A 139,071-nucleotide genomic window follows, 5' to 3' on the forward strand; every position below is an offset into this window, starting at 1 on the left:
CCCAAAGTGCTGGGATTACAGGCGTGAGCTACGCCGCCCAGCCTTTTTTTTTTTTTTTTTTTTTGAGACAGGGTCTCACTCTGTTGCCCAGACTGGAGTGTAGTGGCGCGATCTCAGCTCACCGTAACCTCCGCCTCCCAGGCTCAAGCGATTCTCCTGCCTCAGCCTCCAAAGTAGCTGAGATTACAGGCGCGCGCCACTACCGCCCGGCTAATTTTTGTATTTTTAGTAAAGACGGGGGTTTCACCATGTTGGCCAGGCTGGTCTTGAACTCCTGACCTCAAATGATCCACCAGCCTCGGCCTCTCAAAGTGCTGGGATTACAGGCGTGAGCCACCGCGCCAGGCCTATCCCTTAAAATAGTTTTTAATTTGAATAACGTTTACTACGAATAAATAAATCACAGTCGGCTTGATCCCAAGAGCACGGACGTTCCTGGTGCCCCCTTTTCGTGCTCTCCCAGCTTGCGCCACTATGGCCCTGGCCCTTTAAGGCTGAGCGTGAGGCCCCGCCCCGCCCGGCGCCCCGCCCCTCCCGCTGGATCCCGCAGCCGCGGCTCTTCCCGACGCGCCCCGCCTTCCCCAGCTGTGCACTCTCCGTCCAGCTGTGCGCTCTCGTCGGGAGTCCCAGCCATGTCCGCCGAGAGAGAGGTAACCGAGGTAGCCACTGTGGTGGCGGCGGCCGAGGCAGGGGCGGGGGAAGATGCCTCTTCGCCGCCTCCCAAAACCGAGGCAGCGAGCGACCCCCAGCAGCCCGCGGCCTCCGAAGGGGCCGCCGCCGCCGCCTCGCCGCCACCGCTGCGCTGCCTAGTGCTCACCGGCTTTGGAGGCTACGACAAGGTGAAGCTGCAGAGCCGGCCGGCAGCGCCCCCGGCCCCTGGGCCCGGCCAGCTGACGCTGCGTGTGCGGGCCTGCGGGCTCAACTTCGCAGACCTCATGGCCAGGCAGGGGCTGTACGACCGTCTCCCGCCGCTGCCTGTCACTCCGGGCATGGAGGGCGCGGGCGTTGTGATCGCAGTGGGCGAGGGAGTCAGCGACCGCAAGGTGAGGGGTTGCGTAGGGCAGGGCAGGGCTGCGCAGGCCACGGGGCGGTGGGGCACGAGTGGGCGGGCGCCGGGGGTGTGGCAGGGCGGGAGAAACTGGCGCGGACCTGGGTGCACGAGCGTGGAAAGTGTAGCCAAGGAACTTGTGTTTTGGGGCTCCTGGAGAATGGCATTTATGTGGGGAGGGGAGACGGAATTATCGCCCCTTCCCCAACCATTTTTAGTTGTGGCCGCCGCCCAGAAGCTGTGCTGGTGGGGGGGAAACAATAAGGCGCCTATGCGCATGCGCACAACGACACTACCGTCCCCACCCACCCACCCACCCCCATTAAAACCACACCTGTACCCCTACCCACCAAACACTCTCTGGGTAATTGTGGTCTGTGACTGTGAGTGACGGTTAGTGCCCCCTTTCGCCGAGGGAGCTTGAGGGCCTATGTCGTCGGGGTTGGGCGGGGGCACAGCGGCCGTGCCAGAGTCCTGGTCACATGCAGCCCCGTGGTCTGTGGGGGTGTGAGGCGGCCCCTCCCAAAGCAAGGCCAAAGAGACGAGACACGCCCATCACGGAGGAGAGAGAGCCTTTGCTACCCCACCGCCACCAGCCTTACACCGCCGATCTGGTTTTGGGGTGGGGGAGGCGGGATTGGGTCACCCGATCTTTGTCTTGGGCTCTGTGTCTCCCGTGACTGCAGTATCTCCTCCTCCTGTGACTCAGCCATCGGGCCACGACCCGGGGCTGCCCTTGGGAATGCCTGGGGCGGGGAGTGGAAGGGGGGACCCACCTCTGCCTTCCTCCTGCAGAGGACCCCCACTTCAGAAACCCCGGTGCCAGGGGTTTGGACTGGAACGGAGAGGTGTGGCGCCTTGAACTGGTTGGCCAAGTCTGCAGGCCTGTTTCTCCTTCTCATTTATCATTAATCTTGGCCACAACCCTGGACACCAGAGAGCTCAAAATGATCAGCTTTTTGAGAGACCTGGGATGTGAAGCCTCAGCACGCCATTTGTTTAGGGGTTTCTTTTTTTTTTCTTTTTTTAGACGGAGTTTCGCTCTTGTTGCCCAGGTTGGCGTGCAATGGCGCGATCTCGGCTCACCGCAACCTCTGCCTCCCGGGTTCAAGCGATTCTCCTGCCTCAGCCTCTCGAGTAGCTGGGATTACAGGCATGCGCCACCATGCCTGTCTAATTTTGTATTTTAGTGGAGATGGGGTTACTCCATGTTGGTCAGGCTGGTCTCGAACTCCCAACCTCAGGTGGTCTGCCCACCTCGGCCTCCCAAAGTGCTGGGGTTACAGACGTAAGCCACCACGCCCAGCCAGGGGTTTCCTTTTTAAATCAGACCCCTCAAAGAGAGGCCCCTCAGATGCAGCCTCTTGCAGACCTGCCAGCCCCAGATTCCGGAGCCAGGTTTGTTGGATTCATCCTGTATGCAAACAGCTTCTCCTTAAAGGCTTTCCTCTGAATTCAGCTCTGGCCCCACCCTCAAACTGACTTCTAAATGATCCCACTCTTGAGCAGGCGTCTAAGAGGAATATTTTCGGGAGGTAGTTGTAGTTCATGTTACTGCTGACGGCCACCCACCTCACCTCCCCTCCACACACTTTCCGCCTGGTAAATACAGGATATCCTGTCCAGAGCAAGAATCTGATGTAAGAGCCTGGATTCTTCGGGGAGGGCCCTTCCCTCTCTCTCTCCCTCCTCCTCCCTCCTGGTGTCTGGGCTGGGGAGGGGTCATGGCCCTGATCTGGATGGCCTGAGGGTTAGCATGAGCCAGGGTAAGTGAGACTTGTTCTGGGTCAAATCTGGGACTGGCCATGACCCTAAATGACCAATGCACTCCTCGCAGCTCTCCTGGGTTGTTCTGTATCTGCTAGTCCTGAGTCCCTGGGTGGAGGGCTTCCGTTCTTGTTCTCCAGACCTCATCTCAGGCCAGAACTTGGAAGGAAAGACCCCAGCATGCCCTCAGTTCTCGTCTTCAGTGGAGTGTGGAGGCTTGAGGACATGAAAAAGGGCGTAAGTGGGAGTCCCATCCCCCTTCCCCATGGACCCTAACTCTTGTTAATATGCAGAATTCCCATCATTCGTGGCAGGGATCAAGACAGACCCGGATTGTCCCAGAATGGCACCCACTCCTTCCTCTTCATGCTCTTCAGAGAGCGCAGAGAGGTCTTTTCTCCTGACGCTCCCTCCTTTTCCCTGCCCTTCCCTTGACCCCACTTGCTAAGCTGGAGAGGAAGGTTCTGTTATCTTTGTCCCCTTTCCCTCCTGCACAGAGGCTCTCGTGGGGGTGGGGGGGAAGCCTTTTACTGCTGCATAGGCCTGGGTAGCCCTTCTTGTCTGTTGCCCCTCCTGCACCATCTCTGAGTGAAGGTGTTTTCTGGGCTCCCAGTGCTGGCTCAAACACAGTTCTCCCGAGGTGACCACACCCTGCTGTAAGCGCTCAGAGAACTTTGTCTGCACTTTGGTATGGCCCTGACCACATGGTGCCGTCTTCTTTTGGTTGGTTGTGTGACTTCCTTGCTGCTATTATATTATTATTATTATTATTGTTAGCTAACGTTATTAAGTGCTTATTATGTGCCAGACATTGTGCTAAAATTTTTTTTTTCCATTTGGTCCTCATAACTGCCCTAATTGACAGATAAGAAAACTGGAGCTCAAAAAGATTAAGTAATTTTTATGCATCCGAAGTCACACAGTCAGTAAACAGTCGAGACCACTTTTGTAACCACAGCAGTTTGATCTCTTCCACAATACTTCATGCTGCCCTAACTGTAAGCTTCTTGCATTCAGGGATCTTACACAATAGTGACATGTAAGATCTGTAAGAAGATGATAAGAATAGTATCTGCCTCAAAGAACTGATGTAAGGGTTAATTAAGCATTATATATAAAGCACTCGAAATCGGGCTTGGCCCTCAGTCAGCACTCAGTAAAGGTGAGTTGTTATTGTTGTTGATGATGATGTTATTATTATTATTACCATGACTATTGCTGCTTCTTCTGCTACTTCATTTGGAAGAAGGTGGCCTTGTACCTAGGGGAAAATCAGTAAATAGCCTGTGGGTGAATGAATGAGTGACTGAATGATACTCTTCTGTTCTTCAAGGCAGGAGACCGGGTGATGGTATTGAACCGGTCAGGGATGTGGCAGGAAGAGGTGACTGTGCCCTCGGTCCAGACCTTCCTGATGCCTGAGGCCATGACCTTTGAGGAAGCTGCTGCCTTGCTCGTCAATTACATTACAGCCTACATGGTCCTCTTTGACTTCGGCAACCTACGGCCTGGCCACAGCGTCTTGGTACACATGGCTGCAGGTGACAGGTCCCCTCACTTTATCACTCCTTACCCCACCCAGATTTCCTTCCAGGCCCCTTCTCTGCAGCCTGTCTGGGTTGTTGTCATGGCAACACCAGGCTGCCTTGGCCTGTGGCTCCCAGAGGCCTCTGCTGTGTAGTTGCCGTGGTAACATTCAGGCACCAGGTCTAGTCTGGTGTGCTATCCTTAGCAATGTGCCCTCACCCCACACTCCCGGCCTCTCTAGCTACCCTCCCCATCACTTCTCAGTCATGGAAATTAGACATGGCCCTAAAATGAGCCTAGGCAAAATGAAGGTGACGGGCTGAGTCCCTGGGAGGCTAGAATGGAGTGGTTGGGGGCCAGGGCAACTCCATATCCCCTGCTTATGGGTGTCTTGCTGCAGGGGGTGTGGGTATGGCTGCCGTGCAGCTGTGCCATACAGTGGAGAATGTGACGGTGTTCGGAACGGCCTCGGCCAGCAAGCACGAGGCACTGAAGGAGAATGGGGTCACACATCCCATCGACTATCACACAACTGACTACGTGGATGAGATCAAGAAGATTTCCCCTAAAGGTGGGGGGCATAATATGGGAGGGGGTAGGGAAGCACAGGACAGGGAGGGGAGCTCCAGATCTGTGGATCCTAATGTTGTTCTTGGGTTCCCCTACTCTATGACAGGAGTGGACATTGTCATGGACCCTCTGGGTGGGTCAGATACTGCCAAGGGCTACAACCTCCTGAAACCCATGGGCAAAGTCGTCACCTATGGTGAGTTAGTGGGCCAGGGATGGAGAGAGCATGTGAGGGCAGGAGGGAGGGTCTAAGGGGTGGGATATAGAGGCCAGGGCTTTTGAATGAAGAAGGGGTAGGGACTCAGGTGCTCTGTAGACGATCAGGGTTAGGAATGGTCCTGTATGCTGCATTCAGATTGCTGAGTCCTGGGTACCAGCTCTTTTCATTCTCTGTCACAACTTTTCATATGAGTGATAGTAAATTCTACATTCTTTTTTTTTTTTTGAGACGGAGTTTCGTTCTTGTCCCCCAGGCTGAAGTGCAATGGCGTGATCTCAGTCAGTGCAACCTCTGCCTCCAGGGTTCAAGCGATTCTCCTGCCTCACCCTCCCGAGTAGCTAGAATTACAGGTGCCTGCCACCATGCCCAACTAATTTTTGTATTTTTAGTAGAGGCGATGTTTCACCATGTTGGTCAGGCTGGTCTTGAACTCCTGATCTCAGGTGATCCAGCCGCCTCAGCCTCCCAAAGTGCTGGGATTATAGGCATGAGCCACCACGCCTGGCCAAATTCTACATTCTTGTTTGGGGATTATTCTTGAACAACCAGCCTGCCTTCTTTCTGTCCTACCTCCCTGAGCATCTTAGGCAGGGTGCATTTTCATTTAAAAAAGTATTTCATACAACAAAATAAGCCAGGCACGGTGGCTCGTGCCTGTAATCCCAGCACTTTGGAAGGCCAGGGCAGGTGGATGGCTTGAGCCAGAAATTCGAGACCAGCCTGGGCAACATGGTGTAACCTCATCTCCACAAAAAATACAAAAATTAGCCAGGTGTGGTGGCGAGACCCTGACCCAAACAAATGAACAAACAAGCAAATACATAAAGATTAGAGCAATTTTTTTTTTTTTTTTTATGAGACAGAGTATCACTCTGTCACCCATCCTGGAGTGCAGTGGCGCAACCTTGGCTCTCTGCAGCATCCACCTCCCTGGTTCAAGCAGTTCTGCCTCAGGCTCCTGAGTAGCTGGAATTACAGGTGCCCATCTCCACGCCTGGCTTTTTTTTTTTTCATTTTCTTGAGACAGAGTCTGGCTCTGTCACCCAGGCTGGAGTGCAGTGACACGATCTCGGCTCACTGCAACCTCCACCTCCCAGATTCAAGCAATTCTTCTGCCTCAGCCTCCCAAGTAGCTGGGACTACAGGCACGCGCCACCATACCTGGCTAATTTTTGTATTGTTGTGGGTTTGTTTGTTTTGTTTTATTTTTTTGGAGACGGAGTTTCGCTCTTTTTGCCCAGGCTGAAGTGCAGTGGCGCGATCTCGGCTCACTGCAACCTCCGCCTCCCGGGTTCAAGCGATTCTCCTGCTTCAGCCTTCCTGAGTAGCTGGGATTGCAGGCATGTACCACCATGCCCAGCTAATTTTGTATTTTCGGTAGAGACGGGGTGTCTCCATGTTGGTCAGGCTGGTCTCGAACTCCTGACGTCCGGTGATCCGCCCACCATGGCCTCCCAAAGTGCTGGGATTACAGGCGTGAGCCACCGCGCCCAGCCAACACCTGGCTAATTTTTGTATTTTTTAGTAGAGACAAGGTTTCACCATTTTGGGCAGGCTGGACTCGAACTCCTGACCTCAAGTGATCCTCCCACCTTGGCTTCCCAGAGTGCTGGGATTACGGGTGTGAGCCATAGCACCCAGCCCCTAGAGCAATTTAAAGTCAGCCAGGGTTGGTTTGGGCCTGGTAACCAGCAGTTTGAGAATTATCCAATCACTCCCTGGCACTGGTGTGGAGAATTGCAAAGGGATCACAGGGAACAGAGAGCACAGATGCAGACACACAGGGATGTGCCTGGGGGGGTTCACAGGCCATGTCACCTTGTCCTTCAGGAATGGCCAACCTGCTGACGGGCCCCAAACGGAACCTGATGGCCCTGGCCCGGACATGGTGGAATCAATTCAGTGTGACAGCTCTGCAGCTGCTGCAGGCCAACCGGGCTGTGTGTGGCTTCCACCTGGGCTACCTGGATGGTGAGGTGGAGCTGGTCAGTGGTGTGGTGGCCCGCCTCCTGGCTCTGTACAACCAGGGCCACATCAAGCCCCACATTGACTCAGTCTGGCCCTTCGAGAAGGTGAATGTGAGGACTTTGCAGGGAGGGCTTGGGTAGGACTCATGAAGGCTGGGGTCCCAAGGGGCAGATTCCTGGGGAAGAGGAGGGCTGCCTGCATCGCACTGGCTCTTGTTGGATGAGGGTTGGATAGCACTGGGAGCCGCATCTTTTCTTCCTCCCCAGGTGGCTGATGCCATGAAACAGATGCAGGAGAAGAAGAATGTGGGCAAGGTCCTCCTGGTTCCAGGGCCAGAGAAGGAGAACTAGGGCGAGTGGCTGTGAGACCCTAGAGACCAGCGAAGGGAGAAGCTGGGAAGCTACGTTCTGTTGGCCACCAGACTTGCATTTCAGCCTCTGTCATAATGCTCTGCCCTCCCTCCCCCGAAGGTCTCTGTGGTGATGACCGCTCTCCCCTGCCCCTCCCCGCTTCCTGACCTCTGAAGAGGTTGGGAAGTGACCATTTGGATGTCTGGGAACTGCCAAGGGGACAGGGAGGGTCAGAGGGAGGCCGGCTGCTTCCTGCCCCCACCCTTTCCCCGGGCCTGCTGTGCTGCTTTTGTGCCAAGGTTAGCCAGTCCCCACTGTTGTGTTCCATGTGCTTTCACCTCTGCCTCATCTTCCCTCCCGTCCCTGCCCCGCCACCTCCCCAAAGAATTGAAACGTCAGCTCAGGATATGGGGCCAATCTCTGTGAGTCCAGCATGTACCTGTCTCTCCCTAGTGTCCCTTCAGCCTGGGCCGACCAGCGCCCACCTCTGGGCTTGACCAGTTCCCAATCTCGTCCTCTGTCCCCAACTTCTTAAGCACAATTGGGCTTCTTCCATCTCCAGGTTTTCTGCCATTCTTAACCAAGGCTGCCTCTTCCAACAGGGCGGGAAACAGACCTACTCCCCTAGGTTACAACTCTGGGAAGGATACAGAGCCCCCACCCTTCACTGAGTTCTCTGGATTTGTTCTCAGTGCCTTAGCAATGAAAACCTGTGCTTGTGTGTGTGTGGCAGCAGGGAGGGAGGATCCTGTCTCCCACCTCCTTCTCCTCCCCTGTACTCCCCAGTGCCTTCCTTGTTCTGGTGGAGCTGGGGTTTCGCTCCTCCCCAGTCCCACAACACTGCCAAAAATCTGTGTATGTGCCATTGGGTGGGGCAGCCCTGAGCCTCCTGGCGGGGGCAGGGCAAAAACAGGTGCCCTCATCGTGGTCTGTGCCATGTCCTGTCTCTATGGTGGTTGAGGAGAAAGGCGGGGAAGCTTCCTCAGCCTTGCAGATATGTGTGGCATTTACTAGCCAGAGCTCTGAAAGGCAGTGCTGTCTGTTTCTTGTACTGGGACCAAAGTAAAAACCCAAGCACATTCCCCTTGCAGTTAGGGGAGGCCCCACTGCCTTCTCAAAGCAGAGGCAGCTTATCAAACTCAGCCCAAAACTTTGTTTACATGGGTGGGGAGATGGAGCAGGGAAGTACAGAGTGGGATGGTCAGGACCTGGGCCACTGCGACCAAAATGGGGACTTCCTGGGTAGGGAGGTCGCTCCCTCTACTCACTGAGCTAGGAATAGGGAGGGTTATCGCCCCAACCATTGCAATGGGAGGTGGAGGGACAGGCTCAGCCTCCTCATTGTCTAAATGAGGCCTAAATGTGTGAAGTGCGATTTCTGCTTTTGTGTACCCCACCACCCCATTACCACAGCTGCCTTTGTGTTTGTGTCAATAAAAAGCCAAACCCTGGGTCCTGCTTGTTGCCTCTGAGAGTGGAGGGAAGGTGAGCTCCTGGAAGGCCAGCGCTGCCAGCAGAAGATCCGGGCTGCTTCCTGCCCCCTGCCTCTTTCCATGCCCAAATCACGTTTCGTTTCATGAATGAAATGAGGAAGAACATCATGGCGTGCAGGCTCTTTTTACTGTTCTGGGCAGTGTTTTGCAATGTGTGATCCCTCCCACTGTTGGTGAACATACAGACCTCCTGTATGGGCACCCAAGCCCAGCCCAGTATAAGAACCTTGGCGGGGGGGGGTGGGGAGGATGAGAAGGGGAGGCCCCTAGCCTGACTCAGAGGTGAAGACTGCTAGGCCCTGCTGTCCTTGGGGTATGACTGTCAGGGCCTCTACCTCCCCGCCCCCGCGGGTGGGCTTCTGGAAGTGGACCTCCAGGACGTCGTGCAGCTCCAGGCCATCCAAGATATCAGGAATGTTGAGCACCAGTACCGAGCGGGGAACTGGCTGCAACCTGATCTGGAAAAGGAGCCAGGAGATGGCAAAGGCTCATGGGAGAAAGGGGCTGGGGGCTGGGGGTAGGGCAGGCAGTGCCCCATGGGGGTATGAGGTCGGGAGGCCTGGAGAGGCTGGTGGTGGGTGGGTAGGTCAGTGGGGCCTGGGGCCTCTGATCCTTCATTGGGCAAGTTCCTGGCAGGCAGACAGGTTACCCAGCCCAGCCCCTGTTCTTCACCCCTCCTGCTTACCTCAGCCTTCTGGATCTCCCCATTCACATAGGGAGAGACTCTCAGAGGGACCTGCTGCCCATCCAGTGGCACTCTGAACTGGCCAATTTGGCACAGACGCTGAGCCACTGTGGGGAACAAGGAGGGGTGGACCTTTAGCATCAAGCCGACTCTTCTCCCTGTACCTTAATCTTCCATACCCTGTACCCTCATCTCCCCTGTAGGAGGTCTGCATGGCCCTCACCTCCATCCCTAGCAAACCCCAGCATGACACTCCCTTGCAGCAGCTCCCGAACATCCACATCGCCACCTCCGTTCCTAGTCTTGCCAAAGAAGATCTCCAGCTTGTCCAGCAGCTCCTCCTCACTCAGCCTGAGGCTGGGAGGAAATCCAGTGACCAACACCCTCTGGCCACTCAACTGGCTGGACACCTAGGGGGAGACAGCAAGGGGTGGTCCCAGACACAGCTCCACTTCCCCATGCCCAGGTGCATGGCATGCTTTGCATGCCCCGGGATTCTGTCATTCCATCACCTGGATGGTGGTGACCATGGGCAGCTCCAAGGGCTGGACCTGCACCCGCAGCCGGCACTCCTCCATGTTGATCGTGTGCTCCTTTTGTTGCAGCACCTGCTCAGCCACTGGGTGGTGGGAAACAGGGTCAGTACTGGGAATCCTCCCCACCTCCCTCCTGAGGCTCCCCATGAGCTCACCTTTGGGGTCATCAAAGGTGATCAGAGCAGAGCCCGCAAGCAGAGGGCAGTGGATCCGCAAATTGGAAACTAAAGACTTAGGCACTTCCGGGTCCTGCTGGGTGTGTCCTCGGAATACCAGGGGGATCTTGGGCACTGAAAATGGGACCTGGAAGTAGAGGAGGGGAGTAGGAGTGTTCCTCACTCCCACCTAGGAGGAAGGCATCTCCAGTTCCATTCCACTGATGCCGAGTGCCGGAGATAAATACATTTACTGAAAGAAAAGCTGGATAAATGAGTGGATGAATGCAGGTCTGGTCCATACCAGGCAATTTACATACAACATCTTAATTTGTCCTAGGAGGTGGGTAGCTCTACTTTACAGATGTTCAAGTAACATACTGGAGGTCACACAGCAAGGAAGTAGCAGAGCCAGGAATAAAACCGAGAACTCCCCAGCTCTTTTTTGTGTTTGTTTTAAAGGGAGTCTCCCTCTGTCACCCAGCTGGAGTGTAGTGGCACGATCTTGGCTCACTGCAACCTCCACCTCCCAGGTTCAAGCAATTCGGCCTCAGCTTCCTGAGTAGCTAGGATTACAGGCATGTGCCACCAAACCCGGATAATTTTTGTATTTTTAGTAGAGACGGGGTTTCACCCTGTTGGCCAGGGCCAGGCTGGTCTCAAACTGACCTCAGGTGATCCACCAGCCTCGGCCTCCCAAAGTGCTGGGATTACAGGCGTGAGCCACTACGCCCGGCCTAATTTTTGTATTTTTAGTAGAGATGGGATTTCACTGTGTTGGCCAGGCTGGTCTCAAACTCCTGACCTCAGGTGATCAGCCCCCCTCGGCCTACCAAAGTGCTGGGATTACAGGTGTGAGCCATTGCACCCGGCCTCACCAGCTCATTTTTACCAAACAATACCAGGTCTCCCACCTTACTTTGTCTTTGGGGGAGTCCCCGAGCTCCTTTCTCAGCTGCTGCAGCTCCCGCAGCCTCATCTTGAGTCTGGCCTGCTCCTCCTGAAGGGCGTGGAGGGCCTGTTGGAGCAGAAGGAAACAACCAGACTTCTACCTGCCCTTCCAGAGAATCAACAAGCCCAGGGGAAGGGGGTCCTATTCTGGACGCTCCAAAAGCAGAGTTGATGCTAAGCTCAAGAACAACCCAACCCCTTTGTGCTGCCCTGGGCTGGTCTTGGCCCCCTCTCTCCACCCAGGGCTTGGCTGGCCTCATCTCAGCTGCTCTTGAAAGGCAGGAGACTTTGCAGTGTCCATGACTTGTTCGTGACCACAGATCTAGAGTTCAACAAACACTGATTGAGCTCCTGCTAGAAAGTGCTTGTCACTGACACAGGCAGTGGAAGATAAGGGTATGACCCTCAGGCCTGCCAAACAGTGCTCAAGAGTACATGATCACATGACTGACTGTGAAGGGCAGCTGGAGTTTGGAAGAGGGACAATCCCAAAGGGGTTAACCCAATTAAGGACACCTCCAAGAGGAGGGGAGACTAGTTGCAAAATGTCATACAGTCATATTCTTAACTAACATTTACTAAGTACTTACTATATGTCAGGCACTGTGCTAAGCCCATCTGATGAATTATTTCATTCAATTCTTAGAACAACAGGGTATCTAAGATAGATATCCTGTGATCCTTATTTTATTGATTTATTTTTTTAATTTTTATTTCTTTATTTTTTTTTGAGACAGAGTCTTGCTCTGTCTCCCAGGCTGGGGTGCAGTGGCGTGATCTCGGCTCACTGCAGCCTCCACCTCCCAGGTTCAAGCAATTCTCCTGCCTCAGCCTCCCAAGTAGCTGGGATTACAGGCACCCACCACCACTCCTGGCTCATTTTTGTACTTTTAGTAGAAACAGGTTTTCACCATGTTGGCCAGGTTGGTCTCAAACTCCTGACCTCAGATGATCTTCCCACCTCGGCCTCCTAAAGTGCTAGGATTACAGGTGTAAGCCACAATGCCCGGCCAATCCTTATTTTGTAGATGAGGAAATTAAAGCTCAGAGAGGTTAAATGACTTGCCCAAAGTCATTTGGCCCTAGGCTGTCTGACTCCAGAGCCCACCCGCTAACCTGTGCTTTACAGTGAAGAAATGAAGCCCAGAGTGGGGAGGTAGTTTACCCATCAATTCTAGTTTGTCCCTGGACTGTCACACTTTCCACTGTACACCAAGTAACCTTTTAGGCTGGGTGTGATCTGGAATGGGTCCAGAGAGAGAACTGACATCACAGGCAGGGAAGTGACACCAGGGATACCAACAAATGCACCTTTGTTTGTGGAATAGAGCAGAGTTCACCCTGTGGTTAGGAATCCTGATAAAGAAGTTCGGCTCAGAGAAGCATGAGGTCTCTTGGAAAGATAGGACTCTGTCCTGACCATCTCTGTATTCCCAGTGTCCAGCAAGATCTCCGGCACAAAATATGTGTCCAGTGAAAGTGTGTTGAATGAAGAAGTGAATGAATGACGGTAAAGGAGCACATTACAGAGGGCACCAAAGAAATTCAGTGTGCGTTTGTTCTGTTTTTAGCAGAAGAAAACTAGAGCTTGACCAAATTATGCTGGTTTATGAATAGTGAAAAAGACCCTTAGTTATTCATATTTCTGTAAATCAGAGCGTGCTAATACAGTGCCTTTAAGGGCCAGTTGGATGACATTAATGAGTTAATAGAGCCATGTAGGATGACAGAGAGTGGTGGGGACTCTGACACACTGGGAAGAGCATGTCCTTTCTAAAGTAAACCGCTTCTAGCCATAACGAAGTTTTCCCCCACAGCAAATCTACCCATGTTTTTGTTTTGTTTTGTTTTTTGAGACAAAGTCTCAATGCCACCCAGGCTGGAGTGCAATTGCTCCATTATGGCTCACTGCAGCCTCGACCTCCCGGAATCGGTCGATCCTCTCATCTCAGCCTCCTGAGTAGCTAGGACTACAGGCGTGTGCCATCATGCCAGCTATTTTTTTTTTTTTTTTTTTGGGGGGATGGAGTCTCGCCCTGTCACCCAGGCTGGAGTGCAGTGGTGTGATCTCCGCTCACTGCAAGGTTCGCCTCCCAGGTTCACCTCATTCTCCTGCCTCAGCCTCCTGAGTAGCTGGGACTACAGGCACCCGCCACCACACCCGGCTAATTTTTTTGTATTTTTAGTAGAGACGGGGTTTCACCGTGTTAGCCAGGATGGTCTCGATCTCCTGACTTCGTGATCGGCCCATCTTAGCCTCCCAAAGTGCTGGGATTACAGGTGTGAGACACCGCACCCAGCCCCTATTTTTTGTTTTCTTTTCTGAGACGGAGTCTCCCTCTGTTGCCTAGGCTGGAGTGCAGTGGCACAATATCGGCTCGCTGCAAACTCCACCTCCTGAGTTCAACAGATTCTCCTGCCTCAGCCTCCCAAGTAGCTGGGATTACAGGCACCTGCCACCACTCCTGGCTAATTTTTTTATTTTTTATTTATTTATTTTTTTTGAGACGGAGTCTCACTCTGTCGCCAGGCTGGAATGCAGTGGCGCGATCTCGGCTCACTGTGACCTCTGACTCCCAGGTTCAAGCGATTCTTCTGCCTCAGCCTCCCGAGTAGCTGGGACTACAGGCACGCACCACCATGCCCAGCTAATTTTTGTATTTTTAGTAGAGATATGGTTTCATCATGTTGGCCAGAATGGTCTCAATCTCTTGACCTCGTGATCCACCCACTTCAGCCTCCCACAGTGCTGGGATTGCAGGAGTGAGCCACCGTGCCGGGCTCTAATTTCTTATTTTTAGTAGAGATGGGGTTTCACCATGTTGGCCAGGCTGGTCTCAAACTCCCCACCTCAAGTGATCCGCCCACCTCAGCCTCCCAAAATGCTGGGATTACAGGCATGAGCCACGGACCCAGGCCCCCTAATCTTCCCATTTTTAATAGAAATAAAAAATCTGGGCGGGGTGTTGTGGCACATGCCTGTAATCCCAGCACTCTGGGAGACCGAGGGAGGCAGATCGCTTGAGCCCAGGAGTCTGAGATCAGCCTGGGCAACACGACAAAACTCTACCTCTACAAAATATTTAAAAATCAGCCAGGTATGGTGGCACATGCCTGTAGTCCCAGCTACTCAGGAGGCTGAGATGGAAGGATCTATTGATCCCCAGAGGTGGAGGTGGCTGCAGTGAGCCATGATCGAGCCACTGCACTGCAGCCTGGAAAAAAGAGTGAGATCTTGTCTCAAAAAAAAAAAAAAATCTGGATTTTTATTTGAAAAAGATGGCCCAATTTAACGTATATAAAGCCGGGTGCTGTGGCTCAAGCCTCTAATCCCAGCATTTTGGGAGGCTAAGGGAGGCAGATCATGTGAGGTCAGGATTGGAGACCAGCCTGGCCAACATGGTGAAACCCTGTCTCTACAAAAAATTAGCCATGCCGGGCACGGTGGTTCACGCCTGTAATCCCAGCACTTTGGGAGGCTGAGGCGGGCGGATCACGAGGTCAGGAGTTCGAGACCATCCTGCCTAACATGGTGCAACCCCGTCTCTACTAAAAATACAAAAAATTAGCTGGGCATGGTGGCAGGCGCCTGTAGTCCCAGCTACTTGGGAGGCTGAGGCAGGAGAATGGCGTGAACCTGTGGGGCGGAGCTTGGTGTGAGCCGAGATCGTGCCACTGCACTCCAGCCTGGGCGACAGAGCCAGACTCCATCTCAAAAAAAAAAAAAAAAAAAAAAAAAAAATGAGCCAGGTGTGGTGGTGTGTGTGCCTATAATCCCAGCTACTTGGGAGGCTGAGGCAAGAGAATCACTTGAATCTGGAAGGCAGAGGTTGCATCGAGCCAAGATCATGCTATTGCACTTCAGCCTGGGCAACAAGAGTGAAACTCCATCTCAAAAAAAAAAAAAAGAAAAGAAAAGTCCGGGCATGGTGGCTTACACCTGTAATCCCAGCACTTTGGGAGCCTGAGGTGGGCAGATCACGAGGTCAGGAGATCAACACCATCCTGGCTAACACGGTGAAACCCCATCTCTACTAAAAATACAAAAAATTAGCCAGGCATGGTGGAACGTGCCTGTACTCCCAGTTACTTGGGAGGCTGAGGCAGGAGAATCGCTTGAACCCGGGAGGCAGAGGTTGCAGTGAGTGGAGATCATGCCACTGCACTCCAGCCTAGGAGGCAGAGCGAGACTCCGTCTCAAAAAAAAAAAAAAAGGGGATTGTCCTTGGGGAACTGGGGTTCTGAAAAGGTTGGCAATAATAATATTAAGAAGAAACACATATTGAATGCTCTGTAGGTGCTAAGCAGTGGGATAAGTTTTTACCGTGTTAATCTATGGATTACCTAGTGTGATTCTTACAGTGTAATTCTTATAGTATCTATAGATATATAAATTTTGTGCATGTGTGTGTGTGTGTGTGTGTGTGTGAGACAGTCTCCCTCTGTTGCCCAGAGTGGAGCATAGTGGTACAATCTCGGCTCACTGCAACCTCTGCCTCCCGAGTTCAAGCAATTCTCCCACCTCAGTCTCCCGGGTAGCTGGGATTACAGGTGTGTGCCACCATGCCCGGCTAATTGTGTTTTTAGTAGAGATGGGGTTTCGCTATGTTGGCCAGGCTGGTCTCGAACTCCTAACCTCAAGTGATCCACCCGCCTCAGCCTCCCAAAGTGCTGGCTGGGATTACAGGTGTGAGCCAACGCACCCAGCCTAATTCCTTTCGTTTAATTCTTTTTTTTTTTTTTTTTTTTTCGAGACAGTCTCGCTCTGTCACCAGGCTGGAGTGCAGTGGTGCGATCTCAGCTCTCTGCAACCTCTGCCTCCCAGGTTCAAGTGATTCTCCTGTCTCAGCCTCCCAAGTAGCTGGGATTACAGGCGCACACCACCACACCCAGCTAATTTTTTGTATTTTAGTAGAGACGGCATTTCACTGTATTGCCCAGGCCTCCCAAAGTGCTAGGATGACAGGCGTGAGACACCACGCCCGGCCTAGAACAATTGTTATTTGGATCACAGAACCCTCCAAGTATCTGATGGAAACTACAGATTCTCTCTCCAGAGAAGTGCACACACACAGGATTTAATGAGCTCCTCCTGTCTGAGGCAATAGGTTAGGGAACCAACTCCACAGGGCAGAGGCAACCCTAGCCCTGTGTTTCTCCCCAGCCCTTCAACAGGTCTGAGAATGGGCAGGGAGAGGCTTGGCTGCCAGGCCCTGAGATATCTGCAGGTTCCTAGCCAAGAGGATTGCTCCTGTTTCCCCACTTCCCAACTCCCCCCTCCTCACTTACGGCATCAAGCGGGGCTGACATGGGTCTCGGGTCTGTTTGGCAAGAGCTGAGGCTTCAGAGCTGGGCACAGTGGCAGAATTTGCCGCAACTGAACCCTTGTTTGTACCCCCGAAGGGCTTTGGTCTCTCTCAGCCCCAGCAAGACCCGAAATACACCTCAGGAGGTTCTGCTCGCAGGCTGTTTGCTTCCACTTTCATTTCCGTGAAATCCCTGCCTTCTGGCGCTCACATGCCGCCCCCTGCCGAGGCTTCCCCACCCCTGGGAGGAGCCTTCTTGGTCATCAAAGTCAACTTCACTCAGCCATGCTGCCTCAAGGAAAGCCACCTCACCGCAACTGCAAACTGGCCCCCATCAACCATTCCCAGCAATCTCCAACAAGCCCATTGGCAGACCCTGCTTTGTCAATGGATTATTTCCCTAGAGCCTAGAATAATGCTGGGCACATCGAACATTGATAAATTAATTGCTGAATGAGCTGGGTGTGGTGGCTCACACCTGTAATCCCAGCATTTTGGGAGGCCCAGGCGGGCAGATCACCTGAGGTCAGGAGTTAGAGACCAGCTGGCCAATATGGTGAAACCCCACCTTTACTAAAAAAATGTAAAAATTAGCTGGATGTAGAGGTGCATTCCTGTAATCCCAGCTACTTGGGAGGCCAAGGCAGAATAGCTGGAACCTGGGAGGCGGAGGTTGCATTGAGCCAAGATGGCGCTGTTGTACTCCAGCCTGACAAGAGCGAAACTCCATCTCAAAAAATAAATAAAAAATAATAATAATTGCTGAATGAATGAGAAACATTATCAGGACAGATAAAGCCCATAGTTCAAGTTCACAAAACTGCCAGGCGCAGTGGCTCACGCCTTGTAATCCCAGCACCTTGGTGAGGCGGGTGGATAACAAGACCATCCTGGCCACCATGGTGAAACCCAGTCCCTACTAAAATACAAAAAATTAGCTGTGTCGAACACGCCACTGCACTCCAGCCTGGGTGACAGACGGAGATTCCGACTAAAAAAAAAAAAAAAGTGCCAATCCCAGCAGCTGGGCCCACTGGTAACATGTGCCTATAGTTCCAGCAGGTTGAGGCAGGAGGACTGCTTAAGCCCAGGAGTTCGAGGCCAGCCTGGGCAACACAGTGAATCTTGTCTCTTAAAAAAAAAAAAAAAAAAAAAAAAAAAAAAAGGCTGGGTGTGGTGGCTCACGCCTGTAATCCCAGCACTTTGGGAGGCTGAGGCGGGTGAATCACTTGAGGTCAGGAGTTTGCGACCAGCCTGACCAACATGGTGAAACCCTGTCTCTACGAAAAATACAAAAATTAGCTGGGTGTGGTGGCATGTGCCTGTAATCCCAGCTACTCGGGAGGCTGAGATGGGGGAACCGCTTGAACCTGGGAGGCGGAGATTGCAGTGAGCCGAGATCGCGCCACTGCACTCCAGCTGGGTGACAGAGCGAGACTCTGGCTCAAAAAAAAAAGGAAAAAAGTTCACAAAACTGTTAACAGTGGCCAGCAAGAAGAGCTATTATGTGCCCAACACGCTTGTGCCTTACATGAATTAAAACTCTTCAAAACAATGCCATGAAGTTGGTTCTATTTTCTTCACTTTACAGATGAGAAAATTGAGGCACAGAGCATTAGAAACTTGCTAGGGCTAGGAATCGGAGAAGCATGGATCCAAACCTGGTAGGAATAGTATTTACACTTGGGCTTTGAGGTAAAGTGGAAAAAACTTGCTGTATTTTTCCTCAAAAGTTTTAAATTCAGCCCCATTTCTGTGACCCTGAGTAAGCAAGCTACTTAATAGGAGTCTGTCTCAATAGAGATGCCTTAATACTTAAGTGTGAAAAGATTCAATTAAAAAGCTTCCTGGCTGGGCGCAGTGGCTCACACCTGTAATCCCAGCACTTTGGGACGCCAAGGCGGGAGGATCACAAGATCAGAAGTTCAAGACCATCCTGGCCAACATAGTGAAACCCCGTCTCTTCTAAAAATACAAAAATTAGCTGGGTGTGGTAGCACACTCCTGTAGTCCTAGCTACTTGCGAGGCTGAGGCAGGAGAATTGCTTGAACCTGGGGGGACAGAAGTTGCAGTGAGCCAAGATAGTGCCACCTCACTCCAGACTGGGTGGAAGAGCAAAACTCCGTCTTAAAAAAAAGTGGCGCCGGGCGCGGTGGCTCACGCTTGTAATCCCAGCACTTTGGGAGGCCGAGGCAGGCGGATCACGAGGTCAGGAGATCGAGACCACAGTGAAACCTCGTCTCTACTAAAAATACAAAAAATTAGCCGGGCATGGTGGCGGGCGCCTGTAGTCCCAGCTACCCGTAGAGGCTGAGGCAGGAGAATGGCGTGAACCCGGGAGGCGGAGCTTGCAGTGAGCTGAGATTGCACCATTGCACTCCAGCCTGGGTGATACAGACTCCGTCTCAAAAAAAAAAAAAAAAAAGTGGCCAGGCGCAGTGGCTCATGCCTGTGATCCCAGCACTTTGGGAGGCCGAGGCAGACGGATCACAAGGTCAGGAGATCGAGACCACCCTAACACAGTGAAACCCTGTCTCTACTAAAAATACAAAAAAATTAGCCGGGTGTGGTGGCAGGCGCCTGTAGTCCCAGCTACTCGGGAGGCTGAGGCAGGAGAATGGCGTGAACCCGGGAGGTGGAGCTTGCAGTGAGCCAAGATGGCGCCACCGCACTCCAGCCTGGGCAACAGAGTGAGACTCTGTCTCAAAAAAAAAAAAAAACAAAGGTTTCTTTTTTTTTTTTTTTTTTTTTTTTTTTTTGAGACGGAGTCTCGCTCTCTCACCCAGGCTGGAGTGCGGCGGCACGATCTCGGCTCACTGCAAGCTCCGCCTCCTGGGTTCACACCATTCTCCTGCCTCAGCCTCTCCCGAGTAGCTGGGACTACAGGCACCCGCCACCACGCCCGGCTAATTTTTTTGTACTTTTAGTAGAGACGGGGTTTCACCGTGGTCTCGATCTCCTGACCTCGTGATCCGCCTGCCTCGGCCTCCCAAAGTGCTGGGATTACAAGCGTGAGCCACCGCGCCCGGCCAAAAAAAATGTTTCCTAATAACCTTGCCCAAAGTTTTTTCCAGTTACTCACCAATCCTGCTTTTGGCCCCTTCCCGCCACCCCACCCCCTCTGGTTCCCAAGTGCAAGTGTGGTACCTAGCAGACTTGGCAAACTGGCCTGTTTGAATCTTAGTTCCCTCTAGTGACAGAACCACTCAGATGGAGCACCTATTTCATTCATGAAAGATGGCTACAGTTACAGTCCATTGTGAGATAAAATGCCAGATCCTAAGAGCCAAATGTCTCTCCTGCACTACACAGTAGTGGCACAACCCAATGCCCAAAAGCCCCGTTGATCACTTTCTTTCAAGTCTCTGCCAGCCAGGCCATTTGAAGAGCACTCCCTTGTCCTATTAAACAGCTGCTCTAGGCTCAGGGATTCACCAAAGGCATCTGTCGTTACCACCAGGAGCAGGTCTCCAGGGTGGTCCCTATCTCACCTGTACCAGTACCAGTGTCACCTAAAAACCTGCTAGAAACTCAGACCTACTGGATCAGTCTGAGGGCAGGATTTCTGCAATCCGTGGTTTAACAAACCATCCAGGTGATCTCTATCTGTGCTAAGGTTTGAGAATTTCAGGTTAGTGGTTCTCAATCAAAAAGACCTGATCTCCACCACTCAAGGGCCTTTGGTTGTCACAAGGAGGGGCAGAGTGTGTGTGGCAGAGGTTCTCCTGGCATGTAATGGGTAGAAGCCAGGGAGGCTACACAATTCTTCACAGGGATTATCAGGCTAAGGACAGAGGCAGCGTAAATCTCATTAAGGCAGATTTAACATTTTCCCAGCCCCTCATCCATCACCCAGTGTCTTTTTTTTTTTTTTTTTTTCAGATGGAGTCTTGCTGTTGCCAGACTGCAGGGCAGTGGTGCTATCTCAGCACTCACTGCAACCTCTGCCTCCCGGGTTCAAGCAATTCTCCTGCCTCAGCCTCCCGAGCAGCTGGGACTACAGGCATGCACCACAAGGCCCAGATAATTCTCAGTATTTTTTAGGAGAGACAAGGTTTCACCATGTTGGCCATCTCTTGACCTCGTGATCCGCTCGCCTTGGCCTCCCAAAGTACTGGGATTACAGGCGTGACCCACTGCGCCCAGCCCACCCAGTGTTTCCTATTCAATAATGTTCTCCTTTTCAGAGTCTGGTAATACATACAGCATGCAGACACAGGCTTTTTTTTTTAATTTTTAATGATCAAAACAAAGCATCTAAAACCGCAGTTTCTGGAAGAACCACTTGTTCTTGCCTGTCTTGTATCTAGAAGGGAAAAAAAGAGGACACCAATGAGGAAAGGAATGGAAATAGTGAAACCATACTCCACCATTCACTACCAAAGCCTACTTGCCTCTCTTCAAACTTGACCTTGGCTTCCCGTCGGGCCTTGCGTTTAAGAGCAGGATCTCTGAAGACATCCTTATTGACGACAGTTTTGTCCAAGGGGATATCCACAGAGTACCTGGGGACAAAGGTAGAGAGGCAGGATTAGCCCACATACTGCCAGGGGCCCCTATACAGCCAAATCTTTGTGGGACACTAGGCAATCAGGGTCTGACTCCTTAGAAGCAACCATCAAAAGCCATGTCCTGATGACATTATCTGAAAATTCACTTTTTTTTTTTTTAAGACAGAGTCTGGCTCTTTCGCCCAGGCTGGACTGCAGTGGCGCAATCTCAGCTCACTGCAAGCTCCGCCTCCTGGGTTCACGCCATTCTCCTGCCCCAGCCTCCCGAGTAGCTGGGACTACAGGCACCCGCCATCATGCCCGGCTAATTTTTTGTTAGAGACGGGGTTTCACTGTGTTAGCCAGGATGCTCTCGATCTCCTGACCTCGTGATCCGCCCGCCTCGGCCTCCCAAAGTGCTGGGATTACAGGCGTGAGCCACCGCATCCGGCCTGAAAATTCACTTTTAACATGTATTGGATTCAAGCCAATAAAATGTAAAATTTAATGTTTCAGTCTCAATTTCCCGCAACTACTTTATTTTTCTAGCTAAGAATCATCAAATGAGGCTGCCCCCCGCCGCTTTTTGAGACCGAGTCTCGCTGTTGCCCAGGCTGGAGTGCAGTGGCGCGATCTCACTGCAACCTCCGCCTCCTGGGTTCACGCCCTTCTCCTGCCTCAGCCTCTCGAGTAGCTGGGAATACAGGCGCCCGCCACCATGCCCGGCTAATTTTTTGTACTTTCAGTAGAGACAGGGTTTCACTGTGTTAGCCAGGATGGTCTCGATCTCATGACCTCGTGATCCGCTTGCCTTGGCCTTCCAAAGTGCTAGGATTACAAGCCTGAGCCACCGCGCCCGGCCAAATTAGGCCTTCTTGACTTTCATCATGATAGCTGGCTAACTTTCTACTTGAAATCATTTCCTTATTGTTCAAGTTCTGCCAATGCAGTCACTCTCACGACAGCCCAAAAACTAGCTGCCTCAACCCCACCACATCCCAGCACCCAAGAAACAGTTCTCTCTGCCCTTTTATTATTATTACTTTTTTATTTTTTGAGATGGAGTCTCGCTCTGTCACCCAGGCTGGAGTGCAGTGGTGCGATCTCAGCTCACTGTAGCCTCCACCTCCCAAACTCAAGCGATTCTCCTACCTCAGCCTCCGGAATAGCTGGGATTATATGTGCCAGCCACCATGCCCAGCTAATTTTTTTATTTTTTAGTAGAGACGAGATTTCATCATGTTGGCCAGGCTGGTCTTGAACTCCTGACTTCAAGCGATCCACCTGCCTCGGCCTCCCAAAGTGATGAGACTACAGGCGTGAGCCATTGTGCCTGGCCTCTTGTACTTCTTAAAAAACACTTGTACTGGCCGGGCGTGGTGGCTCACGCCTGTAATCCCAGCACTTTGAGAGGCCGAGGTGGGCGGATCACGAGATCGAGACCATCCTGGCTAACATGGGAAAACCCCATCTCTACTAAAAATACAAAAAAAAAAAAAAAAAAAAAAAAAAAAATTAGCCAGGCATGGTGGCGGGCGCCTGTAGTCCCAGCTACTAGGAGGCTGAGGCAGAAGAATGGCGTGAACCCCAGGAGGCGGAGCTTGCAGTGAGATCGCGCCACTGCACTCCAGCCTGGGAGACTCCGTCTCAAAACAAACAAACAAACAAACAAAAAAAACACACTTGTACTAAGACAGTGTATGTCCCCAGACTAAAGGGCCCAACAGGTGAGTAAAATTAATTGGGGGAGGCTTGCTTTCACTCATTCACAGACTTTTTGAAACCTATTGTATTTATCCTTGAGGGTGGAACAGTGGAAGAGGGCAGATCAGACCCCATGCCTGTGTTTACTGTGGATGGAAAACAATCTTTACCCAACACTTAAAAGATGGATCAAAGGCAAAACTGGAAACCATAGCCAGTTTATGAGTTGAAGATGAACAATTTGGAAATGATACCCCTTCCAGGTGTTGGAATGGCTGCAAGGTCTGTCTCCTTATTCAACAGAGCAGGGAAAGAAATTTAAATTCTAGTTCTTGAAATGCTCACCTTGTGGGCATTAGGTGATTGTAGTTATAAACTTTCACAAAAGACTTTATCTTTGACCTCTTGGCGATCTTCTTCTTGCCCATGGCAGCTGTCACTTTGCGGGGGTAGCGGTCAATTCCAGCCACCAGAGCATGGCTGTAGGGGCGATCTGAGGTGCCATCATCAATGTTCTAAATGAGTAAGAATTACATTTGTTATTCACTGAGGGCCTATTTAGGCCCTGTGTTAGAGGTAGGGCAGTGTCCAAAAAATATTTCCACCCTCAAGTCTCCAAGATCCACCATTATAAAGAGAAAAATCACAGAAAGCTATGAGAAATGACCAAAGAGAAACACAACAGTGTTTAGCTCCACCAGGAAGCATGTGGAACGACTTATTAGAGGTAAGAGATTTAAAAGTAGCAACAGTTAACATTTAAGAAGTACTTGCTATATGCCAAGCACTGCTCACAAGACTTGGTATCTATTCACTTGCTCCACTGCTAGTGAAGTGTACAGCCAAGGTTAAGACACCAGAGCCTAACTCCAGAGGTACTCCAGTGTCCCCACAACAGCAAAACACAGTGGTGTATGTGGCCAGAGCCTAGGGAAATCTCTAAAGAAGCTACAAAAACATGGGTAAGAGGAAAACAGTGAGGGGCTACGTGACCTTTCTAAAAGCAATTTCCTCCTCTTCTTACAGATTCCCAGCTGCAGCACTTCAGGTAAATAACAGAACACCTCTAAACCTCAGCAACAGGAAGGAACCCCCTATAGCTGGGGATGGTGGCGCGCACCTATAGTCCCAGCCACTCGGGAGGCTGAGATGGGAGAATCGCTTGAGCCCGGCAGGTCGAGGCTGCAGTGATCGCGCCACTGCACTTCAGCCTGGACAGAGATCCCGTCTCAAAAAAAAAAAGGAAAGAAAAGAAAAGAAAAGGAATCCCCTATGATTACTTCAAGGACTGCACATGACAATACCTGAAAGGCAGTGGGAGCACATAGCAAGCGTGCAATAAATGTCAGCCACTATTACTACATATTTAAAGCCTCTGGTGGAGAAGGCTTTATGCGTTAGGAGCCCAATTCAGCTCACATTTGCTTTTACTGACATTTGCTTTTACTATGCTTCTTCCTCTCTCAAAAGCTCTCCCACATTCACCCTGACCATGCTCACTGGCTACTGCCCCAGAAGCAGGCCTTGAATTCCAAGCCTGCCCGCCCCGTCGCAGCCAGCCTGGTCCCGGGATGCAAGGACGCAGAGTCCCGCGAGGCTGATACCTTCACGATGACAGCTTTGCGTCCGGAGTAGCGTCCAGCCAGGACAAGCACCACCTTCCCAGGTTTCATGAACTTGCCCATTTCTGCAGAGAGCAAGGAGAAAGGGACACTTAAAAATCCGTAAAGCCAAAGACGCCCAGAGCCGACTCCTGCCAGGAAGCCCAGGTCTTGGGCCGAAACTTCAGACTGTGTTCACTGTCGCCTTGGTCCAGGCCGCCCGACAGCCCTGCTCGCAGGACAGGATCGGATACGTAGCCGCCAGAGACCTAGGGAAGGAACGCACCCGGCGCCGCCCGGACCCTCGACCCCCACGCCGCGGATGGCGGCGGATTGAAAGATTCAACCCAAACTTCTACTCACCGACAGCAACCACTCGGGCCTACAGGAAAAAGGGAAGAAGGACACTTCCGCTAACCTTTCACCCCGGTAAGGAGTGACCTCACTTCCTGCCCCGCCCTTCAGGCTTTGCCACGCTGATTGTGTGGTGCTGAGTCTCGTGTTGCGGGCGGAAGAATCTCATGAGGGGAACGCAGGGCGCGGCAGCTCAAGTATTCGAATGAAGCTTTATTAGCAGCTCCAGCAGCAGACAAGAGCAAAGGAGACTCGTCTCGGCCGACGGAAGAGCTGGGAGGGCTAGTGTGCTTTGCGCTCTCTAGACTCAGCAGCTAGGCTTTGTTGTAGTTCCTTTCTCTGGCGCTAGGAGGGGGAACACAATCTGAAATTTACTTTTTCTCTCGGGAGACACAGGGAAAAAAATAGGGCATTTATTGGTGCCTGTCGGGGGCACTGTTAGCTAAAGAGGGAGGGACAAATACCAGTAAGGGTGGCTGGTCCGATAGTAGTGGGTTATCAGAACTTATCAACGTTAGGGTCACTAAAGTTGGTATACAACCCCCCACTGCTAAATTTGGTTTTTTAAAAAAATAAAAAGGATATTTACCCCCAACAGTTAAAGTCTAGTGGTGTCACTGACATTACCAACTAGAATAAGCATGAGGGAGGTAGAGGAGGAGAATGGCAGCTGCTTACCCTGTGCCAGGTCAGGTTAATTTATTTATGCACATCATCTGATTTGGTCATCATAACACTAAGAAATAGATACTATTATTATCTCCATTCTAGAGTCAAGGAAACTGGCTTAGAGAGATTTGCCCAGAGTCTATAGTGGGTAGGTAGTGGAGCTGGGGCTCAGCCTCAAGCAGTTCAACTCCTGAGCCCATACTGTTTACCATGTCACCATCCTGAGCACAGATTCTCTCCCAGGCAAGATGTGAGCACTTTATACAAGCCAGCAGCCTGTTTAATCCTCACAACTCTGCATCTTGGGCATTCTCCTCCCATTTAGACATGAGGAAATTGCAATTCAGAGAGGATAAATTGCTTGTCTGAGGTTAATCCTAATCAGTGGCATAGATGGGATTCAAATCTAGATCTGAATCTAGGTCTAGTTGGCTCTCAAACTGAATTATTTCCCATCACTCACCAGAAGAGTGTTTTCACATGGTTCCTTATGTGCTTTACGAGTTTAAGGGAAAGATCTCAGTTTTTGCTTATCTGAACCTATAGGATTTGTCTTGGGCAAGATGTGGAACAACCAGGATTTCATCAGTTCTCTTCTGAAGCTCTCCAGTGATATAATTTCCCCTGTATCCCTCAGGATCTCATTGCAATGGCTTTTGTTTTGTTTTTTGAAAGACAGGGTCTCGCTTTGTCGCGCAGGCTGAATGGTGTGTAGCACAATCATGGTTCACTGCAGCCTCAACCTCCTGGGCTCGTGATCCTCCCACCTCAGCCTCCTGAGTAGCTAGGACTTCAGGTGTGTGCCACCATGCCCATGTAATTAAAAGAAAAAAACAAAAACAAAGAACTTTTCTTTTGGTAGAGATGGGGACTCACTATATTGCTCAGGCTGGTCCCCAAAACTTCTGGGATTAAGTGATCCTCCTACCTGAGCCTCCCAAAGTGTTGGGATTACAGGTGACATGGCACTGTGCCCGGCCCCATTACAATTTTTTTTTTTCAGACAGAGTCTCACTTTGTCACCCAGGCTGGAGTGCAGTGGCGCGATCTCAGCTCACTGCAACCTCCACCTCCCGGGTTCAAGCGATTCTCCTGCCTCAGCCTCCTAAGTAGCTGGGACTATAGGCTCCCGCCACCACACCCAGCTAATTTTTATATTTTTTGTAGAGATGGGGTTTCGCCATGTTGGCCAGGCTGGTCTCGAACTCCCGGCCTCAAGTGATCCGCTTGCCTCGAACTCCCAAAGTGCTGGGATTACAGGCATGAGCCACCACGCCTGGCCTCCAATGGTTTTTAAAATGTCTTTTTCTTATATACTTCATTTTTTAAAGAGATGAGGTCTCGCTGTGTTGCCGGGCTTGAATGCAGTGGCTATTGACAGGTGTGATGTAGCTTCAAACTCCTAGCCTCAAGCGATCCTCCCATTTCAGCTTCCCAAGTAGCTGGGACTAAGCCACCTTACCCTCCAAATCAAATTAGTAACTAAATCCTCTGAATTTTGTCATACGTCTTTTATTTTATTTTTGAGATGGAGTCTCACTTTGTTGCTCAGGCTGGAGTGCAGTGGCATGATCTTGGCTCACTGCAACCTCCGCCTCCTGAGCTCAAGCAGTTCTCCTGTCTTAGCCTCCCGAGTAACTGGGACTACAGGCGCATGCCACCACGCCAGGCTAATTTTGTATCTTTAGTAGAGATGGGGTTTCACCATGTTGGCCAGGCTGGTCTCGAACTCCTGACCTCAGATGATCCACCCACCTTGGCCTCCCAAAGTGCTGGGATTACAGGCATGAGCCACCGTGCCCAGCCGGGATGCTTGTTATTTATTTATTTTTGAGACGGAGTCTCCCTCTCGCTCCCAGGCTGGAGTGCAGTGGCGGGATCTCGGCTCATTGCAAGCTCCACCTCCCAGGTTCACGACATTCTCCTGCCTCAGCCTCCCGAGTAGCTGGGACTACAGTACCCACGACCACGCCCAGCTAATTTTTTGTATTTTTTAGTAGAGACGGGGTTTTACCATGTTAGCCAGGATGGTCTTGATCTGCTGACCTCGTGATCTGCCCACCTAGGCCTCCCAAAGCGCTGGGATTACAGGTGTGAGCCACCGCGCCTGGCCCCCAGGATGCTTATTAAAGAAGTGTCTCCAACCTCAGAGATAGTAATTCAATGGCTGTGGAGTGGAGCCATATGATCTATAGATCTTATTTTGAGCAACAGCTTTAAACAACTCTTTTTCTTGAAAAGTCCTTCACTTTTCTTGAAATCCACTGTTGGCTTATTCAATAGTGTGAATTTTCACTCCTTTCCTTCCTTACTACCTTTCCTGCTGCATAAATTTCTGACTCCCCCACCCTTCACATACCCCCTGGGCTATATATCTTGTGTCTTTTTCTTCCTCTCCAAGTGGCCAGGCAAAATCCTATTCAAATTCTATCCATCCTTCAAGGTTATTCCAGAATTCTCCCAGGCAGAATTAATCTCTCCTTTCTCTGGGCTCTCTGAGCAATCCAATCTGTACTTACCTTTATTACAGAACATAATCTTAGTTTGGATATGAGTGGTTCGTTCTCATCTCAAAGCGTGGTTCCCAGAGCAGCAGCATCACCATAACCTAGCAACTTGTTAGAAACCAAATTCTCAGGCCCCACTCCAAAACAACTCAATAAAAAACTCTGGGGATGGGACCCAGCAATCTGTATTTTAACAGTCTCTCCAAATCTCCAATTGGTATGGTATCTCCTTTGCTAGACTGTGTTTGTTGAGGGCACGGGGTAGTGAGTTTATCTCTTTCTGTAGCATCTAGTCTAGGCAGGCAGTTGCTAAGTGATCAATAGTGAATGAATGATTGGAGAGCACCTTAGACGGCTTTAACAACACTTTTTTTTTTTTTTGAGACGGAGTCTCGGTCTGTCGCCCAGGCTGGAGTGCAGTGGCGCAATCTCGGCTCACTGCAAGCTCCGCCTCCCGGGTTCACGCCATTCTCCTGCCTCAGCCTCTCCGAGTAGCTGGGACTACAGGCGCCCGCCACCACGCCCGGCTAATTTTTTGTATTTTTAGTAGAGACGGGGTTTCACCGTGGTCTCGATCTCCTGACCTCGTGATCCACCCACCTCGGCCTCCCAAAGTGCTGGGATTACAAGCGTGAGCCACCGTGCCCGGCCAGCTTTAACAACACTTTGCAGATCATACTTGTATAACACACCCTACATTTCCACTGCATACATATCCATGGCTGTTTACCCTTCCATTCTTGCGTATCCTTGGATCTGGGTGGACTAGCCTGCCTCTCCTCCCTTGTCCTGTCTCACCTTAAGCCAAGGACAGAGCTCTGTTCTCACTAATGACAGATGATATCAGAGCTTAGCAGATATCTGACTGCAGGGATGCTGAGGGAATTGTTCGGTTGTCTCAGTTGATACACACATTTAGGTTTCAGGAACTTGGACATGAAAGTCATGGCTGCCGGCCTGTCTCCCTGCAGCCTGGTCCTTTGGCAGCTGAAATTTCTGGCAGTTGTGTGGAAAATACCTTCTCCTCCCCAAAGTGAGGGTAGGAATGAGGGTGGGGGATAAAGGAGAAAGAGAAACCAAAATCTAGAAACAACATGATACAATGAAGTGACAAGATAGACTGTGGGCTTTGGATTCAGGAAACTTGACTCCAAATCTCAGGTCTTCCATCATCATGTAAACCGGGACAAAATATTTAACCCCTCTGCAGTTGTTTCCTCAGCGGTAAAGTGGGGATAATACTGTCCCACTCTGTAAGTAGTGAGAATTTAATTAGAATGAGAGAAATGAAAATGCTTCCTGTAATGCTAGCACAAAGCCTTAATACAAGTTTTGTTTTTGTGATTTGAAAAAGGCAACACTGGGGTGATTGCTGGGCTATGCCATGTGGCTATACCAGTTACCACCCAAAGTGATATCCAGACAAGTGGATTTCAAAATGCCAATCCTGGCTGGGTGTGGTGGCTCACGCCTATAATCCCAGCACTTTGGGAGGCTGAAGTGGGTAGATCACCTGAGGTCTGGAGTTCGAGACTAGCCTGACAAATGTGGTGAAACCCCGTCTCTATTAAAAATACAAAAATTAGCCAGGCGTGGTGGTGCGCGCCTGTACTCCCAGCTACTCAGAAGGCTGAGGCAGGAGAATCGCTTGAACCCAGGAGGCGGAGGTTGCAGTGAGCTGAGATCATGCCATTGCACTCCAGCCTGGACAACAGAGCGAGACTCTGTCTCAAAAAAAAAAAAAAAAGTGCCAATTCCAAAAGCAGCATGTGTGATGACATCTGTTGTGGGGAGGGACTACAGGTGTGGGCAGGAGGGGATGGTCATGCCAAGGGGACTTTTTAGTGAATTTTTTCAGGCAAAAAACCCCTACTACCACTACCAAAGCTGAGATGATCCATAACAGAGGACAGAGGATACAGGCAGCTTTCAAAAAAATATTGATCTGGATCAGATGGGCTGATAAGGCCCAAACACTTATAAACCAAAGCTGCGGTCTCTAAGGTCTTCAGAGAAGCTACACAAAATACTATGATTTCATTAGCATCCACATATGTATCATTTTCCACATTTTACAATTCTCGTTTCACAGGGAAGGTGAACTAATTATAATGAAATATCAATAATGTATCTTAAATAAGTAACATATTGCTGGAAAAAATTTAAGTTAAAATGCACTACATAATAGTGCAGAAACAAAGTGCAGGTGGCAATTTTAAGACATGAAAACAATGCTGAATCAGTAGTGTTTGGAGTGATACATTTTGCCCATTTTTGGCCAGTCCTAGAGCAGTACTCACCACAAGCTGCATGACAAATGTGAACTAATGAGGCTAAAATAAGGGAAGACCAATAGAATCACTCTAGAGTCTGTTTCGCAATGAGATACTCCTCCCCGTTCTGGAAACAGTGATCTGCTGTAGTTCCTATCCTCCTGTGGCACCTATCCCTGCTGCAGTACCTATAACCAGATGTCCTCCATCATCCAGCCTCCAGGACAAGTGGTGCTCAGTGAGTCACAACCTGAGGAACAGCTGCTGATTACCGATTTGTATTCCTGTTTATACTCGACTTGGGTAGCCAGGATTTTCTCGTTTGTCTTGAATATATTTACTTCTAAAAAGACTGTGTTAGTCTTGTTGGGAGGTGAGCAGAGGAATGTTTACTTGCTAGCAAACATAGTAACAAACCGGTTCTCACCCCTCATAAACAGAAAGCCCATTGTCTGTGCCGTGAAAAGAGGACTACCTTGTCAGGAAGATTTTACTTCTTACCTCTACAAGAAAAAGGGCTCGTATTAAAATCAACCTGTGGTTACCACCCTTAGAAATGTTGTTTTCAGATATTCCTATTCCTAGTCTTAGAGGCAGCCATGGAATATATAGTCTCCTCTGACCTTGGGGTCAGGAAGAAAGGGAAATCTATTCATAAAAGGAATTTAAATTCTGGCCTAGGCCTCTCAAACCTGCTTCAAGTGAAAGAAGATAGCTTAACTAACAGGAGCCTCAAGTTGAATGTCTTTTTTTTTTTTTTTTTTTTTTTTTGAGACGGAGTCTCCCCGTGTTGCCCAGGCTAGAGTGCAGTGGCGTGATCTCGGCTCACTGCAACCTCCACCTCTCAGGCTCAAGCGATTCTCCGGCCTCAGCCTCCTGAGTAGCTGGGATTACAGGCGTGCACTACCCCGCCTAGCTAATTTTTGTATTTTTAGTAGAGATGGGGTTTCGCCTTTTTGGCCAGGCTGGTCTTGAACTCCTGACCTCAGGTGATCCGCCCACCTCAGCCTCCCAAAGTGCTGAGATTACAGGCGTGAGCCACTATGCCTGGCCTGATTCCTTTAATACAGGCTCAAGCACAAGTACCCACACGTATACTGTTGGTACAAACTTCTTTTTTTTTTTTTTTTTTTGAGACAGAGTCTCACTCTGTCACCCAGGCTGGAGTACAGTGGCGTGATCTCGGCTCACTGCAAGCTCCACCTCCTGGGTTCACGCCATTCTCCTGCCTCAGCCTCCCGAAGAGCTGGGACTACAGGTGCCTGCCACCATGCCGGCTAATTTTTTTGTATTTTTAGTAGAGACGGGGTTTCACCGTGTTAGACAGGGTGGTCTCGAACTCCTGACCTTGTGATCTGCCTGCCTCGGCCTCCCAAAGTGCTGGGACTACAGGCATGAGCCACTGCGCCTGGCCTGGCAGAATCTTCTTAACAAGAGGGTCTCTCCAGCACATCTTTCCGAGAGCTAAGTTGGTGGGGAAAACAGACTTTGCACTCATTTGGCCGACTGCCTGAGCAGGGTCTAGGAAAAATGCCTTTAACCCCACCTCTGATTCCTTGCTCCTATGCTAGAAGACTAACACATCTATGCCTACTGAGCAAGGAGCTTGTCTGGGGTTAGGGCACTCTCATCAAAAGGCATCTTTGATGTTTTTGAGCTGGCGCACAGCCAGATCTACAGGGAGGCTAAACTTGAGGCTGCTGAGGCGACTGAGCAGGTTGAGGGCACTCTCAAAGCCTGTGTGTGCCATGTAGCTCCATGGCTGGTAGTGAGGCTCGATGAGTGACCCGGACTTGCAGATGAGGTTCACCCAGGACACTAGACGCTGCTCATTCAGTGCCATGCACACCAAGGCCTTCAATTCTGAGTCTGCACTGCGCTTAAAAGGGTCGTGCTCTGTCAGCACTATGTGGATGGCTGTCAGTAGGCTCTGTTTGGGGGTGACAACAGTGCCTCCCGTAACAGGAAGGGCGAAGGACTGGGAGAGCTTCCGGGCTGGGGATTCCACATAAGCACGGCCGTTCTTAGCATGGTAGTACTTTACAAAGAGCTCCCAGGGGTGCATGGCCTCTGGGGCCGAGGAGAAGGCTGGCAGCAAACAAGCAATAGGAGCCATAACAAGGCTCATCCCTGGGGAGGAGGCATACAGTCCGTGGGCCAGCAGGTCCCTCACAGCCACCGTTAGCTCCTTCCGCACAGCCACAGTCAGCTCATCCTTGCCTCCCAGAGACAGGTCCTGGAGGTTGGCAGAGGTGATGACATGGTCATGTGGCTGCTGCCTCAAGGCTAGCTGCTTCACTCTGTCCACTGACACCTCCAGCCTCTTCAGCAAGGGAGAGTAGTCTCTGTCAGCCTGGCCCCTCTGCCACAGGGTTGGAGGGATCTGGCCTGTGGCACAACCAAACTGGCTAACAGCAAAGATCTGGAGCACGGCCAGCGCTCGCCGCATCAGGTGCAGCCCCGTCTCCCGGACTTTCTTCACATCCTCTGCCTTTGCTGCTTAGAAAAGACAGTGGCTCATCAGTGAGAGGCCATGACGGCACAGAGCTACACTCAACAAATCACAGGCTGAGATCAGTCTGAGCCACATGCTGGGTCTCACATGAAGGCAAGAGCCACCCAGGATGTAGCTGGACTTCCTTTTTCTGGTTAATAATAGCTGTATTAAGATATAACTCACATACCATATGATTCACCCATTTAAGGTGTTTAATTTAGTGGTTTTTAGTATATTCAGAATTGTATAACTGTCAACTGCAATCAATTTTAGAATATTTCATCCTCCCCAAAAGCAATTCCATACCATCAGCATTTCTCACTCACCTCTTCTCAACACACCCAAGCCCTAGGCAACCACCCATCTACTTTCTGTCTCTAGAGATTTGCCTGTTCTGGAAACTGCACTTACTTTTGCTGTTTCCTGGAGGCGGTCTGCTGCTGCCTGTTCTGCTGCAGCCATTTCCTGTCTTCCCACTGGCCTTGCACTCACAGTGTCCACCACCTGTCTGCAAGGGGCTTCCCACTTCATCTGGAATCAGAAATCATAGAAGAGACACTTATTTAGCCCTTTATGGCAGATCTTTAAAGGAAAATACTTAATGGTGCCTACTAGAAACAAGAATTTCACAAAATCTTGTCCTATTTAATTGCGTAAAATGAGGACTGGCATACAGTAGTTGGCTCAATAAACATCTGCTAAGTGAACGAACCATGAATCATCATTTTATGGATGACAAAAGTGAGACTAAAGAGGTTAGTAACATGCTCAAGGACATAAAACCAATGAGTATGAGAATGGAGATTTTAACTGTCTGATTCTGAAACCCATGCTCTTTCTACTCTGCCAATGCTGCCTCCTCTACTAAGCCATCAAGCCTCTTAAATAGTACATCAAGAATTGGCACCTTTTGGCCGGGCATGGTGGCTCATGCCTGTAGTCCTGGTACTTTGGGAGGCTGAGGGGGGCGGATCACTTGAGGTCAGGAGTACGAGACCAGCCTGGCCAACATAGTGAAACCTTGTCTCTACTAAAAATACAAAAATTAGCTGGGTGTGGTGGTGGGAGCCTGTAATCCCAGCTACCCAGGAGGCTGAGGCAGAAGAATCGCTTGAATCTGGGAGGCGGGGGTTGCAGTAAGCCAAGACTGTGCCACTGCACTCCAGCCAGGGGAAGAGAGAGAGACACTGTCTCTCCCCCCGCCAAAAAAAAACAAAAAACCAGAATTAGAACCTTTTTACTAGTACTCAGAATAAGTATAATTATTATGACACCTGTCCACCCTTCTCATCCCATCCCCTCCTCTAACCTTGGATGAAGCTGATGAACATCTCGAGGTCTCGGATCTGAGTTTTCAGTTGCTCAACCAACTGTTCTTTGACTCGGGCTGGGTTGACGATCTGAGCCACTGCTGTATCTACGCGCTGACGAAGTTCTTCAGTGGACAGGGAACTGATGTCCTCATTTAGATTCATGTCCAGTTTCTTTATTAACTCATCTATGATCACCTATCCAGATCACAAGCAATGAGCACACCCTTTGGAATTTTTAGGGAGAGGATTAGGGAGGAGAATCTAAAAATGTCTTCTGTCCTTAAATGGAAATAAAAAACAGGCCTCTAAATTTGTGAAAGTAAATGACTTAACTGCTGATTGATCAAGGTGAGGACAAAGACTCTCTACTTTTAAAGTAAAAAGAACCCTCAGTTCTCTGATAAAAATGGATCCTCCCACTCATAGTAAATTTCTACCAGGCTAGTCAGATTTCACTCAAGAGAACAACAGTATAAAAAATCCAAAGTGGCTGATGATCCAACAAGCCTTATATTTAGTTGCTCTAAAGGCTTCAAGGAGAATATATACTGATTTTTAAGAGACAGGGTCTTGCTCAGTCACCCAGGCTAGGGTCCAGTAATGTGAGCATAGCTCACTGTAACCTCAAACTCCTGTGCTCAAGCAATCCTCCTGCCTCGGTCTCCCCCATAGCTGGGACTATAGACACACGCTACCACCTGGTTAATTTTTAAATTTTTTGTAGAGACAGGGTCTCGTTATGTTGCCCAGGATGGCCTCAAACTTCTGGCCTCAAGAGATCCTCCCACCTCAGCCTCCCAAAGAATTGGCATTACAGCCGGGCGCGGTGGCTCACGCTTGTAATCCCAGCACTTTGGGAGGCTGAGGCGGGCGGATCACGAGGTCAGGAGATCGAGACCACGGTGAAACCCCGTCTCTACTAAAAATACAAAAAAATTAGCCGGGCGTGGTGGCGGGCGCCTGTAGTCCCAGCTACTCGGAGAGGCTGAGGCAGGAGAATGGCGTGAACCCGGGAGGCGGAGCTTGCAGTGAGCCGAGATTGCGCCACTGCACTCCAGCCTGGGAGACAGAGCGAGACTCCGTCTCAGAAAAAAAAAAAAAAAAAAAAAAAAAAAAAGAATTGGCATTACAGGCATGAGCCACAGCACCTGGCCTGATTTTTCTTAATTTCTAATCCTTCTTATCCCTTCTTGCCCTACTGTAGGCAACTAAAGAAAAATCTCTATAAAATATCAAGATGCATTATAGCCAAAATATCCTAGTGACATTATTAGGAACAATTTAAAATTCTGATAATAGGCTGGGTGCGGTGGCTCACACCTGTAACCCCAGCACTTCGGGAGGCCAAGGCAGGTGGATCATTTGAGGTCAGGAGCTCAAGACCAGCCTGGCCAACATGGTGAAATCCCACCTGTACTAAAAATACAAAAATTAGCTGGCCGTGGTGGTGGATGCCTGTAATCTCAGCTACTCGGGAGGCTGAGGCAGGAGAATCGCTTGAACCCTGGAAGCAGAGGTTGCAGTGAGCCAAGATCATGCCACTGCACTCCAGCCTGGGTGACAAACTGAGACTTTGTCTCAAAAAAAAAAAAAAAAAAAAAAAAATCTGATATCGTAAACTCCAGCCCAGCCAGAAAAACAGCCACAGCACAGGGGTAGAGAAACATGCAGGGGAGGTTGTAACTGTATCTCTACCAAGAGATTTACCTGTCTACCCAGGTCTTACCTAAATAAACACAGTATTAAAGTCAGTCTGGATTCCTGGCATGTTTATCAAAAGGTGGTGAGTAGTAGGAAAAAGCTAGATTACAGCCAGGTGCGGTGGCTCATGCCTGTAATCCCAGCACTTTAGGAGGCCGAGGTGGGCAGATCACCTGAGGTTGGGAGTTCGAGACCAGCCTGACCAACATGGAGAAACCCCATCTCTACTAAAAATACAAAATTAGCCCAGCGTGGTGGCACCTGCCTGTAATCCCAGTTACTTGGGAGGCTGAGGCAGGAGAACTGCTTGAACCCAGGAGGCGGAAGTTGTGTTGAGCTGAGATCACGCCATTGCACTCTAGCCTGGGCAACAAGAACGAAACTCCATCTCAAAAACAAAATAAAACAAAACAAAAAAGCTAGATTACATTGTATGATGGGCCTAAGTAGAATTTTTTAAGTGATCAAATGAAGAAATTATTGTTATATTCTTATTTCTATTATTAATTACAACCACCAAAAGGAAAGAGCTCAATTATCGTATTACAAAACTTTGGAACCTGTGTTTTCCATGTATGAGCAAAGAATGGTTCCTCATAGTACTGAAATTTCCCTTTGATTTGGGCCAGCAGAGGGATTCTCAGTAAGGCCAAAGGAGAATTGAGCTGAGAGAGGATGCCCTGTGAATGCTGGAAGGGACAAGTTAACCTCGGGCAGTGGTGGAGGTTCCTCTGGGGTCTGCTCACCCGCTGTCTTTCCAACACCACGGACTGTGGCAGCGAGTCGTAACTGCCCTCTTGATAGGCAAACGTTTCCAGGTCATCTAGCTGGGTCTTGAGCTGCAGTATCAGTTCTTTCTGCTTCTCCCTTTGGGTTTCCAGACGCTCTTGCTTTTCCTGCTCACTCTAAGGCAAGAAAATAATTGGGTCTATTATGCAGGAAAAGGGAAACTCAGGGCACATTAAGAATCTGCTCCAGCCAGTAATGACCAATAAAATATAAGATGTTTCCAATAATCCAAATGAAATACACAATTCATATGATAGATTCAAAAGTAAGAATAATTATTTCATCCTAGGCAATTTGTTAAATGGGTGTTTTCTTTAAGAAACTATCTGTCCCTCATTGGAAATAGGATATTAATACAATAAGGCTTTTTGTTAAGACTGCCTTTTTTCCCCCAAAGGTCTAGTTAGGGTAGAGACAACCTATCTCAGCCAAGATAGATCTCCCAGGAATTAAGACATGCCATTCTCCACAGCCAGTTACCATAACACAACTCCTGATTACTCTGTGCAGCCAAATTTTGCAAAAGAATCTGGGGTAAGGGTGTGAAGAGAGGCTTTAAAACTCATAACCAGCTGGCCGGGCGCAGTGGCTCACGCCTGTAATCCCAGCACTTTGGGAGGCCAAGGTGGGTGGATCATGAGGTCAGGTGATTGAGACCATCCTGGCTAACACGGTGAAGCCCCGTCTCTACTAAAAATACAAAAAAAAATTAGCCGGGTGTGGTGGCGGGCGCCTGTAGTCCCAGCTACTTGGGAGGCTGAGGCAGCAGAATGGCGTGAACCCGGGAGGCGGAGCTTGCAGTGAGCAGAGATCGCGCCACTGCACTCCAGCCTTGGTGACAGAGCGAGACTCCGTTTCAAAAAAAAAAAAAAAAAAACTCATAACCAGCTTTCCTAAGGTTCACCAAAGTACCTTTGATGTATGATAGACCACTTCTGAAAAATCAAAAGAATCAAATGCACCAGGAGTGGTGTCTCACACCTGTAACTGTAGCACTCTGGGAGGCCAAGGCAAAAGGATCACTTGAGCCCAGGAGTTCGAGACCACCTTAGGCAACATAGTGAGACTTCATCTCCACAAAAAAATTTTTAAAAATTAGCTGGGCATGGTGATGCATGCCTGTAGTCCCAGCTACTTGAGTGGCCGAGGTGGGAGGATTGCTTAAGCACAAGAGGTCAAGGCTTCGCAAGACCCGTCTCAAAGAAAAAAAAAATTAGTCAGGCGTGGTGGCATGGTGGTCCCAGTCACACAAGAGGCTGGGACAAGATGATGGCTTGAGTCTAGGAGGTTGAGGCTGCAGTGAGCTTTGTTTTCACCACTGCACTCCAGCCTGGGCAATAGGGCGAGACTCTGTCTCAAAAAACCAAAACCAAAAACAAAAGAGTAAAAGGCAAGTGCCTAGGCCAGTGAAAAAAATCCAAAAGCCACATAGTGGGGATGGGAAGGTAACAATGTTTTTTAAAAAAAGTATCTGTAAGTTTTGCTGACTAGTGACTCCTTTTTCAACTGTTGGCCACCAGTAGTTTCTGCATTTCAATTAATAAAAATGCTTCAGGGTGGTAAAGTCTTGTCAACGTATTCTCAAACACTGGTTCTTCCTTGTCTTTCTTGAGTCTCAAAAACAAAAAGCAAAACCAGCAAATCATTTGTAGGGGTAAGGCTGCGTCTTAAACTAGAAGTCTACAGCGTATTACATTTAACCTTAAAACGGTACTTACCAAGCCCTGAAGAAGTAAGTAATGAGAGAGAAGAAATGAAGAAAAAAAAAAAAAAAGAAAGAAAAAGAAAACAACAAATTAACTTTTTGTTTAAGTATTTAAAATGCAATCCTCTTGCTTTAACTTTGCTCAACATGAAAGCAAGCCTTTTCTCAGGACAGTCCCTCTGTAATCCTTTCAGAGCGCAGTTGCATACTGTTAGAACCCTATCCCGCTTCCCCATTTGGTGAAGGTCTAGTTCTCCTTTAAGAGGTTTCCCGATTTCCCCAGGCATAACTAAACATTTCCTCTAGAGTTTGTACACACTTCTAGTCTAGCTCATATACATTATTTGTTTAGGATTCTGTCTCTTCTAGTCTATGAACTCCTTAAGGACAAAGGTTTTGACTTTGAACCACAAATGCCAGGCACAGTGTCTGGCACCAGATAAGTTCTCAACATGCATTTGTTGTATGTTACCGAACTGAATTAAGGAAAGTATGGCCGAACGCAGTGGCTCATGCCTGTAATCCCAGCACTTTGAGAGGCCAAAGCAGGCAGATCACCTGAGGTCAGGAGTTCGAGACCAGCCTGGCCAACATGGTGGAACCCCGTCTCTACAAAAACTAGCCCGGTGTAGTGGCATGTGCCTGTAATCCCAGCTACTTGGGACGGTGAGGCAGGAGAATGGCTTGAACCCGGGAGGCGGAGGTTGGAGTGAGCCGAGACCGCACCATTGCACTCCAACCTGGGTGTCATAGCAAGACTCTGTGTCAAAAAAAAGAAAAAGAAAAAGAAAAAGAAAAGAATGACAAATTCCAAATAATGAACTCTGAGTGGAGAAAGTTGTCTAACCAGCCCAAGGAGAAAGAACTGGGGAAAAGTCTTTGTTTTTGTTCTGTTACCCAACTTTATGATGTCAGGGAAGAAAGAAATCAGCCATAAATTTTAATTCCATTTTCATGACCAAGTCTGTTGAACTCTGTCACTTGCCATGGTAGCTACGATATGCTATTTGCTAGAGTGTGGGCAAACAAGAGAGAACAATGAGCTCTGGTGCAAGGCAGGAAATAACATAAATCATTTCCAGTATGAAGTAAGGTAAGAGAAAATATTGGTTTAAAATATTTGGGGTCGAGGTGGGTGGATCACTTGAAGTCAGGAGTTCGAGACCAGCCTGGCCAACATGGCAAAACCCTGTCTCTACTCAAAATACAAAATTTAGCCGGGGATAGTGGCACATGCCTGCAGTCCCAGCTACTAGGGAGGCTGAAGCAGCAGAATAGCTTGAACCTAGGAGGTTCAAGTGAGCTGAGATCGTGCTACTGCACTCCAGCCTGGGCGACAGGGCCAGACTCTGTCTCAAAAAAAAAAAAAAAAAAATTGGGGGCTAGGTGTAGTGGCTCATGCCTGTAATCCCAGCACTTAGGGAGGCTAAGGTGGGAGGGTGGCTTGAGGCCAGGAGTCAGAGACCAGCTGAGCAACATAGGGAGACCCCCACCTCTACAGAAAAAATATTTTTTTAAATTAGCTAGTCATGGTAGTGTGTATTCAATGTATAAATACAAGATTACAACTTGCAGGTGGATTGAGCACTACTTTTTTTTTTTAAGGTGGTACAATGTTTCTTTTTCCTTTTTTTTTTTTTTTTTTGAGACAGGGTCTTGCTCTGTCACTCAGGCTAGAGTGCAGTGGTATGATCATAGCCCTCTGCAGCCTCCAACTCCTGGGCTCAAGTGATCCTCCTCCAGCCTTCGCCTCCCCAAGTGTTGGGATTACAGTCATGAACCACTGCACACAGTGTTTTTTTTTTTTTGAGACAGAGTTTCACTCTTGTTGCCCAGGCTGGGGTGTGATGGCACGATCTTGGCTCACCGCAACCTCTGCCTCCCAGGTTCAAGCGATTCTCCCGCCTCAGCCTCCCAAGTAGCTGGGATTACAGGAATGCGCCACCATGTCTGGCTAATTTTTTTTTTTTTTTTTTGTATTTTTAGTAGAGACAGGGTTTCATCATGTTGGTCAGGCTGGTCTCAAACTCCCAACCTCAGGTGATCCGCCCACCTCGGCCTCCCAAAGTGCTAGGATTACAGGCGTGAGCCACTGCGCCCGGCTAGTTTTTAATTTTTATGGGTACATAGTATATGTAAATATTTATGGGGTACATGAGATGTTGCTACAGGCATGCGATGTGTCATAATCACATCATGGAAAATGGGGTTGGCCTACTGTTTCTAAAGGTGAAAATGAACAACAGAGTTTCCTATCACGTAGAACCTTTGGTGCTGTCCACCCCTTTCTAGCCCTTAAATCTGGCAGTTTGAGGTGGCTGCTCCTTGTGTAAGGAGTTGCAGGTATGTGGAGAAGGGTGGAACAGTAAACACAGGATTGCACTGGAAACAGTTCAGATTAAAATAAACAAATCATTATCTGCTTGATAAATCTTCTTGGCTAAAACCAATGTAAGTGGGAAGAAAGCCACATGTAGATTGTAGTTTGAAGAATAAAAAGGTGAAAAGGGATGGGGCATGGTGGCTCACGTCTCTAATCTCAGCACTTTGGTAGGCCGAGGAGGGCAGATCGCTTGAGCTCAGGAGTTCGAAACCAACCTGGGCAATGTGGTGAAACACCGTCTCAACAAAAAATAAACAAAATTAACTGGGTGTGGTGGCACACACCTGTAGCCCCAGATACTGGGGAGGCTGAGGCAGGAGGGCTGCTTGAGCCCAGGAGGCAGAGGTTGCAGTAAGCGGAAATTGCGCCAATGCAGTCTGGCCTAGGTGACAGAGTGAGACTCTGTCTCAAAAAAAACAAAAAACAAAACAAAACAAAAAACAAAAGTGAAAAGGCAGTGTACCTCAACACTTCCAATAAAGCTAGCACTTTGTGCACTTCCAGAGATGCAAAGCTTGTAAGGAAACGTTTACCTGGTGTCTTATACATAGTTTCACTACTTCTGGGGTAGGCACACTGAATCGATCTTGTCAGTTACCAGAGGACCTCATTCAGAATGCCTAATGATTAAGCAGGATGGAGGAAGAGTTTAAAAATTTCAATATTATAGCCTGCACGGTGGCACACGCCTGTAGTCCTGAGGCTGAGGCGGGAGGATGGCTTGAGACCAGGAGTTTGAGACCAGCCTGGGCAACATACCAAGACCACCCCCCCGCCCCCGTCTCTTAAAAAGGAAAAATTCCAACATTAGGAAATTTATATAATGAAGAGTTGTGTTTATTTCAGTTACTAAGAGACCCTGCTGTTAACCCAAACTCCCACCCAGAGAAGTGTAGACTGCCTAGATTTTAGGAAAGCAGGGACAGGGAGTTAACCCAAATTTCCACGGATTCCAACTCACTTTCCTTTCCTTTGCCAATTTTCCCAATCCCCAGAGTCGGGGTCCTCTAGCAGCAAAAGTGTTCAAGACTGAGATACGTGAGGGAAAGGTGAGTGGGTGCAGCACTGCTCTTGGCTGCTCTGCTGCCCTCAATGACTCACTTCGCTCACCGCTCCTCTACCACTCACGTCAACACGCACCGGCATCTCTCCACATCTTCCGTGCACACCGCTCACCCTCAGGTTCCCAGGCCTCTGTCCTCTTGCCCTTCAGCCGGCCCCGCACTCCAGTCCCCTGGTCTCCGACACACGTACTCACCGACCGAGTCGGGGAGCCTTCTCCCTTCATGCACCATCATCCGGGTCTGGATCGCCACCCACACGACCCCACTATTCCCATATCCCTCGCGGCCCGGCTCCAGCCACTCACCTGGTCCTCGCCCCGCAACCGTGGCCGGTCCCCTGGCAGCCCATCGCCCTCATCGCTGGCGGGGTCGCCGGGCCCTTCGTAACCTAGGACGTGAGGGCAGCCGCGGAAGGCGAAGTCTTCGAGCTCCCTCAGAAGGCGCTGCTGCTCCGCCGGCGCCCCGCGCACCACCTGGCGCAGGCGGAACTGCACCTGCGCGAAGTGCGAGGACAGCGCCAGCAGCGCCGAGTCCAGCCGCCGCCGCTCTGCCCGCAGCCGCCGCAGCGTCCGGCCCGGCGAATCCGGCGGGGAGCCCGGGGCCGCGCCAGGCTCCTCGGCCGTCGCCTCTTCCAAAAACGCGGTTGCCCCAGGCCGGGCCTCCGCCACCGCCCCCACTGGGGCCCAGCGCACCGCCTCGCACGGTGGCAGCGGCTCCTCTTCCTCCTCTTCGTCTTTCGCCTTTGGCCCAACAGCCGCCACCACCGTTACCGGCTCTGCAGCCACTTCGACAGCCGCCATCTTCCCGGAAACACCGCCGCACGTCAGCCGCGCCCCCCCTGCTGCCATGGCAACGGCGCGGTGGCCTGGAACCCCAGGGGAGTGGTGGGCGGGGCCTGAAGTACCGAAGTCCCCGAGGGCGCGCCTTCCCGGGGGATTTAATTCAGGACAATAATGTTTTATTGAGCGCCTATTGTGAATCAGACACTGAGCACTAAGCGTCGGAGAAACAGGTGAATGATACCGGGGAAAAGTCATTCCCTGTGTGTAAGCGTCTAGGGCAGCCTTTGCCCTGGTTCCAGCAGATGGGTTGTCTATTCCTAGTCTATGCATTCCTGAAGACCCCACGGTGAAGGGCTGCAAGAATGAAGCTCTCCCAGAGTATCTCCAGAGTGCAGATCCCTTGGCTGCCAGGTCATGTTCTCTCTTCCTCTGAACTGTTCTCCCGACCATATAAGGAGAGGCAGCTGCTGGGGGCGTCCCCAGGATCTAAAGATAGCGGCCCCTGCCTGGAACTCTAAATGCCACCCTAGAGCGGGAGCTGCAATGGCACGGTGAGTGTTTCCGGCTCCTGTGCTCCCCCTGGCCTTTTCCCTGGAGATTCCCTGCTCCAAGTCTTCTGGGCGCTCCAGGTTCTGTGAGGCCCCATGGGAGCCCCAGACCCCTGGTCTCTGTAACTGTGGGGTGAGGGAAGGTGTGACCTGAATGTTCTCCCTGACCTCCTAGTTTCGCACGTTCTATTCTTCCCAGGTTCACACTCACCACACCCACTCACTCCTGTCATTCCCTTCCCTTTCACCCCCTATCTCATTTAGCTCCACTTTGAAAAAACTGTAGCATCAAAGGTCCCTGGGTAGTCCCTTCCCAAATGCCCTCAGTCTTCCCTCTCCCACCCCTATGAAGCCCCACCTCAACTTCTCTTCAGGCAGCACGCCCGGACCCTGTGGTACGACAGGCCCAGGTATGTGTTCATGGAGTTTTGTGTTGAGGACAGCACCGATGTCCACGTGCTTATTGAGGATCACCGCATTGTGTTCAGGTAGTGGCCCTGCCGTCTGAGGGCCTGGCTTCTCAGGAACCTACCCCTTCTCCTAATGTCCCCACACGGAGTATTCTGCATCTCCTCAGCTTCATTGTCTCCTCAGCTGCAAGAATGCCGATGGAGTGGAGTTGTACAATGAGATTGAGTTCTATGCCAAAGTGAACTCCAAGGTAAGGGTGAGATGGGACAGTAAGGTCTGGATGGAAACCAGGCTGCCCAGGGAAACTGGAGATTAATTCTAAACCCCAGACCCTAAGAATGAGGCTCTCTTATCTGGCAGGACTCCCAGGATAAGCGCTCTTCCCGCTCTATTACTTGCTTTGTGAGGAAATGGAAGGAAAAGGTGGCCTGGCCGAGGCTTACCAAGGAGGATATCAAGGTGGGTGTGTGGAAAGTGGCCTGCTCCGTCTCTCCATGTACCCAGGTTACAGCTGGGATTGTCCTTGCCTCCTTTCCAACATTGAATCACTCACCAAGTCTTGCCTAATCTTTTTTTTTCCAACTGTATTAGTCTCTCTTACTTTTTATTTTTATTTACTTATTTTTTTGAGACGGAGTTTCGCTCTTGTTGCCCAGGCTGGAGTGCAATGGCATGATCTGGGCTCACCATGGCCTCTGCCTCCTGGGTTCAAGCAATTCTCCTGCCTCAGCCTCATGGGTAGCTGGGATTACAAGCATGCACCACCACGCCCAGCTAATTTTGTATTTTTAGTAGAGATGGGGTTTCTCCATGTTGCTCAGGCTGGTCTCGAACTCCCGACCTCAGGTGATCTGCCCGCCTCGGCCTCCCAAAGTGCTGGGATTACAGCCATGAGCCACCGCGCCTGGCTTATTTTTTTACTTAAAGTTCTGGGATACATGTGCAGATCATGCAGGTTTGTTACATAGGTATACATGTGCCATGGTGGTTTGCTGCATCTTTCAACCCATCATGTAGGTTTTAAGACCTGCATACATTAGCTATTTGTCCTGAGTCTCTTTTTATTCTCTTGGTAATCTCTCCCAGTTAACTACTTTCGTTGTAGGTGATGAAATGTGTAAGACTCCACTTCAGATATTGGCACTGCTGTGAACATGGTCTTTCCCTTTACTGCAACTCACAATCAAAACCTTTGACTCTTTTTGTGTGTGTGTTTGTGTGAGATGGAGTCTCGCTCCCATAGCACAGGCTGGAGTGCAGTGGTGCAATCTCGGCCCACTGCAACATCCACTTCCCGGGTTCAAGCGATTCTCCTTCCTCAGACTCCTGAGTAGCTGGGATTACAGGCTTGTGCCACCACGCCTGGCTAATTTTTGTATTTTTAGTAGAGGCGAGGTTTCACCATATTGGTCAGGCTGGTCTTGAACTCCTGACCTCAGGTGATCTACCCGGCTCAGCCTCCCAAAGTGCTAGGATTACAGGCGTGAGCCACCGCGCCCGGCCATTTCTTTTTCTTTTTTTCTTTCTTTCTTTCTTTCTTTTTTTTTTTTTTTTTTTTTGATTCGGAGTTTCGTTCATTGCCCAGGCTGGAGTGCAATGGCATGATCTCAGCTCACTACACCTCCACCTCCCAGGTTCAAGCGATTCTCCTGTCTCAGTCTCCCGAGTAGCTGTGATTACAGGCATGTGCCACCACACCCGGCTAATTTTGTATTTTTAGTAGAGACAGGGTTTCAACATGTTGGCCAGGCTGGTCTCAAACTCCTGACCACAGATGATCTGCCTGCGTCGGCCTCCCAAAGTGCTGGGATTATAGCCGTGAGCCACCGCACCTGGCCTCGGCCAATTCTTGTTTTCTATATTCCAGTCCCAGAAGTAGTTTCCACTGTAGAAATTAATTGATGAGTCTTATTCTTTCTTTCTTTTTTTTTTTTTTTTTTGAGACCGAGTTTCTCTCTTGTTGCCCAGGCTGGAGTGCAATGGCGCCATCTCGGCTCACTGCAACCTCCGCCTCCTGGGTTCAAGCGATTCTCCTCCCTCAGCCTCCTGAGTAGCTGGGATTACAGGTGTGTGCCACCACGCCCGGCTAATTTTTATTTTTTATTTTATTTTATTTTATTTTTTTTTGAGATAGAGTCTCACTCTGTCACCCAGGCTGGAGTGCAGTGGCGTGATCTTGGCTCACTGCAACCTCTGTCTCCTGGGTTCAAGTGATTCTCCTGCCTCAGCCTCCTGAGTAGCTGGGATTACAGGTGCCCACCACCATGCCCAGCTAATTTTTGTATTTTTAATAGACACAGGGTTTTGCCATGTTGGCCAGGCTGGTCTTGAACTCCTGACCTCATGTGATCTGCTTGTCTCGGCCTCCCAAAGTGCTGGGATTACAGGTGTGAACCACTGCACCTGGTCATTTTTTGTATTTTTAGTAGAGATGGGGTTTTGCCATGTTGACTAGGCTGGTCTCGAACTTCAGACCTCAGGTGATCTGCCTGCCTCAGCCTCCCAGGGTGCTGGGATTACAGGCATGAGCCACCATACCTGGCCCTGATGAATCTATTCTTTCTAGTAGTGGCTTACAACTAGGCTCAACTGATCTCCTAAATATTAATGAATTCACTACTTAATTTCTTCCTAGTTCAAGCCTCACCAACATACAGTGAGAAGTTTGTTGCATATTTTCAGTCCCATTTTCAATCCATTCTCTGCATTGCCCTCAGCATGGTCTGTCTAAAACACACATTTGACCCTGACGCTCCCCCACTTAAGGCCCTCCAAAGTCGTCTCCTCCTTAAAGGTTGAAAACTGACTGCCTGATGGCTGGATCTGGCTCTCAGATTTGTTTTAATCTTTACAGTGTCAAAAATTATTTTAAGGCTGGGCGTAGTGGCTCATGCCTGTAATCCCAGCACTTTGGGAGGCCGAGGCAGGCGGATTGCTTGAGGTCAGGAGTGCGAGACCAGCCCAGACAACATGGTGAAACCCTGTCTCTACTAAAAATACAAAAAATTAGCTGGGCGAGGTGGCGCGTGCCTGTAGTCCTAGCTATTCAGGAGGCTGAGGCAGGATAATCGCTTGAACCTGGGAAGTGGAGGTTGCAGTGAGCTGAGATCGTGCCACTGCATTCCAGCCTGGGCGACAGAGCGAGACAACGTCCCCCCCCAAAAAAAAGAAATTATTTTGACTTGTTACTGACATTAAAAATTTTTTTAGTTGCTGACATTTAAAAATGTGCATCTTCTAAAAATCCAGACTATAAGCTTCTGTTGAAAAATGGGAGGCTGAGAGACGTGGCTCACAATCCCAGCACTTTGGGAGGCTGAGGTGGGTGGATTGCTTTAGGTCAGGAGTTCAAGACCAGCCTGGACAACATGGCGAAACCCCATCTCTACTAAAAATACAAAAAATGAGCCGGGCGTGGTGGTGCGAGCCTGTAGTGCCAGCTGCTTGGGAGGCTAAGGTGGGAGAATTGCTTGAACCCAGGAGGCAGAGGTTGCAGTGAACCAAGATCTCACCACTGCACTCCAGCCTGGGCAATAGAGTGAGACTCCATTTCAAAAAAAAAAAAAAAAAGCCGGGGGGCCAGGTTCGGTGGCTCATGCCTGTAATCGCAGCACTTTGGAAGGCCGAGGCGGGCAGATCATGAGGTCAGGAATTTGAGACCAGCCTGGCCGACGTGGTGAAACCCCGTCTCTACTAAAAATACAAAAGTTAGCACAGCGTGGTAGCATGTGCCTTAATCCCAGCTGCTCCAGAGGCTGAGGCAGGAGAATGGCTTGAACCTGGGAGGCAGAGGTTGCAGTCAGCCGAGATCACCCCACTGCACTCCAGCCTGGATGACAGAGTGAGACTCTGTCTCAGAAAGAAAAAAGAAAAAGAAAAATGGGAGAATCTAGCCCCACTGTTATACATCCCCAAATGCCTGGAGTTGAAGTTTTCAGTGGATCATGTACTTCACCTCACTTGCTCCTTTTCATTACCTCCCTGACTCTCTTGGGTATTTGAGCTTTTGATTTCCTGCCCTTTAGGTTGAGATCCAGGCACCATAACATAACACACTAGCACATCCCACACTCTCTGCCCCAAGCGTTATCTTCTAGCCACAGCAGACTGTTGTGTTTTATTTGTTTTGCAAAAACCAGGCTGTTTCTCACCTCTGTACCTTTGCTCAAAGTATGCCTTCTTCCTGAAAAGTCACCATCATTACTACCTTCACCCACCCAATCCCTGTGCATCCTTCAAGGCCCTGCCACTCCAGGAACCTGGGTTCTTGTAACTCCTTTTGGGGTTCCCATGATGTCCCCTATATAACTCCACCACCACACTTTTCAACTGTATTATAGTGCTTTATTTATATCTCCCTCCCCAGCTTGCTTCCGAATGGCTGGGACAGTGTGTTGACCTTTTTTTTTTTTTTTTTTGAGACAGGATGTTGTACTGTTACTCAGGCTGGAGTACAGTGGCATAATCAAAGTTCACAGCAGCCTCGCCCATCTGGGCTCAAGCAATCCTCTCACCTTAGCCTCTTGAGTAGGTGGGACAACAGAAGTGTGCCACCATGCCTGGCTAATTTTTGTATTTTTTGTAGAGATGGGGTTTTGCCATGTTGCCCTAGGCTGGTCTCGAACCCCTGGGCTCAAGCAATTGATGTGCCTTGGCCTCCCAAAGTGCTGTGATTATAAGTGATAGCCACTGCGCCCAGCTAGATCACTTTTATAAACCCAGTGTCAAGCTGAGAGTCTGGCCATAGTATGTGTTCAGTAAATATCCTTTTTTTGAGACAGTCTCACTTCATCGCCCAGGTTGGAGTATAGTGGCATGATCTCGACTCACTGCAACCTCCACCTTCCGGGTTCCAGTAATTCTCCTGCATTAGCCTGCAGAGTAGATGGGATTACAGGTGCCCACCACCATGCCCAGCTAATTTTTGTATTTTTAGTAGAGACGGGGTTTCACCATGTTGGCCAGGCTGGTCTCGAACTCCTGACATCAAGTGATCCACCTGCCTCAGCCTCCCAAAATGCTGGGATTACAGGTGTTAGCCACTGCACCCGGCCAGTAAATATCCTTTGAATGAAGAAGTGAAAAACTTTTTTTTTTTTTTTTTTTGAGACAGAGTCTCGCTCTGTCGCCCAGGCTGGAGTGCAGTGGCGCAATCTCGGCTCACTGCAAGCTCCACCTCCCGGGTTCACGCCATTCTCCTGCCTCAGCCTTTCCGAGTAGCTGGGACTACAGGCGCCCGCCACCACGCCTGGCTAATTTTTTTTGTATTTTTAGTAGAGACGGGGTTTCACCGTGGTCTCGATCTCCTGACCTCGTGATCCACCCACCTCGGCCTCCCAAAGTGCTGGGATTACAAGCGTGAGCCACCGCGCCCGGCCAAGAAGTGAATAACTTCTTCCCTGTATAAATGTGGAAACTTTGGAACATGGACCTTGAAGGGTTGTCTCTGACTCCATGAAATGCAGCTTGTCTTTTTTTTTTTTTTTTTTTCTGAGACAGAGTTTCACTCTTGTCGCCCAGGCTGGGGTGCAGTGGCGCGATCTCAGCTTACTGCAGCTTCCACCTGCCAGGTTCAAGCGATTTTCCTGCCTCAGCCTCCCAAGTAGCTGGGACTACCACGCCCAGCTAATTTTGTATTTTTAGTAGAGATGGGGTTTTACCATGTTGGCCAGGCTGGTCTCGAACTCAGTACCTCAGGTGATCCACCCACCCTGGCCCCGCAAAGTGCTGGGATTACAGGTGTGAGCCAGTGCGCCCAGCTGCAGCTTGTCTGTCTTATTGGTTGACTCCTATGTTGCTTTATGATACAATTATCTTTCCAGATGTGTTGTCTCCTCAGTCAATCGGCTCCTGAGGGTAGGACTTTTTTTTTTTTTTTTTTTTTTTGAGATGGAGTCTCGCTCTGTTGCCCAGGCTGGAGTGCAGTGGCGTGATCTCGGCTCACTGCAAGCTCCGCCTCCCAGGTTCACGCCATTCTCCTGACTTAGCCTCCCGAGTAGCTGGGACTACTACGCCCGGCTAATTTTTTGTATTTTTAGTAGAGACGGGTTTCACCATGTTAGCCAGGGTGGTCTCGATATCCTGACCTCGTGATCCGCCCGCCTCGGCCTCCCAAAGTGCTGGGATTACAGGCGTGAGCTACCGCGCCCAGCCTTTTTTTTTTTTTTTTGAGATGGAGTCTTGCTGTGTCACCCAGGCTGGGGTGCAGTGGCACGATCTTGGCTCACTGCAACTTCTGCCTCCTGGGTTCAAGCGATTCTCCTGCCTCAGCCTCCCGAGTAGCTGGGACTACAGGTGCCCGTCACCACGCCTGGCTAATTTTTGTATTTTTAGTAGAGACAAGGTTTCACCATATTGGCCAGGCTGGTCTTGAACTCCTGACCTTGTGATCCTCCTGCCTCGGCCTTCCAAAGTGCTGAGATTACAGGCGTAAGCCACCACGCCTGGCTGGAGGGTAGGACTTCTGAGATTTTCAGACTCTATCATGCCTAGCTTTGTGTGTAGATTGGCAGGTTCCTGGTAAATCTTTGTGGATGATGATGATGACATGGGAACCTGGAGGGGGCTGGTGAAAGGGGTGCAGTTGGGAGGACTATAGACCTACTGACCCTCTTTTCCCCAAGCATGCTCCCATGCATATGCCCACACTCTCCCACACACTCCTGCTCCTGCCCTCCTGGCCTGTGACTCTTGGTGCTTCTTCTTGCAGCCAGTGTGGCTGTCTGTGGACTTTGATAACTGGAGAGACTGGGAAGGGGATGAAGAGATGGAGCTGGCTCATGTGGAACATTATGCAGAGGTGAGAGACAACACCTGCTATGTTCTGCCCACTTGATCATTCTTTGTGCTTCTCTGCACACATGTCTCTGGAGGATTGTCACTGGGGCCAAGCTGAGATACGCAAGCTCTCTAGGCAGGTTACTCATTGATGCTGATATTCTTTACGTATTTTGTGCTATGTTTATTTAATAGGGATGAGAGGAAAGAATATTATTGAAATTATATACATTGATTCACTTCTTATTCAGTGTAGAGCCTGTATTCTGAAGAAGTTTGACAAAACCTTTTTCCACTTTTCTGTAATTCTTGTTCTCCTATTTTCTGTGTGTGTGTGTGTCTGTGTGTGTGTGTGTGTGTGTGTGTGGTTTTCTGTCACCCAGGCTGGAGTGCAATGGCGCGATCTCAGCTCACTGCAACCTCTGCCTCTGGGTTCAAGCAATTTTGTCTCAGCCTCCTGAGTAGCTGGGATTACAGGTGCCCACCACCATGTCTGGCTAATTTTTGTATTTTTTTAGTAGAGACGGAGTTTCACCATGTTGGCCAGGCTGGTCTCGAACTCCTGACCTCAGGTGATCCACTTGCCTCAGCCTCCCAAGTGGTGGGATTACAGGCGTACACCGTGCTTGGCCTGTGTGTGTGGTTTTCTTTTTTTTTTTTTTTTTTTTTTTGAGACGGAGTCTTGCCCTGTCACCCAGGCTGGAGTGCAGTGGTGCAATCTCGGCTCACTGCAAGCTCCGCCTCCCGGGTTCACGCCATTCTCCTGCCTCAGCCTTTCCGAGTAGCTGGGACTACAGGCGCCCGCCACCACGCCCGGCTAATTTTTTTGTATTTTTTTAGTAGAGACGGGGTTTCACCGTGGTCTCGATCTCCTGACCTCGTGATCCGCCCGCCTCGGCCTCCCAAAGTGCTGGGATTACAAGCGTGAGCCACCGCGCCCGGCCGTGTGTGTGGTTTTCTTTTCGAGACAAGAGTCTTGCCCTGTCTCCCAGGCTGGCGTGCAGTAGCTCCCTGCAACCTCCACTTCCCAGGTTCAAGTGATTCTTGTGCCTCAGCCACCTGAGTGGATGGGATTACAGGCATGCGCCACCACCCCTGGATAATTTTTTTTTGTATTTTTGGTAGAGATGGGGTTTCATCATGTTGGCCAGGCTGGTCTAGAACTCCTGGCCTCAAGTGATCTGTCTGTCTCAGCCTTCCAAAGTGCTGAGATTACAAATGTGAGCCACCAAACCTGGCCTGTGTGTGTGTGTGTGTGTGTGTTGAGCCAGACAACTTCATAGGAAGTTAAAACTAGCAGTATAAAAACTCACATCATAAATAATTGGCCCCCAATAAATCACACACTGTCGTTATATTATTTGGTTTCAGTTATAAAAACACTAGCCAATTCCAATCTGGATTTGTGTTTAAATTTTCTTTTAAGAAGGGATCAATTTACTTTTCTCAAATTAATTCCAGTGATGTTTTAAAGATGGGAGCAGTCAGCCGGGCGCGGTGGCTCACGCTTGTAATCCCAGCACTTGGCCGGGCGCGGTGGCTCATGCTTGTAATCCCAGCACTTTGGGAGGCCGAGGAGGGCGGATCATGAGGTCAGGAGATCGAGACCACGGTGAAACCCCGTCTCTACTAAAAATACAAAAAAATTAGCCGGGTGTGGTGGCGGGCACCTGTAGTCCCAGCTACTCGGAGAGGCTGAGGCAGGAGAATGGCCTGGAGAATGAACCCGGGAGGCGGAGCTTGCAGTGAGCCGAGATCGCACCACTGCACTCCAGCCTGGGCGACAGAGCGAGACTCCGTCTCAAAAAAAAAAAAAAAAAAAAAAGATGGGAGCAGTTGCCTGACCAGTTCTGGCTGCGACCGTTCTTCTATGGACCATCAATGTGCAGATTGTTCTTCCTTCACTCCCTTCTCCCTTATGATTATTTTTTCTTCCCACTAGCTTTTGAAGAAGGTCAGCACCAAGAGACCTCCACCTGCCATGGATGATTTGGATGTAAGTAAAGCCTTCCCCTCAACCCTTCAGTTTCTTTGTAGCCCTTAAAAATAACCCACTAAAAAGCTCCTAACCCAGTTCCTAGCACACAGTAGTTCTCAGTGCCTGTTAACCAAATTTGAATTTGACCCAAGAGGGCTAATATTCTTTTTTGGGGGGGTGGGGGAGGAGTTTCACTCTTTCGCCCAGGTTGGAGTGCAGTGGCCTGATCTCGGCTCACTGCAACCTCTGCCTCCCAGGTTCAAGCGATTCTCCTGCCTCAGACTCCTGAGTAGCTGGGAATATAGGCACCCGCCACCACACCCAGCTAATTTTTGTATTTTTAGTAGAGACAGGGTTTTGCCATGTTGGCCAGGCTGGTCTCGAACTCCTGGCCTGAGGTGATCCGCCCGCCTTGGCCTCCCTAAGTGCTGGGATTACAGGCGTGAGCCACTTTGCCTGGCCCAAGGCGGCTAATATTCTTCTCCAGGCTTTAGAAAATCCTAGCAAGACCCTCCTGCTTTCCATCTCCCCCTGTTTCTCCATCCTAGAGAAGACCTGCCCCAGCCGTAAGGAGCAATAGCATTAATTAAAATTCTGAAACTAGGGTGGGTGTGGTGGCTCACACCTGTAATCCCAGCACTTTGAGAGGCCAAGGCAGGTGGATCACTTGTGCTCAGCAGTTTGAGACCAGCCTGGGCAACAGGGCAAAACCCTGTCTCTACCAAAAATACAAAAATTAGCCAGGCATGGTGGCCTATAATCCCAGCTACTCAAGAGGCTGAGGTGGGAGGATCGCTTGAGACTGTGAGGCAGAGGTTGCAGTAAGCTGAGATCATGCCACTGCACTGCAGCCTGGGTGATGAAGCAAGACCCTGTCTCAAAAAAAAAAAAAATCCTGAAACTAATGATGTATGACAAAGTAGCATTGGTTTACTTAATATCCAAAGTAAATTAAAACCTTCCATATTAGCCCTCTAAGTTGGGTGGTTTAGGAAATCACAAAAAGAAACTTGGAGAGCAGGAGGGAGGGAGCAGTATTTGTTAACACAAATGTTGCTGCTTTGCAGGGTCTACAGGTGCTTTGTCTTTTTTTTTCCCCCTAGGATGATTCTGACAGTGCTGACGCAATAAGTAATTAACTGTCTGTGACAGCAAAGCTGGGAAGGCGGCTGTGGCTATTTTCCAGTTGTTCTGGAAAGCTAGCGCCTAGGCCTTTGTCAGCGCTTTGGCTGTGCATCAAGTTCCTCTGAGATCTCTGAACTTTCCTAGAAGCTTTATTAAGGGTTGTCCTTCAAGTTTGTCTTCCTCCTAGGCACTTGACTATGGCTCCACATCAGATGCAGGGTCGGGGAGGGGTAGACTGGTAGGGCTTCTGATTTCTTTCTAATCTCTGTGTTTCTAATTAATTGGTTTCTAATCTCTGTGTTTAGGCCACTTGATTATTTGAGTACGTGTATGTGTGTGGCTAAACAAAAGCCAAAGAAGAATGCAGATTATAGAAATCTATACTATGTGTGCATATGGGGCAAAGCAAAAAGCCAAAGAAGAAACAGATTATAATAAATCTCTAGGAACTGTTCTGTGTCTGTTTCCTTCTTGTACTTATTCCTCCTGGTGGCAAGCCTCTTCTCCCTCTAGTAACCAAGCTGGGGTGCTCCCTCTTGCCCAGATTTGTGCTCTGATTTCTTACAGCTAATTCTGTCATCTCTAGAACCAGCCACTTCAGCTTCCTGCACACTCTAGAAATCTCTTTATACTTTTTTTTTTTTTCCCGAGATGGAGTCTCGCTCTGTCGCACAGCCTGGAGTGCAGTGGTGCAATCTCTGCTCACTGCAACCTCCATCTTCCAGGTTCAAGCAATTCTCCTGCCTCAGCCTCCCAAGTAGCTGGGACTACAGACGTGCACCACCAGGCCCAGCTAATTTTTGTATTTTTAGCAGAGATGGGGTTTCGCCATGTTGGCCAGGCTGGTCTCGAACTCCTGACGTCAAGTAATCCACCCACCTCAGCCTCCAAAGTGCTAGGATTACATGTGTGAGCCACCACACCCGGCCCTCTTTATACTTTTAAAACTGATTGTTACTGTAGTTAATGTCTATGTTTATTTGTCCAACAGCTATTCCATTTGTACATAAACATTTTTTGAGTGCCTAATATGTACAATTGATTGTAACTTAAACAAAATAAATGCATTGCCGATAGACTTTGCTCTTGAACTCATGGTAAACTATTAGGATTTACTTTAAAAGTAAACTTTATTTATTTATTTATGTTTGAGATAGAGTCCTTTTTTTTTTTTTTTTTTTTTTGAGACAGAGTCTCGCTCTGTGGCCCAGGCTGGAGTGCAGTGGCGCAATCTCGGCTCACTGCAAGCTCCGCCTCCCGGGTTCACGCCATTGTCCCGCCTCAGCCTCTCCGAGCAGCTGGGACTACAGGCGCCCGCCACCACGCCCGGCTAATTTTTTTGTATTTTTAGTAGAGACGGGGTTTCACCGTGGTCTTGATCTCCTGACCTCGTGATCCACCCGCCTTGGCCTCCCAAAGTGCTGGGATTACAAGCGTGAGCCACCGCGCCCGGCCTGAGATAGAGTCTTGCTTTGTTGCCCAGGCTGGAATACAGTGGTACATTCATTATTCACTGGAGCCCTGACTTCCTGGGCTCAAGTAATCCTCCTGCCTCAGCCTCCAGGGTAGCTAGGACTACACTACATCTGACTAAGTTAAAAAATATTTTTGTAGGCTGGGCGCAGTGGCTTATGCTTGTAATCGCAGCACTTTGGGAGGCTGAGGTGGGCGGATCACCTGAGGTCAGGAGTTCGAGACCAGCCTGACCAACATGGAAAAACCCTGTCTCCACTAAAAATACAAAATTAGTCAGGCGTGGTGGCTCATGCCTATAATCCCAGCTGCTCCAGAGGCTGAGGCAGGAGAATGGCTTGAACCCGGGAGTTGTAGGTTGCTGTGAGCCGAGATCACGCCATTGAACTCCAGCCAGGACAACAAGAGCGAAACTCCGTCTCGCTCTATAAAATATATATATTTTTATATATAAAAATATATGTTATATATAAATATATATTATATATTATTTATATTTTATAAATATATTATACTATATATTATATATTATATAAATATATAATATATAATATAAATTATGTATAATATATAAATTATATAATATATAAAAATATATATTATAAATATATATTATATAATTTTATATATTATATATTTACATATATAATATATTTTATATATAATATGTAACATATATGTTATATATAATATATGTTATATGTATAATATATATTTTATATATATATAAAGACCTTGTCTTTACGAAAAAATATTTTTTTGTAAAGATTTGCTTGTTGCCCAGGCTGCTCTCAAACTCCTGGCCTTAAGCCTCCTGCCTCAGCCTCCCAAAGTGCTGGGATTACAGGCCTGAGCCACCATCCCTGGCCCCATACTGCATTATAAATACTATAATACCTATAATTTATTTTATACTATGTAGTTCTAAGGTGTAATTATATAACATACAAAACAATATATAACATGGGACATAAACATATATTACTTATATGCAATATATTATTAAAACAATCATAATTAGCAAATGTGATGTGTGTGTCTGTGTGTGTACACAGCTGGAATCATACCATCCGCATCTTGCATTGTGCCCTTTTTCATTTAATATATATTGGAGATCTTTACAAGTCAGAACATATAGATCTAACTCATTTTTTTCATGGCTATATGGTATTCCATTGAATGTATTTTTGTACATAATACATATTATGTATTTTTCATAATTTCATAGGTTCTTTATTGAGGGACATGCAGGTCGTTAGTCTTTTACCATTTTCTTTTTTTTTTTTGAGACGAAGTCTCGCTCTTGTCCCCCAGGCTGGCGCGGTCTCAGCTCACTGCAACCTCCACATCCCGGGTTCAAGCGATTTTCCTGCCTCGGCCCCCCTAGTAGCTGGGATTACAGGCGCCTGCCACCACGCCCAGCTAATTTTTGTATTTTCAGTAGAGACAGGGTTTTACCATGTTGGCCAGGCTGGTCTAGAACTTCTGACCTCAGGTGATCCACCTGCCTCGGCCTCCCAAGGTGCCGAGATTATAGGCAGGAGCCACCACCACCGGCCGTCTTTTACCATTTGCAAACAATATTGCAATCAACATTTAAAAATGTGGATATGTACATATTTTTGCCAGAATATTTGTAGGGTACATTTCTAGAAGTAGAATTGCTAGGTCAAAGAGTAGATAAAATACATTTAAACATTTTGATAGCTGTTACCAAGTTGCTTCTTGATGAAGTTGTACCAATTCTCACTCCTATGAACAATGAGTGTTCCATTCTCGAAAACGTTTCAGATATTTGACAAGGTAAAAATTAGTACCTGGTTTAATTTGCTTTTTTTTTTTTTTTTTTTTTTTTGAGACGGAGTCTCGCTTTGTCAGCCAGGCTGGAGTGCGGTATCGCGATCTCAGCCCACGGCAACCTCCGCCTCCCAGGTTCAAGCGATTCTCCTGTTTCAGCCTCCTTAGAAACTGGGATTACAGGTGCCCGCCACCACACCAAGCTAATTTTTGTGTTTTTAGTAGACACAGGTTTTTGCCATGTTGGCCAGGCTGGTATCGAACTTCTGGCCTCAACTGATCCAGGCACCTCGGCCTCCCAAACTGCTGGGATAACAGATGTGAGCCACTGTGTCCGGCCCAAACTATTTTTTTAAATTTTATTTTGTTTTATTTTATTTTATTTTCTTCAGACGGAGTCTCGCTGGGTTACCCAGGGTGGAGTGCAGTGGTGCGATTTCGGCTCACTGCAACCTCCTCCTCTCGGGTTAAAGTGATTCTCCTGCCTCAGCCTCCCGAGTAGCTGGGATTATATAGGCGTGTGCCACCACGCCTGGCTAATGTTTTTGTATTTTTAGTAGAAACAGGGTTTCACCATGTTGGCCACGCTGGCCAAATTGTTTACTCTTTTTTTTTTTTTTTTTTGAGACGGAGTCTCGCACTGTCGCCCAGGCTGGAGTGCAGTGGTGCAATCTCTGCTCACTGCAACCCTGCCTCCCGGGTTCCAGCGATTCTCCTGCCTCAGCCTACCGCGTGGCTGGGATTACAGGCGCCCGCCACCACGCCCGGCTAATTTTTGTATTTTTAGTAGAGACAGAATTTCACTATGTTGGCCAGGCTGGTCTCGAACTCCTGGCCTGAGGTGATCCACCCGCCTCGACCTCCCAAAATGCTGGGATTACAGGCGTGAGCCACCTCCCCCAGCCCCTTGCTTTCTATTTCTACTGGGCAGTGCTGCTCAGTAACCATGCCAGTCCCGTCCCCGCCTCTATGCAGCTGGGATTCCGCAGCCAGAATACTTACATCCCTGGGGCCCCAAGGGGCTCACTAAACCACGTGCCTTGTTCAGGTCGCGTTTTTTTGTTTTTGTTTGTTTGTTTCTTTCTTTCTGGTCTTGTCCTTTGTAAAGCCTTAGAACAGTCGTTAAACAACCCAGCAAATATGCAATTCGCGTTTTCAGTAAACTTATCCAAACCGCATTCCATTCCTCACCCTCCTGCTTCTGCGCAGACACGCGCCCTTAATGACGTTTGTCCCACGTCGCTCTCCGTTCGCTCCCAGGCTTCTCTGCGCGTGCGCCTCCCCACACGTCTGCAGGTATGGCGTTCTGGTGTCAGCGTGACAGCTATGCGCGAGAGGTACGGCGTCACGGGTGAGGCACTTGAGACTGCCGGGCCGGCAAGGCGGTTTGGGGAAGAGGGCGCCACTGTAGGGTGTGCCAACATGGGATTCTGTCCTGGTGTGGAGAGGGCTAGGCCTGGGGTCGGGGCTTATTCTCTCATTCCTCTCTGTTCAGTTCACCACCACCGTGGTCTCCTGCCGTCCCGCGGAGCTGCAGACTGAAGGGAGCAACGGCAAGAAAGAAGTGCTGAGCGGTTTCCAAGTAGTGCTGGAAGACACATTGCTTTTCCCTGAGGGCGGGGGACAGGTACCAAAATGATCTCTTCCCAAGAAGCCCCCAAGTTCTTTGTGCTCAAGCAGAAAATGCTCTCCTGCCCTTTTTTTCTCAGCCATAATGAATTCAGATGAGCCTTAGTTTAATTCATTTTGTTATTCATTTAATAAATATTTATTAGCAAATGCTTATCTAGACATAACATATGCTAGATATTCCAGGCTGTAAGGATAACCAGTGAACAACACAGTGCCTTTATATACGTGGAATGTTTATTGAAGACAACTGTGTGTCCTAGGTATAATAAGTAATAAACAAAAACCAAGTAAAGGGAAAGAGAGTGATGGGATGCTTGTCTAGATGAAGGGTAAGTTATTTCAGTAGAGACCTAAACGAAGTGAGGGGGCGAGTCTTTGCAATTATCTAGTGGTGCTGGGGGGCAGAGGGAGTATTCAGGCAGATAGAATAGCGGGTGCAAAGGCCCCAAGGAAGGAATTAGCTTCGGGTGTTAGGGACTGAAAAAGATGTTCCTGAAGGAGTTCAGGTGAGATAGACGGGTTACAGTAGTACAGCAGAGAGCATACTTATCAGTGCTGTGATGAGGACTAGGTACAACATGAGTGCAAGTGAGGTACATTGTGAAGATGGAAGAGGAGGATAATAACATCAAAGGTGGGCATTATGAGAAAGGCTTTTGTTTCTTTTCTTTTCTTTCTTTTTTTTTTTGAGATGGAATCTTGCGCTGTCATCAGGCTGAAGTGCGGTGGCACAATCTCAGCTCACTGCAACCTCTGCCTCCTGGATTCAAGTGATTCTCCTGCCTCAGCCTCCTGAGTAGCCTGACCAACATGATGAAACCTTGTCTCTACTAAAAATATAAAAATTAACCAGGCATACTGGCAGGCGCCTGTAGTCCCAGCTACTCGGGAGGCCAAGGCAGGAGAATCACTTGAACCGGGAGGCTGAAGTTGCAGTGAGCCAAGATTGTGCCACTGCACTTCAGCGTGGGGGACAGAGCAAGACTCCGTCTCAAAAGAAAAAAAAAAGGTGTATTAAGGTGTGTGGCCTTCAGTCAGGAATCTGCAGTGAACTATGCAGGTTATTTTCTTTCTTTTTTATTTTTAAGAGACAAGATCTTGCTATGTCACCCAGGCTGGAGTGCAGTGGCCTGACCTAGCTCACTGCAGCCTCGAACTCCCAAGCTTAAGCAATCCTCCTGTTTTAGCCTCTCCAGTAGTGGGGACTACAGGTGCACAACCAACATGCTTGGCTGCCTTTTTGTAGAGATGAGGTCTCACTTTATTGCCCAGGCTGATCTTGAACTCCTGGCCTCAAACAGTCCTCCCACCTTGGCCTCCCAAAGTGCTGGGCCTACAGGTGTGAGGCACTGCCCTGGCCTCCACTCAGGTTCTTAAGCAAATAAGTGACATGAGAGAACATGTTCAGTAGACTTGGTACTGAGAAAGTTCCAATTTCATATCAGTTATTATTATGGTGATTTTCCCAATGTGAAGATTTCCCTGATCTGCTGAAGGAAAACCTGTGACCTCAAGTATACATAGAAGATCTCATTTTAGACAGCATTGAAGGAGTGGGTTGCCCCTCCACACCTGTGTTTCTCGTTAGGTGGAACGAGAGACTTGGAAAAGAAAAAGACACAGAGACAAAGTAAAGAGAAATAAAGGGGCCCAAGGGACCAGCGTTCAGCATATGGAGGATCCCGCGGGCCTCTGAGTTCACTTAGTATTTATTGATCATTCTTGGGTGTTTCTCAGAGAGGGGGATGTGTCAGGGTCATAGGGTAATAGTGGGGAGAAGGTCAGCACATAAACACGTGAACAAAGGTCTCTGCATCATAGAGAAGGTAAAGAATTAAGTGCTGTGCTTTGGATATGCATACACATAAACATCTCAATGCCTTACAGAGCAGTATTGTTGCCCGCATGTCCCACCTCCAGCCCTAAGGAGGTTTTCCCCTATCTCAGTAGATGGAACGTACAATCGGTTTTTATACTGAGACATTCCATTGCCCAGGGACGGGCAGGAGACAGATGCCTTCCTCTTGTCTCAACTGCAAAGAGGCATTCCTTCCTCTTACACTAATCCTACTCAGCACAGACCCTTTACGGGTGTCGGGCTGGGGGACAGTCAGGTCTTTCCTTTCCCACGAGGCCATATTTCAGACTATCACATGGGGAGAAACCTTGGACAATACCTGGCTTTCCTAGGCAGAGGGCCCTGCGGCCTTCGGCAGTTTTTGTGTCCCTGGGTACTTGAGATTAGGGAGTGGCGATGACTCTTAACGAGCATGCTGCCTTCAAGCATCTGTTTAACAAAGCACATCTAGGCCGGGCGCAGTGGCTCACGCCTGTAATCCCAGCACTTTGGGAGGCCGAGGCGGGCAGATTACGAGGTCAGGAGATCGAGACCATCCTGGCTAACACGGTGAAACCCCGTCTCTACTAAAAATACAAAAAATTAGCCGGGCGTGGTGGCAGGCGCCTGTAATCCCATCTACTCGGGAGGCTGAGGCAGGAGAATGGCGTGAACCCAGGAGGCGGAGCTTGCAGTGAGCCGAGATCGCGCCACTGCACTCCAGTGTGGGTGACAGAGCGAGATGCAAAAAAAAAAAAAAAAAAAAACAACAACAACAAAGCACATCTTGCACAGCCCTTAATCCATTTAACCCTGAGTTGACACAGCACATGTTTCAGAGAGCACGGGGTTGGGGGTAAGGTTATAGATTAACAGCATCTCAAGGCAGAAGAATTTTTCTTAGTACAGAACAAAATGGAGTCTCCTATGTCTACTTCTTTCTACACAGTCACAGTAACAATATGATCTCTCTTTCTTTTCCCCACAACCATTTCTTTCAGGAAGTCTTTTTCGATTCCCCAAGACTGTTAGGTCTCTTTCCTTTGAGGTTCTCTAGCATCATATACTTTTTCATATTATGGCATGTTATAGGTCATATTGCAATTGTCTGTTTTCCAGCCTCTGTTCTCTAGACTCTTAAGTTCCATGAGGCACCATATCTTGTTTACATTGTATTCTTGGGCTGGCACAGTCTTTTGTAAGCGTTGGCACTTGAAACTTTTTAAAATGAATGAACTTTTTTTTTTTAAGATGGTGTCTTGCTCTGTTGCCAGGCTGGAGCGCAGCGGCGTGATCTCGGCTCACTGCAGTCTCTGTCTGCCAGATTCAAGCAATTGCCCTGCCTCAGTCTCCCGAGTAGCTGGGACTACAGGTGTGCACCACCATGCCCAATTAATTTTTTGTATTTTAGTAGAGACGGGGTTTCACCATGTTGGCCAGGATGGTCTTGATCTCCTGACCTTGTGATCCGCCCGCTTCGGCCTTCCGAAGTGCTGGGATTACAGGTGTCAGCCACTGCACCTGGCCCCCTTTTTTTTTTTTTTTAAATAAGACAATGTCTCACTCTGTCACCCAGGCTGGAGTGCAGTGGCACAATCATAGCACACTGCAGCCTCAACCTTTTGGGCTCAAGTGATTCTCCCACCTCAGCCTCCCAAGTAGCAGGGAGTATCATGGCCAGCTAATTTTTTATTTTTCATAGAGGTGGGGTCTCACTGTGTTGTCCAGTCTGATCTCAAGCAATCCTCTTGCCTTGGCCTCCCAAAGTGGTGGGATTACAGGAATAAGCTACCAGGCCCTAAATGAACATTTTTGAATCTAATTCTAGTAGCACTGCAAGAGGATGGAGTGGAGGGAGGGAGGAAAAATCAGATCATTTTAGAGACTGCTAAAGAATCTAGACTAAGGCAAGGAGTGTTGAGGATTAAGGTTCTTCGGGTTTTACTAAAATTTTGTTGCTGTAGTTACTTTCACGCGCATCCGTGCAAAGAGACCACCAAACAGGCTTTGTGTGAGCAACATGGCTGTTTATTTCACCAGGGTGCAAGCGGATTGAGTCCGAAAAGAGGGTCAGCAAAGGGTGGAGGATTATCATTAGTTCTTATAGGTTTTGGGATAGGCGGTGGAGTTGGAGCAATGTTTTGGGGGCAGGGGTGGATCTCGCAAAGTACATTCTCAGGGGTAGGGAGAATTACAAAGAACCTTCTTAAGGGTGGGGGAGATTACAAAGTACATTGATCAGTTAGGGTGGGGCAGAAACAAATCACAATGGTGGAATGTCATTGGTTAAGGCTATTTTTACTTTTGTGGATCTTCAGTTACTTCAGGCCATCTGGATGTATACGTACAAGTCACAGGGGATGCAATGGCTTGGCTTGGGCTCAGGGGCCTGACAGTTACAATCTCTTTAATTCTGTTATTCTGAAGATCACAACACATAGGTGTTTAGAATGAAAAGGACTGAGAATCCTCTCATGGAACAAAGTGGACTCATTTCACTTGGCATTGCTTTCTCCCTCTCCCTTAGGGAGCCCAAATTCTGGGTCTCTCACCCTAGAGGGTCTTTGTACCTAGAAGTTAGGGTGAGCCCTGCCTTGCCATTGATTACATTTACTTATTTCCACCAGCCTGATGACCGTGGTACAATCAATGACATCTCTGTGCTGAGAGTGACTCGTCACGGGGAACAGGCTGATCATTTCACACAGACCCCCCTGGATCCAGGAAGCCAGGTTCTGGTCCAGGTAGATTGGGAGCGGAGGTTTGACCACATGCAGCAGCATTCAGGTAAAGGCTGGGTTGGGGGACATAACACCGGAGTAGTTGCCATGTATGGGGATGCTGTGATGACTGAGATATAGTTTGGGTTCTCTAGGAGTTAACCTTTTGGAAGAGACAGACTATTCAGAATCAGCTGTAATTCGGGAAGGATATCCTAAATGTTATAACAGCAACATGAACAATTGAAGTAAAAAAAGTATTAGAATAACTGCTGGATTTAGGTATTATCAGCTTCCCACTCGATATCTCCAGCTGGATGTCTCACAGCCTTTTCAAACTCAAAATGTCCAAAATGAAACAAAAAGCCTTCCCCTCCCTCCTGGTCTTTCATTAGCATCCTGTGTGTTCATAGCAGGGCATCAGCATACACCTAGTCACTCAAGTTCTGGAAGTTATTCCAGATACCTCTTCAGGCATAGACAGCCAGCCAATCACTGAGTCCTGTTGGTTTCTTTTCTTTTTTTTTTTTTTTTTTTTTTGGACACAGAGTTTCGCTCTGTTGCCCAGGCTGGAGTGCAGTGGCGCTCAGCTCACTGCAACCTCTGCCTCCCGGGTTCAAGCGATCCTCCTGCCTCAGCCTCCCGAGTAGCTGGGATTATAGGCACCCACCACCATGCCTGGCTAATTTTGTATTTTTAATAGAGACGGTGTTTCACCATGTTGGTCAGGCTGGTCTCGAACTCCTGACCTCAGATAATCTGCCCACCTTGGCCTCCCAAAGTGCTGGGATTACAGGCATGAGCCACCCCGCTCGGCCTGTTGGTTTGTTTTCTAAATGTCTGTCCACTTCTTTCCACAGTCACTGTCATCCTAGTCCCAGCTCGTAACCGTCTTCCCCCTGGACCTCTCTAACAGTTTCCTAATTGATTGCCCCACATTCATCCGGCTCCTCTGTAGCCCATTATCCACATAGCACCAGAACAGTCTTTTTTTTTTTTTGAGTTGGGAGTCTCACTCTGTCCAGGCTGGAGTGCAATGGCACGATCTCAGCTCACTGCAACCTCACCTCCCGGGTTCAAGTGGTCTCTTGCCTCGGCCTCCTGAGTAGCTGGGATTACAGGTGCGTGCCACCATGCCCGGCTAATTTTTGTATTTTTAGTAGAGATGGGGTTTCACCATGTTGGCCAGGCTGGTCTTGGAACTCCAGACCTCGTGATCTGCCCGCCTCGGCTTCTCAATGTGCTGGGATTACAGGCGGGAGCTACTGCGCGCAGCTGAACAATCTTAAAAATGAAAATATGGCGGCCAGGTGCGGTGGCTCATGCCTATAATCCCAGCACTTTGGGAGGCCAAGGCGGGCAGATCATGAAGTTAAGAGATCAAGACCATCCTGGCCAACATGATGAAACCCTGTCTCTACTAAAAATACAAAAATTAGGTGGTGCGCGCCTGTAGTCCTAGCTGCTCAGGAGGCTGAGGCAGGAGAATCGCTTGAACCTGGGAGGTGGAGGTTGCAGTGAGCCGAGATTGTGCCACTGCACTCCAGTCTTGCGACAGAGTGAGACTCCATCTCAAAAAAAAAAAAAAAAAAGGAAAAATGGCTGGGCACTGTGGCTCGCTGCTATAGTCCTAACACTTTGGGAGGCTGACACGCGAAGATCGCTTGAGGCTAGGAATTCCATACCAGCCTGAGCAAGATAGTGAGACCCTATCTCAGAAAATAAATATAGGCTGCGCATGGTGGCTCACGCCTGTAATCCCAGCATTTTGGGAGGCCAAGTCAGATAGATCATGAGGTCAGGCATTTGAGGCCAGGAGTTCGAGACCAGCCTGGCCAACATTGTGAAACCCTGTCTCTACTAAAAATACAAAAATTAGCTGGGCGTGGTGGTGCATGCCTGTAGTCCCAGCCACTCAGGAGGCTGAGGCAGAATTGCTTAAACCTGGGAGCCAGAGGTGGCAGTGAGCTGAGATGGCACCACTGCATGCCAGCCTGGGCAACAGAGCAAGACTCCATCTCAAAAAAGTAAATATAACTTTTTTTTTTTTTTTTTTTTTTTGAGACAAAGTCTTGCTCTGTTGCCCAGGCTGGAGTGCAGTGGTGCAGTCTTGGCTCACTGCAACCTCTGCCTCCTGGGTTCAAGTGATTCTCCTGCCTCAGCCTCCTGAGTAGCTGGGATTACAGGCATGCACCACCACGTCCGGCTAATTTTTGTATTTTTAGTAGAGATGGGGGTTCATCATGTTGGCCAGGCTGGTCTTGAACTCCTGACCTTGTGAACTGCTCGCCTCGGCCTCCCAAAGTGCTAGGATTACAGGCTTGAGCCACCGCACTCGGCATAAATAAATATAACTTAAAGTGGAAATGTAAACAAGAAAAATAAAAACAGACTGAGCGCAGTGGCTCATGCCTGTAATCCCAGCACTTTGGGAAGCTGAGGTGGGCAGATCACCTGAGGTCAGGAGTTTGAGACCAACCTGGTCAACATGGTGAAACCCTGACTCTACTAAAAGTACAAAAATTAGCCAGGCATGGTGGCGTGCACCTGTAATCCCGGCTACTTGGGAGGCTGAGGCGGGGGAATCACTTGAACCCGAGAGGCAGAGGTTGCAGTGAGCCGAGATTGTGCCACTGCACTCCAGCCTGGGTGACAGAGCAATACTCCATCTCAAAAAAAAAAAAAAAAAAAAAAGAACAAAAATAAATAAAAATAAATATGTAAAATGAAATAAATTTTATTTTTTATTTTTATTTTTTTTTGAGACAGTCTCGCTTTGTTGCCCAGGCTGGAATGCTGTGGTGCAATCTTGGCTCACTGCAACCTCCACCCTTGGGATTCAAGTAACTCAGCCTCCTGAGTAGCTGGGATTACAGGTGCGTGCCACCACGCCGGGCTAATTTTTTTTTTTTTTTTTTTTTTTTTGAGATGGAGTCTCGTTCTGTCGCCCAGGCTGGAGTGCAGTGGCGCAATCTCGACTCACTGCAAGCTCCGCCTCCTGGGTTCATGCCATTCTCCTGCCTCAGCCTCTCTGAGTAGCTGGGACTACAGGCGCCCGCCACCAGACGCCCGGCTAATTTTTTGTATTTTTATTAGAGACGGGGTTTCACCGTGGTCTCGATCTCCTGACCTCGTGATCCGCCCGCCTCGGCCTCCCAAAGTGCTGGGATTACAAGTGTGAGCCATTGCGCCCGGCCCAGCTAATTTTTGTATTTTTAGTAGAGGTGAGGTTTCACCACGTTGTTTCAGGCTGGTCTCAAACTCTTGACCTCGTGATCCCCTGCCTTGGCCTCTCAAAGTGCTGGGATTACAGGAGTGAGCCAGTGTGCCCTACTGAAATAAAATTTTAAAAATGAAAATATTATGTCACTCCTCTGCTTAAAGCTCTTCAGAGGCTTCCTGTAGGTCTTCGTGTAAAGCCAAACTTTTTACCATGGCATACAAGCTGTGTCTGGGTGGCTCTTGTCTACTGCTGTAGCCTCATCTGGTGCCCCTTCACCTCTTGCTGGCTGCATCCTGGCCATGCTTGTCATCTCTGGATTCCTTTGACATACGCTACTTCTTTCTTCCTTAAGGCCTTTGGCTGTCTTTTTCCCTCTTCCTTGATGGTCAGTTCCTCCTGTTTCTCCTTTTCTTCCTCCTCTTCCTCTTCTTTCTCCTCATCATCACTCTTGTCAATCAGGGATGCTGCTGTATGTCTTATGTCCGGCCCTGTGCCTTGCATGTGGTAGGTACTCAATAAATACTTGTTGAACGGATGAATGCTGCATATTGGAACTTAAGTTCACCAAGCACAGTGGCTCACACCTGTAATCCCAGCACTGTGGGAGGCCAAGGCGGGTGGATCACTTGAGGTCAAGAGTTCAAGACCAGCCTGGCCAATGTGGTGAAACCCCGTTTCTACCAAAAGTAGAAAGATTAGCTGGGCACGGTGATGCATGTCTATAATCCCAGCTATTCAGGAGGCTGAGGCACGAGAATCACTTGATCCTGGGAGGCGGAGGCTGCAGTGAGCCCCTGCACTCCAGCCTGGGCAACAGAATGAGACTGTCTCAAAAAAAAAAAAGAAGGAACTTAAGTTCAAGTCCAGTCCCTCATAAGTTACATTGCCATGGCAAGTTATTTGATCTCTCTAGGCTTCAGTTTCCTCATCTGTGAAATGGTATCATAAGGCCTCTTGCAGAATTCTCATTGTGATTTTCAATAAAGTATCTAAAGTGTATTACCCAGTGCTTAGCAGGTCTTCAGCAAGGAGAATTTCTGTGCTTTTATCATTGTAGCTCTTATTTTATCATTGTGGGAGTATGTAGGCTTCTCACTTTTCTCCTGTCTCTTGCTCTCTTTGCTTAGGGCAGCATCTCATCACGGCAGTTGCTGACCATCTATTTAAGCTGAAGACAACATCATGGTGAGTGGGAGGCATAAGACTAACTGTAGGCAGGCCCATCCCGGCTCTGGGAGGGAGGCGGAGGTGGGAGAATTGCTTGAGCTGGGGAGATTAAGGCTGTGGTGAGCTGTGATTGCCACCAAATGGCCGCATGGGTGACAGCGAGCCTGTCTCAAAAAAAAAAAAAAAAAAAAAAAGGGGTGAGAGGGTATGTTTTTTCTAGTTTTTAGAGGAAAAGCTTTCAGCTTTTTCTTGTTCAGTAAGATATGTTATCTGTGGCCACTCTACTTCTGATAGGGAGTTAGGGAGATTTCAGAGTGCGATTGAGCTGGACACCCCCTCTATGACTGCAGAGCAAGTAGCTGCCATTGAGCAGAACGTTAATGAAAAAATCAGAGATCGGCTGCCTGTGAATGTCCGAGAACTGAGCCTGGATGATCCTGAGGTGGAGCAGGTAAGGGTAGAGCCAGAGGGATGGTTTCTGCAGAATGATTCCTCATCAGATTCAGACAGTCCCTCCCCTCTCCTTGAGTCCAGGTGAGAGGCCGGGGTTTGCCGGATGATCATGCTGGGCCCATTCGGGTTGTTAGCATCGAGGGCGTTGATTCCAACATGTGCTGTGGGACCCATGTGAGCAATCTCAGTGACCTTCAGGTAAGTGAGGAATGGCTGTGGAGTGGCTGAGAAGAGGGATTGGGGGAGAGGGGGTCACATGGGGCTGGGAGTGGGAGAGGGGGATAATTGAGGAGTCCTAAGTGAAATCTCCCCTTCACTGTTTCAGAGGTGAGGAAGAGATAGGTTTCTCCTGCCTTCAGGTTCCAGGATTCGCTGTGGTTTATGCATGCGCACACGTGTGTGTGTGTTACCCCCTTGCCTCATGTAGGTCATTAAGATTCTGGGCACTGAGAAGGGGAAGAAGAACAAAACCAACCTGATATTTCTGGCTGGGAACCGGGTGCTGAAGTGGATGGAGAGAAGTCATGGAACTGAAAAAGCACTGACTGCTCTGCTTAAGTATGCCTGTTTCAGTACCTTCAATTACCTCCCATTTCTGAGATTTTCAACATAATCTCTTACCTCTGGGAGATAAGATGCAATCATAAATGATAAAGTGCGGCCAGGCGTGGTGGCTCATATCTGTAATCCCAGAACTTTGGGAGGCCGAGGCGGTCGGATCACGAGGTCAGGAGATCAAGACCTTCTGGCTAACACCGTGAAACCCCGTCTGTACTAAAAATACAAAAAGAAATTGGCCAGGCGTGGTGGCGGGTGCCTGTAGTCCCAGCTACTCGGGAGGCTGAGGCAGGAGAATGGCGTGAACCCGGGAGGCGGAGCTTGCAGTAAGCCAAGATCGTGCCAATGCACTCCAGCCTGGGCGATAGGGCAAGACTCTGTCTCAAAAAAAAAAAAAAAAAAAATCAAGTGCTTTGGATAGTAAATCAGAACCACGAAAAGTGGTTAATTCCTTTGTGTGTTTTCTCCCAGTTGCCTAAGAGACCTCTTAGAATATCTCCTGGTCTCTGACTGCAGGGAGGCACCATAGCAAGAAGGAAATTATTGATTTATGTCCCCAACATCAGAAACGACTGGGAAGCTGCACAGGTCTCCACTGACCTTTCTCTTTCAGGTGTGGAGCAGAGGATCATGTGGAAGCAGTGAAAAAGCTCCAGAACTCCACCAAGATCCTGCAGAAGGTGATTTATTCCATGGAGGGTAGAGAGGGCACAGGCCCTGCCTAAAATAGGCTCTGCAGACTTGGTCTTCTGCCTAAGCAGATGTGTAGTTTGTCAAAGTAGGAGTAAGGGGAGAATGAGGTGGAGGGAAACTGATACTCTCTATTGTTATCCTTTCCATTTATCTACTGAGTTACCATATCCATTTCAGAATAACCTGAATCTGCTCAGAGACCTGGCTGTGCACATTGCCCATAGCCTCAGGAACAGTCCAGACTGGGGAGGTGTGGTCGTATTACACAGGTGAGAAATTAGGAGCTGGACACAAGGAAGGGGAGCTGTGTTGGGCTTAGGGCTCAGTGTCTTCTCTATATGCAATCTACAGTGGGAGGTGGATTGTTCACTGGTATTCTCAAGGTTGAGTAGATCCTAAGAAATATGTTACTGGCCGGGCGCAGTGGCTCACTCCTGTAATCCCAGCACTTTGGGAGGCTGAGGTGGGTGGATCACAAGGTCAGGAGTTTGAAACCAGCCTGGCCAGCATGGTGAAACCCCTTCTCTACTAAAAGTACAAAAATTAGCCAGGCATGGTAGTATGCACCTGTAGTCCCAGCTACTCGGGAGGCTGAGGCAGGAGAATCACTTGAACCTGGGAGGCAGAGGTTGTGGTAAGCAGAGATCACGCCACAGCACTCCGGCCTGGACCGACAGTGAGACCCCATCTCAAAAGAGAAAAAAAAAAAAAAAAAGTTACATACCAGGCCTCCTGGGTTTGATATTAACATCTTTACTGTAACTCTGTATCTTTTGTTTTTTTGGTTTTTTGTTTTTTGAGATGGAGTCTTACTGTGTCTGGAGTGCAGTGGCATGATCTCACCTCACTGTAACCTGTGCCTCCTGGGTTCAAGCGGTTCTTGTGCTTCAGCCTCCCGAGTAGCTGGGATCACAGGCATGTGCCACCACACCAGGCTAACTTTTGTATTTTTAGTAGAGCTGGGGTTTCCCCATGTTGGCCAGGCTGATTTTGAACTCCTGACCTCAAGCAGTCTGCCCACCTCAGCCTCCCAAAGTGCTGAGATTACAGGTGTGAGCCACCGTGTCCAGCCTGTATCTTTCTTTAGGACTATCCCCTTCCTCCTTTACTTTCTAACAGATTTCTGCTTATCCTGGTGGATCCTATTTAAGGGAGATGGAAACAAACCTGGAGGTTGATTACAAACTGCAGAGGCTGAGAAGGGCAGCTTGCTGGCTCTCAGCCAGTACTTTCTCTTGGCTAAGGGATATGGGACTTTATGTATACAAATAGCAGCAAGGCCAGCCTCCAGAAGGAGGGGCCAGGCTTCCTGCAGTTTCACAGCCACCACTCCAACCTGGGTCTCATGTCTGTGTCCTTTGTTGTAGGAAGGAGGGTGATTCAGAGTTCATGAATATCATTGCCAATGAGATTGGGTCAGAGGTAAGAGGAGCATGAGATTCTCTACCCCAGCCTGGATAGAGACCTAGGGAGACATAAGTGAGGCGCGCTAGTTTAGCCGAAGTCCCTCCACATGAACACATGAGGAGTAGGAAATAGCCATTCATTCAATACTGTTTTCTTAATACTAGCTATATGCCAAGCTCTGTTTTAGGTGTTGAGCTAGATCTATGTTATTGCTCTTTCTGGGGCTGTGACATTTATTAGCTTCTGAGCTCCTTTCATCAGAGCTCTAGCTCCTCAAAGCCATTCAGGTTTGTGTGCTGAGGATCCAGTATTAGAAATATAGGAGTGGGCTGGTCACGGTGGCTCATGCATGTAATCCCAGCACTTTGGGAGGCCAAGGTGGGTGGATCACTTAAGGTCAGGAGACCAGCCTAGCCAACATGGTGAAACCCCATTTCTATTAAAAATAGAAAAATCAGGCCAGGCATGGTGGCTCACGCCTGTAATCCCAGCACTTTGGGAGGCCGAGGCGGGTGGATTGCCTCAGCTTAGGAGTTCGAGACCACCCTGGGCAACATGGTGAAACCCTGTCTCTACTAAAATACAAAAAATTAGCCAGGCGTGGTGGCATGCGCCTGTAATCCCAGCTACTTGGGAGGCTGAGGCATGAGAATCTCTTGAGCCCGGTAGGCAGGGGTTGCAGTGAGCTGAGATTGTGCCACAGCACTCTAGCTTGGGCTACAGAGTGAGATTCTGTCTCAAAACAAAACAAAAATTTGCTGGGTGTGGTGGCAGGTGCCTGTAGACCCAGCTACTTGGGAGGTTGAGGCAGGAGAATTGCTTGAACCCTGGAGGCTGAGGTTGCAGTGAGCCAAGATTGCGCCACTGCACTCCAGCCTGGGCAACACAGACTGTCTCAAAAAAAAAAAAAAAAAAAAAAAAAGTAAATACAGGAGTGGGCAAGCCCCTTTGAAAGCCATCCCCGTCCATTTTCCTCTTCCTCTGGCTTTACTTATTCTTCCCACTCCTGATGGTCTCTAGCCTAGAGATTTCCAGGTCTTTTGTTTGTTTTTTTCAGAGACAGAGTCTTGCTCTGTCACCCGGGCTGGAGTACAGTGGTGTGATTATGGCTCACTGCAGTCTTGAACTCCTAGGCTCAAGCAGTCCTCCCACATCAGCCTCCTGAGTAGTTGGGACTGCAAGCTTGAGCCACCATGCCCTATTACCTCTTTTGTATTTACTCCAGAACCCTTCTTTGGAATGCCTACTATGGGTAAAGCATTGTGTATGTCTCTTTTCATAATTCTTCTGTATACACAGAATTGATTCTCAAGGAGCTAATGTTCTAGTCTAGGAGACAAATGTGTGTGTCGACATTTATAATTTAGAATGATAGAGTGATGAATGCTAGAGGTGGAGGAGCATATTACCTGAAGGACAGGGAGGTTTCAGGGGAGGGGCCCTTGAAGACTGCTTAGAGGTCATCAGACAGACAAGGGGCAGAGGCAGCCAGGCAGAGGGAAACCTGGTGGTTTGGGCAGTGGCCGGGAAAGGATGTGTGGTGGGGAAAAGTTTGCAAGAGTGAAACCATAAAAGGCATTTTATGCTTAGCCAGGATCAGCAGTCTTCTGCTGCCTTCTTAATGTTTCACCTAAGTTCCCATAGTTGCTCTCAAAAAGTTTCTTGGCCCAGTGTGGAGGGGCTGTATCATCATTCATCAGGAGCATCACTTGGTGGTTTAGGGGGAAATAATCTGTTCTTAACATTGAAGAGAGTGCAAGGTTTAGCGGGGTTGACTCTACCTCCTTAAGTATCACGGCTTATCTCCTTGTCTTACCTCCTAGGAGACCCTCCTGTTCTTAACCGTGGGCGATGAGAAAGGTGCTGGACTCTTCTTACTGGCAGGGCCACCTGCGTCTGTGGAGACCCTGGGGCCCAGGTAATTCTATGTGGACTCTCTTGCACATGTAGTAGAGCCTGTATCCTACAAATACATTCCTTTACTGATTCAAAGGACCATCACATATGCGATCTGATTTAATTCACATCATGGGCATGTGAGGTGGGCTGAGCAGAGGTAATTATTACTACCGTTATTTCCAGTTTGACAGATGAAGGTCTTTTGGCTTCACATCTCACATGTATGTTTTTGTTTTTGTTTTTATGAAATGTGTTTGTTTTTGTTTTTTGAGATGGAGTCTCAGTCTGTCACCCAGGCTGGAGAGCCCAGGCTATTCAGCTCACTGCAGCCACCACCTCCCGGGTTTAAGCAATTTTCCTGCCTTAACCACTCAAGTAGCTGGGATTACAGGTGCACGCCACCATACCCGGCCAATTTTTTGTGTTTTTAGTACAGATAGAGTTTCACCATGTTGGCCAGGCTGGTCTCGAACTCCTGACGTCAAGTGATCTGCCCACCTTGGCCTCCCGAAGTGCTGGGATTACAGCACCCTGCCCTCTGGAGATTAACATAATTTATCTAGCCCAATTCATAGACACTGATGTTGTTTCCAGTTATTCACTCTTATGTGATGATGGTACATATATCTTTGTGCATATGTGCAAGTGTTTTTTTGAGAAAAGTTTCACTCTTGTTGCCCAGGCCGGAGTGCAATGGCACCATCTCGGCTTACTGCAACCTCTGCCTCCCGGGTTCAAGCAATTCTCCTGTCTCAGCCTCCTGAGTAGCTGGGATTATGGCGCATACCACCACACACGGCTAATTTTTGTATTTTTAGTAGAGACGGGGTTTCATCCTATTGGTCAGGCCGGTCTTGAAGTCCTGACCTCAGGTGATCCACCCGCCTTGGCCTCCCAAAGTGCTGGGATTACAGGTGTGAGCCACCGTGCCCAGCCTATGTGCAAGTGTTTTTAAGAAAGATTCCTAGAAGTCATCTACTCTTCTTATCCCTCTCCCAGTCCCTGGAAAAAGACTCAGAGCTGCCCTTGTTTTTTTTTTTTGTGACTTTTTCCTCAAAGTCTCCCTGACTATACCTCTGTTCCCCAGGGTGGCTGAGGTCCTGGAAGGCAAAGGAGCAGGGAAGAAAGGCCGTTTTCAGGGCAAGGCCACCAAGATGAGCCGGCGGACGGAGGCGCAGGCGCTTCTCCAGGACTACATCAGCATGCAGAGTGCTAAGGAGTGAGGGCTTAGGGCACTCACCTCCTGTTTCCACAGGAATCTTTTGGTCAATAAAATAGTTTGACTCAGAATGGTTGTACTACCACTTGTATTTATATGACTAATTCATACCGTATACTCCATTGTGCTTGTGTGGTTACTTTCTGTTTGTAAATAGATAATTTTCTAATTTGGTTCATGCACTGTAATGTTTAGAAGGTGGTGGATTAATTTATACCAAACCTTGTGCTTTTGCACTCAGTTGGATAAAAAATGAACATCTGATCAGCTGAGTCCACTGCTCCCATATTTTTGTTATAATCCACAAAGGCACACGGCTTTTTCCCGCCCCTACCCCCCCAACCCCCTGAGACGGACTCTTGCTTTGTTGCCCAGGCTGGATATAGTGGTGTGATCTCAGCTCACTGCAACCTCCGCCTCCTGGGTTGAAGGGATTCTCCTGCCTCAGTCTCCAGAGTAGCCAGGATTACAGGTGTGTGCCACCATGCCTGGCTAATTTTTTTGTTTTTGTTTTTGTTTGAGATGGAGTCTCGCTCTGTCACCAGGCTGGAGTGCGGTGGGGCGATCTCAGCTCACTGCAACCTCCACCTCCCGGGTTCAAACTAATCTCCTGCCTCAGCCTCCCGAGTAGCTGGAACTACAGGCTCGCACCACCATGCCCAGCTAATTTCTGTACTTTTAGTAGAGATGGGGTTTCACTATGTTGTCTAGGACCGTCTCCACGTCTTGACCTCGTGATCCGCCCACCTCGGCCTCCCAAAGTGTTGGGATTACAGGCATGAGCCACTGTGCCCGGCTGGCTTCTTAGTTTTCTTTCCATTTCTGTTGTCTACTTCAATCACAGTATCACTGTGGAATGTTGACAGCATTGTCACCTTCTTAGGGTAAGTGCTGCAGCTGCAAGCGTCACTGGCGAGTATTCTCAGGGCAAACAGGAAAAGGGTTAAAGTAAGAATCAGAGATTAAGAGGGACATGTAATGATGAAAAATATAACAGTTCTAAATTTGTATGCATCTAATAACAGCCTCAAAATACATAAAGCAGACATTGACAGATCTCAAGGGAGAAACAGACATCTGTAATCAACGGAAGACTTGAGCTCATCTTTCATCAGCAATAGAGCAAATGGAAACATAATATGTTTAGGAGCACAGGCTTTGAAGTTTCACAGACCTGGGTAGAAATACTGGATTTGCACATCGAGGAAAGGTGATAAAAGATCCAGTCACAGCTTTAGCTAGAACAAAGATGGTTAAGGCCTAGACAGCCAGGATGAAATAGCAGAGGAGAAATACAAAAACTGACACCCAGGGGAGATAACCTGTGGCTGTGGCTGTGTTCAGCTATTTATTCTTGCAACTCTGAAAGGATGAGAGGAACTTTTTTTTTTTGGAGATAGAGTCTTACTCTGTCACCTAGGCTGGAATGCAGTGGCATGATTTTGGCTCACTGCAACCTCTGCTTCCTGGGTTCAAGCAATTCTTGTGCCTCAGCCACACAAGTAGCTGGGATTACAGGTGTGTGCCACCAAAAGTTGCCTTCAACCCTGCCACTGAGTTAACCCAATTTCTTTCTCCAGAATCAATCACTTAATTTTTTTTTTAAATGGAGTTTTGCTCTTGTTGCCTAGGCTGGAGTGCAATGGCGCGGTCTCTGCTCACTGCAACCTCCACCTCCCAAGTTCAAGCAATTCTCCTGCCTCAGCCTCCCGAGTAGCTGGGATTACAGGCATGTGCCACCATGCCCGACTAATTTTGTATTTTTAGTAGAGCTGGGGTTTCCCCATGTTGGCCAGGCTGGTCTCAAACTCCTGACCTCAGGTGATCTGTTGGCCTCAACCTCCCAAAGTGCTGGGATTACTGGCATGAGCCACTGTGCCCGGCCTTTTTTTTTTTTTTAGACATAGTCTCACTCTTGTCCAGGCTGGAATGCAGTGGCACAATCATGGCTCACTGCAGTCTCAACCTCCCGGGAACAGGTGATCCTCCCACCTCAGCCCTCTGAGTAACTGGGACTAGAGGTGTGCACCACCACACCTGGCAAGTTTTTTGTATTTTTTCTTTTTTTTTTTTTTGAGACAGAGTCTCGCTCTTTCGCCCAGGCCAGACTGCAGTGGCGCTATCTTGGCTCACTGCAAGCTCCGCCTCCCGGGTTCACGCCATTCTCCTGCCTCAGCCTCCTGAGTAGCTGAGATTACAGGCACCCGCCACCACGCCCTGCTAATTTTTTGTATTTTTGGTAGAGACGGGGTTTCACCGTGTTAGCCAAGATGGTCTCGATCTCCTGACCTCATGATCCGCCTGCCTCGGCCTCCCAAAGTTCTGGGATTACAGGCGTGAGCCACCGCGCCCGGCTTGTATTTTTTCTAGAGACAGTGCTTTGCCATGTTGCCCACACTAGTTTTGAACTCCTGGGCTCTAGCAATTTGTCCACCTTGGCCTCCCAGTGTTGGGATTACAGGCATGAGCCGCCATGCCCAGCCTATTATCAATTTCTTATATGTCCCTCTGATAGTATTTTAAAAAATAGAGGTATATAAATCTTCCCTCTTTTTAAACAAATGGTAGCACACTGTATACTCTTCTGCATTTTGCTTTTCTCAGAGTGCCATGTTTTAGATAAAACCATAGCGTAAGACTCATGCTATACAAAATGGGTCCATTAGCGGGAGAAAGGGAAATATTTGCTTCACAGAAGCTTCCTTACTTTTGTAGAAGGACTCAGGCAGGATTCTCTTGAACAGAGACCCATGTGAATTTGTCTCTGTGTGTGAGATCTGTCCCTCTCTGTGTTTGTTTCTTTAGGGTGTGCCTTAGTCTGATCTGACTGCTATAATAAAATAACAAAAACTAGGTAGCTTTTAAACAACAAAAATGTATTTCTCACAGTAGAGGCTGGGAAGCTGGTAAATTTGGTGTCTGGTGTGAAGGTTCAAATACTGATTCAGGAATAGCCATCTTTTTGCACCCTTGGTGCAAAGGGTAAGGGGTCTTTCTTGGGCTTTTTTTTTTTTTTTTGAGACAGAGATGGAGTTTCACTCTTGTTGCCCAGGCTGGAGCACACAGGTTATATATTCTGGAATATTGCTATAACCCACTTTACAGCACAGAAATAGTAAGGGGGACTCCTTGGCTTCTAAGGAAATTTTTTTACATGCATACCCATAAATTGCTGAAGACAGCTGCTGTAGCTTCCACTAAGGTGACGCATGTAGATACTGGAACAGATGTTAGTATGAAAGATGAAAGGTATCAGGTGGAAGAGACCCAGAGCAGTAGACAGAGTGAATTCAGGGCCAGGCGCGGTGGCTCACGCCTGTAATCCCAACACTTTGGGAGGCTGAGGCAGGTGGATCAACCTGAGGTCGGGAGTTCGAGACCAGCCTGACCAACATGGAGAAACCCCACCTCTAGTAAAACTACAAAATTAGCCGAGCGTGGTGGCGCATGCCTGCAATCCCAGCTACTCTGGAGGCTGAGGCAGGAGAATTGCTTGAACCTGGGAGGCGGAGGTTGCAGTGAGCCAAGATCGCGCCCTTGCACTCTGTCCAGCCTAAGCAACAAGAGCGAAGCTCCATCTCAAAAAAAAAAAAAAAAAAAAAAAAAAAACAAAAAAACACAGACTGAATTCAGGAAGGCAATGGTGTGATCTCGGCTCACTGCACCCTCCTCCTCCCAGGTTCAAGTGATTCTCCTAACTCAGCCTCCCGAGTAGCTGGGATTACAGGCGCCCGCCACCCCACCCAGCTAATTTTTTGTTTTTTAGTAGAGATGGTGTTTCACCATATTGGCCAGGCTGGTCTCGAACTCCTGACCTCAGGTGATCCACCCGCCTCAGCCTCCCAAAGTGCTGGGATTACAGACATGAGCCACTGCACCCAGCCTTCTTGAGCCTCTTGTATAATGCACTAGTTTCATTCACGAAGGCTCTGCCCCCATGATCTAATCACCTCCCAAAGGGCCCACCTCTTGATAACCATTTAGGGGGTTAGGATTTCAACATATGAATTTTTAGGAATACCCAAAGATTCAGAACACAGCAGTTGCAACAACAAGAACAGTGACCTGGGAGGCCACTCTTGCTCACTACCACTCAAGTGGGTTCTGGTCACTTAGACCTAGAGCGACCATGTAATTTTAATATCCAAAGTTAGGCAAACCTCATGCCAGAACAATAGTCATAAACCCAGACTGTGTTAAGGTAGCCTGGATGTCTGGTCTCCCTGCTGAGGCTCCCTGAGCTTCAGTTTCTTGACCTGAAAATGGAGACATGAACTGGGTGTCCTAAGAAGGAAGGAACCTGTAAAATAATTAAGAAAAGGCATAGGCCAGGCGTGGTGGCTCACGCCTGTAATCCCAGCACTTTGGGAGGCCGAGGAGGGCAGATCACAAGGTCAGGAGATCGAGACCATCCTGCCTAACACGGTGAAACCCTGTCTCTACTAAAAATACAAAAAATTAGCCAGGCGTGCTGGTGGGTGCCTGTAGTCCCAGCTACACGGGAGGCTGAGGCAGGAGAATGGCGTGAGCCCGAGAGTCGGAGCTTACAGTGAACCGAGATCACACCACTGCACTCCAGCCTGGGCGACAGAGTGAGACTCCGTCTCAGAAAAATAAATAACTAAATAAATAAAGGAAAAGGCATAAACACTTGAGCAAATTATGTGAAAATGGTAATTGGTTGTATAAAGAAAGAAAAAATAAAGCAGCAGTTTTTGAACTGGTGATGTCATTCTTGCTTGTCACTGAGGCCCTAATCCAATGCCCTAGGGAGAGGGGGAGAAGAACAGAGTGTGTTCAGGGGAAGGTGGATTGTCTTTTATGAGGTTTACCAGGAAACAAAACAAAATGAGTTCATTTATTGGAGTAATTGAGTTTTAGGTACACAGGTTATATATTCTGGAATTTTTTTTTTTTTTTTTTTTTTGAGACAGAGTCTCGCTCTGTCACCCAGGCTGGAGTGCAGTGGCGCGATCTCGGCTCACTGCAAGCTCCGCCTCCCGGGTTCATGCCATTCTCCTGCCTCAGCCTCTCCGAGTAGCTGGGACTACAGGCGCCCGCCACCATGCCCGGCTAATTTTTTGTATTTTTAGTAGAGACGGGGTTTCACCGTCTTAGCCAGGATGGTCTCGATCTCCTGACCTCGTGATCCGCCCGCCTCGGCCTCCCAAAGTGCTGGGATTACAAGCGTGAGCCACCGCGCCCGGCTATATTCTGGAATATTAATAACCCACTTTACGGCACAGAAATAGTAAGCGGGACTCTTTGGCTTCTAAGGAATTTTTTTACGCGCGTACCCATAAATTGCTGAAGACAGCTGCTGTAGCTTCCACTAAGGTGACGCATGTAGGTACTGGAACAGATGTTAGTATGAAAGATGAAAAGTATCAGGTGGAAGAGACCCAGGGCAGTAGACAGAGTGAATTCAGGGCCAGGCGCGGTGGCTCACGCCTGTAATCCCAACACTTTGGGAGGCTGAGGCAGGTGGATCAACCTGAGGTCGGGAGTTCGAGACCAGTCTGACCAACATGGAGAAACCCTGCCTCTACTAAAAATACAAAATTAGCCGAGCGTGGTAGCGCATGCCTGCAATCCCAGCTACTCTAGAGGCTGAGGCAGGATAATTGCTTGAACCTGGGAGGTGGAGATTGCAGTGAGCCAAGATCGCGCCATTGCACTCCGTCCAGCCTAGGCAACAAGAACGAAACTCCGGGCCGGGCGCGGTGGCTCACGCTTGTAATCCTAGCACTTTGGGAGGCCGAGGCGGGCAGATCACGAGGTCAGGAGATTGAGACCACGGTGAAACCCCGTCTCTACTAAAAATACAAAAAATTAGCCGGGCGTGGTGGCGGGCGCCTGTAGTCCCAGCTACTCGGAGAGGCTGAGGCAGGAGAATGGCGTGAACCCGGGAGGTGGAGCTTGCAGTGAGCCGGGATTGCGCCACTGCACTCCAGCCTGGGCGACAGAGCGAGACTCCGTCTCAAAAAAAAAAAAAAAAAAAAAGAACGAAGCTCTATCTCAAAACAACAACAACAACAACAAAAAACAACAAACAACACAGACAGACTGAATTCAGGAAGGCATTGTGCCAGTGTCCTGTGCTCCACCCTGCCTTGGAGTCCTGAGTGGAAACCAGTGAGTCGGCCAAGCTATGCTAGAATGCCAGTTCTTTCCCTGAATGAGAACTTAAATAAACTCCAGGGCCCCACCTGGTACCAACGGGAAAACAGACAGTGTTTGCCCTAATGAAAAAAATCTTTTTCAGAAAGCGTCTCTGTCTCCCATTCGTTTCCTGAATTTGATCCAAACTATGACTAAAGTGTTCTCAACAGAGGGCAAGTAGGGATGTTTGGGAACGAGTGATGGAGGAATTTCCTTCTTTCTCTAGAAAGGTCTGTATCTTCTGTGCAAAATACTACAGGCAGAGTGCCAGGCTTCAAACTAAGGAATAAGTAGGACTTAGTTAACTGACCTGGAGTTGTGTCTGGAGCAGAAGAGGTGCTCACAGGGACAGCTTTCTCTTTTGCTGAGCCATAAACTCCCTGCAGAAATGACCTGTGGCAGAGGCCTGTTAGTAAATATCCCTATTCATTTTAAAACACCAACCTCAAAGCCAAGAGTTTGGAGGAGGGGGAGGGGTTGAGGAGTTGTTGGTCAAAGGATACACACTTTTAGTTAGATAGGAGGAATAAGTTTTTTGATTTTTTTTTTTTTTGTCTGCTTGTGGGCTTGTTTGCTTTCTTTTATTTTTTTTAGGCAAGGTCTTACTCTGTTTCCTGAGCTGGAGTGCAATGGAAATCTTGTCTCATTGCAGCCTCAACTTTCCTGGGCTCAAGCGATCCTCCCACTTCAGCCTCCTGAGTAGCTGGGACTGCAGGCACACACCACCACACCTGGCTACTTTTCTTCTACTTTTGTGGAGACAGGGTCTTGACATGTTGCCTAGGCTGGTCTTGAACTCTTGAGCTCAAGTGATCTTCCTGCTTTGGCCTCCCAAAGTTCTGGGATTACAGGCCTGAGCCACCTTGGTTGGCCAAGATAGAAGAAATAAATTTAAGATAACTGCAGTACTACATAATGACTATAGGTGTTTAATAACAATGTATTAGGCCAGGAGTGGTGGTTCATGCCTGTAATCCCAGCACTTTGAGAGGCTGAGGCGGGCAGATCACTTGAGGTCAGGAGTTCACAACCAGCCTGGCCGACGTGGTGAAACCCCATTTCTACTAAAAATACAAAAATTAGCTGAGCATGGTGGCACACACCTGTAGTCCCAGCTACTCAGGTGGCTGAGGCAGGAGAATCGCTTGAACCCAGGAGGCAGAGGTTGCTGAGCCGAGATTGTGCCACTGCCCTCCAGCGTAGGCAACAGAGCAAGACTCAATCTCAAAAAAACAAAACCACCAAAAACTAATGTATTGTATTCTTGAAAATTGCAAAGAGAGTAGTTTTTTGTTTGTTTTTTAGATGGAGTTTCGCTCTTGTCACCCAGGCTGGAGTGCAGTGGTATGATCTCAGCTCACAGCAACCTCCTTCTCCTGGGTTCAAGCGATTCTCCTGCCTCAGCCTCCTGAGTAGCTGGGATCATAGTCACCCACCACCATGCCCAGCTAATTTTTGTATTTTTAGTAAAGACAGAGTTTCACCATGTTCACCAGGCTGGTCTCGAACTCCTGACTTCAGGTGATCCACCCGCCTCAGCCTCCCAAGGTATTAGGATTACGGGCGTGAGCCACCACTCCCGCCCTAAGAGAGTAGATTTTAAGTGTTCTCACCACAATAAATGATAGTATGTGAGGTAATGCATATGTTAATTAGCTAGATTGAGCCATCCCATAATATATACGTATTTCAGAACATCATGTTGTACATGATAAATATATACAATTTTTTTTTTTTTGAGACAGAGTCTCACTCTGTTGCCCAGACTAGAGTGCAGTGGCATGATCTCGGCTCACTGCAGCATCTGCATCCCAGGTTCAAGCAATTCTCCTGCCTCAGCCTATTGAGTAGCTGGGATTACAGGCGCCCGCCACCATGCCCAGCTAATTTTTGTATTTTTAGTAGAGACGGGGTTTCGGCATGTTGGCCAGGCTGGTCTTGAACTCCTGACCTCAGGTGATCCACCCACCTTGGCCTCCCAAAGTGCTGGGATTACAGGCGTGAGCCATCGTGCCTGGCCTACAATTTTATATGTATCAATTAAAATTAATTAATTATTTAAAAGGCCAAGTGTTTCAGAAAAGAAGGGAGGAATCAATATTTTCTTCTGTGAAAATGCAAGTTCTCCCTTTCATAATACATAACTTGTGTTGTTGTTGACTTGTGCATATGATACATAATCACAGAATTCATTTGTTTATATGACAGATGTTTATTGAGAGTGTAGTGTGTGCCAAGCGTTGTACCCAGCACTGGGGCCACACTGGTGAGTAATCTGGCCATGGTCCCTGTTACAGCATTTACAGCTGTGGAGAAGGAAGTTAAGAAAGAAACAATCCAATACATGTAAAAGTATAAATTTTGTTGAATCTGAGAGGAAGAGAGCAGGTAAACTAATAGCAAATAATGGGAGGAAGAGGGTAGGAGAGGGTAGTGGTGGTGTCAAAGGAGGCTGGGGGAGAATTTATTTTTCTCATAATTTCCAGCATCCAGGCCATCTGAAATAAAGTGAACATAGTTTAATAGACAACACAGTTTTGTTTTGTTTTGTTTTTTTGAGACGGAGTCTCTCTCTTTCACCCAGGAAGCAGTGAAGCGGCACGATCTTGGCTCACTGCAACCTCCGCCTCCCGGCTTCAAGCGATTCTCCTGGCTCAGCCTCCCAAGTAGCTGGGACTACAGGTGTGTGCCACCACACCCAGCTAATTTTCTGAATTTTTAGTAGAGACGGGGTTTCACTGTGTTAGCCAGGATGGTCTCAGTCTCCTGACCTCGTGATCCACCTGCCTCGGCCTCTCAAAGTGCTGGGATTACAGGCGTGAGCCACTGCACCCAGCCAGCGACACAAGTTTTTAGACAAGTGTGAGACAAAGTAGCAAACATAAGCTATGTTTGCCCATTTCTGCTTGCCAGCATAATTTTCCAAAGCTTCTGACTCTGCGAAGACCTGCAGCTCTCCAGAAAGATGCTTTGAAGACAACAAAACAGAACACACAGCTCCCACGTCTCTTGTCCTCTTGCCTGAGTCACTGCATTCCTTAAAAGATGAATGACCCCCCAGCCTGGGAAACATGGTGAAACCTTGTCTCTACAAAAAAATACAATTAGCTGGGCGTGGTGATATGCACCTGTAGTCTCAGCTATTTGGAAGGCTCAGGTGGGAGGATTACCTGAACCTGGGGAGGCTGAGGCTGCAGTGAGCCATGATTGTGCTACTGCATGCCAGCCTGGGTGATGGAGTGAGACCCTGTCTCAAAAAAAAAAAAAAAAAAAAAAAGAATAGTCTTAATCCCTGGCTTTTCCAACACATAAGATGACATCTGACGGGGTTAGTGATGATGCCTCTGTGATCTAGGACCAGATGTACTCTGACACACAAACCTTGCTGTGATTCTGCTTTCATGTAATTCTGAGCAAGTCTGATGGGATTTTGCACATACAGAACCTCCACCCCTATATATAAGCAGGGATCTGAAACACTGGGCCAGAGCCTGCTCCTAGGCTAGGGGCCTCAATCTATAGTCCTCAGTAAGACTTCTGAATAAAGTTAACTTTAATTCTTTAAAAGCTTGATATTTTTCTTTACTTGACAGAAGTCTGATGGTTTCCCTTCCAACCACATGGCCATGCCTAAGCCCCCCTCTTTTTTTTTTTTTGAGACGGGGTCTCACTGTGTCACCCAGGCTGGAGTACAGTGTACAGTCGTGTGATCATGTCTCACTGCAGCCTTGATCTCCTGTACTCAAGCAATTCTTCCACCTCAGCTGCCTGAGTAGTTGAGACTACAAGCATATGCCACCACATTTGCCTAATTTTTAAAATTTTTGTAGAGACAGGGGTCTCACTATGTTGCCCAAGCTGGTCTACAACTGTGTTCAAGTAATCCTCCTGCTTCAGTCTCCCAAAGTGCTGAGATTATGGCCGGGTGTAGTGGTTCATGCCTGTAATCCCAGCACTTTGGGAGGCCGAGGCAGGAGGATCGCTTGAAGTCAGGAGTTCAAGACCAGCCTGGCCAACATAGTGAAACCCCGTTTCTACTAAAAATACAAAAATTAGCCGGGCATTGTGGTGTGCACCTGTAGTCCCAGCTACTTGGGAGGATGAGGCAGGAGAATCGTTTGAACCCGGGAGGTGGAGGTTGTAGTGAGCCAAGATCATGCCACTGCACTCCAGCCTGGGTCACAGAGTGAGACTCCATCTCAAACAAACAAACAAGCAAACATACCCAAAGTGCTGAGATTACAGGCATGAGCCACTGCACCCGGACTTCAGCCTTTTCTCTCCTTTTTTTTTTTTTTTTTTTTTTTTGAGATGGAGTCTTGCTCTGTTGCCCAGGCTGGAGTGCAGTGGCACAATCTCAGCTCACCACAACCTCCGCCTCCTGGGTTCAAGCTATTCTTCTGCCTCAGCCTCCCAAGTAGCTGGGACTACAGGTGTGTACTACCACACCCGGCTAATTGTTGTATTTTTAGTAGAGATGGGGTTTCACTATGTTGGCCAGGCTGGACTCGAACTCCTGACCTCGTGATCCACCTGCCTTGGCCTCCCAAAGTGCTGGGATTACAGGCGTGAGTCACCGTGCCCATCCTAGCCTTTTCTTTATAGAAATTCCAGAGCTGTGAATTGTCTGCCAGCCACAGAAGATGACCATTGACTTGGGGTTACTGGATTCATCAATGAACCATACATATGTTGGGCACCTTTTATGTGGCAGCTACCAGGAAGCAAAGAATAAGACTGACGTGAAACTTGCTTGTGTCACTTTACACTCTAAGAGCCTCTTCCACCACTGCTAAACCATTTCTTCTGACCCCATGAAGCCAACTTTTCTTCCCCTTAGCAGAAAGTAAACCCTTTGTTAGACCTCAGCAGAAGAGGGTGACCAAGGCATAACAGCCTGAAAGAGACCTCATGAAGACAAACAAGAAGATATGATTCATTAAAAACCTCTGTCAAGGCCAGACACAGTGGCTCACGCCTGTAATCCCAGCACTTTGGGAGGCCAAGGGGGACAGATCACCTGAGGTCGGGAGTTCAAGACTAGCCTGGTCAACGTGGTGAAACCCCGTCTCTACTAAAAATACAAAATTTAGCTGGTGTGGTGGCAGGCGCCTGTAATCTCAGCTACTTGGGAGGCTGAGGCTGAAGAATCGCTTGAACCCAGGAGGCGGAGTTTGCAGTGAGCCAAGATCACGCCACTGCACTCCTACTCTTGGGCAACAAAAGCAAAGCTCCATCTCGAAACAAAACAAAACAAAAAACATCTGTCAGTTGCAAGTCTACATAGTGAAAAGCCGACTTCAAACCACCGTGTAATTTTTATTGTATTATTATTTGGCATAATTTAATTATTGGTTGGCATTAAACCAACACTTATATAGTTCTCCCAGGCATTGTTCTGAGCACATTATAAAAATTAACTCATTTAATCGTCATAACAACCCCCATGAAATAGGTCTTTTTTTGTTTTTTTTTTGGATAGGGAGTCTCGCTCTGTCACCCAGGCTGGAGTGCAGTGGCGTGATCTTGGCTCACTGCAAGCTCCGCCTCCTGGGTTCATGTCATTCTCCTGCCTCAGCCTCCCAAGTAGTTGGGACTACAGGCGCCCACCACCGCGCCTGGCTAAGTTTTTGTTTTTTAGTGGAGACAGGGTTTCACCGTGTCAGCCAGGATGGTCTCGATCTCCCGACCTCGTGATCCGCCCACCTCGGCCTCCCAATGTGCTGGGATTACAGGCTTGAGCCACTGCGCCCAGCCGAAATAGGTCTTAATGTCATCCCCATTTCACAGCTGAGGATACTGAGACAATAAGAGAAGGAGTTTGCTTATAGTCGCTTAGTAAATGGAAGGGTACGTCTTTGAACTAGCAATCTGGCTCCCAAGTCCACTCACCTAACCCCTGTGCACTGTGGCCTCTCAGTAGTATGTCTACTAATGTACTTAAAAAGAGCACACACTGCACTTATGTATGTTTTTGTTTAACTTATGGACAAAGACTTATGGGTAGGTGCAAAAAATAAATCCTCTTTTGCAACCCAGAACACATTGTTCAGCATGAGTTTTGATACATATAAGAAAGGATATTTTGATACCTGAGACAGTTAACTGATGGGAGTATTGATAGCCTGGTTCCAGGCCAGGCACAGTGGCTCATGCCTGCAATCCCCACACTGAGGTGGGAGTATTGCTTTAAGCCAGGAGTTCAAGATCAGCCTGTGCGAGAAAGTAACACCTCATCTCCACAAAAATTTAAAAATTAGCTGGGTATCAGGGCATGTGCCTGTAGTTGCAGCTACTCAGGAAGGGGAGGCTAAGGAAAGAGGATTGAGCCCAGGAGTCGGAGGCTGCACTTTGATGTGACCTTTGATGGCACCACTGTACTCCAGCCTAGGTAACAAAGACAGATCTTGTCTATTAATTAAAAAAAAAAAAAAAAAGGTTCCTGGCTAACACGGTGAAACCCCGTCTCTACTAAAAATACAAAAAATTAGCCGGGCGTAGTGGCAGGAGCCTATAGTCCCAGCTACTCGGGAGGCTGAGGCAGGAGAATGGCGTGAACCCGGAAGGCGGAGCTTGCTGTGAGCCAAGATTGAGCCACTGCACTCCAGCCTGGGCAACAGAGCAAGACTCTGTCTAAAAAAAAAAAAAAAAAAGTTGATTCTAGGACTGTAAAATAGATAGTTAAACAGCATGGGATATGAGGGAAATCCTCAGCTGTATTAATTTTATATTCCAATTTCATGTTGACTTGATACAGAGGATGGCTTTTTGTTTTAAAGGCTTTTATCTTGAGAACATGATGTCTGGAGTTAAAGGTATTGGCATATTCCACACATCTGTACTATTTTTGAGTGCGATCACTTAGGAATGAATATGATTTGAACTAAATTCACGTTTAGAGAGGGTGTCAAATTGAGAATCAGGCAGATCCACCTGCACTAAAAATGACCTTAAAGTAAATTGGTTGAAGAAATTAGATCCCGTGGCCAGGCGCGGTGGCTCACACTTGTAATCTCAGCACTTTGGGACGCCAAGGCAGGCGGATCACGAGGTCAAGAGATTGAGACCATCCTGGCCAACATGGTGAAACCCCTTATCTACTAAAAACACAAAAATTAGCTGGGTGTGGTGGGGCACGCCGTAATTCCAGCTACTCGGGAAGCTGGGGCAGGAGAATCACTTGAACCTGGGAGGCGGAGGTTGCCGTGAGCGAAGATCATGCCACTGCACTCCAGCCTGGCAATAGAGCGAGACTCCATCTCAAAAAAAAAAAAAAAAAAAAAAGAAAGAAAGAAATTAGATCCCAAAGATTCTTGGTGAATTTTGAAGTCTTCTTCAGTATATCCATATTAAAAGGAGATGACAGAAGATGACAGAAGCAAAAAAAAAAAAAAAGAATTATGGGCTGACAGGACAACTGGATTAAAATAAGCATCAGTTTCATTAAAAAGGGCTAACTCGAAGATAAATCTTTTGACTCCAGCTCTTTAGAGGATCTAAAGTGACCTTGATGGACAGTGGAAGAAATCACAACACAAATGGAATTCCTTGAATAAAAATTGATTGACTTAAAGAAAAAAGAGCACACAAATCGTACATGGCTGATAGCTGTTCTGTCTTATAAACTAGATCTCTCAGGGTTAAATAAGTAATTTTAGGACTTGGGGCATTTAAGGATATTGAGGCTGTCTTGTGCTTTTGGTAAGGAAAAATAACCAAATAAGCAAATTATAAATAGAAGTAAAAACCTTCCATTGTAATGTTGCCATGTAGCCTCTAATTTTACCTCTGTTAGGGCAGGTAGGCATATTAAAATGCTGGAACTGAAAAGCTAGAGGTTTATTCCTTATGGGGTCTGAAAGCTATGCCCCTAATCCCCTATATATAATTCTAAGCCTGTTTGTCTCCCACTTTTTGTTACTCAGGGCTCGATCTCAATGGAGACAGTGTTACATGAGTTTCACTAACACTGCTAGAAAGTGTGTTTTTCCTGATTTTGGAACCTCGGTGGGGGTGAATTGGGGATTTCCACTTGGCTTGGAAAAGGCTGAAAATCTGCCTTGGTGAAAAAGTTTAGCTGCATAATTTTTCTTTGCTTTATCATTACTACCTGTCACCAGCAAAATTAACCCATCCTGAAGTTTTCCATGAAAACAATTTTTTAAAAAATTAATCAATTAAGAACATTAAACATTTTTTTGACATGAGGTCTTGCTCTGTCACCCAGGCTGGATTGCAGTGGCACAACATAGCTCACTGTATCCTCGAACTCCTGGGCTCCATCTATCCTCCCGCCTCAGCCCCTGGAGTAGCTGAAACTGTAGGCTCACATCACTATGTCCAGCTAATTTTAAAAGTTTTTTTTTTGTGGAGATGAGGCTTCTCTCTGTTGCCCAGGCTGGTCTCGAACTCCTGGCCTTAAGCAATCCTCCCACCTCAGCCTCCCAAAGTGCTGGGATTACAGGCATGAGCCCCATTTATTTTTTTTAGAGACGGGGTCTGCTATGTTGCCCAGGCTGGCTTCAAACTCCTGGGCTCAAGCGATCCTCTCACCTCAGCCTGTCGAGTAGCCAGGACTGTAACTGGACACCACCACACCTGGCTCTTTATTTACTTATTTAGAGATATTAAAACAATTTTGAATATCTTTGGCTCATGTAATTTTCTTCCTGCCCCAGACCAGAATCCTTTAGCAGTCTCAGTCTCAAAACTCAGGCACCATTCTTTGCAATTTAACAGCAGAGGGTGCTGTGAGCCTGTGGCTGCCAAGGTCTCCGCCAGAACAAAAAGATGAAAGAGCCCCTCATTCAGCCAGCCTGAAAGGAGGCTGGTTGTCCTGTTCCCTTGTGGCTTCTAATGACTTGCCCATGAGATGCGGAGTATGGCGTTTACCAAAACACAAGCAGGAAATCAAGGGACAAGCTATGGCCTTCTGGAAATTATCATCTCTATTTTTGATGAGTTTCAGTTCTTCTCCAATTAAATTGATGCTTGATATTTTGTGCATTTAACTCCATCATTCTAGCCAAACCAGAGATTTCTCTCTCTCTTTTTTTTTTTTTTTTTTTCTGAGACGGAATCTTGCTCTGTCACCTAGCCTGGAGTGCAGTGGTGCGATCTCGGTTCACTACAACCTCTGCCTCCTGGGTTCAAGTGATTCTCAGCCTCCTGAGTAGATGGGATTACAGGTGTCCACCACCATGCCTGGCTAATTTTTGTATTTTTAGTAGAGATGGGGTTTCACCATGTTGGCCAGGCTGGTCTCAAGCTCTTGACCTCAAGTGATCCAACCGCTTCAGCCTCCCAAAGTGCTGGGGTTACAGGCGTGAGCCACCGCACCCGGCCAGAAGACAAGACTTAATGCCTGCAGCTCACTGAGGACTTCAACATTCATCATCACATAAAGCAGCTGTTATGTTGCAATGTCTTTATCTGCAGTCCTCGGTCAGTTTCACTCTTTCCTATATCCTATATGTTCCTCTTTCTTGAATTGTTCTCTTGTTTTGCTGGAGCTCATCCAACAAATCGAATAAAATCAAATATTGTTTGTTTGCTGTTTGTCTACCAGTGTCTCTGTTTTGTTCGTGTTGAGAATCTTGTCAATGTTTATAGACCAGGCGACTGCTGATGCCAACAGAAGCCAGTCTTTGCAGCCTAGCTTTGCTTGTATGTTGCCCTCATTGGACCTCAGTGATCCACCCACCTCAGCCTCCGAAAGTGTTGGGATTACAGGCATGAGCCACCGCGCCTGGCCGGCAATCTATGATTTTGAAATGAATTTGAGAATTAATGAAGCAGGAGCAGTGCACTTCCTACACCAACAAAGGCAAGCTGCCTGCAGTCAGGTAAGGCAAGGTTGGCAGGAGCAGTGGGACGGACAGATACTCTGATTTTATGTATAATCTTTTTTTTTGAGACGGAGTCTCGCTCTGTCGCCCAGGCTGGAGTGCAGTGGCGCAATCTCGGCTCACTGCAAGCTCCGCCTCCCGGGTTCACGCCATTCTCCTGCCTCAGCCTCTCCGAGTATCTGGGACTACAGGCACCCGCCACCACGCCTGGCTAATTTTTTGTATTTTTAGTAGAGACGGGGTTTCACCGTGGTCTCGATCCCCTGACCTCGTGATCCGCCCGCCTCGGCCTCCCAAAGTGCTGGGATTACAAGCGTGAGCCACCGTGCCCGGCCTCTTTTTTTTTTTTTTTTTTTTTGAGACTGGGTGCAGTGGTGTGATCTTGGCTCACTGCAACCTCTGCCTTCCCGGTTCAAGTGATTCTTCTGCCTCAGCCTCCCAAGTAGCTGGGATTATAGGCGCCCACCATCATGCCTGGCTAATTTTTGTATTTTTAGTAGAGAGGGGGTTTCACAATGTTGGCCAGGCTAGTCTCGAACTCCTGACCTCAGGTGATCCACCCACCTTGGCCTCCCAAAGTGCTGGGATTACAGCCATGAGCCACTGTGTTCGACCTGCATAATCATTTTGAATATAAAGAGTTGATCGTTGCTAACCACAATCATTTCTCCATGATGTGCTTCATTGTTTCTTTTTCCTTTGACTATCTTTTATAGGATAGTTTTATAGGATATTTTCAGGCAATATATTCAAATTATTTGCCAATTGCTGTGGCATGAGCATTGACCAATTTCAACAAATATATATCGAGTGCCTACCATGTGCCAGCAGATACATTAGTGAACAAAACAACAATTCCCTTCCTAGTAGAGCTTATGTTTTAGTGATGCAGACACTCAGAATAAACAGTAAACATAACAAGTGATACATTATGTTGTTGTGTTTTTTTTGAGATGGAGGCTCCCTCTATCACCCAGGCTGGATTACAGTGGTGCGATCTTGGCTTACTGCAACCCCTACCTCCCAGGTTCAAGTGATTCTTGTGCCTCAGCCGCCTGAGTAGCTGGGATTACAGGCATGCATCACCACACCCAGCTAATTTCCATATTTTTAGTAGAGCACAGGGGTTTCACCATGTTGGCCACACTGTCTGGAACTCCTGACCTCAGGTAATCCGCCCACCTTGGCTTCCCAAAGTGCTGGGATTACAGGTGTGAGCCACCTTGCCCCGCCATGATACATTATGTTAAAAAGTGATAAGCACTAAGGGGGCATAAAAGGAAAAGTAGAAGGGAAGGGAAGGAGAATTGGGAATCCAGGAAGTAGGAGTGTGGAGAGGAGGGTAGTAGGGTGGGTTGAAATTTTAAATAGGGTGGTCCTGGAAGATCTCATTAAGAAACAGAAATAGGCTGGGGTCAGTGGCTCATGCCTGTAATCCTTGCACTTTGGGAGGCTGAGGCTGATTGCTTGAGCTCAGGAGTTTGAGACCAGCCTGGGCAACATGGCAAAACCTCATCTCTAAAAAAAATACAAAAAAATTAGCTGGGTGTGGTGGTGTGCACCTATAGTCCCAGGTACTCTAGAGGCTGAGATGGGAGGATCACTTAAGCCTAGCCTGCTGTGAACTGTGATTGCACCACTGCACTCCAGCCTGAGTGACAGTGAGACCCCCAAAAAAGGGTGAAACTCAAAAAAAAAAAAAAAAAGCCAGGTGCAATGGCTCATGCCTGTAATCTCAGCACTTTTGGGAGGCCGAGGTGGGCGGATCACCTGAGGTCGGGAGTTCAAGAACAGCCTGGCCAACATGGTGAAACCCCATCTCTATTAAAAATACAAAAAAATTAGCAGGGCATGGTGGCGGGCACCTGTAATCCCAGTTACTCGGGAGGCTGAGGCAGAAGAATCGCTTGAAGCTGGGAGGCGGAGGTTGCAGTGAACCAAGATTGTGCCATTACACTGCAGCCTGGGCAACAAGAGCGAAACTCCATTGAAAGAAAGAGAAAGAAAGAGAAGGAAGGAAGGAAGGAAGGAAGGAAGGAAGGAAGGAAGGAAGGAAGGAAAGGAGGGAGGGAGGGGAGGGGAGGGGAAGACGATGGGAAGAGGAGGGGAGGGGAGGGTATGGGAGGGGAGGGAACTGAGAAATAAGCAGAGACTTGCCAGAGATGAGGGCATCAGGCAAGCAGGTATCTGGGGGTAGAACACTGGAGGGGTGGGCAGTGCCAAGGCCCTATGCCTACAGTGTGCTTGGCCTGCACCAGGGACCGCAGGGGCTGGAGGGGCTGAGTGGGGGCTGCAGGGAAGAGTGGGAGGAGATGAAGTTAGAGAGAAAGGGGTCTTGTGGGCCCCTGTAAGGTTATAACTCTTACTCTGAGTGACATCCCACCCCATGAAAGGTTTTAAGCACAGGGCCAGTGTCTGATATTCTATTTTTTTTTTTTTTTTTTTTTTTTGAGACGGAGTTTCACTCTTGTTGCCCAGGCTGGAGAGCAATGGCACAATCTTGGCTCACCACAACCTCCACCTCCCGGGTTCAAGCGATTCTCGTGCCTCAGCCTCCTGAGTAGCTGGGATTACAGGCATGCACCACCATGCCCAGCTAATTTTGTATTTTTAGTAGAGATGGGTTTTCTCCATGTTACTCAGGCTGGTCTCGAACTCCCGACCTCAGGTGATCCACCTGCCTCGGCCTCCCAAAGTGCTGGGATTACAGGCATGAGCCACCACACCAGGCCCTCATTTTCAAGTAATCAGCATAGTTGCTGTGTTGAGAGACTGTAGGCGGAGGAACAGGAGGGAGTAGAGGAGGAGGCATCTGTTTGGAGGCTGATACTGTAATCCTGGTGAGAGGAGATGGAGACTCGGCTCTGGGGGAGGAGTGGATTTTGGACATACTTGATGATTGGATGGAGGAGCGAGGGAAAGAGAGGAGTGAAGGATGCTCTGCTGGGGCTGGAACAAGGTTCTGGGGGTGCCTTGCTGGGCCCTTCATTGCTGTGGCCGTGTTGGGGGTATGGGGAGGTGCTGTAAGCAGACAGGAAGGGTCTCCAAGGATTATAGGGGTTTAGTCAACTTGAGCAATCAGCCAGTCTATAGCCTCCTGCCCTGCAGCCTGTTTTCCCTAAACCCTGTGTGGAATGTGGTCCCCTTGTTGGTTGGAACCAGCTCCTGACAGACCCCAACTCATAGAGGAACCAGAGTGAACTTTCCTCACGACTGTGCTAGAGTCTGCACCCCAGCAGGAGCAACGGCTTCATTACCATCACGTGTAACCTACGGGCTGGCATGATGCCTCACTGCATCTGGACAATTGGGACCCCTCCTCTACAAGCGATGATGTACCCTCTCCCATTTCTATCACCCTGGAAAACCTTTCTGTTACTTTCCCTCGGGGAGACACTGCTTTGGAGAACACGCCCAGTGTCCTCCTTACTTGTGCCGAGTAAAACTCCTACTGATCAAAACGTGCGTTCTCCGACCAGGCGCGGTGGCTCATGCCTGTAATCCCAATACTTTGGGAAGCTGAAGCGGGTGGATCACCTGAGGTCAGGAGTTCAAGACCAGCCTGGGCAACATGGCAAAACCCCATCTGTACTAAATATACAAAATTAGCCGGGTGTGGTGGCACATGCCTGTAATCCCAGCTACTCGGCAGGCTGAGGCAGGAGAATCGCTTGAACCCAGGAGGTGGAGGTTGCAGTGAGCTGAGATCACGTCACCGCACCCCAGCTTGGGCAACAGAGTGAGACTCTGTCTCAAACCCCTCGCCGAAAACAAACAAAAAAACCCAACAAAAAACCCTGTGTTCTCATGGCAAGTCGTTTGTTACTTGCCAGGCGAACCAACCTCATTTTTTTCTTTCTGGTAACAGTGGCGGCAGCAGGGGCACTCGAGGAGCTCAGGCAGCCTATGTGTGTGTTCTGGTGCTTCGGGACTGAGTGCAGCTCTGGGTGTTGTGATTATAGCTCAGCCTTTGCTTACTCATTTCTCTTAGAGGATGAGCCTAAAAGTAGGCTTGAATCTTAAACCTTTGTTTTTTTTAATTAAAAAATTGGTTTTTTGATTGTTTAGTTAGGCAACAGAGGAGTCTTCTGATTTTTATGAGACGGTTGACTAAGTTTAACCACCCAGAAAGAAATGTTTCTCATTAAGAAACATTAGGCTGGTCCGATGGTGGTGGGTCATCAGAACTTATTAACATTAGTGTCACTAAAGTTGGTATACAACCCCCCATTGCTAAATTTCACTGGATTAAGAAAAAAAGAAACATTAGTTAAGAATAAAACAAAACACAGTTACCTGCCAGTTTTTTTGTTTTTTTTTTTTTTGCAACTGAGTCTCGCTCTGTCACCCAGGCTGGAGTGCAGTGGCACGATCTCAGCTCACTGTAAACTCCACCTCCTGGGTTCAAGAGATTCCCCTGACTCAGCCTCTTGAGTAGCTGGGACTACAGGCACCCGCCACCATGCCCAGCTAATTTTTTTGTATTTTTAGTAGAGACAGGGTTTCACTGTGTTAGCCAGGGTGGTCTCAATCGCCTGACCTTGTGATCCACCCACATTGGCCTTCCAAAGTGCTGGGATTACAGGCGTGAGCCATTGCGCCTGGCCAAAAATGTTTTTTAAAAAGAAAAGAAATTAAGGAAAGCATGAACTTTGGAGCCCACGGTTTTTACCCTGCCATTTTGATTGTAAGTGTGTTTTAACTCAGGTGACAAGGTGACATTTTCTCATAAATACATTTAAATCAGCATTCTACCAACACTGATGACTTTTCATTAAACCTCTATAAATTGCGGATTAATACACAAAACCACAAAGCAGAATAGTACAACTGACTCTTTTTTTTTTTTTTTTTTTTTGAGACGGAGTCTTGTTGCCCTGTGGCCCAGGCTGGAGTGCAGTAGTACAATCAGAACTTATTGTAAACTCTAACTTCTGGGCTCAAGGGACTCTTCTGCCTCAGCCTCCCAAGTAGCTGGGATTATAGGTGCAAGCCACCACACCAGGCAATTGACTCTTAATATTTCTCACATTTTTTTAACCTTTAGAGAAATCTCTCATGTATCTGATGCAATTTTTGTCTGCAGTTCAGTAGCTCTTTCAGTTTCATATTGATTTTTGATACTCTCTTCAAGAGGCATTGATGGATCTAGAAAAAAAAAGGGTTTTCATATTCTCAGTACTTTTTTTTTTTTTTTGAAATGGAGTTTCACTCTTGTTGCCCAGGCTAGAGTGCAATGGTACGACCTCGGCTCACTGCAACCTCCGCCTCCCAGGTTCAAGCTATTCTCCTGTCTCAGTTCCCGAGTAACTGGGATTATAGGCATGTGCCACCATGCCCAGATAATTTTTGTATTTTTAGTAGAGACGGGGTTTCATCATATTGGTCGGTCTGGTCTTGAACTCCTGACCTCAGGTGATCCGCCCGCCTCGGCCTCCCAAAGTGCTGGGATTACAGGCATGAGCCACCACACCCGGCCTACTTCTTTTTTCAAAATGTTAGCTTTAGTTATTTGTTTCTTTTGTAATTTTGTATTTTTGTGTTTTTTTGTAGAGATGGAGTCTCCCTATATTGCCCAGGCAGGTCTTGAACTCCTGGGCTCAAGTGATCCTCCTGCCTCAGCCGCCCAAAGTGCTGGGATTACACATGCGAGCCACTGTGCCTTGGCCCTCAGTTATTTCTGGATGATGAGATTGGAGTGTTTTTTAGTTTCATCTTTATACTTTTCAGTAGTTTCCAACATTTCTGAATGAAATGATCTTCTTTGTAATTCCTTTGTGTGATACTTTTCTAATGACAAAAAGCAAGATAAAGAGCGAGGTATGGTGATGCGCTCCTATGTAATCCTAGCTGCTCAGGAGGCTGCGGCAGGAGGATCGCTCAAGCCCAGGAGTTCGAGAGCAGCCTGAGCATCGTAGCAAGACTCTGTCTCAACAAAAAAAATTAAGTTAAAATACTCTATCAGAGCAATAAAGACCTTAAACTTCCCAAATGTCAACTCCGTAAAACAACAACAAAGTTCCCTTAGACTCTCTCAGTTACGAGTTTACTCCCGAAGCAGTCACTGTCTTGGAAGGATGACTGGCTCTCAGGAGGCTGCCTCAAACGATGCATGTGAAATTCATGTGGGCTTCCAATGTGTGTGTATGTGTGTTTTGGCGTTGTGTTTCCTGCTGTTTATAACAGGAGGATAGTCTGGTCAACCAGAACAAGGAGACCAAGCCAACAGACATCACCATCAGCAAAGGGACGGTATAATGGCGGTTGGCAAGGCAAATGAGGGCTAGTAAAGGAAATGCAATTACAGTGAGGGTGAAGATTAAATCTCTATGCAGGAATATTGCAGATAAAATAAATGAAAACAATTATATCTTTTTTTTTTCTTTTATAGTCGGGGGTGTGCGGTATGCTACCCAGGCTGGTCCTGAACTCTGGGTCTCAAGCAATTCTCCCGTCTCGCCTCCTAGTGTTGGGATTACAGGCATGAGCCACCGGACCTGGCCTGAAAATATTTTATATTGAAAAAAAAATTACAACATAGAGTTCAATTGGAAACATTATTGTGAACCCATAACCTTTAAGAGAAATATAATTTCCTGGCTCTGACCCTAAAATACAGTTCATTAACAGCATTTCTTTTTCTTTTTCTTTTTTTTTTTGAAATGGGGTCTCGCTCTGTTGCCAGGCTGGAGTGTAGTGGCTCAATCTTGGCTCACTGAACCTCCGCCTCCCAGGTTCAAGCGATTCTCCTCCCTCAGCCTCCTGAGTAGCTGGGATTACAGGCATCTGCCATCATGCCTGGCTAATTTTTGTATTTTTAGTAGAGATGGGATTTCACCATAATGGCCAAGCTGGTCTCAAACTCCTGACCTCATGATCCACCTGCCTCGGCCTCCCAAAGTACTGGGATTACAGGCGTGAGCCATTGCGCCCTGGCCACAGCATTTCTTTTCCTTCCTTTTTTTTTTTTTTTTTTTTCCTTTTTGAGATGAAGTCTCTCTCTGTTGCCCAGGCTGGAGTGCAGTGGCACGATCTCAGCTCACTGCAACCTCCACCTCCCGGGTTCAAGCAATTCTCCTGCCTCAGCCTCCTGAGTAGCTGGGATTACAGGCACACACCACCATGCCCAGCTGATTTTTTGTATTTTTCGTAGATATGGGGTTTCCCCATGTTGGCCAGGCTGGTCTCGAACTCCTGACCTCAGGTGATCCGCCTGCCTCAGCCTTCCAAAGTGTTGGGATTACAGGCTAGGCCACTGCACCTAGCCCATTCACAGCATTTCTTCCACCAACCTCCCACTCGTGTACACCCATCAAAAGGAAATGAGACTTCTTAGTCGGTGGCTGATTCTGTGTCTTGGAACAAGGAAAATTTGGAATGGGCCTAGAACACAAGGATTTTAGGCCAGCAATGGTAGAAGGATAAGGAAGCCACTGCCAAATTGCAACAATTTGACATCAAAAAAGGAACATAGTAATTATGTTTATTTATAATTGACAATTATGATTAAAATAAGTTTAGTGTGTGAAAGACCTCAAAACAAAAAAAAAGTTGATATATGATTTTCTGATATATGATATATGATTTTTCTCTGCTTTTTTGATACTTGAAGCATCATAAAGGGGACGGGGAGCTGCAGTGTCACAGGGGCTGAGGCAATGTAATTGGTTAAGCCACCAGTAGGCTGTGCGATCACCAACAAAAAGAAAAAGTCCTACACTGAAAGTCCATGGGGTTGAAGCAGGATTTGGTTCACGCCAGAACTTCTGAGAGTCAGTGTGTATCTTGATAAACAGCAACAGAGCTTAGTCATGAGTTCCCAAGAATTGGCTGCTCAGAGAGTTTGCTCCCCACCTCCTGGGGAGAACTTTCCTGGGAAGAGGCCAATGTTTCTATCTAAGCCTGTCCCGTCCTCTGAGTTTCCAACCTTCTAATTTCAAGTTGGGAGTGCCTATGAACATGTTTTTGTTGAGTCATTTGTGGAGCTCTAGAATTGTTGAACCTATCATTTGTTTTCCAAGTTAGGGGCAAACAGTAATATATTGCTCATTTATTATTCAACCAAGATATCTGGAGTCCTCCTCATGTGTTAGGCCAGGGCTAGGCACAGGGGTTAAGTGCAAGAGTGAGCAAAGCAGGCATGGAGCCGCCCTCATGGGGCCTAGTCTAGTGGGGAAGACGGACATGATCCAAATAATCACAAAGTGACGTTTGGTAGAGAGCAAAGTAAAAGGGGCGCTTTGGCGAGCCCAGAAGAGGAACTTGATCATGACGCATGGTGGGTGGGCAGGGAGGCTTCCTTGAGAAAGTGATACCGATGTGGAGGAGTGAATTATGTGAAGAGACAGAAGAGTGTTCTAAGAAGGGGTGTGTGTAAAAGCCCAAGCTTGAAGGAGGGCTGGAGTGTGCTGCATTGGAGGAACCAAGAGGACATTGGCTGTGCTTTGTGGAATGAGGTGAAGGTGACCAGGTGAGGTGCGGTAGACAAGGTCCAGTTGAAGTAAGCTTTCAGAGGCCATATAAAGATTTTTTTTTTTTTTTTTTTTTTTTTTTTTTGGTAAGAGCATTCTTGAGATATAATTCACACACCACAAAATTCACACATTTAAAATGCACAATTTGGTAGCCGGTTGAGGTGGCTCATGCCTGTAATCCCAGCACTTTGGGAGGCAGAGACAGGTGGATCACTTGATGGCAGGAGTTCAAGACCAGCCTGGCCAACATACTGAAACCCCGTCTCTACTAAAAATACAATTAGTTGGGTATGGTGGCACAGGCCTGTAATCCCAGCTACTCGGGAGGCTGAGGCAGGAGAATCGCTTGAATCCAGGAGGCGGAGGTTGCAATGAGCTGAGATCACGCCACTGCACTCCAGCCTGGGGCAACAGAGAGAGACTCCATCTCAAAAAGAAAAAAAAAAGAAAATAAAAGAAAAGAAAAGAAATGCTGTGGCTGGGGCGCAGTGGCTCACACCTGTAATCCCAGCACTTTGGGAGGCCAAGGTGGGTGGATCACTTGAAGTCAGGAGTTTGAGACCAGCCTGGCCAACATTGTGAAACCCCATCTCTACTAAAAATATAAAAATTAGCCAGGCGTGGTGGTGGGTGCCTGTAATCCCAGCTACTCGGGAGGCTGAGGCAGGAGAATTGATTGAGCCTGGGAGGCAGAGGTTGCAGTGACCTGAGATCGCACCACTGCACTCCAGCCTGGGGGACGAGAGCAAAACTCTGTCTCAAAAAAATAAAATAAAATAAATAAATAATGTACAATTCAGCCGGGCATGGTGGCTCATGCCTATAATCCCAGCACTTTGGAAAGCCAAGGTGGGAGGATTGCTTGAGGCCAGGAGTTTGAGATCAGCCTGGGCAACACAGTGCAACTTCATCTCTATGAAAAATTAAAAAGTTACCCAGGCATGGTGGTATCTACCTGTATTCCCAACTACTCTGGAGGCTAAGTTGGGAGGATCTCTTCAGCCCAGGAGGTTGAGGCTGCAGTGAGCTATGACCATGCCACCGTGCTCCAGCCTGGGCAATAGAGTGAGACTCTCTCTCTCAAAAAAAAAAAAAGAAATTAAAAAAAGACAAAAATACAATTCATTGGTTTTTAGTATATTCACGGAGTTGTACATAACCACAGTCAATTTGAGAACATTTTCATCACCCTAAAAAACAACCCTGCAGCCTTCAGCAGTCACTCTCCATTTCCCCCAAACATCTAGCCTTAGGCAACCACCAATCTACTTTCTGTCTCTATAGATTTGCCTATTCTGGACATTTCTATAAATGGAATGATATGGTATGCGATCTTTTGTGCCTTGCTTCTTTCACTTAGTATAATGTTTTCAAGGTTCATCCACACTCTAGCATGTATTCATACTCATTCCTTCCATGGCCAAATAATATTGCACTGTATGGCTAGGCTATATTTTGTTTATTTATCATTAGTTGATGGACATTCAGGTTGTTTCCGCTTTTTAGCTATTGTGAATAATCCTGCTCTGAATATTCATGTACAAATTTTTTTTTCTTTTTCAAATTTATATATATATATATAAATTTAAAAATGGAGAGATGGGTAGAAAATAAAAGACTAAAAAAAAAAAAAGAAGGAAAAAGATACAAAAAGAAATAAGGCCAGGCGTGGTGGCTCACTCCTGTAATCCCAGTACTTTGGGAGGCCGAGGCAGGTGGATTACTTGAGGTCAGGAGCTCAAGACCAGCCTGACCAACATGGTGAAACCCCGTCTCTACTAAAAACATAAAAATTAGCCAGGTGTGGTGGTGTGTGCCTGTAATCCCAGCTACTTGGGAGGCTGAGGTAGAAGAATTGCTTGAACCTGGGAGGTGGAGGTTTCAGTGAGCTGAGATTAAGCCACTGCATTCTAGCCTGGGCAACAGAGCAAGACTCCGTCTTAAAAAAAAAAAAAAAAAAGCAGAAATGAAAAAACACAAAAAAGCAAAAAAATAAAGACAGGGTCTCACTTCGTTGCTCAGACTGGTCTTAAACTCCTGGACTCAAGCAATCCTATCTCTTCAGCCTTCCAAAGTGCTGGAATTACAGGCATGAGCCATGGCGCCTGGCCAAGTTTTTCATAACAAAGATTTATATCCTAAGAACAGTGATAATCCATTAAAAAGTTTCAAGCAAGAGTGTGATATCAGATTTTGGGTTTAGGGTTTAAAAAGATCACTCCGTCAGTCTTCTGGTGAATGGATATGAAAAGGGCAAGAGTGAATGCAGGGAACATTTACGAAGGCCATTGTGGCCGGACGAGGTGGCTCACGCCTGTAATCCCAGAACTTTGGGAGGCCGAGGCAGGTGGATCACCTGTGGTCAGAAGTTCTAGGCCAGCCTGGCCAACATGGTGAAACCCCGTCTCTACTAAACATATAAAAATTAGCTGGGTGTGGTGGCATGGGCCTGTAATCCTAGCTACTTGGGAGGCTGAGGCATGAGAATGACTTGAACCTGGGAGGCGGAGGTTGCAGTGAGCCAAGATCAGTCTGGGCAACAAGGTGAAACTCCGTCTCAAAAAAAAAAAAAAGAAAAAAAAGAAGGCCATTGCAGGCCATTGCCATCGATGGTGGTGACTTTTATCTGGGGTAGGCAGCAGTAGAAATGGCAAGAAATGGCAGATTTTAGAGATATTTAAGGGGTAAAAGTAAGAGGATTTGATGGATGGAGGATGGATGGGAAGGAGGAAGATAGCATGTGGTTGGATGGACTTACCATTCACTGAGATACAGAATTCTAGAGATGACCAGGTTTGGGGTAAAATATTAACAACCTAAACTGGGTGTGGTGGCTCACGCCTGTAATCCTAGCACTTTGAGAGGCTGAGGCAGGAGGATCATTTGAGTCTAGGTGTTCAAGACCAGCCTGGGCAACATAGAGAGACCTTGTCTTTACAAAAAAAAAATTTTTTTTTTGAAAAGGAGTTTCACTCTTGTTACCCAGGTTGGAGTGCAGTGGCACAATCTCAGCTCACTGCAATCTCTGCCTCCCAGGTTCAAGTGATTCTCCTGCCTCAGCCTCCCAAGTAGCTGCGATTACAGGCATGCGCCACCACACTTGGCTGCCACCACACTTGGCTAATTTTTTGTACTTAGTAGAGATAGGGTTTTGCCATGTTGGTCAGGCTGGTCTTGAACCTCCTGATCTCAGGTGATCCACCCGCCTCAGCCTCCCAAAGTGCTGGGATTACAGGTGTGAACCATCATACCCAGCTTTTTTTTTTTTTTTTTTTTTTGAGACAGGGTCTCACTCTGGTTGCCCAGACAGAGTTCAGATAATTCTCCTGCCACAGCCTCCTGAGTAGCTGGGACTACAGGCACGCACCACCACACCTGGCTAATTTTTCGTATTTTTAGTAGAGACGGGGTTTCACCATGTTGGCTAGGCTGGTCTCAAACTCCTGAACTCAAGCAATTCACCCACCTCAGCCTCCCAGAGTGCTGGGATTACAGGTGTGAACCACCACACCTGGTCACAGAGGGGAATTTAAATCTCAGATAGGACGTGAGGAAAAAAGGACCTGCACAGAGCCTTGAGGTCCTGGGACATGGAAAACCAGGGTGAAGGCTAATGAAGGAGACAGAGAAGGCATGACCAGAGGGAAGAGAAACACCAAGAATGTCCTAGAAGCCAAGTTAAGGCTGACTCTATTGTCAATTTTTCAGAAACAATTACACACACACAGAGGTGCCATTTTCTTGCTGCTATCTATTTTATCTGCTAGAGCACAGAAGCTGGGAAAATGGAATTGCCTTTTGAGGGAGTCCTTCCTTCAAAAACAACCAGCCCCATCTAAGGCAAGAGTCCCCTCTATTTCAGCAGTGTGGATGCCCTTGCTGGTCCCACAGAAGAGCCTCCTCTGAGGCACTCCCAGCAGTGTTACCTGGTGCCTGTGAACACAGGTTCCAGATGGAGGCAGATTGCCTGAGTGTTGGGCAGGTTACTTAACTTCTTAGTTTATGCATCTGGAAAATTGGAATAGCAATCGCTGTGAGGATTAACCTAGGTGTCTCAGTACCTGGGACACAGTAGTTGTTCAAATGTACTAGCTATTTTATTTATTTATTTATTTATTTATTTATTTATTTATTTAGACAGAGTCTCGCTCTGTCGCCCAGGCTGGAGAGCAGTGGTGCGATCTTGGCTCACTGCACCTCTGCCTCCTGAGTTCAAGTGATTCTCCTGCCTCAGGCTCCCAAGTAGCTGGGACCACAGGCACGTGCCACCGCTCCTGGCTACTTTTTGTATTTTTAGTAGAGACGAGGTTTCACCATGTTGGCCAAGTGGGTCTTGAATTCCTGACCTCAGGTGATCCATCTGCCTCGGCCTCCCAAAGTGCTGAGATTATAGGTGTGAGCCACTGCGCTCGGCCCGTACTAGCTATTTTAATTCCAGAAATGTCTGGAATATAGTAGATGCTTGATAAATACTCGTGAAATGAATGAATTGTTCCAGTTGAAAAATTATTAAATTAAAAGATGGACCCTGCTTACATAAGTGGTAATCATAAGGGATTTTATGAACAAATAATTTGAAACCTTTAGAGTTTAAAATTTCTTATTACAGTAATAAAATAAAGATGTTAACTTTAAGTTGACAGTAATCTAAGTGTTCTGTTAATTGAATGATCAACTTGTTGGCTTTCAGAGAAGGAAGGAAATGTGTAGATTGGCACTAAGACATTCAAAGCCCCAGCAGGAAGCTGAGGCTCAGCAGAGCCAAGGAGTCAAGGGTCTTCCGGAATGTTCCCCAGCAGGGATGGGCCACAGCTCGGGGGTATGGACGAGCGGCAGGCAGGGCAGGTGAGCCTCAGTGAGCAAGGAGGTCTTTGAACCCAAAGTGCAAGTTATTGAAACAGAAAATATTTAATTTGCCTCAGTTTATTTTTAATTTTGTTTTTCTTAAACTGAGTGTTTTTTTTTTTTGAAACTGAGGTTCATTTATAAAAGAACACATGTTGTTGTGGCTATGTAAGAAAATGTCCTTGCTTTTGGGAGACACATGAAGTTATTTAGAAGTAAAGGCCATGATGACTGCAAATTTTGCTGAAACGAATGATCAAAACGAAGAATATGTACCTATATATAGCGAGAGATTGATAGAGCAATGTGGCAACATGTGAATACTGTAGTTGGTGATTTACATGAAGAATATACAGAAATTCATTGCTTTTTTTTTTTTTTTTTGAGATGGAGTCTCACTCTGTCGCCCAGGCTGGAGTGTAGTGGCGCAATCTTGGCTCACGGCAAGCTCCGTCTCCCGGGTTCACGCCATTCTCCTGCCTCAGCCTCCCGAGTAGCTGGGACTACAGGCGCCCGCCACGATGCCTGGCTAACTTTTTGTATTTTTAGTAGAGACGGGGTTTCACCGTGTTAGCCAGGATGGTCTCGATCTCCTGACCTTGTGATCTGCCCGCGTTGGCCTCCCAAAGTGCTGGGATTACAGGCGTGAGCCACCATGCCCAGCCTTTTTTTTTTTTTTTTGAGACAGTGTCTCACTGTGTTGTCCAGACTGGACGTGCAGTGGGACAATCTTGGCTCACTGCAACCTCTGCCTCCCTGGTTCAAATGATTCTCCTGCCTCAGCCTCCTGAGTAGCTGGGATTACGGGCACGCACCACCACGCCTGGCTAATTTTTTTGTATTTTAAGTAGAGATGGGTTTTACTATGTTGCCCAGGCTGATTGTGAACCATTGCATTTTTAAAATTTGATTTTTTTCAAAATAAAGAATAGAAGGCCAGGTGCGGTGGCTCTCACCTGTAATCCCAGCACTTTGGGAGGCCGAGGCAGGCAGATCATTTGAGGTCTGGAGTTCAAGACCAGCCTGGCCAACATGGTGAAGCCCTGTCTCTACTAAAAATACAAAAATTAGCTGGGCATGATGGCAGGTGCCTGTAATTCCAGCTACTTGGGAGGCTGAGGCAGGAGAATCGCTTGAACCCACGAGGTGGAAGTTGCAGTGAGCCCAGATCACGCCTGTAACCCCAGCTACTTGGGAGGCTGAGGCAGGAGAATCGCTTGAACTCAGGAGGTGGAGGTTGCAGTGAGCCGAGATCCCACCACTGCACTCCAGCCTGGGCAACAGAGCGAGACTCTGTCTCAAAAAAAAAAAAAAAGCCCAGTATGGTGACACATGCATGTGGTTGCAGCTACTTGGGAGGTTAAGGCGGCAGGATCCCTTGAGCCCAGGAGGTGGAGGCTGCAGTGAGCCATGATTGCACCACTGCACTCCAGCCTGGGTGACAGAGTGTGACCTTGTTTCAATAAAATAAAAACCAAAAACAAAACCAAAAAACCTTTCAGTTCTTAAGCTGAGGAGATCAAGGTCTGCAAGCATTCACAATCCTTAGAAGTCACCTAAAGATAGTGGATAACCTGAATCTGAAAGGCATGGAAAGTTTATTTTCTCTCTGCTGGGGACATTACCCTAAAGGTAGCTGAGCAAAGACAATGGAAACTTTCTTATTATTTTTCGCCTCCCTATCTACTCTTCTTAACAAGTTTTCCTAATTGCTGCCACTAGTAGGGTTTAAATTCTCCCGAAAACTATCTCAGTCTCAGATCCTCATCAGTTGACATTACAATCAAGCTAGCCTAAAAGGGCTCATCTCTGGTTACAGAAATAGTGCTTTTTCATCTTTATTTCTATTTTGTTTTGAAATTTTGCAATTCCTTCCCTCATGAAGATTATGGAAGAATCAGAAAACATGATAGTTAATATTATTTTATGTCGTGGGAAAACTACTTAAACATTTGAAATGCTCAAACATGCCACAATCTGCCTGGAGAACATTCTGGCAGTGGGTAACAAGAGCTATGAAACTTTTCAAACCTTTGACCCAACAATACCAGTTTTGGGAATATACCCCAAGGAAATAACCCAAAAGGGAAAAAATGTAACTTGTGCAAAGATGTTCATGTGCCGCTATTTATAAGAGTGAAGAATTGGAAATAATCCAAATACCAAACAAGGAAATGGCTCAGCAAATTATGGTATAGTGACATAAGGAAAACACCAGCAAATGATTTTAAATGACAGGAATGTAGCCTCTGCTGGCTCTGGGGAACGTGTAGATTAGGTTATTTTAAGTGACAAAAAACCCCAAAACAAAACACCAAATGGAAAGGTTACAACTATGAAAAGTGTGTGTTGTGAAAAAAAGTTTAGAAGTGACTCTTGAGGAAAGGCAAACATAGTTTAGAGTCGGGTTTGGGTGCTTCTTCTGTAAAATTGCTTGTGAATTGCAGTATCTACTGCAGTATATTCCAGACCTGACCATTTGGATCCTAAACACAGCTATTTGAGTATATAAAGTAGATAGCAGTTACGAGGTAGATCAGCCAATGGGTTTTCGTTTTGCAGCAAAAAGTCTTCATAGTTTTGTCCCCATGCACAGGAAAATGTGAATGCTAGCATCAGAGTTTGGAGACTCTGAGGACTGCAGAGCTGCAAAGACAGGCTGGGTGCTAAAACCTTCCTGGAATCAGTCCACTGTCTGCTGGAAGATCAATCTCCAGACATTGCTCAGGGCTCACCACAACGAACCAAGTGGAAGGGACCTACTTTTTCGAAGGAGAAGGAGGAAGAAATTAGATTTCAGAAGCCAAATAAATGAGAGATGCCAAAGAAACATTTACAGAAAAGTAACACTGACTCTTCAATTACTATTACAGAATCAGGCTGCAATGTAGACCTCATTTCTACAGAAGAATACTCACACTTTTTTTGTTGTTTGTTTTTTGTTTTTATCTTTTTTTTAAACGTGGAACACAAGAATTCAGAATACAAAACTGAACAGTCAGATCAAGAAACTAAGAGGACATTGAATCAAGGAACTGTAAGAAATAGGAGGTGGGTAGATATTTGCAGCAAGCTTTAGGGGCTATATAGTATTTTAAAAATAATATATCCTGGGTATGAATTAATATTTGACAACCAGGAAGCAAGGAAACACACAGTGGAATGAACTATTATTAAAGTTTACACATGATTTAAAGTTCACTTTGCTAATAAATTCTTACCTTAACAACCTCATTAGAGGCATGGCGTGGTGGCTCACACCTGTAACCCCAGTACTTTGGGAGGCCAAGGCGGGTGGATCACCTGAGGTTAGGAGTTCGAGACCAGCCCGGGCAATATGGTAAAACCCTGTCTCTACTAAAAATACAAAAATTAGCTGGGCAGGGTGGTGGGCACCTGTAATCCCAGCTACTTGGGAGGCTGAGGCAAGAGAATTGCTTGAACCTGGGAGGCAGAGGTTGCAGTGAGCCGAGATGGCGCCACTGCACTCCAACCTGGGCGACAGAGAGAGACTCCCTCTCAAAAACAAAAAACAAAAAACAAAACAAAACAAGCTCATCAGAAGGCTATTTGGCCTGGGATTTTTTTTTTTCCATTCTCAACCTTAACTTGGACGGTAAGAAACAACTAAATTAGGATCTTTTTCATTAGTAACAAACAGAAATTAAAATGGAGTGTATACCAACAGTATTGGACATGAGTTTTACAGCAATGAGACAACAGAGAAGTATGTCATCTCTTCCACCTTCTCTGAAGAAGTGCAATCCAAGCTGAGAATCATTAAGCACCAGTGTTAGGCAGAGTTTGTCTTAACTACGTTCTTTGTTCATCTGAGAATGTGTTTTGTTTTACTCTTTCCTCTCCCTGGTGATTTAACAACAATATGAAGTACACCCAGAGCCTTTTTTGGGGAGAGCAGTTTATTTACCAAACTAACAATAGGTGGCTCTCTGCCAGCCCTGCCCATTTCCCCCTCACTCTTTGGCTAAAACTCTTAATCTGGCTGCACATTTTATCCTGTAGTTAACGATGTGCACATCTGTGGGTACCTAGTAACATATTCAGCTCAAGGTCTCTACAAGAGGGCCGGAGCCAAGAATCATTTTACTTATGTGAACTGAGATGGGACAACTCCAGTTGTTTTAAAAAGTAGACCTGATGGGAGGGAAAGATTTTGGAATTTAGAGTGACAAATCTACTTAAGACAGACCTGAGCTGGGTGCAGTGGCTCACGCCTGTAATCCTAGCATTTTGGGAGGCTGAAGTGGGAGGATTGCTTGAGCCCAGGAGTTCGAGACCAGCTTGGACAACATAAGGAGACCTCATTTCTACAAATACATATCAAAAAACCTCCAAAATTAGCCAGGCATGGTGGCACGCACCTGTAGACCTAGATACTCGGGAGGCTGAGGTGGGAGGATCACTTGAGCCTGGGAGGTTGAGGCTGCAGCGAGCCATGATCGGGCCACTGCACTCCAGCCTGGGCGAGAGTGAGACCCTGTCTCAACCAACAACAAAAAAGCAGGTTGAGTTCAGCTATCTCCTAACTAGAGGATAAATTAACTCACTAGTTCATGAAATCTTTATGTTTGGGATCATTTACCCTTTGGAAGTTCCTAGAACCTGTGCAGAGTATCTTATAGCTGTGCAGAGCACAGGTGAAAAATGAGAAAGGGCATAGTTCTGGAGATAACAGTTGGCGGCTGCTGTAGCTACTAAGCCTGCTGACAAGGCTCAAAGAGCCAGATCAAAGACCAAGGGTGCTGGCCGGGCGCGGTGGCTCACGCTTGTAATCCCAGCACTTTGGGAGGCCGAGGCGGGCGGATCACAAGGCCAGGAGATCGAGACCACGGTGAAACCCCGTCTCTACTAAAAATACAAAAAATTAGCCGGGCGTGGTGGCGGGCGCCCCAGCTACTCAGAGAGGCTGAGACAGGAGAATGGCGTGAACCCGGGAGGCGGAGCTTGCAGTGAGCCGAGATTGCGCCACTGCCCTCCAGCCTGGGTGACAGAGCGAGACTCCGTCTCCAAAAAAAAAAAAAAAAAAAAAAAAGACCAAGGGTGCTGTGTCAGCTTCTCCCCGATCCACGCTAATACCCATCAGAAGTCAGGGCCTCACCTAAGGCTCCTGCACTGAAGAGCCCTTTGGAGGCTTTGGTGCAGGAGTGTCCATAGTGGTTTCACAACAGTCTGTAAGGAGAGATGACGCCCCTGTCATTCCATTGCAGTCACTGTGTAGGGAACAAATGGACTGGCAGGAAAGACCTTGGCAGTTTAAAGATCTAAGTAAAGAGAAACTGACTGATGCCACCCAGCTTATTAAATCAATTAGGCCAAATTACATCTCTCAAAAGGCTCATTTGAGTTAATGGCCAGGGTGGATCAAGCAGGGATCAGTGGCAGCATTGCCAATCAGCCGGGGTAGAAGGAGATTAGAATGAAAGATGGAGTCGAAAAGATGACATTCATGCCCTCAAAGGTGGCATGCCTCTGTCAAGAATCCCAAAACAGTTCACAATGGAGAGAAAGAAATTTGATTTTCACTCTTTCTTTTTTCCACAAATTTCTTTTTTTTTTTTTTTTTGCCACCCAGGCTGGAGTGCAGTGGTGCAATCTCAGCTCACTGCAACCTGCGCCTCCCAGGTTCAAATGATTCTCCTGCCTCAGCCTCTCGAGTAGCTGGGATTACAGGCATGTGCTACCACGTCCGGCTAATTTTTGTATTTTCAGTAGAGACGGGGTTTTGCCATGTTGGCCAGGCTGGTCTCAAACTCCTGACCTCAAGTGATCCACCTGCCTCGGCCTCCCAAAGTGTTGAGATTACAGGTGTGAGGCACTGCGCCTGGCCCCAGTTTTCATTCTTTTTGCCTCTGGAGTGAGAGGAAGGAGCACAGAATAATAAAGGATTAGAATCCCCAGTTCTGTGATGGAGCAGAATGAGACCATTCCAGTGTTGAAGCTGAGTTGAACTGTTCTGAGGGCAGTAACTATGGAATGAGAAGAGCAGAAGAAGAAAGTGAGGAGGTGGCAGAAAGGAAAGTATTGAAAATGTGCTGGCTGGAAAACTAGCTTCTTGCTAAAAAAAACCCCAAACCCCATAAACACACCCAGCTGTTCCTGGTTGTAGTTAGTTATTACCCTGTGTCCTGGGGAGACTTACGAAAGTAAAAGAAGAAAGAAACCCATAACATAATTAAGAGAAGGCCACTTCAAACACAATTATTCTAGCTTTGCCTTTAATTTGGTTAATAAGCCCTCAGTCTGGCTCAAATAATCTGACTGTACTGTTTACATATGCTTTTACTTCTGTTTCAACAGCTGCACGTTGACACAGCAGCCCAAATATACGCAGCAGACTGGCAGAGAGGAGACTGCTCTTTGCTGAGAATCAAGAGACCTGTGAACATGTTAGTTACATGACTTAGATGCACCATTTCACCTCTCTTGGCCTTCATTTCTACATTCATGAAATGAAAAATGTTTCTGAGTAGAATTTATAGTGAGCAACTTTCTTTTTTGAAATAAAGGCCAACTCAGGACAAACAAAAAATATTTATAGACTTCTTTCTTTTATTGAGAAGAGCAGCCCAGATGCAGCTTTATTTTTATGTATTTTTTTTTTTTTTAGAGGCAGAGTCTTGCTCTGTCACCCAGGCTGGAGTACAGTGGCACAATCATGGCTCACTGCAGCTTCACCCTCCCAGGCTCAACCAATTTTCCCACCTTGCCTCCTGAGTAGCTGGGACTACAGGAGCACACCATAATGCCCGGCTCATTTTTTTTTTTTTTTTTTTTTTTTGAGACAGAGTCTCACTCTGTCACCAGGTGGGAGTGCAGTGGCAAGATCTCGGCTCACTGCAACCTCCGCATCTCAAGTTCAAGCGATTCTTCTGCCTCAGCCTCCCGAGTAGTTAGGACTACAGGCTTGTGCCACAATGCCCAGTTAATTTTTGTATTTTTAGTAGAGACGGGGTTTCACCATATTGGCCAGGATGGTCTCGAACTCCTGACCTCAAGTGATCCGCCTCCCTCGACCTCCCAAAAGTGCTGGAATTACAGGCATGAGCCACTGCACCCGGCCTAATTTTTATTAAAAAAATTTTTTTTGTAGAGGTAGGGTCTTGCCATGTTGCACAGGCTAGTCTTGAACTCCTGGCCTCAAGCAATCCTACCTGGGCCTCCCAAAGTCCTGGGATTACAGGTATGAGACACTATGCCCAGTCCAGATGCAGCTTTGTATTTTATTTGTTTGTTTGTTTATTTGTTTTTGAGACAGAGCCTCACTCTGTTGCCCAGGCTGGAGTGCAGTGGCGCGATCTCAGCTCACAGTAACCTCCCAGGTTCAATCGATTCTCCTGCCTCATCCTCCTGAGTAGCTGGGACTACAGGCATGAGCCACCACACCTGGCTAATTTTTGTATTTTTAGTAGAGACGGGGTTTCACCATGTTGGCTACGCTGGTCTCGAACTCCTGGCCTCAGGTGATCCACCTACCTCGACCTCCCAAAGTGCTGGGATTACAGCCACCACACCCGGCTGGATGCAGCTTTTTAATCTTTCTCCCTGAAATTAGACTTTGAGCTTCGAATTGCCCATCACTGGACTAGAAAAATCACTAGTTTTCCTTCTGGATTAATGAAGGTCTTGGTTCCCTGATGGAAGTGACTTTTGTTGTCTGCTTCTTCATGCCACTTCTAGTCAATTATTTCCTTAACCATATAACCAGAAGGCTATTTAGCCAGAGTGTTTCCTATTATCAAGAAGACACTTGAAAAACTTTTGCATACAAATGGTATCGTCCTATCTTATTCACACAAACATGCCTTACAGCCTAGTTCAGCAGTTAATGCAGAGTGAAGTCAATGAATATTAATAATTCAGCAGCTAAAGTCATGGTTTTCCGAACACAAGTCAGCAAATTTTGACAGGTTGCAAACAATGAGTCAATTAATTAGGGCTGGAATTTCAGATATGCAGACATGTCTTCCAATGAAATGTTCCCGGAACGCCTGTTGGAATAACAACGCCTGTTGGAATAACAAAGAAATTGGCAACGCAAGTGGAGGAGTGCGCTGAGAGTTCCTCACGTAAAATCTGACCACCTGGTCAGGTGAGTGGCTCACATGTAATCCCTGCACTTTGGGACGCTAAGGAAAGAGGATCACTTGAGCCCAGGAGTTGGAGACCAGCCTGGGCAATATAGTGAGATCTTGTCTCTACAAAAAAAAAAAAAAAAAGCCAGGTGTGGTGGTGCGTACCTGTGGTCCCAGCTACATGGGAGGCTGAGGCAGGAGGATCACTTGAGCCTGGGAGGTCAAGGCTGCATAAGCAGTAATGGTGCCACCACACTCCAGCCTGGGCAACAGAGACTCTGTCTCAAAAAAAAAAAAAAAAAAAGAAAAAGAAAAAGAAAAATCTGACCACCTAATCAGTCTTCCTTTAAAACCTTTCCAAAGCATAGAAGTAGATAAAGTTATGAAGGGTATGATCCTAGGAAAAGGACAAAACCAAAAATACTGTAAAACTTTCCTAACTAAGCTTTCAGGAAAACAGTCTGGCAGTTCCTTAAAGGGTTAAATATAGAGTTCCCACATCTCCCAGCAATTCCACTCCTAGGAATGTAACCAAGAGAAATGAAACTATGCAACCACACAATGACTTGCACACAAATGTTCATAGCGCTGTTATTCGTAATAGCCAAAAAGTGGAAATAAGCCAGTTATCCAACAACTGATTAACAAATATTTATTTATCATTCATACATTCATTCATTCATTCATTATTTGGAGACTGGCTTTTGTTCTGTTGCCCAGGCTGGAGTGCAGTGGCTTACTGCAGCCTCCATCTCCCAGGCTCAAGCCATCCTTCCCACCTCAGCCTCCTGAGTAGCTGAGACTACAGGCATGTGCCACCATGCCCAGCTAATCTTTTATTATTTGTAGACACGAGGTCTCCCTGTGTTGCCCAGGCTGGTTTTGAACTCCTAGGCTCAAGTAATCCTCCTGCCTCAGCCTCCCAAAGTGCTGGGATTACAGATGTGAGCCACCATGTCTGGCCTGATAAACAGATAAATAAAATGTGGTATATTCATACAATGTTATATATTCATACAATGGAATATTACTTGTCCATAAAAAGAAATGAAGTACCAATACATGTTACAACACAGATAAACCTTGAAAACATCATGCTAAGTGAAAGAGGCCAGACACAAAAGGCCACATATTATAGGAATCTATTTATATGAAATGCCCCAAATAGGCAAATCTATGAGACAGAAAGTAGATTAGTGGTTGCCTAGGCTTGAGTGGGTTGGAGTGGAATGAAAACCACTGAATTGTACACTTTAAATGAGTGAATTGTATGGTATTGTGAATTGTATCTCAAGCTGTCATACAATTTTTTTTTTTTTTGAGATGGAGTTTCACTTTTGTTGCCCAGGTTGGAGTGCAATGGTGTGATCTGGGCTTACTGCAACCTCTGCCTCCCAGGTTCAAGCAATTCTCCTGTCTCAGCCTCTCAAGTAGCTGGGATTACATGCATGTGCCACCACGCCAGGCTAATTTTTTTGTATTTTTAGTAGAGACATGGTTTCACCATGTTGGTCAGGTCGAACTCCTGACCTCAAGTGATCTGCCTGCCTTGGCTTCCCAAAGTGCTGGGATTACAGGCATGAGCCACCATGCCCGGCCTTGTTATACATGTTTCTAAAGGTGTTACAATTTTGTTAAAAATCAAAAACATGGCTGGGTCCAGCAGCTCATGCCTGTTATCCCAGAACTTTGGGAGGCTAAGGCGGGAGGATGCTTGAGACCCTGTCTCTACAAAAAATAAAAAAATTAGCCAGGCATGGTGGTATGCATCTGTAGTCCCAGCTATTTGGGAGCCTGAGGCTGGAGGATCGTTTGAGCCCCAGGAGTAGGAGGTTGCAATGAGCTGAGATTGCGCCATTGCACCCCAGCCTGGGTGACAGAGTGAGACTCCATCTCAAATAATAAAATAAAATAAAATAAAATAAAATGATAAAATAAATAACCAAAACCACAAAAACCTAAGCCTTTGGTCTATGTGTGATGTGACAGCACTGGTCCACGCAGCAGAAGTTGGACTTCCTTAATGGGTCTATTTTCTTTGGGCAATAATACAATTGCATTGCTTGTGTGTGTGTGTGTGTGTGTGTGTGTGTGTGTGTGTATCCTCCTCAGGCCTACCACCTGAAAACTGATACACTACTAGAACATTCTACCAAATTATGTCATGACATGGACCTTGCTTTAAAACTGTCATCAGTCGCTTAAACTTGCCTCACAAGCCATTTCTAAAGTGGACATAAATCTATAACTTGGGGAACAGATGAGTGATCAAAATGTTCTGTCTAATAAGCTGGCTATATTACAAAATGATTATTTTGTATCTGGGATTACAGGCGTGAGCCACAGCACCCAGCCCAGACTGCCTGCTTCTTTTTTTTTTTTTTTTCTGAGACAGAGTCTCACTCTGTCACCCAGGCTGGAGTGCAGTGGCATAATCTTGGCTCACTGCAACGTCTGCCTCCTGAGCTCAAGGGATCCTCCTACCTCAGCCACCTAAGTAGTTGGGACCACAGGCATGCACCACCACGCTTGGCTAATGTTTTGTATTTTTGGTATAGATGGGGTCTCACCATGTTGCCCAGGCTGGTCTCGAAATCCTGAGCTCAGGCGATCTGCCACCTCAGCCTCCCAAAGTGCTGGGATTACAGATGTGAGCCACCATGCCCAGTCCAGACTGCCTGATCCTTAACCTGGTTCCACCATTCTGGACAAGATGACTAACCCCTCCGGACCTATTTGTAATATAAGGATAAATGACAGTAGCCAACTCATAGAGATGTTGGGAGAACTAAGTGAGTTAATTGTATAAATAAAGTACATGGAACAGAATCTGGCATAAAGTTAGCACTCAATAAACTTTATCTGTTATGTTTCCTTATCAACCTCATAAACCTCAGGGAGTGGGGGCAGTATTTACTTTCTGGCAGACCTTTCTTGTAAGGATCTTGGACTTGGTCCTTGGGAGCAAATAGATTATCAAGGATGGGGCTATGCCTAAGCAGTAGGGTCCAGTTCAGACAGATCAAAACCATTTCTGAGGCCGGGCGCGGTGGCTCATGTCTGTAATCTCAGCACTTTGGGAGGCCGAGGCGGGCGGATCACGAGGTCAGGAGATCGAGACCATCCTGGCTAACATGGTGAAACTCCGTTTCTACTAAAAATACAAAAAATTAGCTGGGCGAGGTGGCGGGCGCCTGTAGTCCCAGCTACTCGGGAGGCTGAGGCAGGAGAATGGCGTGAACCCCGGCGGGCGGAGCCTGCAGTGAGCCGAGATCGCGCCACTGCACTCCAGCCTGGGCAACAGCCAGACTCCGTCTCAAAAAAAAAAAAAACATTTCTGGCCAAGCGCAGTGGCTCACACTGTAATCCCAGCACTTTGGGAGGCTGAGGCAGGAGGATCACTTGAACCCTGGAGTTCAAGACCAGCCTGGGCAACATAGTGAGACCCCCATCTCTATTAAAAAACAAAAAAAAGACTATTTTCTTTCTCCCTGGATGAGACCATTTGATTCTGTTAGGGGCCTAGTTCCCACAACACCCTTTGAGAGCTCACATCCAGTAGGAGAATGCAATCGTCCCTGAATATACAGACTCCAGAGATCTGGTGTGAAATAGCGGATCTCACCCTGAGGAAATCCAGGGATACGGTGATGATTTGAGGCCTTTGGAGGTCAAACCCTGCACCCAGGATGAAATAAATCTCTTAGCAGAGAAACCTGCAATAGCTCCCTTGAACATTCCTTAGTGCTGTGACTGGCTCTGTTTAGACTTTCTTGAACTATAACCCAAAATCTTGCTGACACTGAGTTACTGGATTCCAGAGCTGCCTAGTCTTGTTGTGTTACTGCAACTTGTGTGCCCTGATTGTTTAATTTGATAGTGACCCTGCCCGTCTACTCTCAAGTTGCAGTTTGATGCCATAGAGCAACTCATGCTGACTTGTGGTCTGGTAGCCAATGTTCATTCTTGGCCAACTCTGAATCTTTCTGTTTCTATGCTGATTCTGGGCCTCCGTTTATGTGCTCAACTCTGCCTGTGCCCTTGTGGATGCTGTTAAGTCTTCCTATCCCTAATGGGGCTCTTGGTCAACTCAAGATAGAGCACTTTTCTTCTCCAATGGGAAAATGCAGGCACAGAGAAACCAAATTATTTGTTTAGGGAAACAGAGCTAGAAATTTAGTTGGGCCAGAATTAGAAACTTCAGATCACATTGCATCTAAAATATAGTAATTAGCAAGACTTCATTCTTAAATAAAATGTTGCTTTAATAAAATACTGCACATATATATTTTTCTTTTCAAAGATGTTATGAGCAGGATGGTTGTTTTGAATGATAATGTATGGTATACTATATAATTAGTAGCAAAAACAAGGACTTTCAAATAAATAGGCTTCAGCTTTTGTGTGTGTGTGTGTGGGGGGGCAGAAATACTCTGCGTATCAGCTGAGATTGAAAAACAGGCAAGGAGGGCCTGGCACGGTGGCTCATGCCTGTAATCCTAGCACCTTGGGAGGCCGAGGCAGGTGGATCACTTGAGGTCAGGAGTTTGAGACCAGCCTGGCCAACATGATGAAATCCCATCTCTTCTAAAAATATAAAAATTAGCCTGGCATGGTGGTGCACGCTGGTAGTCCTAGCTCCTGAGAAGGCTGAGACATGAGAATCGCTTGAACCAGGAGGAAGAGGTTGCAGTGAGCCAAGATCCTGCCACTGCACTCCAGCCTGGGTGATAGGTGCGCCATCTTAAAAAAAGAAAAGAGAAAAAAAACAAGCAAGGAGGAGTTGGCTAGCTGGACATAGTGGCTTGCACCTGTAGTCCCAGCTACACAGGAGGCTGCGGTATGGTGGGAGGCTATCACTTGAGCCCAGGAATTCAAGAGCAGCCTGGGCAACATAGTGAGACCCTGTCTCAAAAAAAAAAAAAAAAAAGAGAGAAGGTGTTGACTTTTCCTTTGAGAATGTGCTCTTGGTTGGCTTGGGATAGAGAAAGGAGTCATATTTACCCTCTGGGAATTAAAAGTAACACTGGAGTGACCTGACAGAGGAATCCTGGCCCTCCCCTTGTCATTTTGCCCAAGATTTCAGAGCCTAATTGAAACATACAAAAGCACCACCAGAGTCGCCGTCTAGCCATCTGAAGATCCAGTGGGGTGGCTGTGGAGCCAGTGGAAAAATCTGGAAAAAGCAGAGCTGGGCTTATAAGGAGGATGATGTAATGTGATAGAGGAGATGTCAGCTATACCTGAATGTTTGACCTAGTGCAATATCTGGGTCACTGCAGCCATTCAGAAATCCAAGGAAATACAATGACCATGTATGCACAGTAAAAAAATACTAGAAGCAGAATTACCCCACTAACCACCTATTAATTATACTTAAGCTGGTCCCCCATTACTGAGAGTGCATTATTATATAATTAAAGTCATTTAGACATGGCTTGGCATAGCACTTGCATGATACGCCACACACTAAAAACTCCTCCTTACGCAGCCTTCTTTTCCTATCAGATTCAGAGCTCCTTTCTCCTTTTCTTGGTAAGGATGAACACAGGTAGAAAATTCTCAGTTAGGATCTCCAGCCTGGGCTTGTGAGCTGACCCTACCTGGAAGTCTTGCTTTTGTATATCTGACAGAAGAACAAGTAAGTCTTCAGGGCAAAATCCAGAACAACCCAACTTCTAGCTCAGGTCTTTCTCAATAGCTTCAGTAGCTTTTCAAAAACATCACCCAATATGATTAGGATGGTAAAAGAGGACCACCTGAGCTGACAGCACCTCTGGCCTCAAAATGGGCTGGCAGAAGACCATTCAAAGATAAAATGGGCTGTTCCAGTGGGAGTGAGCTCCCTACTTGTGAGAGTATTCAAGTAGAGAGAGGAGGACCTCCCGGTGGGAAACTTGCATATGGTGGGAGGGTGTACGTGATATGGCACCTCCATCTGAAAGAGTCTATGCTGAGGGCAGGCTGGAGTCACACATGGGAATAAGCCAGGCGACCCTCCAATCTGCTATCTGTGATTTAATTTCACAATGGCAGAATGGATGGCATGTCACTTGCTCCAAATACTAGTGCCCATTGCTTCAAATACTAGTCCTCCTCGATCCCTGGCATGGTTGTTGACTTTAAATACCGAAGACTCCACATCTCTTACAACGATTTCTTGTGCGGCTGGCCCAGGACCTGGGCGAGGCAGTAGGGGATGATGCTGACAGATGCCAGGGGCACTACCGCGCTCTTGCAGAAGGACAAGACGTAGAAGACCAGCTCGACTTGGGACGGGGGTTTCAAGGTGTCAAAGAGGTGCAGGAGGATGAGGGAGGCTACAATAGAGCTGAGGCGGAATGGGAGCCACTTGCTGAGTTTCCCCTTGCAGCTCTCCCTGTACATGCTGGAGTTGAGAGCCAGCCCCAGGCCAAAGAGGGTGCCCACGTTCTTGAGGAGGCTGGCAAAGGGTGTGGTGTCAATGTGGACCCATTCTGGCCGCTCGCACCACCTCTGGGCTTTCTCCAGAGTCCACAGGAGGTCTACACCCAGTCCCTTGAGCAGCAGATAAAATCCGATGGCGAAGCTGAACAGGAAGAAGGTAATGAGAAAATATTTCTTGAGGCTGGCATTATAGATGCTGTGGATGTGGCTGAAAGTTTCTGCAACAGCAATGCCTGAGTGGAAGAAAGAATGACTGTGAGAGATAGGAAGGATTTGGGACCTTTGCTAGAGGTGGGTTTGGAGCAGTGGGTGACATGCCATCCGTTCTGCGACTGTGGAATTAAATCACAGATGGCAGATTGGAGGGTCGCCTGGCTTATTCCCATGTGTGACTCCAGCATGCCCTCAACATAGGCTCTTTCAGATGGAGGTGTCATACCACGTACAATCTCCCACCGTATGAAAATTTCCTACCAGGAGGTCCTCCTACCCTCAGAGGTAGGGCGCTCACCCCCACTAGAACAGTCCATTTTATCTTCGAATGGAATCGATTGCTGAATAGTTCTTCCTTGTCTGTGTGAAACTGGTCCCCCTCTAATACTGTCTATTTTTCTCAGTTCTTTCTGCAGGAGTTAGTAAGTGATCAATCTAGTCCCTCTGTCACACATTTGAACACAGTTATTCTCTCTAACCTAAACATTCCCAGGTTTTTCATGTGATATGGCTTCCAGGTTCTTCCTCAAACATGGAACCCAGTACTAAATGCTGTGTTACTTTTGTGATTACCATGAAACCATTATCTCCCTTGTTCTCAGCATTCTTCTTTGAATGCTGCTATGTTCTGTTCTTACAAATCTCCAGGGGAGAAATTCCACAGTTTTGTTAAGGTCTTATATTCCAGTGCCTCCCACAAAATCTTTCTTATGCTTAACCTAAATCTTGTCTTACCCTTGTTAAGTGGATCTAAGAAAACACATATTCAAAACCCTGAACCTATAAAAGAGATCAACTGCAGTTATCTATTAGGTTTGCAAATGAATGTATTTAAATGGAGAGCTTTCCTAGGACATCGTGTTAATTTGTTAAATTTGGCAGATTTCCTGAAAAGTAAATTAGGGCCTGTTGAAGATCAGTAAGAAATAAAGATTGTAAAAAGCTCTGAGATTTCAAGTTAATTCAATTTGGTGAGTTAATTTGATGGATGGTGACTTCTACACAATTCATTCTATAGATCTGGGCACTCCTATAGAAATTAATCATTTCAGATTGCTCATTCTTGACTTTCAACCCACAGAAATGCTAACAGTACTGATTACACACAGGATGTGGCTGGAATGCTGGGATTTTGTCCTGATTAGGGGGAGAAATGGAATGGGGTTGGGGGGAAGAAGAAGGGAGTCAGATCAGCCCATACCTGACAGGACTCCGGCAACAACTTGATGAGGAAAATGAGCAGCAAGGTAGATTCGTGACAGACAGACATTCAGCTGCACAGCCCAGAATCCCAACCACAAAATGACATTCAAGCACCTGCAACGGAAGAGGCAACCATAACAGAACACAGGTGCAGATCCTTCAGCAAAGAAAACAGCCCCTGCAGAAATGTTAGAGCCTGGCAAACTCAGGTGCTCGCAGTGGAATTTTTGTAAATTAAAGCCGGTACTCAAAAGCCCAAAGATGCCTGTTGGGGGCTGGGTGCAGTGGCTCAGACCTGTAATCCCAATACTTTGGGAGGCCAAGGTGAGAGGATCACTTGAGGTCAGGAGTTCAAGATCAGTCTGGGCAACATAGCAAGACCCCTGTCTCTTTAAAAAAAATCAAAATTGACTGGGCACGGTGGCTCACACTTGTAACCCCAGCACTTTGGGAGGCCGAGGTGGGTAGATCACTTGAGGTCAGGAGTTTGAGACCAGCCTGATCAACAGGTGAAACCCCATCTCTACTAAAAAAAAAAAAAATACAAAATTAGCCAGGTGGGGTGGCTCACACCTGTAATCCCAGCTATTTGAGAGGCTGAGGCAGGAGAATTGCTTGAACCCAGGAGGTGGAGGTTGCAGTGAGCCGAGATTGCGCCACTGCACTCTAGCCTGGGCAACAAGAGCGAAACTCCGTCTCAAAAAAAAAAAAAAAAAAGAAAAGAAAAAAAAAAGGCCAGGCACAGTGGCTCACGCCTGTAATCCCAGCACTTTGGGAGGCTGAGGCGGGTGGATCACTAGGTCAGGAGTTCAAGACCAGCCTGGCCAATATGGTGAAACCCCATCTCTACTAAAAATACAAAAATTAGCCGGGTGTGGTGGCACGTGCCTGTAGTCCCAGCTACTCGGTAGGCTGAAACAGAAGAGTAGCTTGAACCCACGAGGTAGAGGTTGCAGTGAGGTGAGATCGCGCCACTGCACTCCAGCCTGGGCAACAGAGCGAGACTCCATCTCGAAAAAAAAAAAAATGCCTGTGGCAAGTGGTTAACCCTTGTGTATATGAATTTTAACTTCCCTATTTTATCTGTTTGATAATTAAGGATTTGCATGGGCTGGCACGGTGGCTTACGCCTATAATCCCAGTATTTTAGGAGGCTGAGGCAAGCCGATTGCTTGAGATCAAGAACAGCCTGAGCCTGGGCAACATAGCAGAACCCTGTCTCTACAAAAAGAGACGAGAAATTAGCTGGGTGTGGTGTGTGACCTGTGGTCCCAGCTACTCAGATGGCTGAGGTGGGAGGATCGCTTGAGCCTGGGAGGCAGAGGTTGCAGCGAGACATGATAGCGCCACTGCACTTCAGCCTGGATGACAGAGCAAGACTCCGTTTCAAAAATAAAAATAAAAAGGATTTGCACTGTGGCTGCACACCCAGAATTCTCTGTAGTAGGAATGTCTTCTGTTTCTCTGCTTATTTTAACCTGGATGGGCGACTCTATGGTTGCTACAGACATGGATTTTTATTTAAGCCCTGCTGCTGCTTCACTACCTGATTTTTATAAGTCCCTTCATGGTGTTGGGCCTTGTTTCTTTATGTGTAAAACAAGGGATTGCACTACTGGATCCCTTTCAGCCCAAACATTCTCTGACTCCGAGGTTTACCCCTATCCAAATGGCCACAACTCTTAATCAGTGCCTCCCAGGTGTGGGAGTGGGCTAGGGGGATGTGAGGAAGAACACGTGGTGTGTCAGCTACAGAGAGAGCCGCCTCCTGCCCTCCACCACCTACACCCCAGTGGTGAGTTCTTACCGAAATCTGTAGGTCGGCTTTTTCTTGCCCCGAAAGATGGAAAGAGTAGACGTGACCATCACGTAGTATACACCTGCTGTACCCATGGCATGGCCAGAGGGGCTCCCTAAAGGGCAGGAAAGAGAATGGAGTAAAAGGGAAAAGGTCCTCATCTGGGAGACAGCGTATCATCTACCCAGCCACCCAGCCATCCCCCTATCCACCCATCTACCCATTCATCCATCCATTCACCCCCCATCCATCCGTTCACCCCCCATCCATCCACCCATCTTACCATCCATTCGTTATCCATAACTCATTTATTTAACAAATTTCTTTCTCCTATGCACCAAGCATTGTGCAAGGCTCTGGGAGTACAATGGTGAGCAAAGCCAGAAGGGGGCCCTGCTCTTGCAGTTGAATACAGTCTGGAGATTACACAAAGAATCAGCATACTGGGCGTACAATTACAAACTGATCTGACCTCCACATCTTCTGTTCCTTCTCTCCTTGCACACTCTGTTCTGGCTACACTGGCCTCATTGCTTTCCTTTAAACACACCAAACACGTTCCCACCTCAGGGCTTTTGCATTGCAATCTTGTCTGGCCAGACAGCCCTTCAAAGCTCTTCTGCCAGAAACTTACTCCCTCACATCCTTGAAGACTTGACTCAGATCTCATATTCTCGGTGAGTCCTACTCTGACCACGCTACTTAACCCTGCCTGCAACCGATTCCGTTTTTTTGTTTGTTTGTTTGTTTGTTTGTTTTAGAGACAGGGTCTTGCTCTGTCTCCTAGGCTGCAGTGCAGTGCCATGATCATAGCTCACTGCAGCCTCGACCTCCTGGACTCAGGCAATCCTCCCGCCTCAGCCCCCTGAGTAGCTGGGACCACAGGTGCACACCACCACACCCAGCAAATTTTTTAAATGTGTTTTGTTTGTTTGTTTGTTTGTTTTTGCCCAGGCTGGTTTTGAACTCTTGGGCTCAAGCAATCCTCCCACCCTTGGCCTCCCAAAGTGTTGGGATTATAGGTGTGAGCCACCATGCCCGGTCTGGTTCCCATCCCATTCTTTTTTTTTTTTTTTTTTGAGACGGAGTCTCGCTCTGTTGCCCAGGCTGGAGTGCAGTGGCGCGATCTCGGCTCACTGCAAGCTCCGCCTCCCGGGTTCACGCCATTCTCCTGCCTCAGCCTCTCCGAGTAGCTGGGACTACAGGCACCCGCCACCACGCCCGGCTAATTTTTTGTACTTTTAGTAGAGACGGGGTTTCACCGTGGTCTCGATCTCCTGACCTCGTGATCCGCCCGCCTCGGCCTCCCAAAGTGCTGGGATTACAAGCGTGAGCCACCGCGCCCGGCCCCCATCCCATTCTTAATTCCTCTACCCTGAGAGACAGAGGGTCCCGAGATGTGCCGCCCAGACCTCCCTCCTGATCTGCAGGACTTATTTCGCAGCTGTTGAGAGTGTGATGGTAGATGGCTGTCTGCTCTCAGCCTTCTCCGGGCATTGCCCTGGGCTAAAGAGAGTCGCCTTGATCAAGGTTACGCTCTCCCCGGGGTCTGATTCCCTTGTCCCAACTTGGGCCAAGTCTGAGGAGCCATCCCCAGCTTCAGAGCTCGCTGTGGAGTTGGATGAGGCAGAATCACAACCGGACCTCTCCTGCCCTGTTCCTGTTCCTTCCCTTCTACAAGTATAGCTCCCCAGAGGATCTAAACTCCTGCACGTGAATCTCCATTTCAGCCTGCTTTCCAGGGAACCCCATAGATAAATAAAGGCTTTCTTCCCTCCCTCCCTCCTTCCCTTTCTTTCTCCCTTCCTTCCTCCCTCCCTTCTTCCCTCTAACACTAACTAATTGGGTAATTCATTTAAACTTTCTTTTTTTTTTTTTTTTTTTTTTTTTTGAGACAGAATCTTTCTCTGTCGCCAAGGCTGGAGTGCAGTGGCGCGATTTCAGCTCACTGTAACCTCTGCCTCCCGGGTTGAAGTGATTCTCCTGCCGCAGCCTCCTGGGTAGCTGGGATTACAGGTGCCCGCCACCATGCCCGGCTAAATTTTTGTATGTTTTTTATTAGTGACGAGGTTTCACCATGTTGGCCAGGCTGGTCTCGAACTCCTGACTTCAGGTGATCCACCTGCCTCAGCCTCCCAAAGTGCTAAGATTACAGGCGTGAACCACTGCACCTGGCCTACTTTCTGAACCTTAGCTACTCTACCTAAGGAGCAGAGATAATAATTTGCTTCTGTAAAGACAGAGGACTAAATCAAATAACCTCTTAAAGCCCCTTTAAACTTTCCAGTCTGTGCCTCCATTAATTTCAGGGAGAAATTCATCCTTGATAACAAGCTGTTATGATGAAAGCAAGCATATTTCTACCAAAGATGTTTGGTCCTTCTTTCCTTCTCTTTCTTCTTGTTTTTTTTTTTTTTTTTTTTTTTTTGCCTATAAACAATCATTTTCTAAGATTATATATGTGTGTGTATATATATATAGATATATATATATATATATATATATTTTTTTTCAGATGGTGTCTCATTTTGTCGCCCAGGCTGGAGTGCAACAGTGCGATCTCGGCTCACCGCCTCCCAGGTTCAAGTGATTCTCCTGCCTTAGCCTCCTGAGTAGTTCAGATTACAGGCATGCACCAGGACACCCAGCTAATTTTTGTGTTTTTAGTAGAGACAGGGTTTTGCCATGTTGGCCAGGCTGGTCTTGAACTCCTCACGTCAGGTGATCCACCCACCTCAGCCTCCCAAAGTGCTGGGATTACAGGTGTGAGCCACCGTGCCTGGCCTATCCTACATATTAATAGTTTACTTTTTTTTTTTTTGAGACAGAGTCTCGTTCTGTCACTCAGGCTGGAGTGCAGTGGCCCGATCTCGGTTCACTGCAACCTCTGCCTCCCAGGTTCAAGCGATTCTCCTGCCTCAGCCTCCCGGGTAGCTGAGACTACAGGCGTGTGCCATCACGCCCGAACAATTTTTGCATTTTTAGTAGAGACAGGATTTCGCAATGTTGGCCAGCCTGGTCTTGAACTCCTGACCTCAGGTGATCTACCTACCTTGGCCTCCCAAAGTGCTGGGATTACAGGCATGAGCCACCACGACTGGCCTAGTTTACTTATTTATTATAATTTTTGTATATTTCACCTCCTCTATTCAGATTTCAGCTCTACAAGGGCAGGGATCTTTGTGTCTGTGTTGTTCACTGACAGAGGTATCCCTAGCACATAGAACAGTGTATAGCTCCCAGTAGGTGCTTGGTAAGAACAGCTGAATGAGTGAATATGCTCTGAGGTGAATGAGTGGTCTGTGAGAGCGAATAACTAAGGGACCTTCCCTAGTTTTGGGGTCAGGGAAAGGGTCTCTGAGGAAGGGATGCTAGTACCTTAGAGGGTACTAGTCTTAGAGGGCAGCTGAGACTTAGGGTGAGGGAGGGGGCTTCCTATTAGATGCTGAAAATGAAATCTCTCATTTGTTTTGACAGTACCCATCTGGGCCGGGCGCGGTGGCTCACGCCTGTAATCCCAGCACTTTGGGAGGCCGAGGTGGGCGGATCACGAGGTCAGGAGATCGAGACCATCCTGGCTAACACGGTGAAACCCCGTCTCTACTAAAAATACAAAAAATTAGCCGGCTGGTGGTGGTGGGCGCCTGTAGTCCCAGCTACTCGGGAGGCTGAGGCAGGAGAATGGCGTGAACCCAGGAGGTGGAGGTTGCGGTGAGCCGAGATCGCGCCACTGCACTCCAGCCTGGGGGACAGAGAAAGACTCCGTCTCAAAAAAAAAAAAAAAAAAAAAAGACAGTACCCATCTGGCTATAACTAATAAGACGTAGGCACAGTGAGGGATTGGACGGTCAGCTCAGGAGGGCGCATCCAGTGGGCCAGGCCATTGGGAAGGACCCCTAGGAGCTCAGGCTTCTGCCCCCTCCTTTCTCAGGACACAGTGCTGCAGGGCGGTGACTCTCACGAGCCCTTTGCCCATGGGTGCCCGTGCCTCTCTGGACTCCATCCAGGTTCTGTAACCGGCAGATTTCCAATACTACTGTGCTATTCAGGAAAGCATTGCAGAAGTGAATTAATTTGTGCCAATCGAAGAGCATGACAAAAGTACAAAGGAATGGCTATCCTCAAGTCCCCTCAAGGTCAGTTTCATCCATAACAGATGAACGAGGTCCACCCAGCTTCTGTCTCTGCAGGGGCTGGTACACTTACCTGGTCCAGTCTCACAGGTGACAGGGAACTGCTTTATCAGGGGCACGGAAGTGTTGCTGTAGTAGTCGGTGTCCAAAACCCACCAGTAAGGACGCTGTCCAAAGAGAATCCTATGGAAAAACAGAACAAGTTTCTGGCGTTACTGAATGGAATGCTTTTGCCCAAAGCCTACACCTTCAAGAAGAGTGTAGCTTGAGAAGGATTTCACATGTTGCCTCTAGAAGGGAAAACTGGGTGGCTGGAGAGGAGTGTGAGAGGGAGATTGTTCATGGCACATCCTTAAATATGTAACTTTTGCATTTTGAACTGTTTGAATGTATTATCTTTTTTTTTAAATTTTTTTTTTGAGACAGGATCTGGTTCAGTAATCCAGCCTGGAGTGCAGTGGTGCAATCTCGGCTCATTGCAACCTCTACCTCCTGGGCTCCTCCCACCTCAGCCTCCTGAATAGCTAGGACTACAGGTGTGTGCCGCCACATCCAGCTAGTTTTTGTATTTTTAGTAGAGACGGGGTTTCACCATGTTGCCCCCCCCCGTGCCTGACTGTATGATCTATTTAAACACAAATAATGAACCCCAAGATTCTGAACTCCAGGCAGGTGCGGTGGCTCATACCTGTAATCTCAGCACTTTGGGAGGCCGAGGCAGGCGGATCACATGAGGTCAGGAGTTTGAGACCAGCCTGGCCAACATGGTGAAACACGGTTTCTACCAAAAAATATAAAGAATTAGCCAGATGTGGTGGCACGTGACTGTAATCCCAGCTAGTCGGGAGGCTAAGGCAAGAGAATCGCTTGAACCTGGGAGGCGGAGGTTGCGGTGAGCCGAGATTATGCCACTGCACTACAGGCTGGGTGACAGAGAGAGACTCCATCTCAAAAAAAAAAAAAAAAAAAAAAAAATCCTGAAATCCATGTAATGGCAGCTGTGTGACTTTTTTTTTTTTTTTTAACCCCAAGAAGTATTTGTCCTGGAAGAATGCATATGGAACTACAGCTTGAAACTTGGACTTGCATATACCATGGGTTCCCTCTTCTTTCTTCAGGCCTCAGGGAATCTGCACTTCCTCTGACATCAGAGAATGCACTCCAGCCCCTAGGACGAGCCCCCCCAGGAAACAGGGCCTGCATTTCCATCAGAATTGCTCTCTGTAAGGATGTATATAGCTTCAGATGCTTGTTCTGTATCCTCTCTGGTTTGAAACAGAGTATCTCAGACAAACCACTTCCCCTTTAAAGGTACTAGATATATCTTTCACTGTGGAAATAGGTGTCAACTGCCAGTCAGGATGCCTTTTATCCCCTGTGATGGTGGAATAGTGATTTCTCACCGAAATCAGGGAGAGCTACTAACTCTGGCCTCTATCAACCCAGAGAGATTGCATGGTTCTTCAGTGGAGATCAGATGTTTGGAATAATACTTCATCTTTTTATTCTTTAGAATCATGCGGCTGGGTGTAGTGGCTCACGCCTGTAATCCTAGCACTTAGGGAGGCCAAGGCAGGCAGATCATGAGGTCAGGAGTTCGAGACCAGCCTGGTCAACATAGTGAAACCCCGTCTCTACTAAAAAATTAGCCGGGCGTGGTGGCGGGCGCCTGTAATCCCAGCTACTTGGGAGGCTGAGGCAGGAGAATCACTTGAACCGGAGAGGCAGAGGTTGCAGTGAGCTGAGCTCTCACCATTGCACTCCAGCCAGGTGACAGTGCGAGACTCTGTCTCAAACAAACAAACAAAAGAAAGAAAGTGGCCAGAATGGGAATGTTTACGTGATAGAAACTGGCAAATGCTAAACTCAGGGCTTTCCCCCTGCCCCCCAGAGAGTCAGTTTATCATCACTGGGTGTAACATAGTTCATAAGAGCATTGCCGCGGAAGCCAACCTGCCTGCCTGGGCTTCCATCCTGGCTCGGCATGTACTAACCTTGTTGGCCTAATCATTAAACTCAGCACCTTGGTCTCTGCATCTACTATTTCTGTCAATAGCAGTAACTACCTCACAGAAAAGCACATAGCACATGGACTGGCACACACTGTTTAATAAATGTTAACCCCGATTATTATTAAGCTGCCAGAGATAACCTATTTGTAGATTATCAAACAGAAACTGAGATCATTGATATGACTTGCCAAGGACATGTAGTTGGTGGGTGGCAGAACGAGGGCTGGAGCCCACTTCCCAGGGTGACTTTTCATTACCCCACAAAACAGGCTGTTGAATCATCTGTGTGTTTCCTTTTTTCATACAGCATACATCATCTATCTTTTTTTTTTTTTTTTTTTTGAGACAGGGTCTTACTCTGTTGCCTAGGTTGGAGTGCAGTGGCATGATCTCGACTCACTGCAACCTCCTCCGCCTCTCACTTCAGCCTCCTGAGTAGCTGGGACTACAGCGCCAACACGCCCAGCTAATTTTCGTAATGTTTTTGTAGAGATGGAGTTTTGCCATGTTGCCCAGGCTGGTCTTGAACTCCTGAGTTCGCCCGGGAGTGATTCGCCCACCTCGGCCTCCCAGCGTGCTGGGATTACAGGTGTGAGCCACCACGCCTGGCCCCATACATCTTTCTTTATGTTACCTCTTCTGCTTCATACTAATAAAACTCTTTGCTCAAAGCCTATATAACTCAGACTTTTCACGAAATTCAACTGTCCTACCCTTTAACCCATATGAAATAGGCTTTCCTGTATTTTCAACTCACTGGTAGGATTTTTTCTGTCTTCCCCCTTTTGTAGATGATCCAATGTCAGAAAGAGGGGTTGGGAGCATGAGTAGCCCGTGGCTTCCTGAATAGCCTGGGGGAAAGCAACTTCTGATGGACAGACATTTCCAGAGCCAATGCCAGCCTCTTTTCTTGCCGATCTCCTCTCTATATGGTTCTTACCACTTAAAGACGAGGTTGAGCCAGTCTCCAATCACAGCTACCCAGAGGAGTTTAATGCCCACAGCTTCCTGAAGATGGAACCAGATGGGGAAGAGGACATAGAAGGCATTCCTGAGGTCTGCGATCACGGACACCAAGATGAACCAGTCCTGGGAGTCTTGGTAATTCACCTGGAGGTAATGTGTTGACTGGATCCCAAAGTCATGGAGAACATTCATTCCTTCCTCCATCCTCATTTCCTTGACACCTCAGGAAGACGTCAGCAGAGCCCTTGCAGTTATTCCAGGCTTGGTGGTGATTGCTCTGCTATCAGTCTGTGCCTTGCCCCTGTTTTATATGCCCTGTATCCAGTATTCAGGTCAACCCAGCCCTGATCTTTGGACTCAAAAACCACGTTTGTCTAAAATGTATTGATCAAAAGTGCATCACCAGTAGGTTGATGCAAACGTGTTCAGGGTGATTTACGTAAAATAGAAAAACATGCACACAAAAACAGCCTGATCGGCCATGTACTCAGCAGGGCCAATGATTAACTTTGGCATGCTTCTTGGCAGTGCAAGGGGCTGCCCTCCTGGTCCCCGAAACCAGGCCAGAGACACAGGACAGAGTCTACCTCCACGATGATTCTTGCAAAGACGTCAGATTTTCTATGCCTGCAACTGCACTTATTTGGGGACAAAGAAAAATCTTGGTGCTCTAGCTACTCAAGTTTTAAGTTCTTAATTTTAAAATTAGTAAAGTTCTGGCTGGTTGTGGTGGCTCACACCTGTAATCCCAGCAATTTGGGAGGCTGAGGTGGGAGGATCCCTTGAAGCCAGGAGTTGGAGACCAGCCTGGGCAACAAAGCAAGACCCTCATTTCTACACAAAAATTTAAAAAATTGTTTTGGTGTATGTGGTGGTGTGTACCCTTGCAGTCCCAGCTATTCAGGAGGCTGAGGCAGGAGGATTGCTTGAGCTCAGGAGTTGCAGGCTGCAGTGAGCTATTGTCCCACCACTGCACCCCAGCCTGGGCAATCAAGCAAGACCCCAGTCTCTAAAAAAAACAAAACAAAAGAAAAACAACAAATAAAATGTAGTAACTTCTATTGTATCAGGGACTGTCATCTTGCTGGTCTTTCCTTAACTGTATTAGAGTCTAGGGTCTGCCTCTGGTTTGGGAGATCAACCCCCTTCCTGGTATTGGCCTCATATCTCTTAGGGCCAGAAAGTAATTGTTTTTGAATGCAGTGATTAATTCATTTAATGACCTTAAAGTTACAGCCCTTGGTGTTGTTTTCTTTTTTAAATTTTCTCTCTCTTTTTTTTGAAACAAGGTCTCACTCTGTCTCCCAGGCTGGAGTGCAGTGGCATAATCACGGCTCACTGTAGCCTCAACCTCCTGGGCTCATGTGATCCTCCCACCTCAGCCTCCTGAGTAGCTGGGACCACAGACACATGCCACCATGCCCGCCTAATCTTTCTATCTTTTGTAGAGATGGGGTTTTTCCATGTTGCCCAGGCTGGTCTTGAATTCCTGAGCTCAAGCGATCTGCCAGTCTTGGCCTCCCAAAGCTCTGGGATTACAGGTGTGAACCACCATGCCTGGCCAAGGGTTTTAACTCGTACGTTTAAGCAAAAGAATGAATGTATAGTCTTACTGTGCAACAATATGATGAATGTATGGTTCCAAATAAGAATACCAGCAAATTGGTAACTGGAGACTTAAAGAGTCTGAAACTTTCAGTTATTTTTGAAAAAGAGCTTCTGTATCTTGAACTTTCTTATATATATGTGTGTAGATATACAAAAGAAAGCTCAAGATACACTGTGTATGTATGTATGTGTGTGTGTGTATACTATATATCAGCCTACAAATAGTAGAGAGACCAAAACCCTCACACTTGGGTCACGGAGGACTGTGAAAGGAACCAGGGAAGGAATCAGGTAACGAATTCATGCATTTTAAAAAATAGAGCTATTTAATCATTCTTCATATCACTATTATTTATTATTTATTTATTTGTTTTTGTAGAAACGGGGTCTCACTATGCTGCCCAGGCTGGTCTCAAATTCCTGGCTTCAAGCGATCCTCCCGCCTCAACCTCTCAAAGCGTTGGGATTACAGGCATGAGCCACTGCCTCCAAATTCATGCATTTTTGAGGATAAGAGCCAGGGGGAATAAAATGTTTAAAAACTTGCCTGAATTTCCCATCGTTAAGTCCATATTGACATGTAAGGGGTAGCTGGGGACAGAAAAAAGAAACTCGGAGCTAATGAATCTGTGGCAAAGGTTGACAGCATTCCATGCTGGAAATGATTAAAACATCCTCCACGAGGTATAACCTGGAGTCTCCTCCCCACCCCACCAAGGGCTCCCACCCAGCCCATGCTGACTCCAATTGCCCTTGACCGTATGGTTTCTGCTGATCCAAGCAACCTTCTCTTGCCACGCCTAACCTTGGAGAGCAGGTAATGTGGTGGTGACTATAGGTGGGTGCAAAGTAAGCCCATGCGTGGCAGGCAGTGCTGGGGCGTGGGGTATATGTGATCTGCACCGTCAGGGCTGCTGAGCCACAGGTAGGGAGCCTCCCTCTACCCAGATAAGCCTCCGTTGTGAAGTAACTATTGCAGTGACCTCTGGGATGAGAGCTTCTATGGTCTGAGGTGAGTCAAGGTGAGTCTAAAAAAACATACAAAGGCCACCGTCTGGGTCATGGCAGGGCAGCCAGCAGCCAGGGTCTCTGAGTCGGGAGGGGTTCTATCATGTGGTCAGCATATGGGGAGGGCCCTGTTTTCTGAGAAGCCTTAGGAAGAATTCCCCTACGGATAAGGAGTTGATAGGTGATGGAGCTGACATCCCACTCTGGGCATCCAGGGACAGTGGGAGTCTTCCTGGCGGTTGGCCACCAGGCAGGGGGACCCTCTGGATCAGAGCAACCTCATAGTCATGAGACGATGAGCTAGTCCTCATCTTTCCACCTGCCAGCCCCTTTCTGCTTCCTCCAGCATGTTTTTATCTGTGGGAAAACAGGTGAGGCCTCAGCTTGTTAGAAAGCTGACTGCATCGAGACACTGTGGATTCTCAAAGGTCTTGTGGATATATGAGGTGAGTGGCTAGAAGTTTTGCTGAGAATCCACTCATCTGTTTATTTGAGACAGGGTCTCACTCTGTTGCCCAGGCTGGAGTGTGGTGGCACCATCACAGCTCACTGCAGCCTCCATCTCCTGGGCTTAAGGGATCCTTTTGCCTCAGCCTCTGGGTAGCTGGGACTACAGGCGCACACCACCAAACTCAGCTAATTTTTTATTTTTTGTGGAGATGGGGGTCTCTCTATGTTGCCCAGACTGGTCTCAAACTCTCAGCATCAGGTGATCCTCCTGCCTTGGCCTCCCAAAATGCTGGGATTATAGGTATGAGCAACAGTGCCCTGCAGAATCCACTCATTTAAAGAACTATCTCCAGAGAGGGGTTCCCGTCATCTCCTTCTAACTCTTTGTTATTTTCCCTTTTCAGGAAGTGCTCCGGTTTAATTCAACCAACATTTCCTGAGCAAAGCACCATGCCTGGCTCTCTGAGGAATTAAAAGTTAAAAGCCAGGCTGGGCGTGGTGGCTCACACCTGTAATCCCAGCACTTTGGGAGGCCGAGGAGGGTGGATTACCTGAGGTCAGGAGTTTGAGACCAGCCTGGCCAATATAGCAAAACCCTGTCTCTACTAAAAATACAAAAATTAGCCGGGTATGATGAGGGGCACCTGTAGTCCCAGCTACTCGAGAGGCTGAAGTAGGAGAATCACTTAAACCCGGGAGGCAGAGGTTGCAGTGAGCAGAGATCCTGACACTACACTCTAGCCTCAGTGACAGAGCAAGACTGTCTCAAAAAAAGAAAAAAAAAAAAAAGTTAAATCCCAGCTGTCCTCCAGGACCTTGGTGGTCTAGTGGGACAGGGTGGCCTGACATTTACAAAACTATGTAAACTGGAGGATCCTTATGTGAGTGACTAGCTACAAGTTCGCTGAAAAGTCACTGACATAAGGCAGATTAATTAATAGGAGAAAAGGAATACAAATGTATTTAACATGTATATATGGGAGGCTTAAGAATGAAGATCCAACTTCCCAGTGAGGTATGGAAGCTCATCCACCATCTTGAGGTTACAGAAAGAATGGGTGGCTTGGATCCTGTTAAAAACAGGTTATGGAAAGGGGGAGAAGAGGAATTCTGTTGAAGGGCAGAGGGAGAATGATTGGATCGAGGAACAGAAATTAACTTGTAAATAGTTCTCCCCGGATTTTAAATGGTCCTCAGAGACAGTCATTATTTTGAAAAAGGGTCTGTTGAGACTTTTTTATGGTTACATTTTTGGTCTTCTTTTCTGTAATGGATAATGGGATAAAGGAAGGAGAAGAAGAACAATTGTTCTTTCGTGTCAGTCCTATTTTTTTTTTTTTTTTGAGACGGAGTATCACTCTTGTTGCCCAGGCTGGAGTGCAATGCAATGATCTCGGCTCACTGCAACCTCTGCTTCCCGGGATCCATCGATTCTTGTGCCTCAGCCCCCCAAGTAGCTGGGATTACAGGCATGTGCCACCAGGCCCGGCTAATTTTTGTATTTTTAGTAGAGATGGGGTTTTGCCATGTTGGGCCAGGCTGGTCTCAAACTCCTGACCTCAGGTGATCCACCTGCCTCGGCCTCCCAAAGTGCTGGGATTACAAGCATGAGCCACCACGCCCAGCCAGTCCTATCTTTATAGGCGAAAGATAGGGGAAAAAAATCTCTTCCAGGCTCCCAAGGTTGAAAAAAACCTCTCAAGGGTTTTTTATTTAAAATAGTCACAGCCTGGTGCGATGGCTCACACCTGTAAATCCAGCACTTTGAGAGGCTGAGGTTGGTGGATCACTTGAGTTCAGGAGTTTGAGACCAGCCTAGCCAACATGGTGAAACCTCATCTCTACAAAAAATACAAAAATTGGCCAGGTGCAGTGGCTCACGCCTGTAATCCAGGCATTTTGGGAGGCTGAGGTGGGTGGATCACCCGAGGTCAAGAGTTCGAGACCAGCCTGACCAACATTGTGAAACCCCATCTCTACTAAAAATACAAAAATTAGCCAGGCGTGGTGGTGGGCACCTGTAATCCCAGCTACTCAGGAGGCTGAGGCAGGAGAACCCCTTGAACCCAGGAGGTGGAAGTTGCAGCGAGCCGAGATCAATTACATTCCAGCCTGGGCGACAGAACGAGACTCTGTCTCAAAAAAAAAAAAAAAAAAAAATTAGCCCAGCGAGGTGGCGGGCACCTGTTAATCGCAGCTACTCGGGAGGCTGAAGTGGGAGGATCACTTGAATCCGGGAAGTACAGTGAGTTGTGATCGTGCCACTGCACTCCTGGGCAACAGAGCGAGACCCTGTCTCAAACAAACGAACAAAAAAAGTACTTATTATATTGGGAGCCATAGTTTGGGGTGAAATATTTTGATTTCCTTTGTAGAAATATCAGTGAGTTCCCTATTATTTTGTCCTTGGTAGAGAAGATTCATTAATGCCCTCTAGGGAAATTGCCAGCTGAGTTGGGGAAGGAATGAGGATGGAAAATCATTCAGGCTCCTCTTTGGTAGGTACCCAAGCAAGCCACTCCTCAGGCATTTTCCCCACAACTAGAAATCCAGAGGCTTTGGATCTTGAGAAGAACATGAAGGAAAGATGCCAGGAAGTACAGTCTGGTCTGCTGATGAATAAGTGCAGCTGGGCCCAGGGCCCTGGCACGTTCTCCCAGGGCAAGTTTGACTCATTCACTCGAACAAGTTTATTTGCAGACGAGAAAGCAAAGAGGGAAAAGGAGCTGTAACTTACCACACACCTCATCCAAAAATTGCATTTACTACCAAAAAGAAAGTCTGATTTTACCTGAAGCTGTATCTTCTATTCTGGGTGGGGGCTCTGGGTTCTGTTGAGAGAGGAGCCACCTTTCCTTTAATCAGTTATCATCCTACAATGGGTTTTTTTTGTTTTGTTTTGTTTTTGAGACAGGGTCTCACTCTGTTACCCAGGCTGGAGTGCAGTGGTCCCATCAATGCTCACTGCAGCCTCCTGGGTCTCAAGCAGTCCTCCCAGCTCAGCCTCTCCAATACCTGGGACTACAGGCCGGTGCTACCACACCTGGCGAATTTTTTGTATTTTTTGTAGAAACAGGGTCTCACTTTGTTGCCCAGGCTGGTCTGTAACTCCTGGGCTCAAGTGTCCTCCTCTGTCAGCCTCCCAAAGTGTTGGGATTATAGGCGTGAGCCACTGTGCTTGACCTAGAATGAGTGTTGTCTACATACTATAGATGGGATTCAAAACCTAGCTCCAGTTCACAGCTTCGTCCGAGCAGCAGGGCTACAGCCCAAACTGCAAAATGTACAGTTTTATTTTTATTTTTAATTACTTTTCTTTTGTATGCTTTTTTTTTTTTCCCTACCAAGTGATCAATGTAGGAAGTGTTTCACGGTGGACATGGGAAACTGGCCAGATCAACTGCTGTCACCTTCTAAGTGAGTGACCCAGTTTATGTTTTAGAAAAACATGTTGAGAAAAACAGGTGGAGGGAGAGGTGGGTTAATCATTGTTCGCCAGTGCAAAGGGCTGGCTTCTTTCTGGCACAGTGAGAAAGTTCAGCTTCAGGACCTTGAACTGCGCAGGTAGGGGAAGCATGGAGCGTGTCTCAGGATGGGCTGCACATTTTGTGCACAGAAGAAAACCTGAAGGCATTTGCTGCATTGTAAACATCTCAGAACTCCCCACTAGATATCTTCCTCCTGCCATCCCAGGGCCTGCCTTCTTCCAAAATCAAAAGAGTCACCAGAACCTTTATGGGAAGCACAAACTGCCCTTCCTCTTCTTCACCTCCCTCTTCCTTAGCCCCCTTCCCCAAAAGAAGCTGTTGTTCCCTCCAGGAAGTAACCTGTTTCCATGAACATTTAACTAGTTCCCTCACAAACAGATGGTAGACTTGTCTGGTTTTTCGTTTTTTTTTTTTGAGACAGAGTCTTGCTCTATTGCCCAGGCTGGAGTGCGTTGGCGTGATCTCAGCTCAGTGCAACCTCCGCTTCCCAGGCTCAAGCTATTCTCCTGCCTCAGCCTCCCGAGTAACTGAAATTACAGGCGCATGCCACCACGCCCTGCTAATTGTTTGTATTTTTAGTAGAGACGGGGTTTCACCATGTTGGCCAGGCTGGTCTCAAACTCCTGACCTCAAGTGATCAGCCTGCCTCAGCCTCCCAAAGTGCTGGGATTACAGGCTTGAGCCACCACGCCAACCTCTTCTCCCATTCGTAATCAACCCTTTGCAGTGCCAAACCACTTTTGCAGTTAGAAAACATTTTTGCTGTCAAATTTCATCCGTCCTGCCAGGAGTTAAACTTTGTTGATGGTGCACTACAGAGGCAGAGGCAACGGAAGGAAGTTAAAAAACATTCTTGCTGTCAAATTTCATCCTTCCTGCCAGGAGATAAACTTGTTGATGGTGCACTACAGAGGCAGAGGCAAGGGAAGGAAACCTGCAAAAGTGTGGTCAGGACTATTTTTAAACGGCTTTCTTTCCCCTTGGTCCTGGTCTCTATCCCAGAGGCAAAGTAGGGCTATTTGAGGAGAGAAGGGAAGTGTGACTTGAGCTAAGCCCAAACCGCTGTCCCTCCTTGCTTCAACTCAAGGATTCTTTGGAAGAATTGAGACCGACTAAAGAAGGAGGGAAAGAAACCAAGTCATCAATTGCCCAGCTGTTGCTCAGCCTGGTTGTGGACGGGAGAGAGGTGGGGGCTGGTGGGTAGGAGGTGGGCAGGGGGCAGAAGGTGCTTCTTCCTTTTCCTTAGCAGACTCTCAGAAACACTCTCAAGCCTCCAGCAGGCAGCCCAGGAAACCGTACCCCCGCCATGGGCATCACCGGATTTAAAAAAAGAAATAAAATTTAAAAACTGTGCAACCTTGGCCAAGTCACTGGAGTCTCTGGGTTTTACTTTTGTCAACTGTAAAATGAGACCCAGGGACCCTCACCCTCCTTTCAGCTTTGATATTCTGAGTAGTGGCAGTCCTTTGAACGTAGCTCCAATGAACTGGTGCCTGGCTTTGAATTATCTAACAGAAGTAAATGATTAATGATTGCCAGAAGAAAAAGATAAATGTGGTCATATTTTAAAAATTATTATTATTATTATTATTTTGAGACAGGGTCTCCCTCTGTCGCCCAGGCTTGAGTGCAGTGGTGCGATCTCTGCTTACTGCAACTTCCGGCTCCTGGGTTCAAGCAACTCTCCTGCTTCAGCCTCCCGAGTAGTTAGGATTACAGGCACACGCCACCACACCCAGCTAGCTTTTTGCATTTTTAGTAGAGATGGGGTTTCACCATGTTGCCCAGGTTGTTCTCGAACTCCTGAGCTCAGATGATCCATCCACCTCGGCCTCCCAAAGTGCTGGGATTACAGGTATGAGTCACTATGCCTGGCCTTTTTTTTTTTTTTTTTTTTTTTTTGAGACAGGGTCTCATTCTGTTGCCCAGGCTGGAGTACAGGAGCACAGTCTTGGCTCACTGGCACCTCCTCCTCCCGGGTTCAAGCGATTCTTGTGCCTCAGCCACTCGAGTAGCCAGGACTACAGGCACATGCCACCAGGGCCCGACTAATTTTTGTTTTTTTTTTTTTAGTAGAGATGGAGTTTCACCATACTGGCCAGGCTGGTCTCAAACTCCCCACCTCAGGCGATCTACCTGCCTCGGCCTCCCAAAGTTCTGGGATTACAGGAGTGAGCCTAAAATATTTTCAAAAGTAATATGCTCACATTATTAAAAAAATTCAGAGTTCAAAAGAGTATTCCGTGAAGCCAGTCTTCCCCCTACCTCTGAATACCTTCTAAACACCAGGGCAGCCAGAACTCAGCCTGACTTGAGGGGCACCATGAGTCAGAGAAGCCCCCACAATTCTCTAGTGAAAGCTCCTCACACAGAACCTGTGGCAATCCAGATTGGGTCATCCCTTCTACCCTCTTTCATTCCCACGTTTTCCTCCCGTCTGGCTCTGGCCATGCAGTCCTTTAATTAACTCTTTCTTTAAAAGCAGGGGAAATTCCATCCCAACCAAAACGCCCATGTTGTACAGTCAGTTATTAGTCCTCCCCTCTTCCAGAGCCAGCTGGGACAGATAATTAGGAAATTAGTAGTCTTGGACCCTTTAACCCACACCTTACCCCCTCTGAGAGTTCTCAAATGAGGACCTTGACTCAGAGAAGGGAAGAGGTGAGGCCCAGAATTGTCATGAAAATAAACACTCCTAGGTCCCCAGGCCTGGGGGTGGCTATAGAGCTATTCTGAGCTGCGAAAACACAGCAGTACTCTACTAGCAGTAAACAGCCGCCTGTCCCGCCAGCGCCTGTCTGCCTGGTGGTGCCTGATCTCCAGCCAGCAGGCCAGAGAGACAGGGAGAGGAGCAGGGAGAGTCTAGCGTGCCTCTCTTCTTTAGGGTGGAAGGGAAGAGCAGTGTTTATTTTTAACATTTTATTCACTCTCGTAGGTGTGAAGTGGAAAAAGGGGGTCATGTAAGTCCAGGGGTTCTCTCCAACTTTGAATCCCAGAGAGCAGGATGCCCGTTGCTCCTTCCTCAAAGCCTGGGGACTTCAGTCATTGCTTCGGCAGCACGTATACTAAAATTGCAGCGGTACAGGGAAGACTAGTGTGGGCCCTGCACAAGTCGTGAAATTCGTGAAGCATTCCATACAAAATTTAAATTAAAATAAATAAAATATAAAATAAATAAAATATAAAAAATAAAGCTTGGACCAGCCTGGGTTACATGGCAAAACCCCATCTCTACAAAAAGAAAAAAAAAAAAAAAAAAAAGAAACCCACAAAAATTAAATCCACAAAAAACTCCCTAAAAAATTAGCTGAAGGCCGGGCGTGGTGGCTCAAGCCTGTAATCCCAGCACTTTGGGAGGCCAAGGCGGGCGGATCACGAGGACAGGAGATCGAGACCATCCTGGCTAACACAGTGAAACCCCGTCTCTACTAAAAATACAAAAAATTAGCCGGGTGTGTTGGCGGGCACCTGTAGTCCCAGCTACTCGGGAGGCTGAGGCAGGAGAATGGTGTGAACCCGGGAGGCGGAGCTTGCAGTGAGCCGAGATCGCGCCACTGCACTCCAGCCTGGGGCACAGAGCAAGACTCCGTCTCAAAAAAAAAAAAAAAAAAAAAAAAAAAAAAAAATTAGCTGAGTGTGGTGGTATGTGCCTGTAGTCCCAGCTACTTGAGAGGCTGAGGTGGGAGGACCACTTGAGCCAGGAGGCAGAGGTTGCAATGAGCTGAGATCCCACCACTGCACTCTAGCTTGGGTGACAGAGTGAGACAAACAAACAAACAAATAAAAATAAAGCCTGGGGGCCAGGCGCAGTGGCTCGCGCCTCTAATCCTAGCAGTTTGGGAGGCTGAGGCGGGCGGATTACGAGGTCAGGAGATGGAGGCCATCCTGGCCAACATGGTGAAACCCCGTCTCTACTAAAAATACAAAAATTAGGTGGATATGGTGGCATGCCCTGTAGTCCCAGCTACTCGAGAGGCTGAGGCAGGAGAATACCTGGAACCCAGAAAGCAGAGGTTGCAGTGAGCCGAGATCACACCACTGCACTCCAGCCTGGGAACAGAGTGAGACTCTGTTTCAAAAAAAAATAATAATAAAAATAAAAATAAAAAAATAAATAAAATAAAATAAAATAAAAAAAGAAACCCTGGGCACTCTGGGAGGCCGAGGTGGGCGAATCATGAGGTCAGGAGATCAAGACCATCCTGGGTAACACGGTGAAACCCCGTCTCTACTAAAAATACAAAAAATTAGCTGGGCGTGGTGGCAGGCACCTGTAGTCCCAGCTACTCGGGAGGCTGAGGCAGAAGAATGGCATGAACCGAGGAGGCAGAGCTTGCAGTGAGCCAAGATCGCACCACTGCATTCCAGCCTGGGCTACAGAGTGAGACTCTGTCTCAAAAAAGAAAAAAAGAAAAGAAAGCCTGGGGACTTCAGTGTCCTCTGCTCTCCTAGGAAGTCACCTGTGACCTCTTCATTGTCAAATCAGCTGGTTGGCCTCTACTCATCTTTCTTCTTCCTTAATCATTTGGCCACATGTGATACTTCACTGTTAACCACCTTGAAACACTGTGTTCAGTGTTGCTTTGACAAATTCTCCTCTCCTTTCTCTTCCTCCTCCTTCCTTAGCATGATGTTGGACCTTGGTTGGACACCACCTGGATGTCCCATACAGTCCCCACATCCATAGGTTCCTTTCACACCTGTTGTTGCTCAGCCTCCCCTGCTTTGTAAATGAATCTCCTGCTCTCTGCCATCCTCTGGGCAGTGAGCCTGGCAACTTCGGAGCCAACCTTGACACCTCTTCATGCTCCATTTGCAGTCACTCATCAGGATCTGTCCAGATACTTTCTACTCGTGCTGCCCCTGGCCAACCCCATTGCCTAGACCCCGTCCCCCCGCCCACAGTCCGTTTATTACCTGTGATCACCTCTCTTCTTCTTGCTCCCCACCCCAAGTCATCCTATAGAATACAGGCCAAGGAGTCTTCTTACAATACAGTTCTTTTCACTTGTCACCTG

At 47.7% G+C, this 139,071-nt stretch overlaps 7 protein-coding genes and 1 non-coding gene across 13 annotated transcripts; 4 read left to right on the forward strand and 4 right to left on the reverse strand.

Annotated features, from left to right (window-relative positions):
- Positions 1-423: 423 nt before the first annotated feature.
- Positions 424-8,903, forward strand: VAT1 (vesicle amine transport 1). The gene is made up of 6 exons (XM_003279400.3): positions 424-1,043; positions 4,149-4,356; positions 4,743-4,913; positions 5,019-5,108; positions 6,963-7,204; positions 7,367-8,903. The coding sequence occupies exons 1-6, from the start codon at positions 633-635 to the stop codon at positions 7,448-7,450; spliced, it is 1,206 nt and encodes a 401-aa protein (XP_003279448.1). The 5' UTR covers positions 424-632; the 3' UTR covers positions 7,451-8,903.
- Positions 8,904-9,048: 145 nt separating this feature from the next.
- Positions 9,049-16,802, reverse strand: IFI35 (interferon induced protein 35). The gene is made up of 7 exons (XM_003279494.2): positions 16,560-16,802; positions 11,239-11,337; positions 10,320-10,467; positions 10,141-10,247; positions 9,852-10,038; positions 9,629-9,735; positions 9,049-9,401 (listed from the first exon to the last, which is right to left on the reverse strand). The coding sequence occupies exons 1-7, from the start codon at positions 16,578-16,580 to the stop codon at positions 9,210-9,212; spliced, it is 861 nt and encodes a 286-aa protein (XP_003279542.2). The 5' UTR covers positions 16,581-16,802; the 3' UTR covers positions 9,049-9,209.
- A 4,006-nt stretch (positions 16,803-20,808) lies between these two features.
- RPL27 (ribosomal protein L27) lies at positions 20,809-25,300 on the reverse strand. 2 transcript variants are annotated; one of them, XM_004092711.3, is made up of 5 exons: positions 24,791-25,300; positions 24,376-24,458; positions 23,117-23,286; positions 20,972-21,082; positions 20,809-20,883 (listed from the first exon to the last, which is right to left on the reverse strand). In XM_004092711.3, the coding sequence occupies exons 2-5, from the start codon at positions 24,454-24,456 to the stop codon at positions 20,835-20,837; spliced, it is 411 nt and encodes a 136-aa protein (XP_004092759.1). In that variant the 5' UTR covers positions 24,457-24,458; positions 24,791-25,300; the 3' UTR covers positions 20,809-20,834. The 2 variants fall into 2 exon arrangements, with proteins under 2 accessions (XP_004092759.1, XP_003279543.1); XM_003279495.4 differs by having other exon boundaries at positions 24,736-24,807.
- A 4,525-nt stretch (positions 25,301-29,825) lies between these two features.
- Positions 29,826-42,884, reverse strand: RUNDC1 (RUN domain containing 1). Of its 4 annotated transcripts, none has more exons than XM_030808162.1 (6): positions 41,933-42,736; positions 38,194-38,199; positions 36,433-36,591; positions 33,982-34,180; positions 33,084-33,203; positions 29,826-32,671 (listed from the first exon to the last, which is right to left on the reverse strand). In XM_030808162.1, exons 1-6 carry the CDS (start codon positions 42,662-42,664, stop codon positions 31,806-31,808), a joined length of 2,082 nt encoding a protein of 693 aa, XP_030664022.1. In that variant the 5' UTR covers positions 42,665-42,736; the 3' UTR covers positions 29,826-31,805. The 4 variants fall into 4 exon arrangements, with proteins under 4 accessions (XP_030664022.1, XP_030664024.1, XP_030664025.1 ...); XM_030808165.1 differs by having other exon boundaries at positions 31,305-32,674; positions 41,933-42,884; XM_030808164.1 differs by lacking the exon at positions 38,194-38,199.
- PTGES3L (prostaglandin E synthase 3 like) lies at positions 42,477-54,339 on the forward strand. Of its 2 annotated transcripts, XM_030808166.1 has the most exons (7): positions 42,477-42,960; positions 43,332-43,445; positions 43,552-43,618; positions 43,729-43,827; positions 50,078-50,167; positions 52,088-52,141; positions 53,227-54,339. In XM_030808166.1, the coding sequence occupies exons 1-7, from the start codon at positions 42,824-42,826 to the stop codon at positions 53,260-53,262; spliced, it is 597 nt and encodes a 198-aa protein (XP_030664026.1). In that variant the 5' UTR covers positions 42,477-42,823; the 3' UTR covers positions 53,263-54,339. The 2 variants fall into 2 exon arrangements, with proteins under 2 accessions (XP_030664026.1, XP_030664027.1); XM_030808167.1 differs by lacking the exon at positions 43,332-43,445.
- A 3,439-nt stretch (positions 54,340-57,778) lies between these two features.
- Positions 57,779-73,397, forward strand: AARSD1 (alanyl-tRNA synthetase domain containing 1). The gene is made up of 12 exons (XM_004092709.3): positions 57,779-57,855; positions 58,014-58,145; positions 62,615-62,774; positions 67,058-67,115; positions 67,392-67,548; positions 67,632-67,748; positions 67,978-68,108; positions 68,722-68,788; positions 68,979-69,070; positions 70,169-70,223; positions 72,032-72,126; positions 73,195-73,397. The coding sequence occupies exons 1-12, from the start codon at positions 57,817-57,819 to the stop codon at positions 73,328-73,330; spliced, it is 1,239 nt and encodes a 412-aa protein (XP_004092757.2). The 5' UTR covers positions 57,779-57,816; the 3' UTR covers positions 73,331-73,397.
- Positions 73,398-85,445: 12,048 nt separating this feature from the next.
- LOC115833618 lies at positions 85,446-85,573 on the forward strand. Its single transcript, XR_004029008.1, has one exon. It is a non-coding gene; the product is annotated as a small nucleolar RNA SNORA40 (small nucleolar RNA).
- A 29,378-nt stretch (positions 85,574-114,951) lies between these two features.
- G6PC (glucose-6-phosphatase catalytic subunit) lies at positions 114,952-127,782 on the reverse strand. The gene is made up of 5 exons (XM_003279491.3): positions 127,474-127,782; positions 124,595-124,704; positions 120,398-120,503; positions 118,589-118,704; positions 114,952-117,407 (listed from the first exon to the last, which is right to left on the reverse strand). The coding sequence occupies exons 1-5, from the start codon at positions 127,707-127,709 to the stop codon at positions 116,896-116,898; spliced, it is 1,080 nt and encodes a 359-aa protein (XP_003279539.1). The 5' UTR covers positions 127,710-127,782; the 3' UTR covers positions 114,952-116,895.
- Between the last annotated feature and the right edge of the window lie 11,289 nt (positions 127,783-139,071).

The sequence above is a fragment of the Nomascus leucogenys genome, unplaced genomic scaffold (assembly GCF_006542625.1).
Source record: "Nomascus leucogenys isolate Asia unplaced genomic scaffold, Asia_NLE_v1 Super-Scaffold_285, whole genome shotgun sequence".
In the NCBI taxonomy this organism is placed as follows: domain Eukaryota; kingdom Metazoa; phylum Chordata; class Mammalia; order Primates; family Hylobatidae; genus Nomascus; species Nomascus leucogenys.

Excerpts from the sequence above, each read along its gene's own strand:
- PTGES3L (XM_030808166.1), top strand. The coding sequence starts at position 42,824 with ATGTTCTCTCTTCCTCTGAACTGTTCTCCCGACCATATAAGGAGAGGC. Across the intron at positions 42,961-43,331 it reads GCGGGAGCTGCAATGGCACG|GCAGCACGCCCGGACCCTGT; the intron begins GTGAGTGTTTCC and ends ACTTCTCTTCAG. Across the intron at positions 50,168-52,087 it reads ATGTGGAACATTATGCAGAG|CTTTTGAAGAAGGTCAGCAC; the intron begins GTGAGAGACAAC and ends TCTTCCCACTAG.
- IFI35 (XM_003279494.2), bottom strand. The coding sequence starts at position 16,580 with ATGTCAGCCCCGCTTGATGCC. Across the intron at positions 9,736-9,851 it reads GGGGTTTGCTAGGGATGGAG|TGGCTCAGCGTCTGTGCCAA; the intron begins GTGAGGGCCATG and ends TGTTCCCCACAG. Across the intron at positions 9,402-9,628 it reads GGGAGATCCAGAAGGCTGAG|ATCAGGTTGCAGCCAGTTCC; the intron begins GTAAGCAGGAGG and ends CTCCTTTTCCAG.
- VAT1 (XM_003279400.3), top strand. The coding sequence starts at position 633 with ATGTCCGCCGAGAGAGAGGTAACCGAGGTAGCCACTGTGGTGGCGGCG. Across the intron at positions 4,914-5,018 it reads CAAGAAGATTTCCCCTAAAG|GAGTGGACATTGTCATGGAC; the intron begins GTGGGGGGCATA and ends ACTCTATGACAG. Across the intron at positions 7,205-7,366 it reads CAGTCTGGCCCTTCGAGAAG|GTGGCTGATGCCATGAAACA; the intron begins GTGAATGTGAGG and ends CTTCCTCCCCAG.
- RPL27 (XM_004092711.3), bottom strand. The coding sequence starts at position 24,456 with ATGGGCAAGTTCATGAAACCTGGGAAGGTGGTGCTTGTCCTGGCTGGA. Across the intron at positions 23,287-24,375 it reads GCAAAGCTGTCATCGTGAAG|AACATTGATGATGGCACCTC; the intron begins GTATCAGCCTCG and ends TTACTCATTTAG. Across the intron at positions 20,884-20,971 it reads AAGGTCAAGTTTGAAGAGAG|ATACAAGACAGGCAAGAACA; the intron begins GCAAGTAGGCTT and ends TTTCCCTTCTAG.
- AARSD1 (XM_004092709.3), top strand. The coding sequence starts at position 57,817 with ATGGCGTTCTGGTGTCAGCGTGACAGCTATGCGCGAGAG. Across the intron at positions 68,109-68,721 it reads GCACTGACTGCTCTGCTTAA|GTGTGGAGCAGAGGATCATG; the intron begins GTATGCCTGTTT and ends TTTCTCTTTCAG. Across the intron at positions 68,789-68,978 it reads CCACCAAGATCCTGCAGAAG|AATAACCTGAATCTGCTCAG; the intron begins GTGATTTATTCC and ends TATCCATTTCAG.
- RUNDC1 (XM_030808165.1), bottom strand. The coding sequence starts at position 42,859 with ATGGTCGGGAGAACAGTTCAGAGGAAGAGAGAACATGACCTGGCAGCC. Across the intron at positions 33,204-33,981 it reads GTTCATCAGCTTCATCCAAG|ATGAAGTGGGAAGCCCCTTG; the intron begins GTTAGAGGAGGG and ends TTCTGATTCCAG. Across the intron at positions 32,675-33,083 it reads GCCTCCAGGAAACAGCAAAA|CAGCAAAGGCAGAGGATGTG; the intron begins GTAAGTGCAGTT and ends GTCTTTTCTAAG.
- G6PC (XM_003279491.3), bottom strand. The coding sequence starts at position 127,709 with ATGAGGATGGAGGAAGGAATGAATGTTCTCCATGACTTTGGGATCCAG. Across the intron at positions 118,705-120,397 it reads AAGCCGACCTACAGATTTCG|GTGCTTGAATGTCATTTTGT; the intron begins GTAAGAACTCAC and ends CTTCCGTTGCAG. Across the intron at positions 117,408-118,588 it reads TGTTGCCGGAGTCCTGTCAG|GCATTGCTGTTGCAGAAACT; the intron begins GTATGGGCTGAT and ends TCTTCCACTCAG.